Below are 144,179 nucleotides of genomic sequence, written 5' to 3' on the forward strand. Positions count from 1 at the left end.
AAGTATAAAAACTATAACACAATATTACAAAACTATAACTATAACACAGTTGAGGTGTTCTGTTGAAGGTTCTCCCTCACACGCCTCAGGCAGCAATCCAAACAGATCAGCCTGGAGTCAGTCTGGACACGCTCAAGAAGATAACTTTGAGCTGGACATTGGCCAAACTTAGATAAGGCATTTGATCTGATCACTTCTTGTTAATACTTGTTATTCTTGTCTAACAGTTTGAACAACCAACAAAAAATTTCTGGACAAACATTTAAATGTCATCCATTCACTAACTAAATTGTTACCAGCGAACTGTTTGAATTTAATTTAAATTTTTAAAAAGCAGCTTGAGAGTACTACTTTAAGGTTTCTCGGTAACGCTTTCTTTTAAGGCCCGCCCTTAAACACATTGAATAGTAAAACATCTGCCATGAACCACGACATGATAAATACATGCTTACAATATAACATGGTAACATGGTTTTTCGACTATATTAAAATTAGATGCTTTTCAGTTTAATAACTGTTAAATTATATATAACTTAAATGTACTACAGGGTATATCCCTGTAAAATATTGACTGCCTTAGTCACATAATTAGGGCCCTATTCAAAATAGTACAGCCTTAGTCAAAATAATTATGGCATCATTAAAAATAATTACGGTGTAATTAAAAATAATTACTGCGTAATTCCACATAACTAAAATTTACTTACAGGATAGTTACGGCCTAAGGGCGGGCCTTAAAAGAAAGCTTTACCGGTTCCTCAAGTGTAGGCTTTGACTGTGTTTTAGTCAGACTAATGAGGACTAATTTGCATTTTCTGGGTAAATTACATATTTGAAACAAAAGAAAAGAACCACTCAGCTCCCATCACTCTACCAGGAGAGTTTTTTTTTTCTTTTGTTACAAATAGTGTCTGGGGGCATAAAATTGAAGCCACACAGACCTGAATCAGAACTGAGCTGCTGTAGCATGTTGACATGGCAGGATTCAGTATGTGTGCTAACTCAGGCAAATGTAGGCAGGCAAATGCAAAGTGGGGCCTGTTGCCATTTCTCCACAGCATGACAGATGATGACCCATGATTTCCCTTTTTTTGTCCTCTGGTGCTGCTCATCATGAATTTGTTACAGTGGACAAAGCACTTAGTTATATTACAGGCTGACCTTTTAAGCATAAACTAAGTAGGTTTTTGTGAACATGCATAAAACCAGTTTCAGAGCAACATAAACACACAAGCCTCAACCACTGTTTTAAGTGTTCCTCTTTTAAGTAGTCCTGCAGACCTCAGTCAGTCAGACTGTTGCCCAGTGTTCAGTAAAACAGGAGTGGGAGATGTAAAATCTTAAATTAACAATATTTCCTAATAAGCATATTAGGTATTATTTCACATTAAGCTCAATTGTAATGGAAGCTGAGCATATTTAACCAGTTATTTCACCAGGAGGTGATGGCATGTTGTTTCATCGTGCTGTGTATTACATCTCTTCAGAAAGTATTTAGACATCTTTCTGGCACACTTCATAATTTGTACATTTCATTTGAAATGAGTATAGCTGGCATATGTAAACTCAAGCCATAATGGCAAACCAAAACTAAAATCTCTCATTTCCAAAAGGATTCAGTGCAGGGAAGCAATCAAAGCTTTCTGTCTTCTCTGGTAAGTCTGATAAGATTTGTAAACCTGGATGTGGGCAGATTCTCCCGTTCTTCCGAGCAGATCCTGCAAAGTAACTGCAGACTTGATCAGGTGTCCCCCCCTGATGTTCTGTGGGGTTTAGGTCTGGCTTTCTGAAGTGACTGCTATGTTTTTGGCCACCTCCCTGACCAAGAACCTGACAGCCAGCTTTACAAAGAGTCCTAATAGTTCCAAACCTTCAATTTTACATTTATTGAAGTCACTGTGCTCATAGCAACACTCTAAGCTTTACACAAGCTCAGGTTTACTCCTGTTTGCTTCACCAGAGTCTGATTTTTTTAGGTCCTCGGACTTCAGCTTGGGACATGGACTGTTAAAAGTAGGATTTTATATACACCAGTATGTGTGCTTTTCTTAATTCTGTCTGGTCAGTTAAATTGGGCACATGTAGCTTCCACTCAGGTTCTTGACATATCTTAAAGACTGTTGAACAGAAATGAACTGATTAAAATATAGCAAAGCTTTGGATACATCTGGAAGTAACAATTTCAGTTTAGATTTTCAATTAAAGCTACAAAAATTACAACAACAAATGCTTTTTCAGTTAGATGTGTTGACTTTGATTGTGGCTACTGAGGATGAACAGATCACACTGTCCTGTACTGTAGGGATTTCTCTGTGATCACCACAGAAACTCTGTGAGAAATCCTTTTGTTGTAACTCACTAAATGAGTTTGTGAGGAGTAAAAATATCTTGAATCGAATAAATGACAACATAAACAATGCCAGCTGCCTGAGGCGTGCTCAGAGCTCATTGCTTCAGTTCTGCACCGGGACATGCATCCGTGTTCATTACTTTACATTTTCAGAATCATTTCCCCAGCACTGCAGAGGATGGTTTCATATTTCTCAGGCTGATCAGAGGCAAAGAATTCAGTGCAGCCGGAACCTTATTTATGATAGCTGTTATTAACCACCAAGTGTTGGTGAGTAAATCTCTGCCACCATGCTTAATTTGTTGTGGACTTCAGAGGTGGATGGTAGATACAGATGTCATACTGAGTAATACACCTTCCTGCTAACCCCTGTCTTGTGATAGAAGACCATGGAAGCAATTTAGCAGGCAAGATGTATGAGGCTCAGGCAGAATCTTTGGGATGGCAGGTTGGAAAGTTCAGAATCAATAAACCAGTTTAGAAAGATTCTTGATGATTATCCTCTGCAGTAACACCAGAAGAAGTCTAATTGTAGATGTAATGACCCTCTTTTCGACTTATTTTGCCACTTCCATGGTACTTAACGTCATCCTGCCCTGTGATTGCCTGTATTTCCCAGAATGCCTTCTGCCTGCTGAGTGGTAAATGACACTTTATTGCTTGATAATTCTCTTTCTCTCTCTGGATAACCCCACAGAAATATGTGAGACAATATAAAAACTCATGAATTGCCAACTTATCGCGGTGGAGGGGTTTGTGTGCTCTAGTGATCCTAGGAGCTATAGTATGTTGTTGGGGGGCAATATGCCCCTAGTAGGGTCTCCCGTGGCAAATGGGTTCAAAATGAAGGGACAGACCAAACGCAATTCAGAAGACCTTCATGGAAGAGACAGCAATGGACTATGATGCAGATATCTTGCACAGGTTGGAGTTAGCGGGACCCCACCCTGCAGCAAGGCTCAGGGGAGGGGTTCATCTGCAAGCGTCTGGTAGTCAGGCCTTAGTCCATGACATCTGGCTGGGCTCAGCCTGAATGAGCCACATGGGCAAGCCCTCCTGTGAACCCACCCCCCAAAAGAGGGGCTGTAGGGGTCCAGTGCAATGTGGATCAGGCAGCGGGCGAAGGTGGAGGCCTTGGCAGTCCAACTCCCACTTACTGAAGTTGGCTTTGGGTACACAGAACATCACTTCTCTGGTGGGGAAGGAGCCTGAGCTAGTTCTTCAGGCTGAGAGATACTGGCTAGATATAGTCGGACTCACCTCAGTGCACAGCTTGTGCTCTGGAACCAGTCTGCTGGAGGGAGACTAGATTCTGTTCCAATGTGGAGTTGCCCTCAGTAAGAGGTGGCAGGCAGGGGGTGGGTATACTTGTATGCCCCAGTTCACTGCCTGTACGTCTGGTGGACAAGAAGGTTGCTTCCCTGCACCTTTGGGTTAGGGAAAGGCTCCTGACTGTTGTTTCCTCTCCCTCCTGCTCTCTGACGGAGACGGTCGCATTCTATCTTGCTCCCTGCCCTCCCCATCTCTCCTGCTTGCTGCTTGCTGTAAGAGCGTCTCTTACACACTGTCAGAATAAAAAAAAGATTGTGTACATATTCGGCTATTTGGTAGCGGTATCTCTTCTGTTTGGGCTTGGAGAATACCTGATTTACGGGGAAATTAAGAAAATCTGGGCAGCAGTTCAACATCTGCCGAGGCTGCAGACCCAGGTGGATGGGCTGTGTAGAGCCGTACAAACTCAGACTCAAAGCCTGTTGGACCTGAGCCGTAAAGCGGACAGGTAGTCCAGCTGAGAACGTGCTCGCAGGCGAGAGGGATTAGATCTGGAGATAAGGTTAGGTTCTGCACTGTGAGGACGGTAACTAATGAATTTGGAATATTGGATTTACTGAATGGGTTCCCCAGTGAAACTGAAGGCTGTTGGAAAAAAAACAAGCAGCCTGTTCCAAAACAACATCTGCATAATTAGGAATTTGGCTCCCTAGCCGGCCTTGGGCTGGTAATTATATCTCTCCAGGACAATGTGTGATGGCCGCTCTTCCCCTCAGTCCTCTCTGTGATTTGTGAAGCTGGATCTGGTGTACCACAGCCCCTGACGAACTTCCATCACTATCAGCGAACTGTTTTGACTAGGAGCTGGCATCTGGCTCCACAATGCCCCCCTCCCACCCTCTCGTCTCTGTCTGCATCCCCTCCTGCCTCCCCCCTTTCCCCACCATATTGCTATCCTGGCTTTAAATGTGCAAATATGCTTTGCTAAGGTGTTTTTTTTTGGATGACTTTTTTTAAACCTAACTACCCCATGATGTGTGTTTGTTTCCTTTTCCGGGGACTGATTGTAGCGGCGGTGCCAGAGTGGCAGCGGCTGCGGACACCCATCTCCCTTATGTTAGTCTTGTCTGTTCTTCTCTGGATGGTTGTTCTGAACGCAATTTCGTTATATTATGACGGAATGTCGTTATATAATTTGTTGTATAATGATTAATTTTGTTGTATGTATAATGACAATAAAGTTCTATTCTATTCTATTCTTGGAATCACTGGGTGGGATGCTGGAGGGTGCTCCATCTGGGAACTCCATTGTCCTACTGGGCGATGACAGTGAGACTTGGACTGACATGATTGGGAGGAGTGGCCTGCCTGTCTGAACCTAAATGGTGTTCTGTTATTGGACTTCTGTTCCAATCAGTTTTTCCACAACAAACTTCATCTTTGAGCATAAGAATGTTCATAAGTGCACGTGGCACCAGGACACCCTAGGCCACATGCTAATGATCAGTTTTGTTATTGGGTCATCAGATCTGTGGCCTTATATTCTGGATACTTGGGTGAAGAGAGGAGCAGAGCAGTCACCTGATCACCATTAGTGGGAGGTTTGAACAGGTGGCAGGGAAGAATGTTGGATAGGCCTGCCATACACAAACTTATAGTGAGGGAGGCCTGGGAGCATTTGGCAGAGCGTAGTGTTAATAAAATCTAAACCCAAAGGCATTCTTGGTGGTCACTTAAATACTTAAAGCATCATTTTAAAAAAGAAATCAGATTCACACTCTACTGTATGACTCAAACCTGGATTTTCTTTGCTTAACTGAAACTTGGTGTCACACAAATGTTCCAACAAACATGAGCGCTACTTGTGGGGTGGCTGTGGCTCAGGAGGTAGAGCAGGTCACCTACCAATCGGAAGGTTGGTATTTCGATTCCTGGCATGCTCCGGGTTGCGTGCCAAAGTATCCTTGGGCAAGATACTGAACCCCAAGTTGCTCCCAGATGCAAGCATTGGAGTGTGATTATTATATAGTAAATGCACTTAGCTTAGTTTCATATGGAAGTGCTTGGGTGAATGCAAACATGAAGAAAAGCACTATGTAAGAACTAGTCCATTTACTCCTAGTTAGACAGAAAGGATAGGGTGTGGGCAGGGTCTTGATTTTTAAATATATGTTAAAGAAAAGTACAAATGTAGTGCAGCAGAACTGAAAACTGCCCTTAAATGTTTAGCTCTAAATGTGATTATTTCCCCTTAGATGAGTCATATTGCCACCACACAACATGTCATTTTATGATCATAAGATGCAGTGAAAGGGTTAAATATTTGCAAAGAAACTATATTTTGTGGTGACTACAATATTAACTGAAGTAAAAATATAAGACTGGTAACACCTCTTGTAAACTTATCAATCAGAAATAGATATTCAAATGAGTGGGAAAAGGCAGTAATAACTGAAGTTTTGAAACGAGGGGGGGCATGATTTGATGTGTAACTCACACCCAACTTCCATACTTTCTGCCCTGCCAAAGCTACTTGAGAAGGTTGTGGTATCATAACTAACCTGAAATAATTTGGCTTTAGACAAAATTATTACACAGAAATTGCGAATTGTTATTTTGTTGGAAATAAAAGTATAAATTTAAAAAAATATATTTAAATAGTACTTTTTGGATGGCAGTGTTCCTTGATCTGAAAAAGGCATTTGACACTGTCAGCCACGACATACTTCTATCTAAACAAGCAGTTGATTAGTTTGACCCATATATTCATACAAGAGAGCAGTGTGTGAGAGGTTGATCAAGAGAAGCCATCTTTCCAATGGGTATTCCTCAAGGATCAGTCCTTGGCCCACTATTTTTAATGTCTTGTGGTTTTATGTAATTTAATGTTGTGAAATATTATTTGCGTATGGTGGATGTAAAAACCCAACTGTTTTTTTTCCCCCGGAAATTAGCAAGAGTCACAAACTGTCTGTGCAGCACATCAGTTTCAGGCTCCGTATTAGAACTATGTTAAAGCCTGTTAAATAAAAATAAATGAGAAATTAAGCTTCATAACTACTTTTGATGTAAATATAATTATCTTCTCCAGACACAACACTCACAGACACTCACAGTGTTCTGATCTCAGTCAGCAGCTGCAAAGTCTCGTGGAAAAGGTGGAGACTCTGATATCAGGACTTTTTTTTTTAAGTCTGCAAACCAAAGTGTTGTTGCTAGTGTGTTAACTGTTCTTAAAATAATGTTTTCTGCTCATGCTTTCAGTCTGCCTCAGAAACAGACACAATTTCCCATTAAAAATCCTCCCTGTGTGATTCATTCTGAAGGTATAGAAGCTTCTGAAATTTCACTGAAACACATCTGAGCTAAAATGCAGAGGATGACAAGTTATAAAAGCTTGATTTATAAGTGACACAAATCAGAGTTGAGACGTCTGACTCACACCTAAAACCACGGAAACAGTGAAGAGGGGAAAATATGCTAACTCAGCAGGAATGATACTGAGACAGTTTTTGACTGCTGCCTGGTGTGTTTTTCGTTTCCATAAACTGTTTCAGAATACACAGCATCTCAATCTGTCATACTATAGGACAGGGCGCTTCAACTCCAGGCCCCGAGAGCCCCTGTCCGGCAGGTTTTAGATGTGTCCCTGAGCCAACACACCTGAATCAAACGGCTGAATTACCTCCTCAGTATGCAGTCAAGTTCTCCAGAGTCCTGCTAATGACTTCTATATTTGACTCAGGTGTGTTGAAGCAGCGGCACATCTAAAACCTGCAGGACAGGGGCTCTCAAGGCCTGGAGTTGAAGAGCCCTGCTATAGGAACACACTCTAGTTGCTATGCATTCTGGTATGTTGAGGCTTTGTTGGTGGGGAAACAGATTTGCTTTCTTCAGTTTAATGCAGTCCTCTGTGCGTAACAATGCTGGATGTTTGCTGTTGAGATCTGTGGAAAATTCAGGGCTCATCTGTTTGTGACCTGCAGGTGTGTAAGAGGATCTCTGCACACTGTAGGCCCATTTTCTTGAATAGGCTGTTGTTAGTAGGACAACACTGCCACCTGCAGGTAGGGAGTGCAAAGCTCTGGCCAACATTAGGAAACCATCACTGCTGAGACACTGAGCAGGTCTCACTGCCGTCATGATGAAAACAAGGCGAAGACTTGATGTCTCTCCCGCTGATTCACGACCCAAGCAGCCAGAGAGCACAGACGCCGCCTGCTCTCCGCCCTTCTGCTTCACCTCCACCCCACCACCACTCATGCCAAAGCTGCGAGGGACACTTTGGGGAACAGCCATTTTATTAATCAAATTTGAACCTTTGTGTTAGTTTCTCTTTATTCCAGTGCCACCATGGTGAACACTCATGTTAAAAATAAAAAGTGACATTTTTTTTTTGTTGTTAAAATGTATAATCATAATGAAGACAGTTAATCATAGAAACTAATCATAGAAACTGACATTATGACCTCACAGCATTTTGGATCCCTTCAGGCTAACTCAAAGAAACAGAACAGAAATGGGCCAGGGCAGACAGGAACAGAAAAACAGCTTCTTACGCATATCCACATGAACTTTTTTTTTCTCAGATATTTCCCATAGACATTATAGGTTTGGTTTGAAGGGGGGATTCTGCTGGATTGTCTCACGTTTTTTTTTTTCCCTGTAGAGGAGCATCACTGCAATGCAGCAACAGTAAATCTACTGAAGAGAGTGAGAGCCCTGAAGACTCTACCTAGTGCACTGAGAATAGGGATCTGGACACACTTGAGTCGGGCTGTTGTGAAGTGCAAACCATCAGTTCTCAAAATCCTCCCTGTTCTAGCTAACGTCATTTACCAACCTGGCAGACAAGCAGTGGTAAACTACACCTGAATACAAAAGCTGGAGTGTGTCCGGCCCTGTAAGTATACTCACAACATAGTTATTTATCATCATTACAGTACAGTATAGAGCAATAGTTTTCATAGACTTTTCATATCTTTTTTTCATATTGCACCATCAGAGAATGGGACACAGAGAAAGATCAACAGAGACTCCATTTCCTAATTAAAATGAGATATGTGCAAACATGACTAAGGACTTTATTAACCAAATCAATTCTTCCCTGTAATATCCACAAATAAAAGTGATTTCTCTTTTTATATATATATTTATAGTAATAAGAATAATAAATCTTCACATTGGATCATTTCATAGTGTGACAAAATGCTCGACTGGTCTGCCCAGCCATGATCGTAATCTTCACTGTCTTTTAATTGGTCAGTCCCCATGCATCCATAGGAAATAGATTTTTTTTTCTTCAAAAAAAGTAACAATTTGAGAGCAGCTGAAAAGTTTGGACTCTAGTGTCAATTGCTTTCATTCCGAGATTTCTCCAAGTTTCATTGAGTGTTTCAGAAGGATATTCCATAGGAAAAACATGACTCCAAATCGTCATCTTCCAGAAACCAGGAAAAGAAAACCAACAGAAAAAGACGTCCAGGTTCTTATGAAAACACTGGAGTAGTAATGGTGATAATAGATCATTTGGTAACCAGTGATTAATGATCAATAATAGCTGACAACTAACAATTAATAATCACCAATTAATTATAAAGAATGAACAAGAATAAATAATGCTCCCTCGTTACTCGATTAGTTTGGCAAAGCTTCGTCTTGACTCATTTCCAATGAGTGAATTTTTTTTCAAGTGATACAAACAAATAAACAAAAAGAAATACAAACAAGAGGTAAAAGAAAACTCTAAAATAAATAAAAGGACATTAGTAAAAGTGACCCCGTCCTTGGAGGGAGGGGACGTATATACAGAACTGCGTGGTGAAAGTCAGTTTACTGCACTTGAGTGTTAAGTCCAGTGTTAGAGTGAGTTCTAGTCCCGCCCCAGGTGCCCCTGCTGTTATACCAGCGTGTAGGACTTTGCGTAGGGGTTGCTGCTCTGTTTAAGATGTCCTCTGGAGTCCAGCAGGGACTCCTGGGAGGTGCTGAGCTTGGCTGCCTGGGCCAGCTCTGAGCCCTCTCTGTGGGGGAGTGTGGCTGCAGAGCCAGGCTGCCACTGGGCCACTGGGTCCCTGCTGGCCTGAGGGGCCTCTGTGGGTGTCGGGGGTGCCATGCGAGAGGGCCGCTTCAGCGAGCGGCTCTTCTGAGGCTCAAGACAGGCCTGACCCATGGCTGCTCTCTCCCCACTAGCTGTCCCCCTAGATGACCCCGAGCAGGACATGCCTCGGTTTAACAGGAAGTCCATGCGCAGATAGGGAGGAAGATGAACCAGCTCGCCCCCTGCAGGATGACAAACACAGATCGGGGTTAGTAAGATAAGCAGACGTTCCTGACCAACCTCATCTGGGCCCTGTTCTTCAAATGTGGCTTAAACAGTTCAGCTAACAGTCATCAGGCTAAAATATTCCTGTTTATTCATTTCAGCTAAGTTACTCTCTCACTTCCCTCATATGCAGTTTGATGGTGGATATCTTGACCTGGAATAACTGTGCACTAAAATAAACAAAACACCAAATCACCAGTGATTTAAAACCAGGAGTGCTGATCAGATCATATGGGAATCATCCCTGCATGCACTGGGGCAATCGAGTAATGAACGTAATTTGTGGTTTTGCATTATAATGGGCAGGATGTGTTCTACACTGTGCTCCACAATGTTTCCACTGTCAGACAGATGCTACCAGTGAATGTGGTCAGACTGTGAGAGGCTCACACAGACACAACAATTATAAGTCTGCAAAGGAAATCCCTTTAATCGCTCCAAAATGTTTTACTCAAAACATCAAAAGAAGGATCACAATCTTTTACTCATAGAAACATATTTGTCTTTTTGGAGTGTCCATCCTTATTGTATATTTTATCAAATTTTCATTTTAAAACTCAAACCGCAACACCAGGTTATCTTTAAATGACCTCCACATCCCTATCTAAAGTCAAAATATTACATTTCTATTACCTTTTGACTGAACCTAAAACCTTTTAATTTATCCTCATTTTTACATTGACAAATAAAATGTTCTCGTTAATTAAAGCAAGCATAGTTGCCTTTCTTAGATACCTTTTTTTTGCCACATTTGTAATGAATTCTTAGATAGTGGTTCTGTATCTTTCTCCAAATTGGTTTCATGCAGATTGCATTTGTGATTTCACTTTAAGCCGGGCATAAATGAGACAACTGTCAGCTTGATGAATTCACTACTGGTGTTAATACTAGGTGTCAATATAGTTACAGTTTAGTGGCTATCAGCAGAAGGAAGATCAAAGTGAGGTCAGTTTTAATTAAATGGTAGCATTTCAAGCGGACAGAAGTGTGGTCTCTGGGCAGCTTGGCCTCACCCGGTCTGTGGGCCTTGGGCACGGCCATGTTCATAACCCGGCTGACATCCTGAGGCTTAGGCGGGGAAGCAGTGAAGCGGCAGATGCCTGATTCGGATGGCGTGCTGGAGGTCAGGCTGTCGGTGTAGTCGTTGGTGCCTGCCGTCATCTGCTCTGACGAAGTGTCAGAAATGAAGCATTCGGTGATGGTGAATTTGGCGTGGCGCAGCTGCTCCTCCATCTTGGCGTGCTCGTAGGCTCTGGCGAGCTCCTCGTAAGTGGAGGAGGCACTCTCTGTTGACACCATGCTGCTCCGTGCACGGTCTGGATCAGGCCCGGCGTTAGTGGAGGGGATTAGTATTAGAATTAGTGCAATGCTACTTTGTTAAAGTTAACACAGATGCTATGTTGTTAGACATGTTGGGTCACATGAAGTAGCTATATGTTATTTACCTGTGTCCTGAGATGGGCTGACGCTGTAGCTGTCACTCTCCTTGTCAACAGAGCCCGCTACTCTGGGTGTGGGCAGCCTCCAGTCAGTGCTGAGTGTGTGGGAGGAGACTGGAGGGTGGGGGCGGTTTAGGGTCCACTGGCTGGCGTACCGGTTGCGAGCAGCTGGGCCGGCTTTGGCTGTGCGGCGGGCTGTAGGGTCTGAGAGTGAGGCAGAGAACGCAAGGCATTTAAGCAGGTCAAAGGAAGGACTCGGCTCAATGAAATGGTCATGACAACAACATAAAAGAGTGACAGTGGTCCCAACCTAACCGAATATAGACCCGAGGATTACAGTGGATATTGGAAGGGAGGGAGGCTGAGGATGGTGCAAGTTTATAATAGATGACATTAAACCTGTTTCCAGTATTTTCTATGCACTCTGTGTCAGACTGAATTAATTCAAACTAACACTGAGCTCACTGCATGACAGTTATAGTTTTGCATTTTTCATTAGTTTCTATTTTGTTTCACATTTTTGAAGTTTTCAATTCGGTTAGTTTCACTGTAGTTACTTTCCAGAGCGAGTTTGTTCATCTTACTTTGAACTAAGTTACTTAAAAGTGTTCAGTTTTATTTTAGGTTTGATTACTTGTTTAATTTCAATGCTAGTTTTGATTTTTAGTCAAAATATTGGAGCCTAGTGGCTCATAGCCATAACATTCCAATTTTAATAAACATACTGTATGTAACAAAGGCAGTACAGGTGCTTGTTGTGTTGACCAATTTGATCAAACGGGTCAAATAGATTTACTGTTCATACTTTTATGTTGCTTTAGTTTTGTTGCACAATATCACTGAGTGATTTTTTATAAAAGCTTTTTTCTGAAGTAGTTATTTATAAATTTAGTTAATTAAAATGTTGTTCAAACTTTACTTTAACGTTTAGTTATAGTTAACTATAAAAATCCTGCAGGTTGCACTAAGCTGATACCACACACAGAGTTTCAATTTATATCCAGGCCTCGTCCTGGATCTAGTCAGTCGAATGATTTGAAAACACAGCAGCCTGTGGGGAACATGAACCAGGAAAAATAATATTTGCTCAGTGCTCTTTTGCAACTTTTAATGCTAAATTAATACCTAAACCAAAGGCTTTTGTTCTTAGAAATGGTCTCTATCTGCTTTGTTTAGTCGTTGTTATTGTTTGTAGCACTGTTTATACAGTGCTCAAAAAAAAAAAATAAAGGATTTTTAATCAGAGTTTAGCATCAAGTCAGTGAAACTTCTGGAATATTGATCTGGTCAGTAAGTAGCAGAGGGGGTTGTTAATAAGTTTCAGCTGCTTTGGTGTTCATGAAATTACAGTAACAGCTGCAGCAGAGGGGCAACAGTGAGACAACCCCCCAAAACAGAAATGATTTTATAGGTGGAGGCTACTGACATTTTTCCCTCCTCATCTTTTCTGACTGTTTTTTCATCAGTGTTGCAGGCTAGGGTCAGTGTCATCGCTGGTAGCATGAGGTGATACCTGGACCATACAAAGGTTGCACTGGTAGTCCAACTCCTCCAGGATGGCACATCAATATGTGCCGTTGCCTAAAGGTTTGCTGTGTCTCCCAGCACAGTCTCAGAGCATGGTGGAAATTTCAGGAGACAGGCAGTTACTCTAGGAGAGCTGGGCAGGGCCATAGAAGGTCCTTAACCCATCAGCAGGACCAGTATCTGCTCCTTTGTGCAAGAAGGAACAGGATGAGCACTGCAGAGCTACAAAATGACCTCCAGCAGCCACTGGTGTGAATGTCTCTGACCAAACAATAAGAAACAGACTTCATGACGGTGGCCTGAGGGCCCGACATCCTTTTGTTGGCCCTGTGCTCACTGCCTGGCACCATGGAGCCTGATTGACATTTGCCATAGAATACCAGAATTGGCAGGTCCATCGCTGGTGCCCTGTGCTTTTCATAGCTGAGAGCAGGTTCACCCTGAGCACATGTGACAGATGTTAAAGGGTCTGGAGAAGCTGTGGAGAATGTTAAACGGCCTGTAACATCGTTCAGCATGACTGGTTTGGTGGTGGGTCAGTGGTGGTCTGGGAAGGCATATCCATGGAGGGACACACAGACCTCTACAGGCTAGGCAACAGCACCCTGAGAGCCATTTGGTTTCAGGATGAAATCCTTGGACCCATTGTCAGACCCTACACTGGTGCAATGGGTTCCTTCTGGTGCCTCATGTGGCAAAAAGTATGCAGGCAGTTCATGGAGGATGAAGGAATTGATACCACTGACCGGCCCGCACGCTTGACTGACCTAAATTCCATAGAACACCTCTGGGACATTATGTTTTGGTCCATTCGATGCTGCCAGGTTACACCTTGAGGTGACTGTTTGTTGTGATTTGGCGCTATATAAATAAAACTGAAATGAATTGAATTGAACTGTCCAGGAACTCAGTGATGCCCTGTTCCAGATCTGGGAGGAGACCCCCCAGGACACCATTCGTCATCTCATTTGGAGCCCCAACGTTGTCAGGCATGCATACAAGCAACATGGGCACCATACAAACTACTGAGCACCATTTTGAGTTGCTGCAGTGAAATTTCTTTCCTAACACATTACCCAGGCCATATCAGTAGATATTCAGCTTGACATTTTTTTGATTGAGATCTGATGTGCTTCCAAAATCTTCCTTTAATTCTTTTGAGCAGTATATTTGTTGTACTGTTTATGTTGTACAGTATATTTGTTGTACTGTTTATGTTGTACAGTATATTTGTTGTACTGTTTACGATGCAACAATTAAATTGTTGCATCGTAAAAGCCTAACCAAGCTCAGTTAAGGTCAGTGGTCCTGTGTGCATTGCACTGTTTGCATTTTACTGAAATTAAGTGATGTTTTTATGTGTCGTCCCTGTTAAATAAATAAATAAATAAAAAAACCATGGTCTGTAGTTGGTGCAGTCACGCTGGTAATGTATACCTGATAATAAACCAGTTTACCAGCTCAAGTCAGCAGTGCAGTCTATTTGTTGAATGGACTTCATGTAAATATAGAATCTCTGGTGATAATTGGCCCACAAGGAAACACCTTGCTGACTTTAGAACAGCTGGCATGGCAACAATAGTGTAACTATAAACCTTAGTAATGCGCCATATGAGTGAAACAGCATTCTGTTAAGCTGACAGCTGGAACTGATTTATGTGTGTGCATTTTTTTTTATAAGCATGCAGCACAACACAGGGGAAAACAAAAGGAAAAATATGACACAAGAGAAGGAGATGTTCTGGGAAAACAAAAGCAGATGTAGACATTTTAATGTATTATGAAGTTAAAAAAAAAAAAAAGAGTCCGTACTGGACTTACTAGTTCCTGGTCTGGCATCAGACACATCTACCAGTGGACCGGTGGCCTGGGAGATTGACTGGTAGTGGACAGTGTGGGTGACTGTGGATGACTTCTGTTTCTGTGTCTCCCCGAAGTCGTTGTCAGTCAGTAACACAGTGGACCTGTCATCTTTGGGATAGCAACAAAAGCAAATTTAATTCATGTGCGATGTTACATTATGTATTGCAGCACCAGTACAGTGCTTGCTGTGTGCTTACCGACAGTCTCCATGGTGTCTCGCTCCTCGATGAGAAGCTGGGCTCGGGGGATATCGATGTGCATGCGGAGTGTCTGCTGCTGTTTGTTAATTGGCTCTGCTGGACGCGTGTTTTTGCTGAGAAACACCAAGCAAAAGAAAAATTAATGGAAGTTTAAAAGACCTTGTAATTATTTCTGCTCAGAATGTGCATGCTGAGGTAAATGATGATGCTTAATGAAGCTGTTACCTCATGAGCATCTCAGCCAAGCTTTTTGCATCTAGAAAACAGAGAAAATCACTATTTAGAGGCAAGCACATGCCACACTTGAGAAACCTGCCCGTCACATGTGCCCACCATCTCACCTCGGAGTCTCTTGAGCCTCTGCTCCCTCCTCCTCCTCCTTAGCACCAGCAAACCGATGAAGATCACAACGATACCCACCAACACACAGGAAATGGTCACCATCATCTTCAAACCTTCGCCGCTCCCAGGGTTATCCTCACTCACATTGGGTGCCTTCACTAAAGGTGCGATGGTACCTGTGCAGAGATCATGTGAGAGTGTCAGGAGAGATACGGGCACTCAACCTACATGAAAATCCCTGATGTGTGTCCTTAAATGACAGCTACTCAATGAATCATAATGTGTAAAAGTCAAAACCACTGGAAGCTCAAATCTTAAAAGTTTAATATTTTGTGTTTCACCATAAGCTGCTGTCCTCTCTTAATAGCTGTGCTTGACCTTTTGTCAAATTGGCAGTAACGCTCTGTTCCCATTTTTCCAAGCTGTACCTCAGTACGAATGAACTCATCCTTCATAGCTTAATGCTTGTCCCCACTCGCTCTTCAGCAGCTGCAGAATATAAGTGAGGCAGGAAATGAAGTATTTGGTCTTCATTAGTAATTGTGGTAGAATACCACTGAACCCCTTAGTGTGCAATATGAGCTGGTAATGCTGGCATCCTTTATCTCAAAGGAGATCAGGAGATTATTTGAATCTTGTGTTGACATTCAGGGGGTGTCATGAAAACCAGCTGAAGCCACTAGATTTGGTATGAAATGTGTTTTTTATTGCCCAATTCATCAGAGGAGGCTCAGTCTCCTTGAGCCTGAAGCTCTGCCATTAACAGAAAAGGTGATTTATTCCTCTTTGCCTCAAACTCCCACACTTAGCCAGACTCTTAATGCCAATAGTTACTGAGAACTTATGACTTCTATCACAGGTTCCTTACTTAAGTGTCAGTGTTCACATGATGCTATGCTATATAGCCAAAAGTATTCACTCACACACCCAAATCATTGAATTCAGGCGTTCCAGTCACTTCCATGGCCACAGGTGTATAAACCAGCACCTAGTCATGCAGACTGCTTCTACAAACATTAGCGAAAGAATGGGTCGCTCTCAGGAGCTCAGTGAATTCCAGCGTGGTACTATGATAGGATGCCACCTGTACAACAAGTTCAGTCATGAAATTTCCTACTAAATATTCCACAGTCAGCTGTTAGTGGGATTACAAAGTGGAGTCGACTGGGAATGACAGCAGCTTAGCCATAAAGTGGGAGGACACGTAAAATCGCAGAGTGGGGTCAGTGAATGCTGAGGGTCATAGTGCACAGAGGTCAGCAACTTTCTGCAGTCAATCACTACAGACCTCCAAACTTCATGTGGCCTTCAGAGTAACTCAAGAACAGTGTGTACAGAGCTTCATGGAATGGGTTTCTATGGCCGAGCAGCTGCATCCAAGCCTTAAATCACCAAGCACAATACAAAGTGTTGGATGCAGTGGTGTAAAGCACATCGCCACTGGACTCTAGAGCAGTGGAGACGTGTTCTCTGGACTGATGAATCACGCTTCTCCGTCTGGATAGCTGATGGATGAGTCTGGGTTTGGTGGTTGCCGAGGGAACAATACTTGTCTGACTGCATTGTGCCAAGTGTAAAGTTTGGTGGAGGGGGATTATGGTGTGGAGGTGTTTTTCAGGAGTTGGGCTCGGCTCCTTAGTTCCAGTCAAAGGAACTCTTAATGATTCAGCATACCAAGACATTTGGGACAATTTCATGCTCCCAACTCTGTAGGAACAGTTTGGGGATGGCCCCTTCCTGTTCCAACATGACTGCACACCAGTGCACAAAGCAGCTCCATAAAGACATGGATGAGATAATTTGGTGTGGAAGACCTTGACTGGCCTGCAGAGTCCTGATCTCAACCTGATAGAACACCTTTGGGATGAATTAGAGCAGAGAGTGTGAGCCAGGCCTTCACATCCAACATCAGTGTCTGACCTCACAAATGTGCTTCTAGAAGAATGGTCAAAAACTCCCATAAACACTCCGAAACCTTGTGGATAACCTTCCCAGAAGAGTTGAAGCTGCTATAGCTGCAAAGGGTGGGCCAACATTATTTCATAGATCATGTACTGTAGACACAGAAATATTTGTGCCTAAAATACATGAAGAAGAACCCTCCCAAAGAGATTAATAAAGTTTAATCTAATCTAATGTACACTTTGTACATTACACACTAAATAGAAACATCTATCTACAAGGAAAATATGGTGTAGAAAAGGGTTAATTTTCACTATTTCCTATGGAATACCCATAAATGTATTGATAGAAACATATTGATGTATCTTTATATGGTTTAAGTAGACTTGAGTGTGAGAGCAGATTTTGGTTGGTGTGGCCTAAAGTTCAGTGACCAGACCTACTGACCTAAGAAGACGTGAGATACTGACCTTCTTACAGGATCAAAGTCAATGAATGGAATGAATCCAGGTGGTGCTGCTGCAGGTCGCACAATTTTTTTTTTTTTGCCATTTGCATAGATAACCCATATGGCCTGTCATTTGCGATTGTCAGAACAATGGGATCATCAATCAGATTTAAGATAAACAGGGATAAAGGTACTTTAGTGCTCAGGCCTCCCAAAAAGTGGGTGTCACCCACCCAATGATCCATAAATTTTTATTTTCCAATCAGCTAACACCATTATCATGTAAGAATGGGATGACACTCAAGTTCATGTATGTGTGAAGGCAGACGAGCAAATACTTTTGCCAATATGGTGCACCTCTGGAGCAGCCAGTGAATCACACAGGTACAGCATCCTGCCAGTTTTAGTAGCCCATGACAAATATTACAGTAACTTTGCTCTCTGTGAAGAAAAGAGTGGGAAACATATGGTCTCCTGCCACCGTGTGAACTCACTGCCATCATAGCTGAGTGTTGCAAACTTGACTCTCTTCTCAGCATAGCCGGCGCTGTTGTAGACTTTCATCTGCAGCTCGTACCAGGTGGCCTCCTGCAGGTCGTAGAGGATGTAACTCTTGGTGAGGGAGGTGCGCTGTGCTGTGGTCCAAGTGGGCGAGTCTACAGGCCGATATTCCAGTGTGAACGAGGTGATTGGGCATCCACCATTATTCCAGCCATTCAGGTTGAGCTTGACTCGAGTAGCGTTGATGCTAGTGAAGAGCTCCTGTTCTTTAGAGTACTGAGGTTCTGTAGGAAGAAGGAAAAGAAAGTCAGCATTCAGATAAAGTATTTACATCTGTCAAGGATTAAAGCACAAAAACAACAACTTAAGACAAAGTACTGAGTTGGACCCCCTTTTGCCTACAGAACTGTCTTTGTTGTTGAACGTATGCTACGAAGAATAAAGTGCTAGAAAAAGTCCTCAGAGATTTTAGTCCAGATTAACATGACAGCATCACACAGTTCATGCAGACATGATGCAAATCTCCTGTTCCACCAGATCTCAATCCCAGTTATTGGATTGGGCTCTGATGACTGTGGAGACCATGTTCAAGAAACCAGTGTGAGATGATTTGAGCTCTGGAAGATAGATTAAAAGGACAGACATGGTTAGCAATACTCAGACAGGCTGTGGTATTTAAATGATGCTCAGTTGGTACTAAGGGCCCCAAAGTGTGCCAAGAAAATGTCCACCTGTCTGAATCATTGATACAAGGCAGGCTCGACCAGTGCTTTCATGTTGTTTATACCAAATTCTGAGCCTACCATCTGAATGCCGAAGCAGAAATCAAGACTCATCACACCAGGCCATGTTTTTCCAATCTTCTATCATCCAAGTTTGGTGAGCCCGTGTGAATTGTAGCCTCAGTTTCCTGCACTGCTGTTCATTGAATATTTTCTATTATTCGGACCATTCTCTGTAAACCCTAGAACTGGTTGTACAGGTAAATCCCAGGGGATGAACAGTTTCTGAAATAATGACACAAGCTGAACAGGTGTACCTAACAAAGCATAGCTAGTGTTATTGTAGACTTTCATCTGGAGCTCTACCAGGTGTCCTTCTGTCCATGCCAGTGAGTTTGTGTACCAATAATCACATGTAATACATTCTGTGTTATCACTTCAGTTTGTAAATCAGGATGTTTTATGTCATACTCAGTTTAAATTTGCTTGATGTTCCCTGTCAAGTGCGCTCCCAGATTTTCACCAAGGATCTCAAACTTGCAGACACAGAACATCAACTGTCTAAATGAGTGGGTGGTAGCACCTGGCTCTCCTGGTTAGACTAAGCCATCTGCAGCTGAAGAGTGAACAGGAAGAATTTATCCTCCAAGGTGATGCTGTCAATGTAAGGTTCTACTGTAATTTCCTGAGATGTTTGAGGGAGAAACAAAGACTTAAAAAGGTTTTAACTTCACCAGCACAATCTTTCCTCACTACCTGGCCAGCTTGTTTTTTGCTCCAAAAAATTAAAAGTGCTAGAGAAGATTGAGGAGAATTTCCATGGAGTGATCTAAAAATAGCACCCGTATGGTCTGGTCATGCATGAGAATATGATCTTGAATGATAAGTTAAATCCAGTAACTCGCCTTTGACCTTTATTTAAAGAAAACATGCACTCAAAGCGTTTGTCACTCCTATCATTGTTAAATATTTAAGTTTGCATCCATCACATATAATCCAAAAAAAACAAAACAATTGTAAAAAACATGTGAGTGCTCCACTTAAAAAGATAATAAGACATCAAGATTTGCCCGTAACATGCCTCTTAAAGGAAAACGGTTCATACCTTTCCCATGGGTTTTTGCTTCAATGATCTCACTGATGCGTCCGGGACCCACAGCATTCTGGGCGGTTAGGGTGAACTTGTACCAGGTGCCACACTTGAGATTTTCTAGTCTATAAGAGCGCTCACTTGGACTGATGGCAAAATTACCCCACTGCTCACTGTTATCCTCTGAGTACTGCAAGATGTATCCTGAAGATGGCACAGATGGGGACATGAATGTAAATCAAATGGTAAAAACAAAGAAAAAAACAAACGCAAGAGATAAAAACACAGGCAGAGTCTGTTGGACCTCTTATGGAGCTGCCACCATTATCTCCTGGGATCCAGGAGAGGGTGATTGAGGTGGTGGTTGTCTTGGTCACTGTGAGGCGAGGCTGGTCAGGAGGGACTGAAGGAAACACGGCAAGAAAAAAAGACTTAAACAAGAAAGATTAAAATAAAAAAATCCAGCACTGAAAAGATGATAATGTGTTATTCATTCATCCTTCTGCCCATGGTGTAATTCTTACCTTGAACCTGCAGGTTGAGGACGATCTTGTCCAACCCAAAGCTGTTACTGGCCACACATGTGTAGTTCCCAGAATCCTCTGCTTTCACTGTGCGGATAACAAGGCTGCCGTTACTGTGGACACTGCGCCGGCTGTCAATCACAACGGGTGCTGGGGTTCCATTGCTGAGACACAGATACATTTACGGTTAGCTTTCAGCGTGACACACAGATACTGGATACTATAAAGACACACAAATATTCAAAGAAAAGAGTTTCAGTGATTCGTATTTTACTTACATCTCCTTCAGCCACTTGATGGTTGGTGAAGGCTCACCAACTGCCTTGCACGGCAGCATGATATCCCTCATCCAGGGGGTCGTCACAGTCCTGTTGAAGGTCAGGATCCGAGCTGGAGCTGCAAAAATACACATTCGATCAGCCTGCATAAGAGATGCAGTGATATTGCTGTTTAGATGGAGAATTTAATTTAGGCTGTGCTCACATCACACATCTCTGGTAGAATTAAAAAAAAAACCCTAAAGAACACATTTCTGTGAGTTTTTGTAAACTTCTACAGAGGAGCAACAGAAAGCATCATCGCTGCAAACATCACAAACTGGTAGTGGATGTGCACAGTCCAAGAAGAGAGCTCTGCAGTCGATAATTAAAACCATTCACAACATCATGGCACAATCAATGTCTGAAAAGCCCAACTTTCACCAGTTGCATCTGAAAAACTGCTTATTTTTTAATAACTAAATCATTATTTTATATTTTTGGATTTGTTTAGCAGCATGAAGAGATTATATCTATCACTTTGAGCAAACCTGTTTTGAATAATAAGAATACATAATATGTTCACTCTTGAAGTCATAAAATTGTTGTGCATTTTCTACTCTTTACACTGTTAGCTCACAGAGTCGGCTCTGCAGCCCACAGTGTGATGGTGTTTCTGCATCTGAACAGTGGAGCAGGGAGAGCACATCCATCACTCCAGGCAGGATGTGAATATCCTGATAGGAGCTATGGGTCCTGACTCCAGGAATGCAGAGTCTGTGGGCATATGCATCAACTTATCTGCTCTTACCAAACATCTAATGTGTTATCAGGGCCAGATGTAGCATTATTCAGATTTGGTGATGCTCTTCGTCCTACGAGGCGATACTAGAAAGAAGCTACTACACATTTTACCCGTCCACACAGAACTAGAAGGTTAAAAATGTAGTTCCAGGCAACTCAGTGTTGTTCAGCACTGAATAGCACATTTTACAATAGAGCAACTCCACCTACCCTCAGCCATGGGTTTGACAGTGATGATCTCACTGGCATTTCCACGGCCCGCAGCGGTCACCGCAACAACCCAGATACTGTACTGGCGGTTCTTGCTCAGGTTTGGAATGCGGTAGAAGAACACATCTGGGGCTGCCTCAAATTCACTGCTCACCTAGAGTAGGGAGGACATTTGGAAATTACTCCAGTTCAAACTACTATATTTTAAAACTTAGATTCAATGTTAAAGCTGCATCTGGTGACATTCATCTTAATGATAACAAGCAGCTCAAACGAGTAATGAACAAACATTGTGTTTGCATCCAAATCCTGATACTGTACATCTGAGCCACAGAGCTTGTCTGATGAAACCCTGTCTGAAGCTTTTAAAATAAATCATTCTTCTGCAAACGATCAGTTAACTGTTTGACAGCTGCAATTTTTGGACCTCTTTGCTCTTCCATGTGTATAAACAGAAAGTTGGAAGCAGGGAGAGCAGCAGCAAGAGCCCAGCGCAGAACAAAGCACACAGAGACAACATTACGACAACTCAGAAACAGGACTGAAAGGAGGTGCTGGGGTGAAGGTGGGTTGCAAAGCAGCTTGCAGTTGCACATCAACTACAGGCACACCAAAAAGGTTGAACACAACACAGTATCTGACATTTGCCATTTGGGTGCCTAGAAGACATTGCTAACTCAGCACCTAACCTGTTTTTGTATGAAATACACAAATCACAGCATTATATTGTATCTATATATAAATGGCTATCTGATCAAATCAATTAAAAAACATAGAAAAATGAAAGACACACTGTTTATTCTTATCAAAAATATATAAATGTTTGGTCTAAAATGGACTATAGTTAGCTGGACAGCTTCTGTCTATGACTAGCTCTCAAATATTTCATTTTTTTCAGAGGCCAAAGATCAGTTTTAGACCAAACTATTCATTATTTAGCATTTTCTATATACACCTCTGCAAATGTTATAGTTGTTTATTTGTGTTTCACATATTCATGTTGTAAATGGACCTGTTCTTATATAGTGCTTTTCTACTCTCCCTGAACACTCAAAGCGACATGTCTCATTCACACTCTCCAGTGAACGCATCGGGAGCAGCTCAGGGTTCAGAATCTTGATCAAGGATACTTTGGGACACTGACTGGCGCAGCCAGGAATCAAACCACCAACCACCAACAACCCTCCGATTAGTAGATGACCCCATAGAGCCACAGTCACCCATGATATATTGTCTGTGTGTTAGCACATCTTTAGAATATGTTACATATTTATAGTAATTTGTGTGATATATGCTTTAAGTAATGAGCAATAAATGGCTGAAAATGGCCCATATTTAAATGGAGATATTCAGGGCATATAAAAGGTACAGAATTGTAGAAATGTTAAAATCAGTCTGGTGCTCAGTTGGTGTAAAGCTCTGTAAAACTGAAGAAACTTAGACAATTAATAACTGATTTATCCATTTTTTTTTACTACTTTGGTATACATGGTCACACATTTACATTTATTTATGCTTTGATTTGAAACTACAGTTCCCTGCTTATCAGAAATATTTCATTCTTCAAATTCAAAATGCAGTAAAATTGTATTCACAGCAGCTCTTGTTACTGTCTTTAGATTTAAAACAGGAACTTGAATAAAGAAAAAACCAAACAAGCAACATTTTCTGTATAATGTTCTTTTTTTAGGATTTTTTTTTTTACCGTGGGGTGTGGGTTGGAGCAGAAGACAGTGTACTTCCTGATGATGCCATTCACTTTGAGAGGAGGAAGCCAGGACACAAACACCACTGAGTTGGATGCAGCTGCTGCCTTTACACCCGCCGGAGGACCAGGAACTGAAAGCACGGCACAATTTAGTTGATATACGCCCCACATTAAGCTAATATTAATACTCAGAAGATTTTTATGGCTCTTTTTACACTGATTATACAGCTAGATAACAGATGGCCACATAACATATTCTGCAGCACTTTCTGCTACATTCATGACTTAGTGCTCTCTACTTAATAAGTATATTTAGGATCCTGCCTCATTTTTATCTCAGTAAAATACTGTTGCTCAAGAAAAACTGACATTTAGTGTAAAGAGGGGAGATATTGTAATTCCTTGAGGCCTTAAAGCAATGAGTCAAATTCACTTTAGGACAAATCTTAGCATAACCTGACCATGAAACAGCCTGTATGACAGAATCTTGCTACAACCTGACAGCTACCCCGTGCTTTTTTATTTGGAGAGGTGACTTAATCTTCCTACCATCCTCCTTGGTGCGGGTGTAAATCTGTTCGCTGCGAACTCCATCACCAGCTCTGGTGAAGGCCAGCACCTGGATGCTGTAGTTGGTATATTTCTCCAGTCCATCCAGCTCCAGTGAGGGCTTAGAGGTCGTCACATTCCTGATCTCTCCGAGCTCTGATGGATGGAAAACAGAAGACAATAGGTGTATAAATAGGTGAATAAATCATGGTGACGTCTACACATTCCTACCACTGCTAAAATATATATTTTTATCACTATCAGGGGATTAATTCTGGCATTTTAAACTGTTTGAACTGTTACGTTTGATTGGCTCACCAGGAAAACATGACACTGAGAATATTGAACATATTGGTTTCAATAAAAAAAAAATGTTACAGTATTATTATAAATGACATGGTTATATGTTTAGATTCTGAACTTCTTTAGTTCTTCTTTAGAAATTCAGAATTATTCTATAAACACACTGACAGCAGTAATAAATACTCTATCAGACATCACAGTACACAAGGCCACTCTGGTTACTGAATTATTTTAGTGAAATAAGATAAAAAATATATCCCCATGCTTTAAATTTCTGCTACTGTAAATAATCCAGTGATATAACAGGCTGCCACTGGTCCAAACCTGTGACGAGTATAATATACAGGACCACATATAGAAAAGAAAATGTTAGCCTTTCATATTGAATCACAGAATTTAAACCAGCCTACATCCAAGCATGGCCTGTGGTGGAAGACCTTGACTGGCACCCTGCGTCCCTCAGCTGTTACCATCCGAATCATTGGTACCTCAGTGTGTCCCTGCTCTGTCTGTATTCCGTCATCACAATGTTTTCTCCTCCCTGCTTTCTTGCTTTTCATTTCACTCCAGAGCTCTACATCACACGACCAGCTCTCTTCTTCTCATTAATGAGCTATTAAAATGCTTAAAAACTGTGCTGCCATGCAGCAAATGTGCAGGTTAAGCAGGACTGTGCTTGTATGTGCCTGGCCTGCAGTCTTCAGATACTGTCCACATACAAAAATCAAAAATCAAAAATAATATTTCCACCAAACTGAAACCACATCCCGATACAGAAAACTAATAATAATCAGTGGTGAATTTTTGCCCATATTTTTCTGCTGTCTGCAACTTTAAGATAACTGCAACCCCCCCCCCCCCCCCCCCCCAACCCTTAATTAAATAGTGGATTAATTGTTTTTCCACGCAAAAGGGACATTTACAGATGGTGTGATGATTTGCTGCTTTTCTTTGTTTTACATAATGGGTGAAGATAATAGTTTAGACAAAACAAGGAATGTGAATATGTTATACTTCACTGTCCTGGGAATTTTTAACTGTTTTGCTGATGTTATGGCTGCATAATGCATGAACTATTACTGTCAAGAACAAAAACCCTGTTATTGTCACACAAACTGCAATCCTGGCATAGCCTGCACCACTGCAGTTAGGGTTTGTAACTCCCTCTGCTGGTCAGTGAGATTATATTCTGTCATACTGATGAACTGCACTTTTCTGGGATTGAGTACAATAAACAGTCCAATCACTATATGAAGTGTTAGGCTATTGTATATATTAATTTAAAAATATAAACCAACACATTTACAAATAATAACATTTACATGTTGCTTTGAGCATTCATCCACTGTTACCATGCAAACTAGCCTTCGCTGTCAAGTCTTGAGCGTTCAAGTTGTGTGGGCAGGCCAATGTGATGTGACAGTACAAAGGGCAAAGGTAATCACGCTGTCACAACCAATCTGGCTGACACTGCCATGCCATGCTGTCCGCCTTCCAAACCAAATCAGCATACAGACTGCTGAAGGTTACGCCATGCCTGAAAATCCATCCGAGTAACTACACTAAAAGCTACAATTTAGTCATTAGAAACAAATATTGGATAAATAAAAAGTCACATACAGAAAGGACTTTAGGCAGGATGTAAGGCTGGTAACTTACAGCAGTGTTTTAACCTTAGCAATTCTATAAATATTTTTACTTTGTGTTTTACTCCTTTATGCATACCCACGTACAGGCTCAGAAGTGCTGGCCTGTCATTGGGATCAACAGTATCTTGGCCAAGGACACCTCAGCATGCTGGGACCACTAACTCTGCCATTAGTGGACAACTTGCTGTAAAACCTTAGGAAAAGCTGTCATGGATTCTCCTTGGATCTGGACTCATCAAGTGAAATGATTTGGTCTAGCCTCTGTGTGTGCAGTGGTTTACTAACTGTAAGAAAACGGAGGGCCTCATCCACCAACATGCATGAGCACAAATCTGTGTGGAAACAGTTTTTATAAATGTTTTCTGCACAAATCCTGGCTTCATCAATATTTTTAAATGAATTTGTTTGTGGATACTAACATGGGATGACAGCTGGGGTACACCTGTACAGGTCGCCAGGCTGTCGCAGGGCTAACACAGAGAGACACACAGCCATTCGCACTTACACTATGGGTAATTTATTATCACTAGTTAACCTAACCCCACTAACTGCATGTCTTTGGAACCCACGCAGACATAGGGAGAACATGCAGACTCCACACAGAAAGGTCCCAACAAGATGCTGGATTCCAACACAGGACCTTCTTGCCGTGAGGCAGCAGTGCTAATCGTGCCATCGTGCTTCTTTATTTTTAAAACAACATTCAAAAAAAAGTTAAATGACCAGGTGTATTAAATAATATTAAGACTGATGCCCCTTCATCCCTGTAGGATTTTGTCACTGTGACCTGCATTTCTTGGCAGTATCCCACTGAAAGATGTTTGTCCGGTAACTGCAGTATGTCGTCTTGAGCTGACAGATCAGGTGGTCTGCACAGGGCTGCTTCCTACATTTTTCTGGCGTGTTTAGGGAACACTGCACTCTCTGACTCCGCTATTGCAACCTAAGCCTGCCCCTGTCTTTCATTTATTTTTATCACTCACGGTTTTTCTGGCTCCTAGATCATAATAATAGATGATAATAGACTAGGTGAGCCCCCTGAATAGGTGCATCAGACTAGGTTATCCACCTCTGCTCTGATTGGCAGCAGACTCATAATAATGCAGATCACACCTATCTGTGTGACCTATGTTTCCATAAAAAAAAAAAAATGCTATCAGAAACAGCCGTGTGTGTGTACCTCCATCCGGCAGGTTGGCCCAGTAGATAACTCTGAATCCCAGCAAGTTGCCATTCAGAGCTTCTTTAGGAGGCGTCAGCCAGGACAGAGAAATGACCTCTGGGGAAGTCGCGGTGGCCTGGACATTCTCTGGAGGACGACTGGGCACTGACGGGAAAAATAAAGAACAAAGTATGAAAACAAAAACTGACAACACATGTAATACCCAGTGATCTCCACTAGGTTGTGATACATCCACACAAATATCTATGATTAAACCATGCTGCCTGGCTCCTTCACAGCTGTTTTTGTAATGGGACACTTCAAATGCATTAGTGCTGTAATTAGATCAAGAGTTTGTGTCTCATGTTCAAAACCATGTGTACAATATTTCACATTCATTAAAATGTTGATGAATCATGTTTCCTCCTCTCTTACCATCCTCCAGCGTGGTAGCAGCCACCTCTGTGGAAGACGGCCCTGTCCCGGCGCTGTTGCTGGCTTGCACCACGACTCCATACTGGGTGAACTTCTTCAGGTTATCCAACACCAGGCTCTCTGCATTGTCCCCTGTGGTCTCCACACTGATCACACTGAACTGGTAGTTTCCTCCTGAGCTGTACTCCCTGTAGCCTACCTGGTAGCCTCTGATGGCCCCATTTTGGAGGTGCTTTTTGGGCGGCTGGCAGAAAAATGAGAAGACTTATTGGCTGTATTAAATATTCACTGTACTAAAGAGGGAGTGCTATAACATACACCCATAATTTGTCAGTTAATCTTATTTTTCTCTCATGCTCCTGTTCACATTTGATGGTGAAATTCATTTTGTTTGTAGCACCCAACCTACCAAAATATAATCAAACATGCATTAAGGATGTATTCAGGGCTTAATGGTCAATATGGGCAGGAAACAAAAATGTGTAAGACACCAAGCAGGTGGTGTAGCACGCAACTAAACACATTCCTGATTCTGCTGGAGGAAAAGAAAATGTTGTAACGCTGGACATGATTAGCATTAGAATCAATCTGACTCTTTATCTTTCCTAATCATTTATTGAGAGCACTAAAGCACAATCCTCTTCACTGCCAGTCGAGAGAAAATGTGCACTTTTTTGTTATTTAAGGCATATAGTGCTCTGATTCATTAGCCATGTGTGAAATGGTGACACGGATAGATGCACAATTTGAATAACTATGAAATACAAAGATTCCAGCTTTAAACACGGCCAAATGTTATTGCATATCATAGCAAATTACTGGCATCCCTCACTTTCAACCCACTAGATGAAAGATGTAAATGCTGTAGCTACAAGTTACTTACAGGGTTGTTTTAACACCTTTATTTATTCTGAAAAAAGCCAAGTGATAAAATGAAATCCTAAAATTAACTGCTTCAAATTTACAAAGTAAAAAAAAAAAGGTGCCTGCTGCTGAGCCAATCCACAGGAGCAGCAGCGGGTTCAATGTTTAGTTCAAAGATTTATGGACATAGTGGAGAGAACAGCTCTGGGATACATTTCATGATTTCTTTAGCTGCATCTGTATGGATACAAGGACTATACACATTCAGTCCATGGAAACACACAGGATCAGATTAACTTACCCTCCACGTGACTCGGATGCTCTGAGAGGAGAGGGCTTCCAGCTGCACATCCTGAGGTGGACCATCAGGAGCTGAGACCATCAACAACATGCACATCTGATTAAAGTGTACACATCCAACAACGCCTGTCTCAAAGATTAGAAATGAGTGAGTCTGTGGAAAAATATGGAGGCTGTATTTCTAGGTGGCTGCTGATGGTGAGAGGGGGTTGCCGGAGCAGGGAGCACTTGGGGGGTAATTTGCAAAGGGGTCCTGCTTTAGTCTATTGACCATAGTGTGACATTTACTGCTGTGGTCGCTAATTGAAAAGTTTTGCTTTTAGCGCAGGGTCAGCGTGTGTTCAATAATGCATCAGAGCCAACAGGCTGATGCCACTGGGCTGTTAATGAAGTGACTCAGTGGGCCCTTTACCTCCTTTTGCTTCCCATCTCTAATTTGCTGCTCACACTCTGATTATTGTCTTTCTCAGTGTGTTTTTGCTACACTGACTTTTGTGCTACTGTACATTATTCATGGACCTGAAAATCAGATAATTACACGTGTGCATTATTTAGTTCTGCAAAGAAAACCGCACAGAATGCATTTAGCTTTGTGTGGGATTAGGTCTCTTTATTCTTACCTGCTTCGTCCGTGGTGATGGTGAGCTCGTTGCTGGCCTCACTCTTCCCAATCAGGTTCTTGGCGAACATGCGGATGTTGTAGGTGGATGAAGGGTGAAGGTCAATGATGGTGGCCTGGTTGAGTTGAGGTGAGACGTCTTTGGTCTTTTGTGCAGTATCCCAGGAGGCTGAGAGGGGAGAGGCCAAGTTTTATTGGTGGGACTGAACTCAAGGGAGAGGTCAAATCAGGCTAAGTGCATCAGGGCATGCTGCATTAAATTACAGCTTTGAGACTAAGTGAATCCACTAATTCTCATCCCATGATTTTCTACTGGGTTAGTGCTTTTGCTGATTTGGGTGCTACAACCACGAGCTTCTAATTATGGATCTAAATGAGCTTTACTGTACCTGATTTATTCTTGCTCTCGATATCAAAGCCTGTGATTGGGCTGTTGCCATCAAATCCCATAGTCCAACGCAGGGCAATGGTCCTGTCCTTCACTTCTCTGATCTCCACTTCTGGGGGGTCTGGGGGCTCTACAAGGCCCAAAGTTAACTTAGCATTACTGGACTCCACATGCAATTACAGGTGTACATTCGTTGTTGTGAGGATTTAAAGGATCTGCTCAGGATAGGTGTTATCTGACCTTGTTTGAGCATTTCAGTTAGATATACCTTGTACTGTGAGCTGTATGATTCCTCTGTCTTCACCAAAAGAGTTAATGGCGTGGCAGGAGAAGAAGCCAGAGTCCTCCCTCACTGTGGGCATGATCTAGTGGATGCAGAGGAACGAGAGGAAGTTAATAATGAATGGGTGTAAAATAATACATGCCTTTTGGGCCATTAGTAATACTGACATTACAAAGCGATAATAATTGTTATCTTTATATTTCTGGGATGTTGCCTCACCATGAGGGTCTTGGCAGGATGTGAAACATAATTTGGAAAATTGGTTCCCAGCCTTTTTGGCTTGGGATGCCTTGAATGCAATTTGCAGCTTTACTGTAGATAAGCAATCTATGCAGTATAACCAAGGACAGATTTTTCCCTTCACAGAGTTTTTCAGACTGAGAAAATGAAGATAAAAAAAAATACAATATTTTTTTCTTATTCCTTTAATGACGTGATGACCCTTCAAAGTCATCTCAGCACCCACTGATGCAAAATCCTGACCCCATGGTAAACATCCAGTATCCATCTTTGGATACAGTCTATGTTTGGGACCATAGATTTAAATCTAATTAAACTCAAAGGAAAGTCTTTGCACATGCATCAAATATTAAACAACTGCCATTCAACAACAAAATCTACTCTCAAACTGACCACTTCAGCCTCCTACCTGCAGAGTGGAGATGACTTCATCGCCCACCTCCTTGACAGAAACCACGTAGCGGCTGGTCTCAGGGTTGATGATGCGTTCCTCCTTTTCCCAGCGCACCATGATGGGTTTCTCACCATGGGCCGTGCAGCTCATCTTCTTCTCTTCACCCTGCGTGGCCAGTGTGGTGTTGGGGTAGGATGTGATCATCGCAGGAACTGGTGTGAAAATAAAGTGGAGAGAAAATATATTTTTTATTTATTTCACAGATGATATTGGTACTTGATATGAATTGAGTTCTATTAAATCCATTATTCAAAGGAACAGCAACTGAAGATATTGATATTTTATATTGAAAAGGTATTGTTGTGGTATCAATTGAGATAAAAATATTTGTGTGATACTGACCTTCACTGATGGCCGCCAGAAATCTATCAATTTTCTGCTAAATGTTTAAATGTAGTGTGATGAGAGCTTTAAAACAGTGTGTATGTGTGTGTGTGTGTGTGTGTGTGTGTGCATATATTTATTTTTTTTTATATCTTAATCACCTACATTTATTCAATGATGGCAGTGAAAAAGCATAAATGATCAATCAATCAATCAATCAATCAATCAATCAATCAATCAATCAATCAATCAATCAATCAATCAATCAATCAATCAATCAATCAATCAATCAATCAATCAGGAGTTAACAGGTTGATGACCTGTGATCAGATGAAAGGTGAGAAGCAGGTGCTGACAACTCTACTGTCCTAAAGATAAACTTAAAAAAATGAATGAATGAATGAAACACTCATACACACAATCATAACTGTCTGCTGCACAATCAGCAATCAAACAACATCTGACAGGCACCAAGTTTCCTGCATTATTTCTGACTTCCTCAAATGTATAGTATTAAAATGTTTTAAATAATATTAAAATGTATTGTAAAGTAAAAAAAACAAAAAAACATTAAGCATGAAGTGTGTATTGTTAAAACATTGTTACCAGACATAAAACCTTCCTGTAATGTTATGTTGATGGCAGCACACAGCTCTGATGTGCATCTTGTATCAGAGGGTCCTAAATGGTACAGTTATGCTCTAACAACACTCTGAAGATGCCATACTAAACGCACACTAACGACATACTGTACATGGATCATTACACCCACAGCAGAGTGTATAACAACCCTCTACTCCCAGATGCTCACACACATAAACACACCTCGGCTTGTGCATGCACACAAACACGTTTACTCACTCTCATTTTCTTTCCTACACACACACACACACACACACACACACACACACACACACACACACACACACACACACACACACACACACACACACACACACACACACACACGCGCGCATGCACAAAGCGTGACTCTGCTGATGTGCTGGGATGTGTCAGGCAAGTGGTTGCAAACATTTAAGCCTCATCTCTTATTCACTCTGCAGCCATTTGGGGCTCGGCTATGGAAAAGAACGCTGATTTATTTTGCATGACAAGTATGAATTTTTTGTGAGACACATTTGGAAAAGTGAGGGGAAATAAATAACTGCTCCGGCTTTATGTAAACGTTATCATTTGAGAGCACAGCTACTTTCATTTCGCCAGGTAAGTGGTTCAGCGGTGGCACAGGGCCGTGTGGTTGACACTCCTGGCAGAGTGGGATACTATGCTAGGTGACAAAAAGCAAGGGCAGTGAAGAGATTGAGACGGCTCTGTCTGTTAGGCATGGAGAGGTGTGTGTGTACTGTAAACTTTGAAGATATTTTAGCATCTAGGATTTTGTAGGGAAACATATTAAAACTACAGTAATCACAAGACCACCATTTTACAGTCGTCATCAGTCGCACGCACTCATCATGAGCATGACTATCATGTTAGTCTGGAGCTTTTAATGATTTCTTATTATTCCAGGGTAGAATGATTATACAGCAAAAATCTTTAATAACTTTAAAAAAGAAGAATTGCATATAAAAGTTTGAATTCATTTTGCATTTTCTCTAATCCACACAGGGCCAAAAAGTATACGTAGGGACTCAAATATATAGACTAATATTTGGTTAGATAAAATGAAGAATTTGGAGGTAGTCCGCCTTCTTCATTATTCCTTCCACTTTGTGCAACGTGTCACTGGCAGCAAACCAGTCCCAGAGCATGATGCTACCACCACCATGCATGAGAGGTACATACCTCTTGTCATTGTGGCCAAAAAGCTCAATTTTTGTCTGACTATAAAACTTTTCTCTATAAGGGATCTGGCTTGTGGGCAGCTGCAAATTTCAGTCCATAACAGAAAGATAGTTTGAAGTTATTTAGCTTCCAGTTTATGGCAGGCTTGAGCCTTGGTCATTCCTGGGTATTTCCTGAACATCCAAACCAATTTCCTTTCATCTGAGGGTGACAGTTTGGGTCTGGTAAATACATCCCAATAACCTGTACCTGTGTACAATTGTTTGAACTAATGATTTTGGAATCTGCAGATTTTTAGAAATGGCTCCAAGAGACCTTGGAGACCTCTACTATTCTCCTTCTTAGATCTTCATTGAGTTCCTTGGACTTTCCCATTCTTCTGAGTATTGGTCAATCCAAAGAGTGCTGTCAAACAAATCCTTTTAAAAAGAAACTAGCAGTTGTAGTCAATCACGGCTGTTAATAAGAAGTTAATAGAGCTTAGACTTGTCAAGCTAAAGACACTGTAGAACCTTCAGCACCACTTATTAAAACATTTAAGTGAGTATATGTAGCCTGTATGTATAACTTTGACCCTGTGTGGATTAGAGAAAAAACAAATTCAATTCAAACTTGTGCATCCAACTGTTGTTTGCTGAAGTCATTAAAGCTGTATGCAGTGCAATCATTCCAGCCTGGAAAAAGAACAGTTCAAAGAAGTCATTAAAAACCCCAAATTACCATGACCTTCATGCTCATGATGAGTGTATGTAACCTTCTCACCACAACTGTCTATAGCAAAGTAACATACAGTTTCTATTGATCTACTGATAAAAAAAATTTGATATGACTTAGATGTAGAATAATAACACACTGTTGCCCATGTTTTTTAAACTCCGCAACAGTTTTGAACCATGCCTCATTTTTTAAATGTTTTTCTAGGAAAATGGGAAGTAGATGCAGAAATAATGAAATCATGTGCAACATATATAGAAAGGCTTGAAAGTATGATTACATTTATTTAACACCAGTTGAAAGATCTTCCGAAAACCTGAAGAACTACTGCACATCAACCCTTTAAAAAATGTCAAGAAGGTCTGGCTCATTGGATGCAAATTATAAAGAAATGAGGGGTGGCTCAAGACTTTTGCGCAGTACTGTAAATATTTGCTCAAATAGATTAAGAGAAACTAGTGCTGTGCCTTTTCTGGGAGAGTTCACAGAGGGGTTTTCATTTTGTTTGTTTGTTTCTTTCTTTCTTTCTTTTGTAGTTTGAAATGCACAAGCAAGTGATGATATTATCAGATCTGAAAATGTAACAAAAGGTGAAAAAATTCCCAAAGGTTCCCCTCCTTTGGGATGATATTTTTTTCATTTATTTATTTAGCCATAGAGATGCATATGAATTCTTGATATGAGATAAGGTATGTGCAGCTTGTGTCTATGTATATGTATGTGTGTACAAGCCTATGTGTGAACAGCCCAGCTGAGACAGCCCTGAGGCCCATTTTATGGCCCTATAATTGTTGTGTTGATATATTTCTTTAATATCCAGCAGAATTATGGAAACGGAACCAGAGGAAGGAGTGAAGAGAGCGGGCGGAAGGAAAAAGAAAGAAACTGAGAGGAGAGATGGAGTTAAACGGGTGTCCCCTTGCGTCAGAAGGTTTCGGCTGCCCTGATGTCTAATTCAGCTTTAAACGTAACTGGAGGTGCACATGCAGATGTCTGGAAAGGACTGATCAAATCTTTAAAAAGACACAATGACATGTTGAAAGCTTGGCGTCATGTACAAACGCACACAGACAAGAAAACCACTCATGTATTGGTCTCCGTTAGGAGCCAGTACGATGTGACATGTTGCTGAGGAAGATTGGAGGAAGACATAAGCATACGAGAGAAGAAACAGTGGATTGCGTAGCGTATGTTTACTGCACAGCACAATGTGTCTTTTATGTGGAGGTGAGGAGAGCCCTGTTCCTACACAGCAACCCAGAGGGCAGTGATGATACGCTTAAGCCTGCAGGGGATTGTGGGGGATAGGCTGGCTGCTGATAGGCTACTCCCCTGAGACAAAAGCCTCCCCCCCTTCTCCCAGGCTCCCTTTCACCTGGCCAGGTTACCATGCCAACCAGCATCGGACAGTCTCTCCTCTCCTTGCCTCCCTCCTCTCTCTTTCTCCCTCCTCTCTACTCTTAGAAATAGGGCCATTTGTAGTAGCCAGGAATAGAACACAGACATTGATTTCCACGGGAGCATGATGATGATTACACAATCACACCCTGAATGTCGCAATGCAGAAATAAAAGACAATACAAAAAGAAAATGTTTCTAATGCCTGTAACTGCTGGTGTTAGTGATGTGGAAAACAGAATTAGCCAAATGGTGGAGTCAGGAGAATAATAATAACACATAATTATAGGTGAATGGCTACTTCAATGTGGGGCTATTCATCAGAGATCAAAGAAAGAAAGCAGTCAGACCATCTCGGAGCATCAATGAGATGTGAGAGGTGATGAAAAGGGATTTCATTTATTTACACGTCATTTGAGTCAGATTATTTGTTATTAATAACAAAATGGACTCAAAGACCAAGGCTCACTTTGGAAGTTGTGCAAAAAGAAAACCGTGTTATCATTTGGTGCTTTTAGGAAATATCTGACTTGTCCATTTACTGAATTTGTCATTCTGCTGCTGAGAGATTCTGCTGTTTGTGCTGCTCTTAGTGTATCAGAGACCACTTTTGATTCACGCTGTAATAATTAAAGTGAGGTCCTTTCCGATGGATGTTTTCATGATGTCATGTGAATTTCTCTAGGGGGCACTGTTTTCTTTATAGCCTGATCAGTCATTTATAGCCTGATCAGTTATCAGCTGTCACTTTTATCACAGCATAAACCACTGCTACTGAAAACAGCGCTAAAAATATGATAATTGCACATTTGCTTAATCAAACTGATCTAATAGTTGCTTTTAAAAAGTGAAACTCTTTAATTAGCAAGAAAACTTCTAGTGTGCCAACTTCTCCACAAATACAAGCTGTGGTACCCCCCCGCCCCCAGAACACCGGGATGCTAGTCTACATTTTGCACAGGCAGCCTGGCAGGCCACTGTGAGCCAAAGGGCACTCTGGCTCAATGGGGCCACAAGGACTGACAAGAAAAGACAAGCTGAGATGCATCTAGCTTCTTGCCTTGAGGGCACACTGTAAGTGGGCGCTGGGGAAGAGGCAGCCTTGATGTGGGGGATGGGGGGGGGGTATTGCGCTATGGTGATGGCTGGTTCACTGGCTGCCTGCAATGTACTGAAATAATTCCTTTAGCTGCACAATTGGCTTGGACATGAAGCATGATAGCAAATATAGGCCTGCACACTGGAACGGTGGGCTTAGTGTGAGTAGGCTAAGTAAACAAAAAGAGAGAAAACAGTGATGAGAAAAATGGCATGTCCTTGGTTCACGATGACACTTTCAACTGGTCTAGAAGGTTAAACTGGTCTTAATATGTCTAATAGATAAATTTAGAAAAAAAATAAGTGATGAGTAATTTAACCACCTTATCCCCAGGCTATTGAACTGCAGTGACTGATACCTGTACTGACTAGTGGAGTCTGCAAAACATGGCTCATACTTTGTAGTGTGCCGCATTAACATTATCATCACACTCCTCACTAAATTTTCAAAGTAAAATAAAAAAAAACACATTTTCTCTTCACTGGAAAAAAAGTATTTTGTCTTTGTTTACAATTTATTTTCCTGCTCAACAATAGTTGAAGACTAAACTGTTTTGTGCAAACAATGAATTTAGATGAAGTCTGACTGTTTGGTTTATCTAAGCTGTAGTCAAAGTCAGTCTCTGTAAAACTGCTCCCTGGAGGATGTTGTGTTTGAGACTGCTCAGTGACCACGAGACCATTTAGTACTGCACTTGAGTGAAGCTTCATCTCTGTCTGCAGACATTATGATGTCTAACAGGCTTGATTGGTCTTAATTGGCCCTGATAAACACTGAGTGGCTGTTGACTGACTCTGATAGCATCTGTTTTGGATTGGTAATGAACTGACTGAATAGCATCTGTTTTGTAGGTAGACATACTTGACTGTAAATGACATAAAAATCATTCATTCGAGCCACCATCTGCAACCGGTTTCAAGACGGAACAAAAACTGATTGCTACTCTAAAAAGGAAGCCTGTGAAAGAAAAACAAACACAAAGTGCATGTGCACACACTTGCACAGCTTAATCCTGATGAAAGAGGTTTCTACTGGCTGTTAGTGTAGTGTTGGTGTTCATCCTGGATGATGCATGGTGTATTATGACGAGACATGAGCCTATGCACACACACTCATAACAATGAAAGTGCCAAGCTAAGACATCACAATAGATGCAATTCATTTCCCAGGGAGTCCACCACAATAGCCTGGTGGAGTGGGATCTATCCAAAGCACTGCATTAGCTGCCTGGCCCATTATTCTTCAGTAATGGCTGCGCTGCTCTGCACTGTATCAGCGCCTTTACATTAAAGTGCGCACACCTTTGTGTGAAATCTATGTCTTTGTGTGGGCTTATGAGCTTGTGTGCTCACCTGTGTCACACATACACACTGACAGCATCTTCACCACTGATGTTTCTATGCTTTTATATGTCAGAGTTTCTCATTGAATCTATTGATTTTCCACTGTTTGCTTACTGATATGTCAAGCTGCATGTGGATGGCCAATAATACACAGTGAAGATCATACTATCTATCCATCACGTGAGTACTTCAGCATGCGTCAGCTTGTGTGTCTCTCAAATTGGCTCCTAAGCCTCTTAAGTGCTTGCCACCGTTCAATTAGTGTAGGCCGGTCTGAATAAACAACATAAAAGCAGCACACAGTGTACAGAACATCAACGATTCAGGCATTACTGTGGACTGCACTGTCTCTGTGAAGCTCAGGGAGAGACTATAAGGGTTAATGAGCTCATTGTCCACACACACACAAAGGGGATACACGATGAGGTGTGGCTCCCTTGGTACCCAGGGAGATTTGGGTTACTGCACAGGGGAGACACAAATCAGGACAACTACCACAACAACAGGCAGATGCTTCAGGAGCAGAGCATGCACCTGAGAGGCTGCAGACACACCTATGCACACACACAAAGACATTAAAAAAAGGCAAATAATCTGTTGTATAAAAATCCAAATCTTGCAGTGTGTTTGACACATGCTATAAAGACTGTGGTTTATATAAAGTCTGTCCAACCACTGAAACTAGTTTCTAAATCATATTAGAAGTTGTGCTCAAAATTGTAACCCAAATGCAGCTGCTGCCACTGTGTGATGAATTAAACTTCTGTTTTATTCTGTAATAATGATTTTACAGCATAATCACAGTGTAACTCAAACATGTGCACCACCTACTCCAACATAGGAAATTATTAAATCTGCAAAAATACTTTTCTGATCGCAGTCTGACAAAAGGTTTTGGCTGAACAGTGATAAACCAAAAATGGAGCTGACTGGAAGTGCAAGCATCTGTAAACAGGAAATCCGCAGTCAACAAACAATCTTTACACTTCTCTGCTGTTTCACTCTGCAGCTCTCACTGGGATCATTTCATTTGTCAAATCAACAGAATGCTAATCCAAATATTAAACTGCCTGTAATATTACTCATACAACACAATGCTCCTGTAGGACACAGACTAGACTACAGCATGCTCCTTCCAAATGTTGACGTTATAAGAAAGTTACGGCTCTCTTGTGATGTCATGAGCTTTGAGAATGTCAGAAAACAAAACGGGAGTGTGCTAAGTGCAGAAAACTGAACTTTCACAACTTTATCCGGAAGAAATTCTGATTTAGAAGCTAGTTTTTCAGCTGGGGACAAAGTGCTTGTGTTTTAGTTAAAGGTTCAGATTTTACCAACTTTGACATATCTGAGGACTGAGGAAGAGAAACACTTCACAGATATATTGCGAAGATTCGAGATTCAGTAAGAAGATTCATTTGTAACTCACGCTTGAATGGCATAAGAAACTGTACTGAGAGCTGCTGCTTCTGCGGCTTTGTGCATATTTGTCTATGAGGGAACGTGGGAGGCCTCAGTCAGACAGAAGGGGTCATAAAGGAGTTGAAGCCTATTTCGCTGTGGCTGGCAGACAGTTAGACACTCAGCAGGGAATACCCTGCTCTGGCTTGATAAGAGCCGTGGGGGCATAAGCTTCATCTAGCAGCGACCGATCAAAATAAGCACCCAGCCACAATAAACCAGCTGGAGATCACACAGTGCGCGCACACACACACACACACACACACACACACACACACACACACACACACACACACACACACACACACATACACACACACACACACACACACACACACACACACACAAACAAATCCACAATCACATGCATCAGCTAAAGTTCAAAGAACTGTACTTTTTGGTAAAACGCACATATCCATTATTTGTGAGGTTGTTGTTTGCACTTTCAAGAAAGCTTTTAAAAACATTTCTACCATTTCTGCAGACTGCTTTCAATGTCTCTTTTTGACACAATGCGGTGGATTAAATCTTGCATTCTCATGGTTTATTAAATGAACTTTCAACCTCAAGAGGGCAGTATTCCTATTAAAAAAGTGTATTATCTCTACAAGAGTACAAACAACTCAGCAAATAGTTTACATTTTCTTCTGCTTACTTCTCTATTGTTACAGAAGAGACCTAAAGACAAGAGAGAAGTCCTATAGAAGGACACAGAGAAGAGGAGAAAAGACATAGATAACCTATTCCTTCTTCCAACTTCCCTTCCTGTATTCCTTAGCCCTCTTTTCCACATGGCAGCTCTTCCCACATGCAGAATTCAGGGATTAATGGAGGGGAGCTAAGTCCTTGGCCACACAGCAGACAAATGCTGTACTTTCTCCAAGAGATGTACTGGCAGTGGCTGTGTGTGTTGCTTTTGTGGCATTCACTCAGGCAGAAAGCACAGAGGAAGAACCATGGTGACATCTTTCTGCTGGCGTGTCACAGGCTGAAGTTCAGCTCACTTAACCTTTGTGCTTAAGCTTTAACTTTTTGTTTTAATGTCAGCAGCAGCCAGTGCACAAAACAGGAGAGTCAACAGGACAAAGCCAAACATGTTAAATTTACATTTTTAGGTTCTGTCTGTGTTTTCCTGTCAGACTTACTTTTGACATTGAGATACATGGACTTGCTGACATCAGCCCCAACGTCATTGCTGACTCTACACAGGTAGAAGCCGCTGTCTTCTTCCAGCACGTGCTTGATGAGCAGAGAGCCGTTGACCAGCACTTCGATCCGAAAGCCTGAGTTGAGGGGGATGGGTTTAAACTGTGGGACCCCAGCACCTGTCACAGAAAACACACTGTTTATTAATGATGAACCAAAGTACTGCATGAGGAAGTTCTGTTTGTTGTCCATGCTCCACTTTTTTCTCTTCAGGAAGGGCCTGCTGAAGTTTCAGTGAAACACACGAGCACTGTCAGCATTTCATGGATTGTGGTTATCGGCATATCTCAAACTTATCTCAAACATTATCCCAGCCGGGCTGAGATAATGTTTCATGTGAAGTATCACAGTTACACAATTTTACACCAACTTCCTTGTTACAGAGAAACAGAAAACTATTCCTTGAACATCCTGGTTTACATCTCATAGTGCTCGTTTGGCCTTGAGGCAGGTGCTTTTATGCGTTTAACCTCGAAGCTGTGGACATTATGTTAGGTGTGCTGACATTTGCAAAAAGATAATTTACAATATATGAGAGGATAAGCTTGGCGTTGGCAAAATAAATAAATAATGAATAAATAAAAGTATATTTCTATACAGCAGCTCTTCTCAACTAGAATTTAAAAGTGTTTGAAAAACCTGTAAAATATCCAAGACTTCCACTAAACCTCAGGGAGACAGTTGTGTATTCAATGTGTCAAATTTGTGGGTTTACCTTTAGAGTACTCCCACTGGATCGTAGGAACAGGATAGCCTTCAGCTGAGCAGTTCAGTATCACTGCCTTTCCATAGATGCCATCCTGGTCTTTAGGTTGCACCACAAATTTGGGAGGAACTGCAAGTGAAGAAGCCTTACAATGAGACCTTTTCATCTAAAACATCACAGTAGCAGTTTAGTTCAGAATGGGAAAAAGATCAAGTCTAAATACAGTTTGGTCTTCAGACTTATCTACTCCCTCCAAGTACTGTGAAGTACAACCACCCCTCATTTCTTTAGATTTTCCTAGAAAAATGGGAAATAGGTGCATATATAAGGCAATAAACAGTCTAACGAGCTTGAGACTTGCTAAAGCTTTTTTTTCAACACAGCCTGAACTCTCTTAGACAAGCTTACTTGTAATTTTGCTAAGTAGTCTTCAGGAATAGTTCTCCAGGCTTCTTGAAGGACACTCGAAGCTCTTATATAGATGTTGATCACCTTTTGTTCCCTTCTCTGTCAGGACGATCCCACACTGCTTCAATAATGTTGAGTTCTCGACTCTGGGGAGGCCAGTCTGTGACTGATAGTGTTTCATTGTGTGTTTTTCTATCCAGGTGTGCTTTTTCTGCATTGCAGTGTGTTTGTGATCACTGTCCTGCTGAAAAATAAAGCCAGTCTGATGCTTTTCAGGTGGTGTTGCATGGTGGATCAAAATCTGACTGTACTCTGCTGTGAATGCCATCAATTTTGAAAAGATCAGACACCACTGACTGAAACGCAGCCCCGAATCATGACAGAGCCTCCACAGGGTTTTACAGATGGCTGTAGACACTCACTGTTGTACCTCTTTCTCCATACATACTGATGACAATTTGAACCAAAAATTCCAAAATTGGATTCATCACTGCTGCCACTGATTTTCAGCCCAGTTCTTGTGTAATTTGACATACCTCAGCCTTTCTCCCTGTTTCCCTTCCTTAAGACGGACTTTTTAACAGCTGCCCTTCCACTGAAACCATTTGAGATGAGGCCTTGGTGAACTGTAGATGTTTTAAGTGAAGGGCCAGCTGTATCTCTCAGGTCCTGTGTCAAGTCTTTGGTGAATATTTTCCTATTTCATAAGGGCACAATTTTCAGATACTGTTCATCTGCTTTAGATAGTTTTTCAGGCCTGCCACTTCTTTGGTCCTCCAGTTGTCCAGTTTCCTCAAGAATTTTAAGGGCACACTGCACACCACGCCAGGACATGTCAAGTTTCTGGCTAACTTGCTGGTGCAACAACACTATTTTATGCCATACTGTGTTATTTTTGGCATTTTCTGTACATTCAACTAAAGAAATGTGAACAAATCATGTTGCTAGGAACAAAATGCCTAAAAATCCTAATTTAAAACTGTTGTGCTAATCTGTGTGACACAACACTGGTTCATCCATTGAGTTAGGTGCATTTTTATGGTTGAATGATTGATAGGTCTGTGTTGACATACAACAAAAACATTCCTCTTAAAATGGTCAGGTACAAGAACAGGACTGAAAAGAAAATCTTTGACAGACCCTCAGAAAGCCCAGAGAACTATTACTCAAGCAAAATATAAAGAAATGAGGGGTGGCTCACGATTTTCCACTGTACTGTACTTCTGCTTATCACCTCCACACTTCATCTCTTGTCAATCTCCCCCCTCCTCACCGCGGACAATGAGCTCGCTCCGGTGTTCTACAGCAGCAGCCTGGTTCCGTGCAATGCAGGTGTAGTTGCCGTTGTGCATCAGTGTGAGGTTGGAGATACGCAAGGAGCTGGTGAAGTCTATGTTGTCTATGGTAACGCCCAGGCTGGCTGGGATTGGCCGACCGTCCTTCTGCCAGGTGATGAAGACGGGTTGGTCCCCGGACATGACCACACAGGGGACGAAGACTCGCTGGCCGATAGAAAACCGGGGAAACTCAAATGGTTGGATGGTAGGCGGGACTGTAATAGAGATGGGAATATTGCTTCAGGCCTGTGGTTTATGTGCCCATAATCTTTGTTTAATTTCAGCCAGTGCTGCTCAAACACACAAACTTCTCATGCACATTAACACTATACTATATGTCATGGCTGAGCTACTTTACAAAGCACTCCCATAGCAACTCATTAGTCACAATACTCCCTTTATCACCTTGTTTTCCACATCAAGCTGTGATTTTTCAGGAAAGCAAGAAATATTTTATTAGCTCTCCCCATGTGGAGCAGCTGAATCCTCTCCAAAAGCAAGCGTATAGCAATCACTCTCACTCTCTTTTGCTCTCTGGGGACACTGTAGCCATCGTGAGAACCAGATGCTTTGAAAAATTAATGATTTAAAATAACATTGGAATAAGCAGCACTTCAGCGCTTATTTAATTCACAACAAAATAGGCATAATAGGCTCCTGGGGATTCCCTCTCGGCAGTGGTGGAATGCTAAGCAGCTGAGAAGCAAATTAGCCAAGGTGGAAAAGCAGCGTTGCTTTGTCTATGCTGTGCGATTTCCCCGTCAAACACTCGTTAGCACGTCAAGACCGGCCAGAGGGGGTGAGGGTGGGGAGTGGGGGGAATTGGCCCATCCGGCAGTTCAAAATATGCTACGTCACTGAGGATAGAGAGCCCTCCGAGGTTATCATCATCTGGCGCTTCTCAGTCCCACTGCACATTCAGATGAGCTCCAGATAAGCTGGCTGGGATGATGGAGATGGTGCCTTGCTATCAGTGATGTGAGTGCTTTTTTTTATAGGTAATCATATACAAATATCATTCTGTATATCTGTGTTTTCTACAGCAAGGAAAGGGAGAGCCTTTGGTGATGCTTTAATGCAAACAAACACCTTGGATGAAAAAGCACTACAGGGTCAGTGTGCACACTGATGAAGTGATTCCTGTGTGAATCACTCAGAGATTAATGATGGAGTAACTCATGCATGCATTCAGCAAATACAAAGTACAGTACAATACAAATGTGAATGCACATCTCAAACAAATGGCCTCAGCTGTTTAATCATAATGATACACAGATACATTTTCTAATTATAAGCCCCAGGATCACTATACAATGTTGGGTCCTGTGATGTTTCTCTGAAAGTCATTCAGACTGAGGTTCATACCTTTCACGGTAACATAGACGCTCTGATGTGTGGACAGCTGTGGCTGTACCAGCACATTGCACGTGTATTCTCCTTCATCCACCTCCTTCTGCACATCAAACAGTTTCAGTGTGCCGTTATTCTCGAAGGCCCGCTGCCGGTGGTTGTACGGCAGCAAATTGGAGTCCTTGTACCACTTGATGGAGTAGTAGGGGTAGCCAATGACACGGCAGTGGATGTACATGTCCCGCCCGGCGATGGCAGTGAGGTTTTTCATTGGTCTGATGCTGGCAGGCCCTTGAAGGACACATTGGAGAGACAACTCTCTTAAAATGATTTTAAGGTGGTTTGCAGTGTGAAAGATAGCTGTGCTGTGTTGTGTGTGTTTTTAAGACACCACAAAGTTTACATGCATCGATTCACTCTGATACTGTGAAATAAAAATATTACCAAGATGTGCTCGAGGGTTACAGACTGCTTGATTAATTATCATTGGAGTTACTTTAACAAAGATGTAAAAGCAACATAAATCAGACTAAGAACGATCACCGGTGGACCCACTCTGCTGTTTCGTTCATATCAAATCCTGCCTTGTCGGTGCAAAGATTGGTGCATCTTTCTGTTTGAGACTGTAGTGAATATTACCTTTTGCTCCCACCTCTTTGATGCTGGCTGTGATTGCCTCTGACAAGCATTAGAGGAGAATGTTCCCTTTCTCCACTCATGAAGCTATTATCAAAGCCATTACTCACATTGCCAGCTTTTGTGCACACTTGTGAAAAACCAACAGAATAACCAATAGGCTTCCATAGTTCAGTGTCTATCAGGGAAATGGACTATTAGGTGTCTCTTTAAAGCACTGGAGAAGACAGTTTAACTAGGCTCTGTAGTGTACTTTGAGCACAAGCATATCCTGGGTTGCTACTCTCTTTAGCACGATTAAGGAGCCAATGACGTGAGAAGTAGTCATTACACTTTCTCCGCATTGGCACCTGTGGAGATTTATCTTCATTGCTTGGCTGCTTTTCGCATCCATGAACCCTCGCTTAAGGGCTGGAGGATCGGCCTGTTTAGCCCTACAACATGGAAGAACGAACACAATGAAATCAGGCCAATCAGTGCAAAGAAAGTAACATTATCTCTCTGCAACAGAGAAATAATAATAATGGAAAGCACAGCAAGCTTGAATGCCCCAGTGTTACTACTACATGACAGCAGCAATTCAGCCAACCACCTCTCTGTGGAGGGCACATACTGTAGTACTGCAGTCAACACTGTTGCTAACAGAAAATCACCCTAATACTGTCTCAATATTAAGGTATAAGCAGGTGGTAAACCCAAACACAACACCCAATAAACTTTAAAGTAGACCGATAACAGGAAAGGTATCTGCTGAGCAGAAACAGAGCCTTGCCATTAGATTTATAAATATGTCAAAAGTTAGCAACACGGCAACATAATAAAACCTCTTAACAAACTTAGGCATTCTTTCAACATCTGCACATGCGGGCGCTTATAAAGTAGCCAATCAGAAATTCATCAAAACAGAGTGACTCAAGACATGTTGATGTGTATATGTGATGGTGTGTTGGAAGAGTTGATCTGACAAGCACCTCTTACGTTTATTCGCGCCTGGTAGGAAACAGTCCCAGCTGAGTTGTTGCAGATGCAGCGGTACACTCCTCCATCGGGGACCTGAGTCTGGCTGATGTTGAGGTGACTCACCACATGGCCCTCGGCATTGGTGTAGTAGGAGATGCGATGGCGGCTGTCCCGTACCACGGGCTCATCATCCAGAGTCCACGTTACCCGCGGCTCCGGCGTGCCCTTCACTGTGCATGACAATGACACAAACTCGTTGACGTTGTAGACCTTCTCGCTGAATGAAGCCAGAATCTTGGGGGTGCCATCTGCACAGAGAAAGAAGATTTACATGGTGATGTATATTGTGTTGTTCTGGACTAATCCCCCTCAAAGACACTGAATATAAAACCATATCTGATGCCTTTCTAATGAGAATCTTTTCCAACTGCTTTTCAGTGAACACATGCATGTCTCCAGTATAAAAAGCAGAGTCAGAATGAGCAGCAGATTAATCAAGCTCCTCTCTGGCTCCACAACATTACTGATTATCAATATTCTCCTTATATTACTGTGGATATGGGAGACACTGCAGCAGCAGCAGCTCATGCTTTTTCAGAAAATCTAAGAAAAAGGGCTGGACCCTACAGCACTGAGCTCCACATACCCAGCAAATGTGAGCACAGTTTGGACTCACATTAGCATACATAAATTCCCATGCACACAAAACCAAAAAGGTGCACATGCCAAATCTGCACTGTGTGATAACTGCTCCCACCCACATATCTCAGTATGCATTCTCACCTTCCAGTATGACTTGAACAAAGTCCTGGGCAGACATCTTGCCATGTCTGGCAAAGCACTGATAGGCTCCTCCATCACTCTTGGCCATACCAGCCATGACCAGGTTTTCTCTGTTTTGACCTGTCATGCGGACACTGTTACTGGGGTAGATGAGCTCTCCGTTGCGATACCAGGACAGCTGGTACTCCTCAGAGCCAGTTACACTGCAGGACAGTGAAACCTGGCTTCCCACACTGCCCTTCACCTTCCGTGGACTCACCACAACCTTGAGGGGCTCTGTAGGTTAGGGAGGTAATAGTTCAGTGGCATACCAAGTTATCATCATTAAGTAGACTGTAAAATGTAAAAAAAAAAAAAGCTTAATTGACTCCTTATTCCACAATAAAAATCAGCCTCACTGACTTAGAACCATCAAGAGGGCACTGACCTTTTACCAGCAGCCTGCCAACCACCTCAGCATTGCCATAGCCGTTCCACACCTCACACACATACGTCCCTGTGTCACTGGGCTGGGCTCTCTCTATGAGCAGACCTGTCACACTCTGTTTAAAGCGCGAGTCTGTCTCCAGTGGCCGGTTGTCCTTTAGCCAGCGGTATTTGGGTACAGGGTGACCAGAGGCCTTGCAGGGTAGCTCCACTCGATGAGACGCCATCACCTCGCGTCGCTCAAAGCTGTCCAGGATGTGGGGTGCTGAATTGGTGGGATCTGCTTGGGGCAGAGATTTTTTTTTTTATGTGAACAAAAACTGCTTAAAACTCAAAACCTTTCAGGCAACATGGAGGAACATCTAACAAATATGCACTGAATAAATGAAAAAAAAGGCAGATTTTAAAAAATGGATCAAAGCTTTTACTTTCAGAAGTTCCAAAAACATAGAATCCAATAATTACAGTACAATAACTCTTTAGTCTTATGGTAAAACCATGCCTATCTTATAAATATATTTGCAACCTACATATAGTACATTAATAAACTCTGAAATCTACAGTGTCTCTTTAAATAGTTTAGAAAAGGAGGGGCATTTTCTATCCCAAAGTCCTCCCCGAAACTGCGAAAGTTCTCGTGACCTTTATCACATGTCATCCCCTCTTTAATTCAAGTGTTTTTTCCTGTCACCCTCTGTTTAATTCAACTGACCAACATGTTTTTTTACAAGCACACATTTATTTCCATATGGTCCTCTCACATGTAGTCAGTATTTTTGAAGCCAAATGTATCTTACTGTATTATTGGTGATTGTAACCCAGATTCCCGTCCATCCGTCTGTTTACTTGTCTTGTATCATTTTATGCCACAGTGTGTGGGCTCTACAGCTAGTATTAGCAGCATGTTATCCTCATTATTCTAAACCGAACCACAGACTGCACCATTTTTAGAGCGTCTATCTGCTGTTACTGACATATGCTATAGAGCCAGCAAAACTCTGGCTGAATATGCCATTATGAAAACTTATTTAATCATATCAATTTTGATGCACATTCTTAAACTGAAAGCCTAAAGCTTTAAACATGAAAGCTGGAAAAAGATCCCAAAGGGGACAAATTAGTTTACAGTTTTTAGATGATATCCTTTGTTGGTTGTTGTTATGCAAACAGCTGCAAAGTGTATATTTGATGTTTTATCCATCGTCGTAAAAAAAAAAAAAAATCAAGCCACACCACTGCCTGCTTTGACAAGGTTTCAATTAGCTTGTGACCAGCTCTTTATAAAGGTAAACAAGAATGAAGCTAACAGTCAAACTTAGGTTTGGGGGAGACCTGTTCATCCCACAGACTGTAAAGAAAAGAAGGATGTAAGTGAACTCAATAGAACTGGTATACAATTGGATTTTTTTTTTTTTGTAAAAAACAGAAAAATGAAATAAAAAAAAAAAAAGGCTGGATGAAAGCATATGAACCAAACCAGTGACCACACAGCCCTGAGGCTACAGCTTTATAAACAGGCTATAGGACAGTTTATCGTGATCTATAATGCTACTGATGCATATTTATTCTGATTTTGGTGTTCCTGTTACCTGACACAATGAGGCGGGCGCTATTGCTCTGTCGGGTCTCTCCTGTGTACTGATGCCGTGTCATACACCTGTAGTTGTACAGCCCGTCTTCCATTTGCACATCCAGGATATACAGGGCTCCCGTGGATGTGATGAGAAACCGTTGCACTGGAAATGAAAAGATAAATAAAGCTTATTAAAGTTATGTTATTTATGTATAAAGAAACCAAAGAAACTTAGTAAATACCAATAAACTGCATGTGGGCCAGCCAGTGCCAAGCACGCTATTTTCATATGACCTATAAGTGCCATATATTGCCTGGGGTCAATCAGTATGATGTTAAGCATTCTGGAAAAGCTATCTGAGCTCAGTGATGCCCTGGTCTGTGGCTGGCATCTTCACTAGACAGTAGAGTGCAGGATCTCCTCAGAATTCATTAATCTCAACTGAGCATTACTGTCTGGTGCAACAAGCATTTAATTAAAGAAATTAAATAAATCAGTACATAAATGATAAACCACTGTTTGTTTGTTTTTTAATGTTTTTTCATTATGTTTAACTGTCTCAGAAACAGCACGCAAGACAGTTCAAGAACACACACTGCTCAAAAAATTAAAGGAACACTTTTTAAATTAGAGTTGCCTTGAGGCGACTCTTTGTTTTGTGATTTGGTGCCATATAAATTGAACTGAAGTACAGCATCAAATCAATTAAACTTTTGGGAAACTGATCTGGTCAGTTAAGTAGCGGGGCGGGGGGGAGGGGTTTAATCAGTTTCAGCTGCTTTGGTGTTAATGAAACTAACAACAGGTGCACTAGAAGGGCAACAATGAGACAACCCCCAAAACAGGAATGGTTTTACAGGCGGAGGTCACTGACATTTTTCCCTCCTCATCTTTCATCAATATGTGCTATTGCCAGAAGGTTTGCTGTGTCTCCCAGCACAGTCTCAAGAGCATGGAGGAGATTCCAGAAGACAGGCAGTTACTAGAAGATCCTTAACCCATCAGCAGGACCAGTGTCTGCTCTTTGTGCAAGGAGGAACAGGATGTGCACTGCCAGAGCTACAACATGACCACCAGCAGGTCACTGGTGTGAATGTCTCTGACCAAACAATCAAAAAACAGACTTCATGAGGGTGGCCTGAGGGCTCATTGTGCTTTAGCGGGCTCTGTGCTCACTGGCGGCACATCAAGCCCAACTGGCATTTGCCATAGAATACAAGAATTGGCAGGCCCTGTGCTTTTCATAGATGAGAGCAGGTTCACCGCTGGTGCTGGTGCAGTGGGTCCTGGGTTCCTCCTGGTGCACGACAACGCCCGGCCTCATGTGGCGAGAGTATGCAGGCAGTTCCTGGAGGATGAAGGAATTGATACCACTGACTGATGCCCACACTCATCTGACCCAAATCCAATAGAACACCTCTGGAACATTATGTTTCAGTCCATCTGATGTTGCCACGTTGTGCCTCAGACTGTCCACGAGCTCAATGATGCCCTGGTTCAGATCTGGGAGGAGATCCCCCAGGACACCATCCGTCATCTGTGTGGGGGCCACGCAAACTACTGAGTACAAGTTTGAGTTGCTGCAATACCCACACTGGGCATCATCATCACTGTTGCTGCACCATTTTTTCATTTTGATTTTCAGAGTGTCTTCCAACAAACAATGTGGCATCTTTTTGTTCCAAACGCATTACCCAGTCCATATCAATATAAAACTCAAGCACAAAAAGTAAGGAAATTTGTGTTTGGTCAATTATTTCTTTGTTCTAACAATGCTACTTGGCAATGAAAAAATGCATTTGTGGGTTGGGTCCATAAAAACCTTGCCAAATCTTCTCTGCCAATGCCAAACAGCTTATTCTGCTATTGACTCTTGTTTCGAGCTTGTGGTACCCCAGGTGCTGACAATCAGACTTGTCATCATTGAGACAATCACAGTGCAGAGAGATACTGAAATGAGATTTTGCAAACCATGGCAATCCCATAGCTCCACAGTCTGGGACCAAACTCTATCCTCCAAGATGACAACTCTCATCCCCACAGAGCGAGTTTATCAGATGGTAAATGGTAGATGGACTAGTTCTTATATAGCAGTTTTCTACTCTAGCTGGGCACTCAAAGCGCTTTATACAACATGTTTGCATTTACCCATTCACACACACATTCATACAAGCACTGTTTCTACTTCAAAGGGCTTTCTAGCTAACATTCACACACATTCACACTCTCACGGCTGCATCGGAAAGCAACTTGGGGTTCAGTATCTTCGGATATTTTGGCATGCAGACTGGAGCAGCCAGGAATCAACCCACCAACTTTCTGATTAGTAGATGACATGCTCTACCTCCTGAGCCACAGCCAAAAAGACTACTGCCTACAGACCTGACCTCAACTACTGAACACTTCTAGGATCAGCTTGGGTATGCTGTTTGTGCCAGAGTGACCAACACAACCATATTGGCTGGCTTGTACCAGGGAAGATTTGGCAAGGTCATCATGTGGCACCATTTAAGGGGGAAAAAACAGGCTTTCCAATGGTATAAGATTTGTTGTTGTTTGTTACAACAAAGGAATAATTGACCAAACACAAATTTCCTTACTTTTGGTGCTAAGTTTAAATATCATGTTTTTTTTTTTCCCCATTGAAACTTGATTTTAAAAGTGTTCCTTTAATTTATTTTGAGACAGTTAGCATTCCATAGTTCCATAGTACAGTAGTCATAGGTAGAAATAATGCCATGTATCTTCATTTTTATGCACTGAAATCACAACCTTACACATTCTAAAAGAATGAAATAAAGAAAAGCCAATATTGAAGTCTCTTAGCAAATATTTGCAAGTCAAGCGCGGTACGCAGCTCTGTGTGATTGTAGTCACCAAACATCTGCTGCAGCCCATTTAGTTCAGCTAAATCAGCTCTGAGGCACTGTGACAAGGCTGTGTGTTGTATAGCAGTGTAACACAGCTCGTTATCATGTAGCTCATCGCTCTCTTCCCTCTCTCTCAGGGGAAATGCTCTGTCTTTCTCTCTTTCTCACTCAGGTTTTCTCCCTTTTTTTTCTGATCCAGACTAAAGCATGGGGAGCCAGGGATCACAGAGTGCTTTGATAAGGCATGGCTGTGCAGGTCGGATGTGCTAATATCATGCTAATAAAATGCTAATTTGTGTGAAGACATGGAAGTAGAGAGAGGTAGTCAGTGTTTCAGAGGAGTGATGTGTTCTGTAGCCGGTGGCTATTGGGGTATTTCATGTCACAGATGATGGAGAAGCCTATCTTGGATGGGCATCAAATGGGTCTACCGTACGGCGGGGGATTCCGGCAGTACTGCTAGAGATATAATAATGCACGCTTTATGGGATGCTGAATTCCCTCATTTAGCCCTGTCATGACACGTTAACACAGATTTAGACTGCTGGCAGAGGCCTTTGCATAGTGCATGCCTAAAATGATGGTAAAAGGTGTAAAAGTCTTAAGTATGATCTCTGAAATGGCTCAACAATAAAACTCCATTTATAAACATCAGGAGAATGACACTATGTCACTACTAGCGTCTACATTTATGTTTTAAATATCACATTAGGTCTGCCACTGTAGAGGCAAAAAACACACAGCACAATGAAACGTTGATCATAATTTAGACAAACAATACAAAACATGAGTGGAGCCGAAGAGAAAGATGTCGCAATAAGAAAGGTGTGAATGAGAGGACAGAGAGAAATGAGGGGAAAAAACAGAGAAAGAAAGTGGGGAATACACAGGGGGCGGTGGCAAAGATGCTATTGTGAGCAAATGTTGACCTAGATAGAAAAAAAGAGACCATGGGTTTGATATCCTGAAGAAGTTTTTTCCTGCTTGTGGCTGAGATGCACAACCAGGGATACAACTGTGAGACACTGGACTCTTACGGCTATGTGTGTGTATGTGTGTGCACGTGTGTAGTCCTTAGTTACTTAACCATAGAAACAAGCCACAAAACATTATCAAATTAAAATGTTGCTAGTTGCAAATGCATTTGCTTTTTAGGAGTGAAATCATTCAGAGAAAGCTGATATCAAAGGAAACGTGGGGTGCAGTCTGTCTCCACTGCCTTCCCTCTCTCCTGTTTCCTTCTTTCCCTCTGCAACTTTTCTGGCATCAAAAGCTGAAAACCTTATGAATGAGAGGAGCTTTCATTAAAACAGACTGCCTGTCACTATGACAAAAAACTGGGAAAGGGGAGTACGTGTTTTAAATGCACATGGAAAGACACACATACACTTTAAACTGTCTTTGAGTTATTTGTGAGTACAATCAGGCTCATTTAACAGATCACATACCTGTGTATGCTTGTATGTATATATGTTTAATATTAGAAATATTGCAAATGTCACCATTATAGTGACGTAATATGGATTAAAGGAATAGTTACAAAATATGCTTGTTTAGGTGAGAAAATACACTCACCTGTCTGCTACCTACAGAGCTGCCTGCTACCAAGAATCAGGAAACATTCTCATTACAATTATTGCCTAGATTGCGAAACCTTATAATATTCAATCAGAAATACAAAACACTTACTAGATTAATGGAGAGCTACTATTGTGAAAATCAACCATGTCATATTTGGCCACAGTTTCACTTCCACACCACGTGTGCTGCCTTCAATACATCTGGTAAATGATCTTTTGCAGCCTGATACAGTCCCTGACATCCAGCATTCAGTGCAACCAGGAGAGACATCTGATCATGTGTCTGGTGGTCATACACCTCACACCTCTATAAAGAAAATGATTCATCTGTAGGACAGATAAATAGAGACTAACAAGGAATGAAAAAGACATCATCTTAGGATGAGCTGTGAAGCAATCTGTGACTGGAAGAGATGTGGTTTAATGCTACACTGGCCCAGAAAATCTTATATATTCCTTTTCCTCAATAGGAGCTTACATGTTATTGTGTTTTATTTCTCTGAATGAAGCTAAGTGTAGTCTCATTTATAGTAATTTTGAGTTGTGTTTTGAAATGCATGTTTTTTTTCATGGATGCTTCGGTATTCATTTTATGCCAAAGCATCTTTTACTTGTCCACTTTGACTACTGTTGTGTGTGAAGGGTTTTGAAAAGATGACATTTGATTTCATTATTATTTTTTTTTAATTAGCAGAGGAAAACAGCTAGTAATACTAAGTTAATGTGGCATCCTTATTTTTAACAGGTAGCAGTGTCTAACATCAACCCTCTGTGTTTTTAGATTCCATTCTCAGCTCCTGAGAATTGAGGCTGACACCTAACACTGACCAAATGCAAGAACTGGCCAAAAATAAAATAGCCTGTCCATACAGTTTTTAGTTCTGCCTTCACTTCACTTCATTATCAAGCTTTTGAATGTAATTTTTTTTACACCGTTACATTTGAAACATAAAATGTTCATACTGTTTAGAAAAAGAGATATCGAGCATAGCATTAGTTCGTGCAGGCCGTGGAGTTATGCTGTTATGCTGATTGTGGCAGATCAGTTGATCTCAATGCTAGCACAAATAAGCCGATTGCTCAGCTGATACCCCCCCCCCCCCCCCCCCCACACACACACACACACACACAAACATATCCAACTATCAAATAGGGGCCACTATGCTCTAGCCTGCCCAAAGTTGCTGCAAATCCGAAAGCCACTTTGCAACTCACTTCCTACCCAGCTTCTCCTTTCATGGTATATCTAACTTAATCTTAACTTAACCTAACTTGTATTTGCTGTCAGTAACACCTTCTCTGTTTTGTGCTCTGATCCTGCTGTTGTTCTCCCCAAATCTTGATTTCTGTTTATTCATACAGAGGAACAGGAAGGTGTGCTGTCCTCACCTTATGTTTTCCACATTTAAGATTTGGTACAGTAACTGAAGAGGGAGCTTATTTATTTATTTATTGTTAAAGATATGAAAAGCTTTACGTGCTCATTTCTATTTTGAAGGAACAGAGTTTGTTTGTCTGCTTTGTCTCTGGAACATCGATCCATGTCAAAGGTGTCAGATGACGCAGCACCCAATCGATCTGACACCAGGACGTACAGTGTAGCTTCTCTGTGGCTGTCCTCAGACACCATTTCTCTCTGGCCAGGGTTTTCACTGAAAGTCCTGTACACTCAACAGGCTGATGACTGGTACCAAGTCATATCGACTACTGGGAAATCCTCCAATCATGATATACTCCTTCCATTGTCAAAACAAGATGCTTGTTTTGACCTGTTGTACACTAATCTCAGAACCTCACAAATGTCATTAGATGTGTCTCTGACTAACAGCCCAAATTTCTACATGGAGTCCTGTACTCTGTCTTATTTTAGTAAAGGCTAAATAAATTGTAGGAATCTATGGTTAAATGAAGCTTGCAGTCTAAAATGCTTCGAATGGTCAGTAAGATTAGAAAAGTGGTAAATGCACACCAGTCCAAATGTTAGCACAAAGGTAAAAAGGTCTCAGATCAAAGCTATGCCACCAAATATAAAGAACTGTAGATGGAAATAATCTGACTATTGTGGTTTGACTATAGTGACTGTGATATGAGTCACTAAGGATTCTGTTCTGAACCTTCCAGCAATTCTTATCTTTTAGTATCTTTTCAGCAGAAAGTAAATTCATGCATATTAGGTAAATATTTAGACCTCTGGAATGGAACAGAAGAACTCGGGCACCAGTTGAGCTCTCCAGTTGAGAAGGTGACCATGTGCCATATGGCTGAATCACAGCAGCCCAGGTTTGAGTCCGACCCGTGGCCCTTTGCTGTGTGTCTTGCCCCTCTTTCTTGTCCACTCTTCACTGCTGCGTTATCAAATAGTCAAAAATGTCCCCAAAAAATAAATCCTTAAAATACAAGAACTGTTCAGGGTCAGTGAAATTGACTGCATTCCTGATTCTTGGTTAGATTCCGTGTTCTTATGTCTGCATGAAAGTGAATTCAAATGTGTTTAAGCTGTGTACAGCTGTATGGAGGAATGGTCAGTAATAATGATCGAAGGTGCATCCCTACACTTTTCCATGCTCCTTTGAGTTCAATCTACTGCATACTAACACCAACTAACAGACAGCCTTTACTGTTCTAACAGAGTCTGTCTGAACATGCTGTGTATATGAACATGTGTTTTTGTTCACATTTGCATTTATTAGTATATATTCCTCAAACTATGGCTTCACTTCACCCCAGGTGGCCAGCATGAAAATCAGCCATCTCCTCTTCCCTTCCTTGGCCCGTTGAGCTGGTTTGGCATCATCAATGGCACAAACACAAGTGCTTTTCTGTGGCTGCTCACTCAATAGCCTCAATTAATCCCATTATAAGCCACACTGAGCCTGTAAGGAGACTATTTGTTCACTTAGACTGGTAGTTTTTGCAGTATATCACTGAAAACTAAATGGCTTGTGAGATATAATAGAAACAGTGAGAATATTTCCATTGTACAAGTGTCACACTTTTCACCAAGATATGTCATCACTGGACAGACAGGTCAATGTGTACTCTGAGCCACTCCCAAATGATTGAACTCCTCACCCTATCACTAAGGGAGAGTCACCCTTCAGTTTCTGCCCACCCACCACCCACCCAATGAGTTCGGCTTATTGCCACCAATGTAGACCAAGTTCTCACTGGGACAATGGGCTAGATACCCCATACTCCTAAAGCACTTCCCACAGGATCCCCTGAGGGACATGGTCGAATGCCTTCAAGAAGTCCATAAAGCACATGTAGACAAAGCACATGTAGACTGGTTAGGCAAACTGCCATGTGTTCCATGACCAGGATGAAAACTGCATTGTTCCTCCAGAATCTAAGTTCAACTAACGGAAGTATTCTCCTGAGTAGCATGATCCCCCTATAATTAGTGCATACCCTCCGGTCCTCCTTCTTAAAAATGGGAAGCACCTCCCCAGTCTGCCAATTCAAAAGCACCTCCCCAGATCTCCATATGAGGTTGCAGAGGCATGCCAAGCAAGACAACCCCATACTATCCAGAACCTGAAGGAACTCAAGGCTAATCTTATCCATCCCAGATTTTCTGCCACCAAGGAGTTGTTTCACTACCTCAGTGACCTCACCCCATGTTCCACACCTCCGAAATGGATGTGTGGAACATGGTCCAGTCAGACTCATTGTTCCCAGCCTCCCTTGGAATGTTGTCAAAGTTCTGCTGGAGGAGTGAATTGAAGCTCTAGTGGACCAGGGCCTCTGTCAGATGCTCCCAGTGCACCCAAGAAACAGGTCCTGTTCATACAAGTATACCTGCACCTGCCTGCCACCTCTCACTGAGGGCAACTCCTGATCGTAACAGAATCTAGTCACCCTCCAGGAGACTGGTTCCAGAGGACAAGCTGTGCATTGAGGTGAGCCTGACTCAACCTTATGCACTAGCTCAGGCTCCTTCCCCATCAGAGAGGTGAGATTTCATGTCCTAAGGGTTAGTTTAAACAGCCAGGGATCAGACCACCAGGGCTTCCATGGCCCGTGGTTCAATATTTTAATTAAGACATGAGTAGGGGAAGGATGAAATTTATGAAAAAAAAGAGCGATAGAAAGAAAAAGAGATAAAATAAAAGATCAAGAGGGAAAGAGCACTTATGGGAAACAGCCACTCTTTGTCATCTAAAATGACTTACAAATTAGCTTACAGCTATGCACTCCCAGTGAAGAAGAAAACTTTCATATGCTAATTCAGATCATGGCTAGGCAGAGCAATTATCAAAAGAAAAGTGGCAGCTCTGTTTGACAGATCTCAACAGGAAGCTAGGTCTCTTCTCTCTGTTTCTTGCCCAGCATTTCTCAGAGCAAATATACTGTTTCAAACGCAACTACTGGATATAACCTAATGTAAAGATATTTTGACACTAAAAATGAGTGCACACATAAAGCAAGTAGTGACTTTATTAAATCTGTTTATATATTTGTGGCTCACATTTTAACAAAATAAATGTTGCTAAAAAATGGTATAAAAAGATATTTTACTTAAATGAAGCAACACTGCAACTTCTTTCATTTAACAGAAAAAAATGGTTCTTTCTCCATGACCTTGAAAATGTCAACCTGTGCTCCTCTGACTGCTCTGAAGAACTCTGAGTCATCTGTCCTGATCAACACCCACAGTCTGGATGCCACTGATGGGAAAGCAACGGCGTCAGCTAAACAATGCAGATAAAAATTGCTTCCTCATCATTCTGCTGGCAGTGTCCCCAATGGGCAACTGTCTTGGAGTGTATTAGTGAGTGGAATGTGGTCCCTGGAGACAGCTGAGGCCTACAGTGTCGCTGTAACCTTGGCCACTCAAAGTCACGCAGCCTGATTAAAAATAAATAAATAAATAAAAAAAGATAATCCAGGCTGCTTACACAGTTGAAGGCTTACAGACCAAAGGTGAGCAAAGTCCTTTAGGTTGGATTCAACATTTTGAGATGCAGGTCTGGAGAACCGAAAATGAAACAAAAGAAGGCACAAGACTGAGTAACCTCAGTAATGAAGTGAGTAGGTGAGTGCAGTATTATCCATATAAAAACGAATGCCTTGATGTTTTTTCTAAACTATGGTGTGTACGCACCCTCTGTTCAGCAAAGCTACAATGTGCACAAAACAATTTTGTGTTAATTTGTGTAAATGTACAGGGACCATCACAGCGGCCCATTTAAATTATAATTACTTTTAGTGAAATAATAACTGACAAACACTTGTTTTTTAATAACATGTAACCGCGGTCATAATCACACCATATGTGATGCCTTATTGTCTCCCACTATGAGAATGTCACACAGTGACTGGTGCCAGGATTGCCAGTGTAGTCTGTATTAATGGGTGTATGATGAGCCCAGGAGGGCCTGTGTTGTAATTAGGCCTGGTCACTGTTATTGGCAGAGTGACTCCAAAATGATCAGACTGGGATGAGCATCTCTATGGAGAGAGGGGACCCCACCAATTTACAGCCCCTCTAATAAAAGTCATCTGTCATTCTTACAGGAGGCACACACTGACAGCTGCCACAGTTACCATGGCAACACACTGACCACCATTCGCTTAGCAAGCAATATTCCCAATACTGTAAATGGTGGAGAGACGTACAATCACACACATGTACTGTCCAGGCAAATCTTTTAGTACTGACATACACTAGATTAAAATGTATGTAAAAGGGATAAAAGGGGAAAATGTGCTTTGCTTTAGTTTTTGTGCTTGCAGTTTTTTCTTTCTTTCTTTTTGGGCTTGGCTACTAAAAGGAATAAATCTCTTTCTAGCTTCCGCAAAGGGGTTTAAGTACTTTTGACTGTTGTAAGTTCATATACACAAAATAAGCACCTTTCCTCATTTCTCAGCCCACCTTGATTAAAAAGTTAAAGCAGCCTATCTGGGTCTAGCTCTGATCTTCCCACTACAAAGTTGGATCAGAGTAGGAGGCTGAGCTTATTTATTGCTGTTCCTAATCAGCAGCAGCATCCCTCTGCTCATTAACTAGACACGCACTGGCCTCAGGCTAACAGCCTCATATGTCAGCCAAAGAAAAAGATGTCATCTTCTGCTTGACTGAATAAACTGCTATTAAAACTAGATGCAAATAGGCGTTGAACGACATTCAAATCAGGAGGTAACAGGGAAGCTTAAACCCTGAGGTGCTCAGCCTCGTTGTTGCTCCACATTTCTCTGTTCAAATGCAGAGCTTTAGGATTCTGTCTGTCTTCAGACAAGACATCCGAACTCCCTGCGGAACAAAATGCCGCAAAAGTGTTTGTTCTCTTATATGTCAGTGGGTTTACAGTACAAGCTGTCTGCTGGGAAACTATTTGACATCTAAGTTAAGGTGAATTTATTAAATGTTCCTGGAATATAACACAGCAGACACATGTGGAACACCTATCATGTCAACCTAATATGAGAGCAGCAGTGGCAGCTATTGTGTTGTCCATTATCCTCCACTGATCCTATATTCAGGATGGTTGTATGGTTGTATAGACAGTCCAATGAAACTCTATCTAACCAAATCTAAACAGAATCAAACAAAGCACAGTGGAAGAATGGAGTGTGTTTGTACAGGACCTATTTGGCAGACACTGACGTACTATGACTGGATGTCTCTATTCTCCATCAGACTGTTTTGAGGCAGCTGCGTGAGTATGTTTTTTTTTCCCCTATCAGACAAATGTTTGTCTGCTGAATCAAAACTGAAGAGGGAAATCTCATCACAATAGCTTTCAAATCTGTGCCTGTCTCTGTGTGTGTTTTCTGTGTGTGCAGTGCAATTAGCCGGTACTGGAGCTGAGCTATTAAATCTCTGATGGTTGTGTGTTTACAATGCTATCATTGGCCTCTCTCTGGCCAGCACTAAATGAGCCAGTGTTGAGCCTCAGCTGTATAATCATGAATATTCATCTCTCTGACTGTGAGAACCTCTGTGTGTGTGTGCAGCATTGGCAGACATTAAGGAAGCTATTACTATCTACTCATCACAAGCCATCACTTTGTCCGGATAATAAGTCAAGTTGACAACAATTCTGCTTATTGCCAAACCAACACCAAAACAGGCTTTGTTTTTGGAGCAAAGTTAAAAAAGAAAAAAAAAAGGATAGAACAGCCCAGCTAGTGCAGCAGATCAGGGTTTTCTTGGTGGGTCCCACACAATGTCTCACCTTTATTTTGCTTTTGCCCGATGAAAGCACAGAAAGACTGAATTTAAAAAAAAAAAAAAAAAAAAAAAGAGGAAGATCTTGAACAGCCTTTGTGCCACCTGGGGAACAGAAATACTCTCTTCCACTGACACACACTTATTTGTTTACAATATGACGTAATGTAAGTAATGTGGTTGTCATGCAAATGTGCGTTCGTAGCATGGTTATTAATTACATTTCCTAAGTGTGAACAAGACAATCCTCGAAGCCCTTGCTAAACTGTGATAACCTCAGTTACTAAAAGAGTTATTCCCAAAGTGCCATTCCCTTGAGACCTCATGGCACAATATTCCAGTTCATGGAAAAGAACTTCAATACAGCACTGCTTGGTGTTTCATGGTAATTTGCGGTAGCAAGTGGAGCAGGCGATGCTGCTCTGTGAGTAAAGCAGAAGGGGCAAGAGGAGGATTAGATAATCAAACAGTGTGCCACTTTAAATAATCTCTGGCTCCTCTGGGGGAGGTGAGACTTAAAGCCGGAGCCCTTCTGCTTTAATTGTCTGATTTTCCCGTCATTACAGTTGAGAGCCTCCGTAATTCAGGCTTATTAAATATTCAGGAACCACACTGAGGAGGGGAGGGAAGGAGGGAGCGATGGGACAAAGATAAAGGTGGAGGAGAACAGTGGGAGAGTGCGAGGATGTTGTGGCAAGACAAAATACATGTGCTTTGAGAGAAACACTGACACAGAGATTTCCATTCGTTCTCAACTCTTTTAGAGTTATCAAAGTATGTGCAGGACATTTTGTGCAGCTCTTAACTATTTGTCTAATTCATTGTAAAAATATTTATCAATGTCAAACAATAGCAACACAACTTAATAAAAGGTAAGGAAATGATGAAGAAAAAAATTCTTCAGGCTATAAAATTTATTTTGGAAAAATAGGAATAAGTTGTAGAAAACCTTTATCCAAATGTTGCTGATTCTATCAGGTAAAGTGCAAACAGAAAACGCTGGTGACCAAACTATTAAAAATGAAATCATTCATAGTCTTAGATTTACTTTTACTGAAAAATATGATAAATCTTGAAATATAAAATAATCCTCTTTACTGTGAGTCCTGTTTTGGGCAGATATTAAAGCTAAATAAAATGCCTTGACCCCAGTGCTTGTAGATGTGTTCATACTGCAAGCTTTCATTCACTGAAAATCACTGGAGCACATTTCACATTTAAAATCAATTAAAGTCTGCCTTTTTCTTGCTTTCAAGTGATAAAAACCACCTTTTGGATCACTGAGCTCAAAAGACAAATTCAAAACTTTAATAAATGAGAAGCATATTGGAGCAAGAGAGAAAGGGAAAGAAGAATAAAAAAGTGGCTAACAGTCCTTAAACAAACTTTTGTGTTTCAGGTCTCCTGATTTTGGATGAACCAATCCTCCTTATAACTGTGCTGAGTGGAGCTCTCCGTGGTGCTGAACAGACACAGTAATCCATGAATGGCAATCATGGCTGTGCACAACCTCAGTGAAGGTGGACATTAAGAAGAAATACAGACTCTTAAAGTGAAACACCTCAAGTCATTTAATCACTAACACTAAAAACTTTTTCCTCTGCTTCGCATGAGATGGCAGAATGGATCGAATAATGGATCAAACTATGATTTTAATTACTAATGGAGCAAGTCTAAAATCTAAAAAAATGAAATCCTGACAAGTTAAAACCACTCTGGCGAGCTGAGTGTATAAAAGTCTATAAATGAAAAGGCTGGAATCCACATTACAGTGATTATACAGAAGGAAATGAAAAGACTGCTGCTCCCTAATGAGTCACCCTGTCTGATCATAGCCCAGAGCTACAGCCTCCATCCATAACTTTGCACAAACTACGTCTTGACATGACGTTTACTTCGGTTTTTAGCCTGAAAAAAAAAGCACATTTCCATTAAAATTAGGGCCTGAGTCAGCCAGTGGAGCAAGATAATTTTACAAATCTCTCAGGCAAATCGGCGTGTTGTCCTGAATCAGATCTCATTATCCTGATCAGTGATTTTTTTACCTCATTTATTAAACTCACAAAAAAAATAAAAATGAAAATACACTGAAAACAATCAGTTTATATATGGTTGCTGAAATAATGAGACATTCCTTTACTGAAGTAAATAATAGCAAACCCACAATTACTCAAATAACACAGAACAGAAGAAGTTCATAGGTAAACCTCAAGTAATATCCATTTAGTAGAATGGTCCAGTTCAAAGTCTTCCATTTATGATATTAATGAATTATAATTATATTTTGCTAAAATGCAGGCAACATTATAATGTATTATTCTCCACACATGAAAGTAAGGCCTGAGGGCCAGAACGGCTCTGCAGACCGTCTCAGTCTGGTTCACAACATCTCAAAAATCAATGAGAGGCAACAACATGTACAGTAGAGATGAGTGACTGCAATAAGTCTGCACTGTTACTTCACCTGACAGCAGTGAGAGGTCATCAGTGAGGTGCATATCAGACAGCTGTCAAAATGTTGATTTGGCTACTTTTTTTTTTTTTAGAAACATTTTCTTCATTTTCTACATTTAATCATCTTTCAGTCCAACGCTCTAATGTTCACTCACCTTCACTCACTTTATCTAAAATCTTGCCCACTCTGCTCAAATGTGTAGCTCAAAGACCCTGCATATACATGTTTTGACACAGTGGATTTTAGTAACATTTCTCTTTTTCCTCTTAGTATTGTTGCAGTCAGAAAACTTTGCTTCATTATTTTCAGGCCAGTTAACATTTCACTTTTTTTGTCATGAAGTGAAACTAAATTTAGCACTGAATTCTAGCCAGTATTTAAATATGTAAATGTACTTCAGCCGAGTACACAAATTTGGATTTGCTTTGCTTCACATAATCTGACACAAACGGATTTCAACTGAATACATCATAAAAAATTGTAGTTTTTTTTGCGATATGAATGTTTGATCATTGAAAGGCAGATTTGTATGATCCTGTTGGCCATCACAGCTATGGGAATGGAAACGACTAATAGCATGAAATTTAAGAAGGTGCTGCTCTGTGTAGTACTGTGCGATGAAAAGCATGATTAAAACACATTTTTCACAGTGCAATAAAAAGGTGAAACTGGAGCCCCACGACGTGTGAGCTGTGATTTGCGTGTATTATTCTAGTTTCACTTTTTGCATAATCCTGCTGACAAATCACAGCTTTAATCCAACACCCACTGGTATCTGAATTATCCTTTAGTAGTAGAGAGCATGTCATATCTTTGTGCGCAAATACACAAATGTGCATGTGCAAGTGTACATAGTTTCCTTTAAATGTGATATAAATGAATATAAATGAATGCAGGTCTCAGTGAAACAACCTTGTAATCTAATTGTTTCTGAAACTTCGCAAAGGAGTTGGTGAAAAGCGAGAGACTGGAGGATCTTCCCGCAGGCCTGTATCTCCTAAGAGTTTCAAGATTTGTTTAACTGTTTGTGTCGAATATTTTAACCCATCCTTATGTGATGCTGAATGTTTTTGCAACTGCTCAGTTTAATGCTCATTAATGAAAAACAGAAAACCAGGCAGCTGTTTGAATTAGTCTTGTTTATTTCGCTCGCTCTTTCTTTTCTTAGTGATTTGACACTGTAGTTACAGATGAAGACCGTTTAACATCTGTCCTGCCATTCCAGCTATACTGTACATGAGCTTTATTTTTCATTACCTATTTTATGTGATAATTAAATGGATAATTAATTATCCCAATTTATTTTTAAGAGTTTAAGTAAAAAGAAATGCAAACAGTCCTGGGGCCCAATTGTATAAATGATGTATATGGACAAAAAGCATGTGTGCGCCTTTTCCCACACAAAAAATGTGTATTTGTAAGTGTGCAGTAAAAAGGTGCTGGCCTCACATATACTTAAGACTCTGTGTGCTTGTTTTCTAGAGCAAGTCAATAACTGAGAGAGAAGAAAGAAAAAACTTCACGTACAACAAAAACAGCTTATTTCACAGAGCCAGCATTATTATTATTTTCAGTTTAGAAACTCGTCTATCTGCACTGATATTTAAAACTCACCATTCACAAACTTCACTGATATAATTTTGCGCCATCTCAATCCCGTTTCCTGTTCTTGACTTAATTTATCCAGTCTGGCAAATTCAGCTGCTTCTTTGCACCTCTTTTATTGCATTGTCTAATAATTTGAGATGCAAACAGTTTTTTCCATATGCAGAGTATGAAATAAGACAGGCTTTGCGTGCATTTGTGGTTAATGATGAAATGTGTCTTGTGTATAAAGACACAGGACTGTGTGTATGCATGGCTTTAAAAATCTGACAAAAACAATTCACAGAATTTGTAAATGGGTTTATTATTATAAAAACCAACAAATATCTCACATTAGATGGTTTTTATAATAGTAATGAAATGTAAAAAATATAAGAAATATAAAATTACATATAAATAAAAACCAAAATACAAGAAATAAGAAAAATATTTTGTATTTTTTTTAGTTTATTTAATGTATTTTCTTATTTAATCTAATTTTCTTTCATTTGTTCTTTAATTTTTCCTTTTATTTTTTTAATCAAATTTTATTAGATTTATTTTATTTTTATTTTCTAAAAATTTTTAAAAATTCCTTTATTATTATTATGGTTGTTTTAAATCATTGTAAGGCATCAGCAAAGAGGGAAAGGATTCATTCAGATTACTCTCACTAAAATTCTGCAATGACATAAATGACAACATAAGAATAAAATACAGAATTTCGAAGGAAGTGAAAAATTAGGCCTCACAGAACAACGGTGATGCTGCAAAAGCACATAAAAAATGGTCACATTCAAGGAGAATGATATGCACAGAAACTGAATTCCCAAATGCTAAAACTGAAAAACTTTTTCTTCTTTCTCAAGATTTCCAGTGCAGAGGATGAAGACATGACGACTCGACTACTCCACTGTTACCAAATTCCCACAGCAACCAATGGCAATAATCATAGCAACAAAAAACTAACAAAACAAAACAACAACAACAACAACAAACACTCCTTCCCCTTATGCTAAATTTCAATTTAACCTGCTCCTCTTGCCCATCTTGTTCACTGTCCCCTACTTGTTTTTCAGTTCTTGCCTTTTCCTTGGTGTTTCCCTTCCCTCATGCTCCTCCCTCCCCCATTCAGAGTATTAGCTTGCAGTGGCCAGGCCGCTTGACAGCTGCTCCACCTGAAGAATATCAATCAATGTTGCTGTGGAGACCGAATCAGGCTCCCCTCCTTTATTTTCTACCCCTCTTTTCCCTCCATCATCTTGGTCTTGCATGTTGCTGTTCATGGTCTGATCCAGAGCTTGTTTGCTGCTCTAAAGTGTAAATGAGTCATTAGGCTCATAAAAGGTGTGAATATTTACATAGTATTGACTTCTTGAACTGATATATCACAGGAACACACCTCGCCACCTTCTGCTGCTAATTTCCTTGAGGTGTGAATAATTGAGTTGCAGATGCAAACCCTGAGATGTCTCAGACTATCACTCCAGATGAGCTGGGCAGACAGGCGTGGGATTTAAGTGTCTATCACTACTAACACATGACAGCAGAGTGAGCACTGTACAAATCACAATGCTCAATATAGGATCAAACTCAAAGTGTTACTAATTACCATTTAGGAGTCCTCTGTTCATCCATGCAGAAAATTTTTTATGTTTATTTGTAACCTTGTAGATGGCCATTTACCAAAAAACAAAACAAAACAAACAAACAAACAAAAAAAAAAAACAGGTTCAGGTGTTTTTAAAAAATAAAACCTACAATTTTTCCTGGACCGCCAAACTGTCAGGAGACCAATCGCATTTCTCTCTGTAATTGCTCCAATCTACCTACCATACACTCTCACACAACCCCACTCTGAGCCAATCCCCAAACATGGCCACAATCCTGCTGCAGTACATAGTGCTAAGCAATGAAACGACTCCCTACAGACCCATCGTCAGTGGCGCTGGTGCCAGGCCCGCCAGCAGAGGGTTAAGTAAATATTGGGCAAAGCAGCTGCTCTCAGAGTACCATCGTCTGCCTGTGTTCCTGCCTGGTCCCAGCCTGGTATAAATCACACACAGCAATTAGTGCCACACTGTCCCCCTGCCCTCGTTAAACAACCCCGCCTGCTGAGGAAGCCCGTAAACACCAGACACCAGCCTGAGTAGAGGTGGAGGAGGGAGGGTTGAGCGGATGGATGGATGGATGGATGGATGGATGGATGGATGGATGGATGGATGGATGGATGGATGGATGGATGGATGGATAGATAGATGGATGTGCAATCAAGGAGGATCACTTTTTAAAGATGTTTTCCCTTTAAGTTTGAATTTAAAATCAAACTAATAAAACGGTGACTGTACATTGTGACGGAAATATGAGCAGAGCAGCCAAACCACCTCTGGAGGTCGCATATTGATTTAAACCAAAAGACTTAAACCCAAAAGACATGAGGCCATCTGCCGATCATTTTATTAAGACTGGCAACATGCTTGGCCTATTGTTTTTTCATATAAAATATATAACTCTTAAATTAGCTAAGCGTTAATGCTCAACTTTGTTAAAAACCTCTAACAAAGTTTTAAAAAAGGAGTAAAAATTAGACAAATGTTAGAACTTAATAGTGTTTTACATGTTCAGCTGATATCTGAATGTGTACTGTAGGCTAACTCATTCTTATGTGAACAAAGTTAACCATAATTCCATGCTCTTCCACTGATATAAGCCGTAAAGAGGGAGATAAACTCCCTGGTCTCTCTTTCTCTCTGTCTTGTCATCTTGTCACCCACAGTGTGTGCAGAGATGCACATACGCCCACACAGCTCCAGTGTTTCAAATGTGCTCCACATTTACTGTTTTTAGCAGGGCCGACAGCACTTATCACCGGGTGAACAGTCTCCACTTCCTGTCCCGTGTTGGAGTCTTCACAGCTTCACAAACATTTAGCAAGTAGCTGGAGAGTGTTTGCAGACAAGTTGGTACCTTCCATACAAACTACGAGACCAAAGCAATCGTAAGGAGGTGATCAATTTCCCCTAACAACAGCAAGCACCCTCCCACAACCAAGCTGTGACTGGCTGTTTAGAGCTCGGGATCTTTTAAAATAAATATTGGTATTTAGTGTAAGTCTATTCATAACTGATTCCAAGAGCAATCAATACAATATGTGTTACCATACAGATATTGTGTCCTGTTCCTGTTAATGACAGCTGATGTTGCATCTTGGATGCCTCAGTTGCCTCATGAAGCACTAGCCCTAAAGACTTCTCTTGGGTTGTCTGTTGGTCAGCTATAATTGATCAGGGACAAACGTGCAGTCTTTCATGTCTTTCAGTTGAATCACTAAATTAAAAAAACAAAAAAGATCCATCCAACAGGATGAAAAGTCATTTAACTCCACCTCATTTTGACAGCTTGTACAAACCCAGCCAACCCCAATGAAACTAAGTGAATAAGTGAATCCAGCAGCAGGCAATTCTTCAGTGTAATTTTCCATGATTATTTTATTTATTTATTTATTTATTGGACCCATAAAGGTGTGCAGCCAGCATCGAGGAGGAGAGTAGTTCCTGGCAAATGATCAAATGTGCAATTAAAGCACTGATGTGTGGGCAGAGTGGCTGTAATATGTTTGGTAAAAACCTTTCAATAAGCCTGCTGCGGAAAGAAAAGCTTGGACATGTCATCAAGGTCTTTGGAGGCAGCAGGAAGATGCAGCGAGGTGGCCAAAGCCAGAGACTATCCTGTTTATCATGACTGCTCTGAGATGCAATTTATAATATTTATCAGTAAATATCCTCAGGATCCAGCCAGAACTGATTCAAAATTAAGAAACCACACAGGAGTAATGTTTGTTGATATTTTTTAGCATGATAAAAACATTAAAACATTTGATAGTTACAGACTACAATTTATGCTACTTATCGTCTACAATGTAAAGTCACAACAGCACTGGTTATTTCTCATTAAAGTTTTAATGTTAGACTAATAAATAAGAAGTAGGTGTTTATCCTTTCACTGTTAAATATGTAGTCATAAATATATATATATATATATATATATATATATATATATATATATATATATATATATATATATATATATACATATTGCATTGTCAGTATACATGTATGTGTATAGATATATATATCTAGAATTTAAAACACATAGATCTGTGGTCACATAGATATGACTCCATAAAATAATCAATTTTTGACTGTAATCAGCATATTTATACTACAGTAAATAAAAGTAATAATTGTACTGTAATCACAGCCATGTTTCACATCTGCATGTAGCACCGTTACTGATGTAAACAAATCACAAGCAAATTCAGAATAAAAGCTCCGCCAGGTTTACAGAGATAGCTCATTCCTCTGCTCTGCTATACTTATTTAGCTTATACAAATAAAACAGCATGAGCCAATGTTGGCCTAATTTATGATGCATGCTCTGGAAAGTGATAATCAATGATCACTGAGCTGATTTATATCATCCATCAACTGTGATGCCCATGATCTAAAATACCCAATTAAACCCTCAATGTAATTTGGCCAACAACAGCTCATGAAAGCACAAAAACAGCGGCTGGTGAGAGGAGAAATAGCCATCAGCAACCCTTATTACCATATTGCTCTAAATTACCACAATCACCGGGGGAGCATTTAACATGCCACCACCCAGTGGAGGAAAAAGAAGTCTTACAAATAATGTCAGAATGGATGTAACTGATTTACATTCTGCTCTCTTTGTGACTGCGCTACCAGTTGCTGTTGTGTTCAGACTAATTAGGAGGTAATGAGAGTGCAATTGGGCACTGGGCACATTTAAAGACAGCGAGACGGTGACAGACAGACAGGCAGACAGACAGGGACAGTGAGCTCAGGTGTTCAATGACTTGTCTAAAGCACAGTGCTGCATGGGCAGATACTCCAACATCACCACCAACACCTGACTGCTACTCACAGACGACAAGGCAAAAGGCAGAGTGTGTGTGTGTGTCTGTGTGTGTGTGTGGGGGGGGTGAAGGAGGTAGGAGGACTGATATGAAGGAGGGGGATGGGGCAATATGGCTGGAGCAGGTGGATGGAGCTGGTTAGCAGCAGGACTACTGGTGCTGTAAATGTGTTTTAAAAAAGGCTGACATTCTAGGACTGCTTTCTGCACGTATTTTTTTTTTTTTTTTGGTTTGTTTGTTTTCATGTCTTTACTCTCGACAGTTTTTTCTTCAGTCTTTTTCTCCTGCTTTGTCTGCTGTGTGGTGCATATGTGGATAAAAACTGTAGAGGAGAAGACAAATGTGCAACAGCAGTCTTTCTGAAATATGCCTCCCCCAAATTTCCCTTGTCTCTGTCAGACTGAGACACATTCTCCTGTTTAGGTGCAGAGTGTGTGTGTGTGTGTGTGTGTGTGTGTGTGTGTGTGTGTGTGTGTGTGTGTGTGTACTGGGGGTGGGTAGGGTGTGTGAGTGTGTGCGTGCGTGTGTGTGTGTGTGTGTGTGTGTGTGGGGGGGGGGGGGGGGGGGGGGGGGGTGGTTACTGTGGCAACCAGGAGAGTGACTCCTAGACATTGGTATATGCATAGGGAGGGGGAGAGACAGATAGAGGCATGGAGGGAGAGGTGGCAGAGAGAGGAGAGTGCTGGTGAAGGGATGTAGTAGGGGAAGGAAAAGGTGGTGTGGTGGTGAGGGAAGGGTGGGGTGGGGTGGAGGAGGTAGAGTGCAGGAGGCAGATCAGAGGGAGGTGTCAGAGGGTTACTGCGCACAGAGATTCACCCTCTTTTTTCTAGCATGGCAGAAGAAAGGGAGGCAGAAACAAAAGGAGCTGTCTTTTGAATGGTCGCTGTGCTGGATTGGACTGTCAGCGCTTCCTCCTAACAACCTTACTTAGCTTGCTGCTCCCACTCCCAGACACTTCCTTACTCTATGTCTCTCTTTCAGAATACACCACACGCTTGAGTCTATTGCGAGTGATTCTCAGCTAGAATTTTAACACTGATATTGCTTATTGCATTTAAACTGGTAGATTATAGCACGTACAGTAATACAATATATTTTGCATCTGTGCCTGCACCTTGACCTGTTTATTTTTTTAATTGATTAATCTACCTATTATTTTCTTGCTTTTCCGCATTGCTTGTTTTATAAAACATCCAAACCCATTAACACAGGTGTCTTGTTTTGTGTGTCCAACAAGCCAAAACCCAAAGAATCTCAGTTTACTATGATGTAAAGAGGAACAAAAGCAGTGAGTTCTTGCATCTGAGAAGCAGGACCAATCACAGGTTTAGTATTTGGACTTGATAAAGGACTTAAAGTGAGAATATGTAAATCTCAAAGAGGAAACCATAAATTCTTAACACAGTGTGCTCAGTTCAACACATTCAAGGTTTTGTTGCCTTACAGTGTGTGTTAATTCTTTCATTAGTACTTTAATTTAGTACACTATGTACCTTTTTCTGTAGCATATAGATTTTGACAAGGTAGCATTGTCTCAAACCAAATATGGTGAGTTTTTGGAAATGACATTTGCAATGTTTGACTGTGACTGCTGTGCTAGTTAAACATCTGCGATTTCTCATGTATCTGACCAACAGAACTCATCGGTGAGGTTCCAGAAGTAAAAATGCCTTTCATATTCTCTATAAGGGTTTTGATTATGAGCCATAACACTGTAACCATTCAAAGTAGACTCAGTGGGAGCTACAACAATAAACATAAATGCTAAACAGCATCACAACTCGTGTCGTGTGTGGTTTTACATGCATCGCCTGAAAAAAATATTGCTGCTGTTTTTGAGGCATCATCCCTGGCATATCTTCCTTCTGCTGAAAAATGTTTGCTGCTCTCTTCGATTGTGCTACGGAGAAAACCTGGTGACAAACTGAAGAAACACTGTGAAGTACATGTTTGCTGTCAATTGACAATTGACAACATGAACTTGTTTATGTTTGACATGTTTCAGTAAAATTCAGCCCTGAAGCTGAATCTGAACGTTCAGAAATACGTTCTGAGCAGAAACTTTATGGGTGGATAAAATTATCTTCCAGGATTATTTAGACCTCGGCTCATCTGGTGGAAACACGTAGGGCACCTTTAACACCGAATCAGTTTGGTTGGGACTTTTCTGGTTGATCCAAACTCAAATGAAAATGGACTGCAGTCCGCACCAAACATCCACCATAAGCTAATGGTCAGACCAGGTGCACCGGGAGTGTCAAACTGTTTTGGCAGGACATTGAGGAATTACACAATATTAGGCAGGCTCTAATGCTCTGGATACTTGGTGTACATCTGCATGGCAGAAATTTCAGTTATTGCAGATTTTGCCCCACTTTCAATGTAAACTTTGCATTTTTGTTTTGATAAGGCCAATTAACCTTTTTACTCTTTCAGAGGCACAGTGACTTCCCTGGCCTGTTGTGAAGACAAGAGGAGGATAATACTAAGTACCCTCTGACCTTATGACAGGAGCCCACAGAGAAACAGACTGCCAGAGACAAACAGAGCTATGGGGTGAGTGTAATAAATATGCTGCCCCCTATAGTGGTGATGACCTTATAAACAACAACAAACTGTCACTATGGCCAGGCCTGCTGGGAGCTGCCCTCCATGCAAGGGCAAACGGCCTGGAATTCACTGGACAGGACAGCTAAAGCTCGCAGAAGAAACAGTTATGAGATGTTATACCACAGGACAAACATTCGGGCTCCCAAGGTTCATTTTAAGTGTTTGTTTTAACAATCAGTCACTCTCAGTGAGAAATGACATTTCCATTCATTGAGCAGCCAGCTGATCTCTGTGTTAAGATTGCACACTTCAGTCAAATCTTTCTTCCAACATAGCATTTTACAAACAGCATAGCACAGCATTTATTTCACAAGTTATCTGTTATATTTACCCAGATAGAGCATCAAAAGTCTCTTCGATGCAGCTATGGTGAATGCGTTCCTACTGTGTCATGTAATGCTAAGTGACTGCTTTTATTATACAAGACAAGCTATGCCTGCAATCGCTGTGATCTCAGCCAGCCGTTCTGAATCAAACAGCAGAGGAGAGACATCCTTATTTTCAAGGGGGACTTTCATGTCACTATGAAGGAGACGGGGAAGAGCAGCAGCAGAGGGTTAGAAGTCAGACTGAGGCATATGGCATCTTGAATTTTGGGCAAAGAGAGCTGACAGGTTAACTGAACATTTGGCGGGGGTAGGCTCATGGTGTGGGTGCAGAGGGAGAAAAAAGGGTAAAGGAGAGGTGGATGCGTGTGGATTCTAGTAAATGTGTGTGTGCGTGCGTGTGTGTGCATGCGTGTGTGTTTTGGGTGGGAGGAGTAGGTGGGGAAGGCTGCTAAACACTCCCATCTGTTCGTATCCTGAGGCGCTTCTAGGGCAGTTAGCTACTGTCTTATGCAGATGAGGTGTTGCTGTGTTGGCTCCTTCCACTTACAGCAGATAAATAATGATATAAATATATAAATATATTTGAATAATAGGAATGGCAGGATGAGGAAACAAGGAGCAGCAGGGTCAAGCTGTTTCCTAGGGAGCATTTGCTTTTTACCAACTGATGATCACTGCTCCTCCAGGATGTGTGAGAGCTGTAACTACGTGCTCATTAGAGTTTGCCTTCCTCTGGGCCCTGGCACTATCCCAGGAGAGAGATCTGCTTAACAAGGGTCCTCTATGCATACTGACATACATTATATAAGCTATGAAGATATACTAGAATGCTAAGTTTTACATTTGTACTCCAGCTGATATCAGTGTTCAAATTACATATGTCTCAGTCTCTTAATGCTAAGGCTATTACAAGTGAAAATCACATACATTTGTATTTAAGGTTGCTTGATTACAATAACTGTAATCTTTATTATAACATAGCTTTCTCTGATCGCCTCATACCAACAATTTTTTATCAGGTATGAACAAAATGATATTAATTCAGCTTAGTTTTACTTCATATCTTGACCTAGTTGTCTCTGCCTTCCCTCCAGGGGCTCGTGTCCCATGGGGCCCGCCCCACAGTTTGAGAAGCACTGCATTAACAAGCATAATTTATTTATGGAAAAACCGTTCTTTGACATTGGATTTCCTTGAACTATGATTCAAATAAAAAACAAATAAATCAAAAAAACTGGTGGACGTGGCTGGGGTCACAGCAATTCAGGCCCAGACTGGTGGGTGTTTTTGACCTGCTGGTCCCTGCCATCCCACAGTGGAGGCCGTGGGATTTTGTGGATGCAGGCAGGGACAAAAAGAGGCCCAGACGGCAGTTTACTTGCAGTCCTCCTCGACAGCCACAAAGCGAACAACCACCTAACGGCCAACAGACATTAATGACGATTCCACATGTTCACCTCAAGTAAAATGTTTTACAGTTTTTAATTATTCTAGATAGATCGTGTTTCCATCACCTTTCACTCGAGCTGAACTAAAGAGAGTGAGTCTCTATCTAATTAACCCTTCAGCCCTATTCAGTATTCCAAACATCTGGTTAATGGGAGGTCTTTTCTGGCTCCCTCAGAAATCAAATATGATGAAAAAGACTAAAGGTAATTAATAGGGCTAGTACAGGCATCTTAACCTAGCATGCTTTTCAGATGGCAGGACAAACTAGAACTGCCAGAGAAAACCTGCAAAACAGAAGAGCTATGCCCAGAACCACTAACCACCGAGCTGCTGTTCTGTTCTGTTCTATAAATCCAAAAAAGAAGAGAAAAAAAGTCCCACTGACCCAAAATCCAAGTTTCTCATACTGAATGAAAGATTGAAGTTAGTTATTCAAGCTAGCGGAAAAGAGGCTAGCATGCCTCAAATGTGCATATAACTATCTGCATGGACATGCAGTGTGGCAGCTTGCAGTTTGTTTACATTATTGGATCTCCATTAGCATCTGCCATAGCAGCTGCTAATCTTCCTGGGGTCCACAATGTCCTTGAAGGATTTCGCAGCATGTCCATAGACACTGATTCCATTCTACACTTTGTCAAAATAAAAGAGGCTTTAAGGGGTTGACTGTTGCATCACCCACACCCCTGTTCTTAGACAGTCAGGTCATGCGTGTGCTTCTACTAAATGATAGCATATTCAAATGAGGATAAAGGGCTTTTGGTGGAATGAGGGGGAATAACACAATAATGAGTGAAGAAGTGGAGGAAAGAAAGCAAAGCCCAGACTGATCTGAATCTGGTAAACTGTCAGAGAGAGGGATTACCCTACCAAATCCCTGGCGAAAATAGAGGCCCAAGTTATTTACTAGCCTTACAACCAGCTGCAAACCATCTGTACTTAATTGTAAGACACAAACTTTATGAAGATCAACTGGGGATTTGGCCACAAAGCTCCTTACACCACTGAATTGGTGTCTCTGCTTCGAGGGAGAGTACGGGAGGGAGCTCGAGACTTGTCACATGTGCTTTGGAGGACATGAACTTGACTGTGCTGTCTAGTTTATCTCAGGGTCCTGTCCTGCTGAACACAATCAACCCTTATCTATAATTGTAAAGGCTGGAGTGTAGGCGCTGGGATCTAAGTTCTATTTTACAAAGAATATATATGCCTGATTGCATGGACAAGACATTAAAAAAGCCAGGTCAATGTACACACGCACGCACGCACGCACGCACGCACGCATGCACAAGACTGCTTCAAAATATTTAATTGGCTTGAGCCTCAATACCTTTTAGGATGAAGCCAGTCATTAGGTCCTGATTAGGCATGTAAGTGGCCTGGTAACCTACACTTAGCAATGGAAATCAGCACTGGGAAGACAATGCCTACACTGGCCATGAGACACAGGGCTAGTCCAAAACCTGCATGTGGCATTGTTTAATGTAGGTCGTTCTGCATTATGTTGTTCTTGGCAGCCATCTGAAGACAGATGATAAGAGGTCCTGTCCAAGCCGTTGAATGGCAGGTAGCCAGCTTAATCCTATTTAACAAGATCTGGGCTGAATCTGGGGTGGGGCATATTGGTGGGGTCACGCAAGGAGCCTGTTGGGGTCAGGCTGTGGCTTAGTGGAAGGTGTGGTCCTAAACACTGAGCATTTTATACACAAGATACAATCCTTTTCTTGGCTCAAGCCGATCCTTAATAAGGAAAGAGTTGCCTATTAGGTGCGTGTGAATGAATTAATAATAGCAACATTCACATGCAAAATGGCCATGGCATCGCTGGAGAGAACGAATAAATAGGAGAACAGATCTATTTCCACGAGTGCAACACTCACACAAGGGTCACCCAAGAAAGAATATTGTAGGAGCTGAACGGGTGGCCGCTTTAACTCATTTATTTTCTTCTAGTGCACTAATCCCTTCCATCTCCATATGTTAAGTGGTGGAGAGGGAAGCGGTAGTGTGTGTGGTATACAAGCATGGGTGGGGCGAAGGGGTGGTCAGGGATTAGGCCATCCTGTCTGGACGTACGCCTCATATAATTACACTAGAAGGGCCGGTCCTTTTGCATCTCTGTCCAGCATGGGTGTCTTGGCCTCAGGGCAGCCATCAAACTTAAAAAAAAGAAAAGAAAAAAAAAGCTCTCCTAAGCCTTCACCCTGAGTCTGACTCCAGCTGCTCTGAGCACCAGCAGGTTAACCAAAGATGAGTATGCTCTAGAAAATGAATTACTGTCTGAAAAAGCCCAAACAGATAAAAAAAAATTAATTAAAAAAAATATCTATACAATCTCACAAAATCAGATTTCATAAACTGTCCCCAATGTCATCCAAACATAAATAGTGGCCTGTAAGTTTGTCAGTGGTCTGCTCTCTGCATGCTCGTGTTATAACTTGTTATAAATACCCTGTAACCCTCTGCCCCATACCCGGTCCTCCACCCTCTTCCACCTCTCTTCGTTAGCATGTATAATCCCTGATGGCCCATCTGCCAGACGCCAAAGCCACAAAACACAGAGCAAACAAGGCTGGAAGAAGCAGGCCATTATGGGGCCTCTTTGAATAGGCCGACTGATCACTTACATAGGTGTGTTTGCTCAGGCCCCACACAGGCAAACAATATTGCTGCTACAGCGCTGCTATTTTCACACACACATAAGATACTATTTGAGCTCCGGGAGAATCATTGTAGCTGATGAGAAGTGCACCTGTTTCTGGAGAGGACAGATGTGTGTGAGCACTCAGGGAGGGCTTTCTTACATACAGACCCTGTCATGTTAAGCAAGAGAAAAAGAACTGCAGCTTAAACCCTGAAAGGTTAAACATAATCCAGTTTTTAATATTACTTTGTCATTACTAAATATATGTAATGCTGAGTCTGACACAGCTCAAACATTCTGCATAACTTTACAGCATTAGTTGGTTCTTTATAACACATCTCTTTAGCAGAGGTTCTCATTCTGTGCTGGAATAAAAGCCTCGGTTAGGAATAAAAAAGAACCTCTTCTCTGTTTTTCAGAGCACCTTTGATTTCTTATGTGAACTGAGAACCACCGATGTTCTTACTGTAGCAACACAGCCTGGCTAACACAAAATGGCTGCCTTGGACTGAAAGAGGCAGTAAGCCAGAGCAGCAGCAGCAGCAGCAGCAGCTGAAATGTAATCCTGGTTGGGAGGGAGGGTGGACGGGTGAATTGAAGGGATCAAGGCGCTGGAAGACACAATGTAATCAGGAAGAACGTCTGCACCCCAAGAATCAGACCACAAACTAAATCTTAGGACATGTGTTTGGAAGCATAAATTGATGCACGACACATTTGTTGTTAGCACACTACGGAGAACACATTTTTAAACATGCATTTAAACACTCTGCACACCGTGCATCAGAATTTCAGCTCACATGTGATATTGGTGCTCTGTGCTTGAATGTATTTGCTCACAAGTGAATGAGATCAAAAAAAAAAGAAAAATTTAAACAGCTGATTTCTCTGTGTGCTTAAATGGATGCTGCCCAAGGTCACATGACATGGTTTCCATTTTGGTTGAGTTGTGCATGTGTGCATGTAGAGCAGTGTGTCAGACTCAAAGATAAATACCAGCAAACTGCACATGCAACTTTCAGCCTGAGCACAGAGGTGACAGTTTAAAAAAAATCTAACTACAATGTAAACAAAAAAAAAAAAAAAGGAAACTGCTACAGCGAGCTTAATAGCTGCTCGGAGAGAGAGCTTATCTTCCCACCACAGCTAATATGAGCTTCTCAATTAGATGAAAGGCTCTCTCTCTTTCTCTAATTTTTTGTTCAATTTCTCCAGGCAATTTATTTAGGGTGGGGAAAAAAAAGCCAGAGCAAACCGTCATTGGCTAAGTGCATGGCGAGTCATAGCAAACTCCAGCCAATCAGGCGGCGCTCACCGCATCAACTCAGGCCCTCAGCAACAACATGACTATTTACTGTATGCAAGAGAAAAATCTATTTGGGGTTCATCCCTGCTCATCCAGACACAAAAAACATTCAATTCAACCGTCCCCACACCTGAACAGAAGAAAAGAGACTAATTTTACTGCTTTTCCTATTTTTCTGGACACTTATGATCATTACCTCGGGGGTAATGCAAGTACCAGCACAAACCTGAAACTGTGTTGTTATTATTATCGATGGCAGCAGAATGTGAATTTTTATTTTACCTCATGAAGGCGGGCAGAGATATTTTTAGACAGCTCACTCTGTATTCTGCATTATGGATTAACTCAGATTATGCAAAGGACCCTTCATGTGTTAACTTATCAGTTTAACTTCTTTGTCCTCTGAATTAATTTTAACACCGACCCCCTTGGTATTGTATCTCTCGCTATAGTTGCAGAGTGGAACTAAAGGATTATGCAAGCATTTCCAAAAAATTAGGTTTCTTCACCTCTGACAAACTAATGTAAAGCATTTGTTGCCACTGCAAGATGAAAATTCGTTCTCTACGGGGCATTTGCATGCAGAAAGAAAATATTCAGATATTAAGTTCTAATGTGTAGATATACCTTAAATGAAATACTGCATAATTATTTTAAATTAATTATTTTTTTTTTGTTGTCATTTTACCTTTTCATTTTAAAAAGCATCAGCTGTGATTATTATCATGATGAGAATATCAAGAAGATATCAAATCTTTTAGGTTTAATTTTGTTTAATGAGAATCAATATTTTTTCTTTTGTTTTTACTTTGAATGTAAATGAATAACAATCTACAAAAATGAACAGAAAATAGACAATAAACAGCTGTGGTATTTCATTTTGGCCTTAAAGCTCTTTTCTTTACTGAGCGTAAAATATACACTATATAAATATCTTTATTGCTAATTTTCTGTTATGATGGTGCATAATGTTTAATTCATAGGTAACAAAATCCAAAAACATGAAATATATATTTTTTTAAAAATAAGCAACCTTTGTCCTCCAAGCTCGGGTCCTCTACCAGAGGCCTGGGAGCTTGAGGGTCCTGTTCAGTATCTTAGCTGTTCCCAGGACTGCGCTCTTCTGGACAGAGATCTCGGATGTCATTCCTGGAATCTGCTGGAGCCATTCTCCCAGTTTGGGGGTCACTGCCCCAAGTGTTCCGATCACCATGGGGACCTTCACCTTCCACATCTTCTCTGAGCCCTTCCTATTTATCAAGCTTCTCTTGTTTTCTTCTTCTTCCTGCCATCACTTGGTATAGAAACGCCTATCACCAGTTTGTCTCTCCGTATCTGGAAATCTCACAGTATCTTAGCTCGGTCATTCTCAGCCACTTTTGGGGGGTGTATCCATTTTGACCTCGGGACCTCCAGGTCATACTTGTCACATATTTTCCTGTATACTATGCCTATAGAAAATCAGCTTAGAGTTTAAAGTAAAGCTTCTACCAGAGTCAAGGTTTACGTTTCACAGAGTAGAAAAATACTGCTGCAGCAGAGTAGCCATATGTGACAGGACACTTGGGCAAAGATGGGTGAGATGTGCAGAGTGTGTAGTGGGAGCTACAAATCCCAGAATACACTCTGCATGCTACATGCGTTGCTTGGGGATATCTCTCCCTCGCTGTCTGAAATGTTCTTCTATGAAGGTGATTTCCTGTGGCAGCTCATCGTGGAAATACCTTTCTACAGGTCACCTTTGTACTGGCACCAGTTCCTGACCGAATAAATTCACTTCATTATTCACAGCTCTGATCAGCATCGTGAGGTGAGATAGGGTGTGGGGTTGTCTGATTGACTTGTATAACAGCTAAGGTTGGTACCATTTTCTTTTCTTACTTGGATCTAAAGGCTTTAATGACGCATTCTTCCTATCCCACATACAATTTAAATGTTTACTTATTTCCAGGAACTCTGTGAATAATAAAAATAACAGTGCAAAGTACATTTAAGGGCAGCTGAGTTTTACATGGAAACAATAAAACATCATAAGATCTGTCAACAAAGGAAGACTGCTGTGCACTTGTGCAAACAATCACACGTCAGTCAGGGTGATGTGGTGATGTCCGATGACATTTAATTTCTTGCCTGTCCCTTGGTGTAAGAATCACCGCGAGGATGTGAAACGGAGGGCTCGCACGTCATGAATCTGCATGAAAGCCCAAGTCATGATTTTTTTCCTCCCTTCTTTCTTTCGTTTACTTCCTTGCCATAAAATGCATCACAGACAGGGACAGAAAGGGGGAGAGGGATGTAGAGAGGGAGGGAGGCTGTGAATAGGCAGAGTGAGTGGCATGCATGGACAGCCCCTCTGTCTCTCAAAGACACTGCAGCAGCTGTATGCATGCGATAAGAGCAACCATTCACAGCCAACTCCCCCTTTTCCTCCTCCTACACACTAACACACACAAATGCACCTCTCTCTCTCTCTCTCTCTCTCTCACACACACACACACACACACACACACACACACACACACAGATAGACACACACAATGATGTGCATATGTACACTAACAGCCTCTCTGCAGGTTCCTCCACAGAAGCTGCAGTTTGAAGCAGCTTCTGTCACCAGTCAAAGGTCTTCCCTGAAAATCATTTTTGTTTTTCTCTGAATTTTCTCTGACGTAAAAGCACAGCTGAGTTAAACATGGTTCACATGGTGAGGTTGGGGTGGGGATCACCTGTCTTTTTCCCTTCTTTTTGTTATAACAGACACAGCATTCAGTAAATGTTTCTGAGATCTTGCTGTTCGCCTTGTGCAATGCCTCAGTCTGATCTCAGATCTGTCTGTAGTTAAAGGTCTGGACATTATTGTCCTTTAATAACATCTTATGTTTTTGTATAGAACTGGGGAGGATTTCTTTCGCATCTGCACCAATACATTCTGTCACACTGTATTCCAAAGGCTGGAAGATCTCTCTCCAACTAAAGACACACAAACTACAGCTTGAGATTAAGAGCATTTAACATACATGTACCCATACAGTAAACCCTTTTTCCCCAATATGTGACATGGGAATTTATCAAACTGCCACACCAAACCCTTTGATCCACTGATAAGATCCAACCACAAGTCCACACAGTCCAAAGAATGTCTAAGTGCCAATTAATTGGTGACTCCTTCCACCATCAGCTCATGCTGCACTTATAGCTAATCTGTATCCTGGCAGGGAGCCATGCATGACCTGGCTCCCATCCAGGTCCAGGAGCTGTTGAGGCAACAGCCTTGAGCTAGCCCAGCACAGCGCGGAGCAGTCTGGAGAAGATGTGCCAAACTGCAGCAGCACAAAGGAGACCTCACTGTTTATCAAAGATTAAGCAGTGTTTAGTATCTCGACCCTCCTCCTCTAGCCAGCCTGGGCTCAAATCCACACACACACACACACACACACACACACACACACACACACACATGCACACAGATATCACAAATATGCCACCACCTCCAGCTCACACCCTAATTGTTCCCTGCCCCGAGAGTTTAATAAAGAACAAATTGCGGTTATTGGTGAGCAAACAGCACAGTACGGAGGTGGGAGTGTGATCATTGCAGCACCAGTGCAGCGAAGAGAGAGAAAGGGCATCAGCCAATTTAATTAATATCTCTGTCAGTCTCAGGCTAAGGCTGGAGCAGCAGGCTGTGTGTGGAAAGATTTGGAGTAAGCATGCAGAGCGTTAGCATGCTATTATAGATACACTTATGTTTTCTACCTACAATGTTGTAATAAGACATTTATAACACTGCAATGTGTGTTCAGCTGCCAAACATGGTTTATTAGACAGTGCAGTACAGGAGGCAGTGATGCAAAACACTTGTATTTGTTTTGATTCACACATTTTCTTATTTAATTTTTTATAAAGCACTTTTTTTTGCAAAGCTCATGCAGGCAACAATATATTTTTCCAAATATTTACTATTAAACTGTCATTCTGTCACATTCAAATTCATAAACTTTAATCATTATTCTTAGTGTTTATTTAGCATTCTTGACAGCATAATGTAATTTTAAACAATCCATCTATGAAGCTGTCTATGTACATCTTGTTTTCATGCCCAGTAGGTTTGTGTGCATTTTTGTAAGCTTATCATGCTGCCTGCGCACTGCCCAGCCTAAGTGTATCTACCCGTCATGTTCCCATAATGCTTTGTGGCAGCTGCAGCCAGATTCATGCACACAGGTATTGATTTTCTTCCCAGCTTTTTTTTTTTCCTTCGGTGCAACCCTTTATTTATCTCGCTAAGCCCCTGCCACTGGGTGTGAGGAGAGAACCAGCTCGCAGCTTGTGAGAGGACACAGTGAATTCAGCATGAGAGACGCTTACCACATAACCTGGATTTATTTTCATTTATCTGTTATTTATCTGGCAGCGCTGCGCAGGGGCTGAGTATAATCCTGCTCTGTGTGGGTTGCATGTGTAGGTATGCATGTGTGTATTTGTGCTGTCTGTCCATCCGTCCATGCAAACACTCCATTCTCCACAGGCCACCTGACCCATTTTTCTGTGTGAATAACAATACTCCAGCCAATCATGGGCAGACAGAATGACGAATGTTGGAAAAAGACTACATCCAGCCTGTCACACGTCAGAGTCCCAACCCTGCCTGTCGACAGAGTGAGGCAGAGATGGAAAAAGGGGAAAAGGGAAAGACAGAGAGAGAGTTATCCTCACTTTTCTTTCCCTCCTCCTTACCTCCTCTCCCCCTACATCTTTACCACACAGGGGCCGGTGAAACTATTACCCACCTTCCCCTGTCGCTAGCTCAAGGTTGTGCTTTGCCAGTGGCAGCACTTCCTACATGCATTCTGAGAAAAGGGCAAAACAAGCAAGCTGCAAGGCTGCTCCCAAGAAAAGCTGTTCATTATAGCACACTACCTGTAGGCTACAACCCACGGTATATGGTGAAGGATTAGCTCCAATCCTGCCCTCTGCGCAAATGTTTACACTGGAGCTACATTGAGACTATGAAGCAGGAATGCAGATTACTTGTGTGTTCATACATAACCTTCCATTAAATTATAATGCAATCACGCTTTAATGAAACATTTATATAATCTGTTAACATTTTTATTGTTAACAGACTGCATGGCACAACACATCTGCCTCCAAGGGCATCTCAGGGTGACTGAGTGTATCCATAGTGATGCAAATACCTTCAAAACACACAGGTCAGCGTAGCCTTTCTCAGATCAACTGTGCAACCCTAAACTCTTACCTCTGTAGCTGCAGGATTAGTGAAAGAGAAACAGTAGGCACTGTGGAAATGCATGACAACGTCCAGCAGCCTTTTGATAGCAACTCGTGATATTTACTTCAAAGGTCCATTATACACAGCCAATTAAACCATAATAGTGTGGCTGGCTCCTCTCCCTCCCAGCGATGGCTGCAGGGATCGAGGCTGGCTGCAGAAGTAACTCAAACACACGTCCCAGATGTCAACAAACATGAAAGAAACTGTGAAATGAACAAGATGGCTCACCATATAGCCAGAGTGAATGTGTAAGAGCAATCTGTAATCTCCTAAAAACAACTGTCTCTACATGCCACCAAATCCAGCAGTACCATGCTGCTAAGTGTGAGATATTACTTGTGTAATCTAGCACTATTGGTTCATTTGTAGGAGAAATAAGTACAGCAGAGGTCAAAGGTCCTCTATATTTGTATGACAATATCATAGAAACAGAGCGTAAAGAGGTTGCAATAGAACAACAAAAAAAAAGAAACAGAGGAGAAATGAGGAAGGGCTGAGCAGAGCAAAGAGTATCTGTGTGATAGCCGACAGCCCTTGTGCTTAGCTCGTGTACTGAATGAAAACAAGCCCCTGTTTGAGTGCGTGTGTGTTTGTATGTGTATGTGTGAGTCTCTGCAGTATAGTGCTGGGGGGGGTCGGCCCCCTCTCAGCCTTACTGGTGCTGAATGCAGAGCAGGCAGCACCAGGCCAAGGCGAATGACTACAAGGCCTCCTCAGTGACTGCAGCACAGACTGCACCTGGGGAACAGCCCTGCACAGTAACACAGCCCAACTCCACAGACACCCAAAAGTAACCCTGCAGGAAGCAAATTTGCGTATATCAGCTACGGACCATAACTACCACATCTACAGAGCCAGACTGGAGTTGGTAAGCTGTGGTGATGCTAATACTCACATAATGAATGCTGTTGTTGTGTCAGCTTGTCCATGACTGATGTAACTGTGGAATATTTATTTTATATCTTTGTATATGCATGTGTGAATGTGTGTATGTATGCAGTATGTAAGTGTGTAAATCCTTTGATGTGGAACATAATTTACTTCCTTACATTCTTTAACAGGACAACCGTTACCAACATCAACATTTACACACACATTCAGCATTACCAGCACCAGCTATTTCTTAATCCCTGATTCTCATCACAATTTCAACATAAATATACTCTCAAACATCAACACAATTTCACACACTCTACACCACACACATCCTGCTCTTATCTGTTTCATTATGGAGGTCAGTTCCTACACTGGGCACCTCACAAGATGCATGAATTTCGCATCTCTCGGCCCATCCAGTCTTTTTACTTTCAACTCGGAATCACTGCAAAAATCAAACCTGTTATCGGCCATTTAACTGGAACTATTAGTTCCCACTCTAATCTTTTCCCATCTAGAGTACTGCAACTCACATTTCATGTGCCCTATTTAGTCGTCAATGGTCTGCCTTCAACTGGTCCAGAAGGTTGTCCCAAAGAAAGGGTGCCCTGATAGAAAAAATCTGATCACCCTTGGTCCTCAACTGAGACTGTGGGACAGCATGTGCTGTGTCAGAGATATACAAGCCCAAAGCAGGCCTTTAGGGTCATCAACAAACTCTTCTAAAATGAATAGTCAACCAGTGAAGAGAAGCTAAAACAGGGGTGATGTGTTCTCTTTTTTTTTTTTTGGTTTTAGTGAAGAGTCTGGCTGCTGCATTTGGACAAGTTGTAATTTGTTAGCTCAAAGCATATAACGTGCTACAATAGTCAAACCTAGAGGAAATAAAGCATGTATGACCATCTCTAGATTTCATTTAGATAAAACTGAGCTGCTCAATAGTCATGTTATCCACATGAACACTGGAGCTGTGTTTCCTTGCTGCAGTCACTCGTCCTCGTTTATATATATTCTTTTCTTAATAGTGTGAATTATTATATCTTTATTTATATTTATAATAACTGCGGCTGCTGTTACACCCAAATTTCCCCTCTGTGGGACAATAAAGGCTGTTTCTTCTTCTTCTTCTTCTCTCTATATTGGCCGGGAATCAACTCTTAACTGTCCATTGTTCCACCTCACTGCAAGACGTTCTTTGTTCTTTCACTAAAACAAAGCTGTAAGATACTGAAAATACTGGAGCATGAAAAGGATGTTTTCTGCAGCAGCAGACCACCATATAAGCACTATATCACACAACTACAGTGCATTGTTGCTTTTATTGGATGGCCTGGCTGAAAGCATCATAATTTTCCATTCTTTTCTAATGGACACCAGGGTTTTTAAAGTGCTGCTTTGTTAGTGTACCCCGCAACAACTCGAAAGGGCCCGGTCCAGCGAGACTTACAGAAGGCCTGTCTGCACACCAGGCTACACCCTCCACACTGGAGAGCCACAGTCAATTATTCATGCCAGAGACAGAAAAGCTACATTTCACAAAGTTTTTTGTTTCAAGTGTTGATATTATTTTTAGTCATGAAATATTTAAATGCTGAAGGTCGGTCATCGGGATTGGGGAAGGGGGGGGGGGGGGGGGGGGGGGTCAAGCCATCTTGAGTTGAGCTGTCACTTAGTGTGAATACAGACTTAGACACACACACATGAAGCACAGTTAAAATGTGTGCAGCAGAGGATAAGGGGAGTGGACGGTGCATCAGTAGGATGTGTGCACTGAGACGTGAATAAAGACCATTTGCTCATGGATTCATAGGCTTCCGTCATCCATTATTTAGCATTGAGAAGAGCGGTGGATTGGTGGCTGGATGATTTTTTCTGACAGCGTTTACATGGCTGACGGCTACAGATGGGCCAATTTTTACGGCTCAAGATAAACACTTTGTTTTTCCAGCGCAGAAACTTTTTCTGTAAAGATAACCAGTGAAAAAGGTCCTCAACGATCCAGGGTGCAGAAAATATGATTCCCTTCAAACACTTTAACAGTGTGGCAATAACTGTAAAAGGTCCAGATGCAGTGTATTCAAATGACAGAACCTACAGTATAGGAATATAATCCCTGTATATGCCTGTGTCTGAAAACATGCCTGCGGCAAATCCATTTATGGACAATTAAGAGATTGCTATAGATTTCAACATGAACGATTTTGCCTCAAATGTCAAACATCAACAAAAAAGCAGCTACTAGCCGGCTTTTGCCCTGCATCCAAAAGCAAAATGGCATTAGCTCCTGTCTATTGAGTTTGCTAAATGCCCCACATAAAGTGAATTTGCCCCCCAGGGCTGGGAAACAATCACAGAGGCGAGTGTTCCATTTAAGTGATTTGAATGATCGGCGCTGCAGTGCTTCCTATCAGCCAGAGAAATGGGTCAATACACTGAGACTAAGTGACATGGCTGGAAATCTGCGCTCTTGTGGAAGACCGGGCGGAGGAAAAGGAGTGGGACCTCTTTGTCTTTGGGTCGGACAGATGTAGAAATAAGAGACGCACATGGTTTTCTGGTACAAGGTAAGCCTGAGATCACACACACACACACACACACACACACACACACACACACACACACACACACACACACACACACACACACACACACACACACACACACACACACACACACACCTCTCTTCTTCCTGACTGTAGTGCACAGAAGAACTGCTCCAAAATAAAAGAGAAATAAAAGAAATCTCTAGCTCTGCCAGTGCTTACTGTGTGTTTTCTTTCTTTCTTCATCAACACTAATATATCAAGAAAGCTTAATCCATCACTCCGTTAGCACCAAAAATAATACGACCACGTCTGACCACATATTGCGCATTGATTTTTTCTCACGCAAGAACAATGCAGCAAAGAGGCAAACAAGGTCCACATCAGTCACCAAACACTGATGCTGACTTCTACACATTATGCAGGAGTCACTGCAGTAAAGAAAGATACCATGACTTACCTTCAGGGGTGATTGACACTGTGTCTTTCTCCCAAGACACAACAGTGATGTAGGCCTCCACTGAGGCAGGGATAATGCACTTGAAAACCGCCACATTGCCTCTCATGGCTTTCTGGTCCTCCACCCGGACAGTGTAGGGCTCTCGTAGGACTATGAGGAGAGGACAGAAGGCTGTGTTGAGTTTAAAATGAAAAAAACAAAAACAGAGCTTTGCAGCAAAGCACAAATGTTGGCTGTCATGAGAACTGACCGGCCTTAATGTGAACATCTTGGCTCCTGATTCTCCCTGAGGGGTTCTCCGCTGTGCAATAGTAGGTGTTGTCGTGGATGAGTTTGCTGAAGCTGGAAGGGGGGATCTGGAAGATCTGAAGGGTGCCATTGGGGTGCACATGGCGGATCCCTGGCACATCATAGATCTCCTCGCCGGTGGCCAGGTACCAGCGCAGTGAGACAGCGGGCACACCTGCGGCGGGACAGGGCACCGATGTCCCTGTGGTGCTGGCAAACACTACCTCTTGCACAGATGCATTGACAAAATATAAGCTGGAACGTAGATCTTCACCGAAAACTGCAGAGACAAATGAGACCACAAAAACATGTCAAACATGGCAAATCTTTAAATAATTACCAAGAAACTGCACCCGCTCTAAAAGATCCCATCACGCCACAGAACGAACACATGTACATATTAGTGCGCTACTGCATTTGATTTTTTTCTTCCAATTTAGGCCAAGTGTGTTTTTCACAGGCTGGCTGTTGTGTTTGTGCTCACTGCAGAGATGAGAGGTGGCAGGAGTGTGTTTCTTGTTGTCTGTGAAGAGATACTGCAGCAAAGGCCCGAGAGAGTAGTAGTGGATGTGAAACAACAGAGCCAGCAGAGAGAGCCAGACCTGCCTATAGACAAGGCAGGCCTGGCCAGATTCAGTTCAGCTCAGTTCCATTCAATGAGGCTCTGTTGTCAAGAAAAAAAACATCTTTTTTTAAAGCTCTTTTTTCCCCTAAAGTTTCTTCAGTCAGAAGTAAACCCGGTGGGCCAGAACCTGTTCAATGAAGGGTCCCCTTAAAACCCACTGGATGGCTTTTTCAAAGTATGGAAGTTGCACACATTTTGTATTTTTCACTGTGTTTTACACCAGGATGCGTTTTTCTCTAAGTCACAAGAATGGAACGTCTCAAAAGAGTGCTTATCATCAGATTTACAGCCTTCTCATAGGACACACGGCCTGTGAGGTGGTTAAGCTAAAGAGCTATGCTACTGTATTTCTTTGTAATGACAGCAGATTATTTGAGACATACTGCTGAAATTAAATTTGGGCATCTTGGCCTGTTCATCATCAGTTTTATGAAATAATTTTAATGGCTGTATAGCTTTTTTTTGTTTTGTTTTACTACTTTTATTACATGAATATATCTGGATTTTGAACATGAACTGTATGGAATATAATTCAGTCTATTTTCCCCAATAAAAAGAGTTTCAGGTGGAAAGCACACAAACTAAAGTTGTTGTTGCTCTCGGCTGCAAGGGTCATTTTTCAAGAGGTATTAAAGAAACTTTTAAAGAAAAAACTCAGCACTTCAAGCTTAAATATTCATTCTGAACGGAAGGTTTTATTTAGCTTGTGGTGAAATATTCACACATTTCCTCTTGACAAACACATCTGCACCTACATTACGCTTTCCATAAATTTCAAAGCTGTTGCAGCAATTTTTAATCTTAGATCTAAAAACAAGTCATTCATCATTACAGCAATGATATTAGAAAATAAGCTTCCCTAATTAGCATTTGGATATTTCCAAAATACATGTACCAGCTGGTATGCAGTGAATTTGTCATGTGTGCAGCAGAAGATGTTTCCCAGTCATCTTAACTAATGAAGCAAGTCAATGTAATGTGATGCACTTCCCCTGCTGTGGATAAAAACTGACAGTGCAGCTCTGTGCTGTAATGGACAGCCCACACTGCCGGCATGCAGCCAGGAACACTGGCTGGATCCCAAGTATGAGGACTTGTTTAGTGCATCCAGCGCAAAATAAAGTTATGATGTGCGCTAACTGCAGAGGCTGTTTGTAGAATATTTCTATAAATCAACAGATTCAAACATTCATTGTGTACCACAGTTGTTGCTCACTGTAGTTCCTCCTGTACAACCTGTAACAATGGTATTGTGTCTGACGAGGAAGGACTCCAAGGCAAAAGTGTCCTCTGATGTCTGGGAGGAAATATTGTCATAATTTTATAGGTTGTCATTAGAAACAGATCTAAAAGACATTAGCGTGATTATGTTGTGCTGCTCATTATAATCAAATAATTGTTGTATCCAGTATGGCAAACACCAAATGAGTGAGCAACATTCATAAACATAAAAACATCTGCTCAGTTCAGCTGCCAATTCAAATTCAATTTTAATTTATGGTAAAAACTTTGTTTCCTAATGTGCAGTGCAAAAAAAAAAAAATTCCTCTTACACATATGAAGCAAATTTGTCACATTATTTGATTTCTGCAATCAGAAACTTAAAACTATGCAGCTTGTCTGTCTACATGTTGTCAGACAGATGAATCTCCCTCCAAGGAGCAGACATCCATAGATGTGGTTTTTTGGGCTAAATCTGGTGAGATGAATCTTGGTCTAAAAATATTTTCCATTATGTTAAATTCAGCTGGAAAGTAGATGTGGTCTCTGGTTACCACATTGCTTGTACTTCCTTCCTGTGTGCATGCACCTTTACATGTGATGGAATTCATATTTCTACCAGAACATACAAGGATGACAACAGCTGCACCCTGCATCTCCAAATTAAACAAAAAATTTCATTTGCAAATAATAATTCATCACTGCACACAGAACGGAACGAGTGATGAGCAGCCACTGTCATCATCTACTGTAAATATTTCAGGCATCTCTACTGTATGTCTGCAGTCTCTGCTCTCCGCTAATGTGGGCTCCCTCCTCCTGTCCCCGGCATGCTGGCCTGCCTGTGCGACAGCTGCCAATCCCCCCTCCCTGGAGACCAAACATTTTAGCGCTTCATAAATTCCTAATGAGCGTTCTCAAGTCACCGGCCACTTCCACCCACTGGTCGTTCAACCTGTTACAACAAACAAACAGTGCGGCGTACACATGTTTCGGCACATTTCTAGCTGCACTCACTTCACACATACAGTACTCAGAGGGGCCGGCCTGGAGGTGTTGAAAGGAGAAAGGCTGTAGTTGTCGACAGCTACAAGGCCATAGTTTCTTTTTCTGTGAGGTGGCAAAACAGGGCAGAGTCGCCATGATATGCAGTTCAGCTATGGGAAACATTACTGACTGCCAGCTTGGATATGCTTGAACTTGAACGTTATTTGCTTCTATTCAACAAATATGCCCATGTGGGCCCACAGTGGGTAGTTGTGGCTGAATTGTGGGGCTCAAACACAAACTTGGCCCACGTAGACCCCAGTTGGGCGTGTACAAACATGGTCGACAGCAGTTTTGCCCTTTGGGGCCTCCATATAAGCTTTCTTTGGTCAAACCCACTATGGGATTCCCCACAGAAAACCCATATGGGCTCCATGTAGGCTAGCCCATGTGGGGCCCATAGCAATTTTGCCCTTCGGGTCCCCAAAAGAGAATTCCGTTGGCAACCCCCCAGTGGGCTGCCCACTGAGGGCCATACAGATCTGCCCGCAGTGCCCCGACATGTTTGCTGGGTAGATTCCAATTGTTTGGGCAGCTAGCATTCAGCTTTAATTGCTGACAGGTTCTCTCAACATCTCAAACTTCGCTCTCAGCATTTGTAAAAAATAATTTAACAGCAGTACAGTTATTGTAAGGGTGTTTTATTTAAAGGTTAGTTCCTCATGTGGTTTTCCCCTTTGTTGTTTTCCTACCCTTGTCAGTGTCTAATTAACTTCACCTGTTCCTTCTTCTTCTTCTCTCCCTTGTGTGTATTTAGTCCCTCAGTCTTTGTTCTATCTCCCTAATTTGTCCTGTTGAGATGTTTCTTTTCTGGCACAATTTACATTGTTTTAGTTCGTAATGAAAGCAGCTTTTTTGAATTCTCCAAAAGAGTTTTTTATTTTTCCTTTTGAACGTTTTCACTAGAGTGACAGAACCATTTAAACTTGTAAGTCAACAATATGATAGCTCATTTATAAAGCATAAACCATTTACCTTTATTATAATTTTTATTTCCTCAAAACACTTGAGTTCAGAATAGCATAAATGCAGTTCACAAGCTGCAAGCAGGCCAAAATCATTAGATAGAGGCATAATAAATAATTAAGAATGGCTCTCTACCTGTAATGATACACTGAGAACTTCTGAGGGGTTAATTTACAGCCATGTAATCACACAGAGTAACAGCTTGTCAGTGGTTTTCTCAAGTAGGAAAATCTGCCATCAAGATGATCATAAAATCTCAGCATCTGTTATGAATAGCAGGGAGCTGGACTCTTTTATATGGATGACTGTTTCACCACAGTGCAGACATATTAGTTCAATCTGAACCTGAACTGCAACAAACTGTATAATATAAAGGCTCAGAGCATCCAAGAGTTATGTCTGTTACATTGTAGATACATGACTTGTCTTTCAAATGTACTGTTATGTTTACAATAATGGGGAAGCCCAGGTGATGGTAAGGTTGATCTAAAATTACTACAATAAAATATGTGAAGCTATTGACAAAACCAGGTCATCAAAGTCTTTAGATTTGATCTACTTTCAGGTCGAGCTGGGTGCCGGGCTTTGATATTAGATACTGAGTTGTGAATAACACCTCCCAGCGACGGGTCTGTGAGGAAAAAAAAAAATCAGACAGAATCTGGATGCTGTTCATATCAGAATAATATTCATATTTATTCTGTAATGACCAATCAGGGACACAATGGTCCAAATGAAAACAGTCATCCTGCAGCCAGTGACAGAGTGATGAGGAGCCTCATAACTGCTTTTGTCTCAATCCGCTTTGTGCCAACTCATAAAGAATTAAGACCCCCCCCCCCCACAAAAAAAAAAACCCTGCCAGATCCCAACAGTTTCAGATAGATACAGTGGGAGGGCATTTATTTTTTAGAGGAAAATAGTAAGGGTGGGGGTTGGATGGGGAGGCGGAAGAGCTGGAAAGCTCTCAGACAGTGACATGCAGGCTGCTATTAGCAGAGACAGAAAGAGAATGTAAAAAAAAAAAAAAAAAAAAGGGGTGAAGGGTGGGAGTGAAGCCATGACAGAGGTCAAAAGCACATTGCATCTTAGTTGTCTTTCACAGCCTCCTTCAAATGAACATTTTTCCCTATTTTAATCCTCTTCAGTCTCTTTCTCTGTTTGCATTCTTCTCTTACCTTCATCTCTCCTTCACACTGCTGTAACCCTGCCTTTAACGTTCAGATTTGCTCCATCTTTACAAAAGAATACAGGTACAAAAAAAAAAAAGAAGCAATGCATGGAACCAGCTGTCCACAGCCTCCTGATCCGTATTTATCACCCACTGGATCTTTCTTGCAGCTGGCAAACAGTGCAGGAAATATATAGAAAAGAACAAACACACACTCTGTTCATGGTTCTATACAAAAAAAAAAAATATTAAAAATCGGCTACTTTATCATCATTCCCCTTCATCCAGTAATAAATCTGAATCAGGTTAATACTAGACCCTCCCCATAGTCTAGTCCCTATTACTCTGACACTGAGAATTATCTAATAAAGCAGAAATTGCATAAACATAATTTGTATTTTGGGGAACATGATATTGAATATTTAGTTGTAAATTAACAGCCCAAGACAATTTATCATAATGCTTGCTTGCAAGCGAAAGAGACAGTATGTGGGAGGCTGTTGGCTGTCATCAAGCGTGTACACCACCGTTAAATAATAATCTTATTAACGGCTGTCATAAAATAGTAAGATGTAGCACATACAAATGTGCATCTGAAAGACAGGTTGTGAATTGTTTTTGCAGAGGGATAAAACTCACTTTTGAGGATCTGATGATAACACTGGAACCACATGAGCAAGATCAAAACAGGAGCCAGCAGAATGTTGAAACGGGAGATAAAAGATTTATGTGGACCCTATCAATACTCAGTCAGCCGTCAGCCTGGTCGACAGATAATGGCTGCAGTCTGCAACACTTTGGTCCACATCTTGTAGGATTTGCTTCTGTTCATAGGGCTGCTTTTCATAGTGTTGGGTGGTATATCAATATTAAAGAAAATTAATTAATACAGCAATTAATAATTCATGACTACTTCTCTTTAACATGGCAAACATCATGGAACACTCATTTGAGACAATCAATTATGTAAGACTAATAATTGCACATTTACTAAATTACACGGCTGAAACGTAAGCAGGTTAATACTAGCTAGAAAGATAAAACGACAACAGCTGGGAGAAGCTCTACCACTACATTCAAGCACAGTAAAGGAGAAAAGAGAGCAGAGATGCACCAAAATAACTCATGGCCAAGAGAGAAGCTGTGTCTGCTGTGTTCAGTTTCAAAAAATGAGCCTTGTTTTGCTTCGTTTCTGGTCACTCTGCAGGAATTTCATCATGGACAGGGCTCAGGCAGCTCCTCCCACATGCAGCCACCAGGTGTGGCTTCAGGTGTTATAAGTCCAAATGGAGCTACTGTATATACCTATAAAAAGGCCAACTCAAGGATTGATGTAAAATATTAGTAATTATAGCATGAAATTGCCAGAAAACACACTCTGACTGCACTTGCATAACAGCTAATTTTAACTTTATCTACACAAATTCCTGAATGCATTCTTTCGCTGTTCCTTAACATACCTTTGTCATCACCTACATGCCTTTACAATATCATGCTGAAGGAACAGCAGCCTTCTCCCGTGCCCATCATTCCCACACAGACGCGCTCTCTCTCTAACAGCAGCCTGTGCCAGAGCTGTCTTAATTGACATTACTATCCCAGAGCCAAAATCACAAAGAGGAAAAACTGATATTGTTCAATTATGAATCCCACACATGTATAATAAATGGACTCTCACTTTTTTGTGTGTTCTTTCTTAGCAATTCTCAGAGCAGGGGCAGGAATGGGTGGGGGTGGGGTGGTCCTTTTGAGTTGGTGAAGTGGGTTTCTTCCTCTTGCCGTGTGGAATAATACTTGGCACACTCCCAGATGTCAGCACCTATTGGTGGCAGATCATGCTGAAGACTCTAATCGTGGATTGCAGGTGACTTCTCGTGCAACCTTCGCTTTGTGGAGCCTCTGCTGCTACGTTTGGAGCTCAAGGGCAACAGACAAGCTTCGGTCATGAAAAGTGCACACACAGGCATGTGATGGATGTGTGTGTGTGTATTTTGGGGGGGTGGTAGCCCATGAACATAGAGACTGACATGGGATTGGTTCACTAGTGAGACAGCAAGGAGTCAATGAGGCTACAATGCTGCTGGCTTAGCCTCCCAGTAAATGGTAAATGGACTAGTTCTTATATAGCACTTTTCTACTCTGTCTGAGCACTCAAAGCGCTTATACAACATGTTTACATTTACCCCATTCACACCCATTCATACAAGCACTTCCATGATTATCTAACATTCACACACATTCACACTCCAAAGAGCAACCTGGGGTTAAGTATCTTGCCCAAGGATACATTGGCATGCAGCCTGGAGTAGCCAGGAATCAAACCGCCGACCTTCCGTTCAGTAGATGACCTGCTCTACCTTCTAGCTGTAGGGGCAGTATTACAGAGAACAGCAGGCTGGACACTCTTGTAGTTACCTTTCAAAAATCAAGCTAGTGGTTAAAACAAACCTCAGTTATATAACTTCTCCAAAAAATTACCCAAATAAGTTTGTTTTTTCCTTCAGTGCTTCCTCATAAGACCCATGAACCTACACTCTGACAATGCCAGTCAGTGGTTGCTTTCAAATCACTGAGGCAATTTATTTAAGTAAATGTGAGATCAATACAGGTCCCAGTAACACACAACATAAATAGGCCTGTGCATTAACCTGTGCATTAGACTGCGAATGTGTCAGGGGTTTTTGCACGGCCTGTGTTTACCTCAACCAAACACCATTAATCAACTTTCCTGAATGTGTTTGGAGGCTTCTTGTTTCCTTTGAAATGACCAAAAAAAAAAAAAAGAAAAGAAAAAAAAGCCACAATTTATTTCATATTATCCAGGTTGACTGCTTGGTTTCCACAACAACAGCCTGATTTTCACCCTTTCTTCTATGATTTTTATCACATTGAATTAGCTATTAGCCCAAACACATCCGCCCTGCCCAAGGCTGCGAATGTATTTAAACACTGGCATCTGATTGGCTGATTGGCCTTCACCAGGTCAGAGATCGCTGTGGTGTGACAGCAGGCACCAGGGCATCAGGACATTAGGGCATCTCCACTGGGGCAAACAAGGACTGAGCCACACTGACAGCTCATAGCAGGCGATGCAGGTAATTAAGGCAGATCTCTGCAGTGACTGCCTGGGGAGGGGAGGTGTGGTGGTTCGGGGAGTAGAAAATGGGGGTTGGATAGGGAGGGGTAGAGATGGGGCGGAGGACGGGATGGCCTCATGACGGCAGTGAGTAAGCACCCCCCACCCCCACCCCTCTACCCTCTCCACTGTTGCCCTAGGGGCTTACACAATGAGTGGTAAAGAGAAATGCGGCACTGAGCTGAGATGCACAGATCGAAGAACAGAGTCCCCTCACTTTCCCAAATCACCAGCGCCCAATTTGCCCTCATGAATAATGTCGAGCAATGTGCTCAGCGCCACGCAGCCGCTATGTAAAACCAATGATACCCTTCTCTGATGTCAACTCTCTGGAGGGTGAGCAAAGAATCACTGCGGAGTGGGTTACTTGATGCATATGAATGCTCATTTACATAAGCGCTAACAGGAGAGGAGGGAGTTCCTACATACTGTGTACTTTGAAGAGATTAGTCAGTTACATCACTAAGGTGGAAATGAACAAATACTGCAAATAGACTGAGACAGTGAGGTAGAGAAAAATGTATTTCTAGCTACTGCCACTGATACAAATACACAAAAAAGCACATCAGGAGGGAAAAAAACCAACCATATGAGATATTCATAATGCTCCATTACCCTTCCCAAGTGACGCTACGTTGAAATGACTACACGTCCCAAATGTAGCAACTTCTAATATTAAATCACATGAAAATTCAAGTGTGAATCAGAGCTTAATGTGGACTCTGGAGCCACAGAAGTCATTTCACATAATGCATTACAGAGATAAATATAAATAAGAGTAGCCATACATCTCTATTATGTGACACGAGATATTACAGAATCTAAATGTTCTTAATAACCACACCTGTAGGCAGGTGTGAAACATGAAGCTATGGATGGCTATCTGCCTGCAGCTCACTTCTTTGGTCCAGACTGAATTATTTTATTCTAGACCATGTGAAGTTCCACACAGATGTTCTTGGTCTTCAGTTGATTAATCCTACCGAGTTAGAAGAAAAGTGGGTCTTACCTAACATTTTTTCCTGGTTAGGTTGCCATCAGAGCTGAGACACACAATCTTTTTCCACATCAGGAAGATCTTCACTGGGGTGATTCTTTGAACTTTCATCTAGCTCTTCTCTTTCTATCAAGTTCTCAAGTTCTTTGGTTTACAAATCAAAAAATAAAAATGGATTCCAGGCTGAGGAAGCAGTAGTTGGGAGTGGAAGAGAAATCTCTGCCATTAGTCAGAGAAGCAAACTTTGTGAAGCAGGTTTTTGCAACATGGTAGCCATGTTGGTAACATCAGCAGGGACTTTTTTTGGCAGTTATTCTGAAGCCAAGAACCAATTCAAATGTTCAGTGACTTTGCCCTAATATATTGCTATTAAAAAGCTTTTTCTCCCCTGCAGGTTACACTTCTTCTATGCATGTGCAAACTTTCAAGATGTTTCAGCCTTATTGTGGCTCAATCCAGAGTGCTGACATGAAGGATCAATGCCCTTGGCTCATCGCACCAGAACACTGAATTCAAGAAAGCCAAGACAAAAAAGTAAGCCTTTATTATAACAAGACAATATCCCTGCCACTGCAATGTTGAACTTGTTACAAACCTCAAAGGTGGAGGTGTACGCAACAACATGACTGGATGGCATGTTTCCCCTTGCAGCAGTTGACTAGCTCTTTGAGGGGAGGGGCAGAAAAACTGCCATGCCTTTCTCTGACTTTGTCTCTGGATCAGTCCACCACCAGGCGATATACTGCTAGGTGGTGGTCACACTGGAACAGTACACTCAGGGGTTAAGATGGGCAGGAACAATTAGGAACAGCATTCTAGCACCTCTTAATAATAAAAGTATGTGATTCTCAGGTCTTATTCTTTTTGTGTTGCTGCCTTACTACATCCACAGTTAGGGTTCCTTTTTAACCACTAGGTCCACTAAAGTAGAGGTTGAGCTGTGGCCAGCAGCACTGACCACACCTGCAAAACTAACAGTCCCATCAGCCTCTACTGTGCGTTGTGCCTATTGACAGTTACTGCTAGTGTCAGTATGGTGACAAAAACTGAAAATGACCTGCTGAGCATCAATAATTTAGAACAGTGCTTTTTAAAAACATAGTCTGATATTTTGGGAAATTACCTTTGTTTTCTCAGCTCATAGCTTCCATAAAGCTTCTTTAGTCTTTTTTACTCTTCAGTTTTTATACAAGTTTAATAACTTTTGACATATCAATTACTTTAGAGCTTTAGGAGCAGATTTTTTTTCCCATGCAAAAAATATGCAACGTTAGAAACCAAATTCATCTTCGAGTATTTCCTCAACCTCTTTGTTTATGCACCCAATATTGTGATTCACTGATATAACTTAAGGGTCTTGTACATCCCAAGAAGTCATGTTAACATGACTGCATACAGTATGTGGCGCTGAAATCTGTAAATCTTTTGTACTCCAGCCTACTGCTGGAGCACATTTTTTTGAGAGGGGATGTTTTAGTTAGAGATACCCTCGTTAGTTCTTGACTTTTATCTCTGAACAGTGCTACAGCACTTGACTTAAATCTGTATGAAATGTAGTGAGGCACAATATACACTGCATGCTTTTAGAGAGTGTTAGAGTGGCATTATTTCTGTTTGAGTAAAATTCCTCCTACCTCTGCTCGCTATACCGTCGAGTACTTTTCGACTGAGCTGATAGAGAGAGAGAGAGAGGATCTCAGGTGAGATGAGAAGGAGAACATTAAACCCAGCAGGAAGTCGGATGAACGAGGAGATTAGCTGGAGGAGGAAGGCTGACAGCCTGAAGATCATCTACAGTACTGATACTATGGCACAGTTCAGGAGCTTAGAGCCTATAGAAAATACATATCATAAACAACTGAGTAGAGTAATTTCAGTAGAGTCGGACTTTATTTCTTCTGTAAGAAAGAGAAGAAAGTGAGAGAAAACATTGTAGTGTACTTAACGACTAACCTGTTTTTCCTTTTGACTTGATTTGGCATTTGTTGCGTTTCAGCTCTCGGTCATTCATGTTTAGTCACCACTCGCCCTTCAGTCATGAGTGTTTCAGTGTGAGTGGGAAATTCAGGCAGTGCTGGTGTATTTCACCCGTCTGCTTTTGTTTGATTTGACATGTTTTTTTGTTTTTTTTTAGATGACACAAATGTCCATTTAACACACACCACCATTTGCAAAAGAAAACAATGATGCTTACTGCAGTCACAGCATGTGGCCTGCCAAATACTAGTACAAATGTGTGGGATATGAAGCCTTCCTTATGTAAGAAACACACATTTATTGACTTCTAGCAGCGTCCACTTTAGATTAAAATGCAAATTTTTGATCACTACAAAAGGAAACTTTTAAAAGATAATGGTAGGCTGATTAATCCTTTGAGTAATGCTAGATGGAGAAAATTATTCCAACACTGAAAACTTAAAATCAGCGCCTTAATCTGAAGCATTCACTGTGCTACAAATGCTGGAAGATTCCATCCTTAATTGTTGGCTGTATTCATCACACTCATTTACAGGACTTATAGGGATAAATGTTAAAACAGCTGTGTACATTTTAAATATGGTCTGTCACAGGCATTGGTAATTGTATCAAAATGAACACAATGTGTTCACATTAAGAGATTAGAGAATTTTCCGTCTCTGTAGCGAGCTACAAAAGGAAGACATTTTGCTTCACTGCCATGTTGTTTTTCCATTATCCCGGGGCAGAATGAATGCCATTTGTAGGAGAGAAAAAAAGAGGAGAAATAAGGTGGCAGTTGACAGTGGAGGGCAAATCACGACTCCTGGGGTTAAATGGGATTGTGGGTCAGATGACTAGACATTGTTGCCTTTCTGCTCACGGCCATACTCTTGTGCCTCAGAAAAATATCACCGCCCCCTCCCAACGCTCCCTCCCTCATCTCTTCCTCCCCTCCTCTCATCAGCCCACCATTTCCCTCTGAGGCAACAGTGTTTTGTCTTTAGTAACCCCACAACAAAAGGCAGTCCTCCTTTTTTGCTTCTATGCAAGTGCAGATCTTTGTGGTTCTTAGCAATTATTTAGAATTTTGGATGTTTTCATGTGCCAAGCTCCACTTCAGCCGTCCAATTTATATCCAATCAAGAGGCTTCAGAAGTCATAAAACAGTCAAACTAACAATGCTCCCTTATGATGTGGGGAAACAATACAGAACCTCATGCAATCATGCAGCCCTGTATGAGGCTGTCTGCAGCCTCACTAATATAAATCACTCTGATGGATACACCGTCAATTGGACGGAACAGGGACAGGCAATGGCTGAGAAAATGGCAGATATCTGCATTAGAGCCGCACTCAATCTGCACACAGACGAGCATGAGCTTTCATTAACCATCACGCTTTCTGTGATTACTAGACTGCTGTACATCAACACCAGTGTTTCATTCATGTTTGTAACTAACCCCCAGTGCAGCCTTGCATACACTTCACCCTGTCCTATACCTGTGAAGTACGCTGGCAGCCCAGCGACAGGAGCCCTGCAAACACTGCCAGGCAGCAAAACACACATCAATGTATTCAGAGCGTTTAGTGCCTGGGATTAATCAAATTATAATTTAATCATCTGATCAAACAGCAATTAGCATAATCACTTCTGGGGAAGGCCTGATAGAGCTGAGACTGGAGCGGAAAGGAGCTGGGGGCAAGCAACACTTTAATGAAACATTTGCCAGAATGTTTGAAAATGTTACACATTTCGGGCTACAGGAACAGAATTGGACTGTGAATGCTAATCAGCATGGTTTGGTATGCCTAATGAATATGTCCAATAGTCAGCAAGAGGAAGAAATTACAAGTGAGGTCCTGAGTGAGTATTTTCTTACTGATGGTCTTTTGTGGTTTCAGCACTGAGTAATCTTTATTTTAAATAAAAAAAAAAAAAAAGTAAATGTTCATTCTAAAATGATTAAAAGCTGTTTTTTCTTTCTGCCACGTGCACTGCTCTCTACACAGACTGACCACAGAATTCAAGTTCAGCTGATAAAAATTATTTCCCAATAGTATAACTTACTAGTTTAGCAGACATTTTCCCTGCACTCTCACTTCTTCAGGGCAAGACTCAATTAATGATGGATGGATGGATGGATTTACAGATGGATGAAATCACAATGGATGGATGGATGGATTAATGGATGAAATCACAATGGATGGATGGATGGAGTCTACAGTTTACACAGGGACAGGAGGTATTTTATATTAAAAATCCTTACTAACATGAATGGGGTGCTGTTTGCCTCTGTTTTATCTCATGCAGCAATCACTGAAACATACCTGTTCAGTTTGTAAATGTGAAAATGTATAAACAGCATAAAATCAATATAGACTGAAGTTGTAGGGAAATATTATGTAATATTACTGCTTCTGTTGTAAACTTCTTACTCTGTTTATTTTCTGGTATGGACGTTGCAGCTGTTGTAATTTACTGGTGGGCTCTGAGTCCCAGTGTATTGCTGGCTTCCCTTCACTTCTTCTCGGGGCTAACAGATTAGAACTTCCTTCTTCTTGCATCATTTTTGTTGTTTCTCCAGACAACCATGTTCATGTGTCACTGCATTACTGTGTTCTACAAATACATTTTTAATAATAATGAGCCATTTTTAAATCAGGCAGAACAGTAATACTCAACATGTGTAAAATCAGTTTGTTATGCAGATGCTCAATGCTCAAAGTATTGCAGATAAGCAACATGTGAAACACTGTTCTGCTCACTGAAACTGAATCATGGTATGAGTTTAGTGTTTTTCTCCTTATTACACTCCACACCCTTAGCTTTTTTGGAAACATGTATACACTCACTAGTCACTTTATTAGTTACACCTTGCTAGTACTGGGCCTTTGCCACCAGAACCACTTTAATTCTTCATGGCATGGATTCAACAAGGTGTTGGAAACATTCCTCAGAGAATTAGGTCCATACTGACGTGACTGCATCACTCAGGTGCTTTGTTGGCTGCACATCCATGTTGCAAATCTCTTCTGTTCCACCACATCCTAATGGTGCTCTATTGGATTGAGATCTGGTGACCGTGGAGGCCATTTGAGTACAATGAACTCTGTTCAATGAACTCAAGAAAGCAGTCTGAAATGATCTGAGCTTTGTGACACGGCACGTTATCCTGCTGGAAGCAGCTATCAGAAGATGGTACACTGTGGTCATAAAGGGATGGACACAGGCAGCGACAATACTCGGGTAGGCTGTGGCATTTAGACAATGCTCAGTTGGTACTAAGAAGCCTGAAGTGTTCCATGAAAATATCCCCCACACCATCAGACCACCACCAGCAGTCTGAACCATTGATACAAGACAGGATGGATTCATGCGTTCATGCTGTTCATACCAAATTCTGAACGTACCATCCCTGAACGTACCATCCCTGGATGGTACGTTCAGAATTTGGTATGAACATACCATCCCTGGATGTTGTATCAGAAATATCAGACTCATCAGTCCAGTTAATGTTTTTACAGTCTTCTATTGTCCAACTTGGGTGAGAACTATTACCTCAGTTTCTTGTTATCAGCTGACAGGAGTGGTCCCTAAAGCAGTCTTCTGCTGTAACCCATCTGCTTCAAGATTCAACATGTTGCTCTTCTTGGTTGTAACCAGTGGTTATTCGAGTTACTGTTGCCTTCCTATCACTGCAAAGTAGTCTGGCCATTCTCCTCTGACATCAACATGGCTCACTGGATATTTCCCTCTTTTCAGACCATTCTCTGTAAACCCCAGAGATGGTTGTGTGGGAAAATTCCAGCAGCTCAGCAGTTTCTCAAATACTCAGATCAGCATGTCTGGCAAGAACAACCATGCCCCATTTAAAGTCGCTTCACCTTTCTTCCCCATTCTGGTGCTTAGGTTGATCTTGATCATGTTTTCATGGTTAAATCCACTGAACTGCTGCCATGCGATTGGCTAATAAGATGTTTGTGTTAATGAGCAGCTGAACAGGTGAACCTAATGAAACCTGCGAGTGTATATTATATGCTGAACAGAGCTGCACCTTATGGCTTAGATAAACAAAGTAACCATTTTGTTTTGTAGAAATCTAAACTTTTATATATTGCATATCAAGAAAACAATGAGCAAAGGGCAAACAGCCAGGGCCTTTATTTTGGGAACTTACCTCTTGCTGTACCTGCCCGGTCAGAGCATTAGCCTACTGCCCTATTTTCTAATGAAAGCCTACATATGCAAATAACTTAGGTAACTGTTATCTTGTTAAAGCACCAGTCTGAATAACATGTGCTGGAAACTCTGCTCCATTGTTTTTAAAAACTTTACTCGCTACGTAACACCGTTTCAATATAAAAGATTTCCGAAGAACACAGCTTACATGTCATGCAAAATGCCAAAGATGTTATTGGTCATAACTTTGCCATTAGGCTAAACTGCAGTGATCCATTAGTCACATGCTGTCTCAATGAAATATCTGAAATATAAAACACACCAGAGCCAATATTTGGTCAAAATTTCACTCAAAACATTTGAGTTTTTAATAGATTAAAAACCTGTAATCTGTGAGTCTGTCTTCCATGTTAGGTGGTAGATGTGCAGATGAGCTGTATATGAATGCCAGTGTTAAAAGCATCCATAACTTCTTTCATTTTTCTCATTTATCTATAAAACATCCATAAACCTGAATACATATTCTAGTATTTGGCTGATCTAATGATTGCAGAGTGTTTTGTATAACATTTGACTCGACCTTATTATATCCAACTTCCTATATTGCTGACATTTAATAAATTAGCACACATCAGCTGCAATATGGACAGAAAAACGCAGCAGGATGCTTTGAATTACCATTACTAAGCCACAATGTCAAGAACAAAGGGCTAAAACAATTTCTGTCACTTATACCAGTTAATTTGGATTGTGGCACTTACAGCTATGATCTTTAACTGGACAAATAATAGAGACCGCTCAGTCGTCATCAGTGCTAAAAAAAAAAAATGCTGAGAATAATCTTGTTTCTGCAAGAAAAGCAGAGCGATTTGATATGACTCTTTGAGTTTTAGATACCACATAACACAAGCTGACTGTGTGCGTCCCTCTCCCCCCTCTCTTCCTCCTCTTTTTCTGCCTCACTACACACCATCATCTCCTTAAGCATTCTGGTCTGGGTTAAATGAAACCTTTAACAGTTCAATGTGCATCCATTAACATATGCTTGAATCTACTCACAGCCAAGCTAAGGCGCAAGCATGCAGCGACAAAAAAAAGTCTTGATCCAATGGCACTGACAAATCCCGGAGTGATTAGTGAGTCCACAAACACAGTAAGTCGCTAATACGGTCTGATGTTACTGAACGAGTCCATTTTCATAATACTTTGAAGAAAAAGAAACAAATGGGAAAGAAATTTTATCTAATATATTGTGACATGATCAAGTAATACACAACACCAAAGACTGTGTTTTTAATAATAAATCCATTTAGGTTTTAGAAAATATCAACTGTATAGTTTCGGTTAACAATAAACATGTGGCTCAGATAAATGTATGAATATTCTACAGCTGTCAGAAATAATGAGCTCAGCTCTGATCACAACTAAACAACATCAAGCCATGACTGCTTTTCACTTAAAGAGTAATCACACAGCATTTAAACCCATGTTCCCAGTGGCCTACATTGTGTTGACTGGTGTGCTGATATTAATGTGCGACTGAGGAACTGAGCTCAGTTATTGTTTGCTGATGTGTGTTGCTGTGACTCTGTCAGCCCGTCCTGTCTCTATGTGAAGTGACAGATGTATACCAAAAGACCAGAGTCTGCACAGACCTAGTTTCCCACTGGCCCTGATGTGACCTCTAAGCCACTTTGTTTTGTCTGGTGATGATTGGTTAAAATAGTAAAATAGGAGCAGGTTTGCTGTGCATCTCCACTTTAAGACTAGCAAACAAATATTTTTTCCACTTGTAGCAGGAAAAAAAAAAAGAGAAAACATTCCTTGTGCTATAAATTTGGTTTGACCAAAAATGTTTAGTGGAAACACGTCCCCAGTAAGGTTTTTTGGACCCAAAAAAGTCCAATTTGCAGTGAGGTGGAAAGATTTAGGTTTGACCAGAAAAGCATGCCGGTTACAGACGGGGGCAGATACTCTAACTTCAATTAGATGTTGGCAAACTGAACTTGGCCTGCAGTGTGCTCTGAGGAAGTTCTTCTTCCCCTGTGTCACCAAGTGCTTTCTCGAGGAGATCATCTGATCTCTGCAGTTCTCTCTCCAATATTGCAGCGTCTTTACCTTACAATATAAATTAATCTAATTGAATTAAGTCACACACACACACACACATATATATATATATATATATATATATATATATATATATATATATATATATATATATATATATATAGTAAGCATTAGAAACTAAGCGTAACCCAGCCACTGTGATCATTGTGTACAGACACCAACCCCAAATTATGTCAATTTATGTGTTTTTGTTTTTTTTTATTATTTATGTGCAGCCCTATTTCAGCTTGCTAGGCTTAATTAATTGCCAGTTAATTTGCTCTTGTATGACTGAATATTCCTGGGTCTGATCCTGGCAGGTGCTCGGATATATCCTGGTGTTTTATATTTTTCAAACCTGAAAAAAAACTGCTGGTCACTGTGAAATAGATAGTATACAGTTTACTCTGTCATGATGTAAACTGAAAAAAAAAATGTAGAGGAAAACTAAAGTCTGCTCCGACATTAATCATGTTTGATAACATGATAAAGACCTTTTCTCCAGCAGCCCCTTTCCATCCCAAGCTAAAAGCTAAAAATAAACATGCACAGAGTGATACTAAGAGCCAATTGAGGCGCTTCGCTGTATATTTACACAGCTTATTAGTGTCCAATTGAGCATGTGTCAACCCCCCCAGCATAGCTAAGCAAAAACAACATTATGCCATTTCCCCAATTTTCTCTCTTCATAACTGGAATATGTTTTTCCTATTCCATTTAGGTTTTAATAGACACTTTTGCAAGAGCACTTTAAAAGCTCAAGCACCACTGAAGTGAACTCTACAGCAGATTTTACTCTCTGCAGTGCTGAATTGTTTGTATCTACTGTAGATGAGCTTGCAAATGTGTCCTCAAATTGTTAAACAGCAATTCAGAGCAAAATGGAGTTTGTACAGTAGGTACTATTCATAAATTATCACTGCGAAGCTGTGGAAATAGCTGCAAGCTGTAATCTTTTAATATATTTTCTACTAACAGCCAATGCAAATATCATGTCATACAAATAACAAGCAAACAGACCCAGATTGAGCATTCAAGAATTCAAGACTAAATATCAGTTTTGAAATGAAATGAAATCCGAAAAGAGTGAAAGGCCATGGTCACCTGAACAGAGTGCAGCATTTCTCAAGCCCAAAGCCCACACTGCTGCAACACTCATTACCCAGGTCTCCATAGAGACAACCTCAGCAGCCTGTATGGGACCAGAGCTCTAAAAGCCTTTATTTCATAAAGCTTTGTCTCTCCATCCACAAGAGGTGTAAAAATGTAGGATTCTGATGGAAACTGCTCATTACGTGCAGTCTTTGCAGGTCTGTCCACTGAAAACAAATGAACAGCAGAAACAAAAGCAGCCACAATCACCGATCACAGCCTTTTAATTCTGTCTACTGTCAATTTAACGTGCTACAGAAAAGCCATGAATCCAGTCAATTTAATTTAACACAAAAACAACATTCAAATCTTAGAATAAGACAGAAATGTCAGCGTCAAAGGATTCAAGTCTGCTGATAGAAATGGCACCGCATCAGCAGCAGCTTCAAATGTAACATTCATCACAATTACAAGTGCTGTTGCTGCCATTCAAAGTTTCCATGTAGATGTCTCTAGTAGCAGCCATTTTGCAACGCTGTTGCCTGGACCAAAGAGACTGAAAAAAAGCCATTCACAAGCAAGCTAAGCAACGGATCGTGCTCGGCAAACAGGGATTTCAGTACGGCATTAAGTTAGATTTAAAATGAACATCAGTGTCCTCTCTGTTTTTGGGGAATTGTCTTGCCTCAGTTCCAGAAAAGGAGAATTTGCTTTCAGTCCATCCTCTCCTATAAATAACCCCTGCCTTCACTGAACCCTTCAGCATGGCAACAAAATGGTTTTCCTGTCATCTTTGCTTGATGCATCATCGTCTACTCTCAGTTCACATTGTGTCCAGTCTTATTTTTTAACCCCTTTGCTTCCACATATCTTTCAAAAGATCTTCAAAATATCCCAATTTTCGTTCGAGATGATTTCTGCCCCCCAGCATGCGAACATCCCACCCTATACCCCACAGCCCCTTGTCCCCTCACTGCCCCCCTTCCTCAATTCTTGTATTCGCTGTAAAAAAAAAAAAAAAAATCATCATTCAACCTCAGTCCCAAAAAGACACCACTACGACTTATCGAGCCAATCTTTTGAGGAATTCACTGTGTACAAAAACACGATCCGGATGCATTCTATGAGATGTGCACTTGGGCAAGGGTGATAAGGGCTTGTCTCTTTTTTTTCCCCCAATCCAAAATGACTCCATGTCTGTGCTTCTAATATGGCGGGGGCAATGCCGGAAAAAAAAACAAAAAACACGCACACAGCAAACCTTTCCATCCTTTTTCTAGAAGTCACTCCATAGATTTGAGAAAAAGCACACAAACATGCAATTATATGTGCAAAATATTTTAATACTTACTTACTTTTAATAAAATTATAGAATGCAAGTAAATACCCAACATATTCATTAACATGCTTCTTGGTTTCTGAGTATATTTTTGAATAGAAAAATCAATGTAAATGTCAGTAAAGAAATTATTTCAGTTTCATGCAAATACCTGTTTTGTCTGAATGCTTCTCAGAGGCAGGACTGAGGTTAAAACCACCAAATGCTGATTACACCAGGTAACACACAAATCTGTTACCACAAATTTATTTACAAAAATATCACTTTTCATAATTTATACAGATAGAAATGTGATTAAAAACTGTTAATGTGCAGATCAGGCACCTAAATATTATGTATGAAAATGCAGCCAAACTGAGGCCCAGTGTAGCTTGATGAAAGAGAATAAAGAATCCTTTATTGTACCAATTTACAATGAAATAAGATAATTGTTGCATTTTATTTCAGGCCTAAAATTTCCTAAAAATTTATTGTAGAAAAAGGAAAATAAAATTATATGGATCAAGAGCCTTGTTCTTCATGCAGTACAGGCTGCACCTATCCTCAACCTACATTTCTCCCCTCTCTCTATTTCTCTGTTTGCACAAGGTTATTGTTAAATATTGAAGGTGTATGAGGAGCTGAACATTTTTACTCCTAAGTTTTATCAAGGTTAGTGTGGAAGTAAATATCAACCTCCCACCAAAAGCCCCACTGTCTGTGTCAGGACATAGCAACAGCCTGTTCTTCCGTTCGTTTTTTCGGGACAATAAATAAATAAATATTATCTTTAATGTAGAAATGCTTCCAGAGAACCCCGAATATTAATTGTACCTCGGTTCCGTTGGATGATTAACATAAACTTTAAGTTCGATGTGCGCAAAAGCATCACTTACCATTCAAGATGCACTGGAAAAAGAAAAGAGCCAATATCCACATGCCCCGCTCCGTTCAATATCCAAGCTTATGCTTTTTCTTCTTCTCTCCACGCACTCTTTCTTCTTGTTATTCCCCCTTTTATTTTTCAAGTCAATTGCAATGAAAGAAAAGGGAGCCAGCAAATCTCTCTCTCCCTCCCTCTCTCTCCTTCTTTCTCTCTCTCTCTCTCTCCCTCAATCCTTCACGTTGGGAAGAAGATGAAGAGGAGGAGGTTTGAGCTTTTTCCTGCAGCTGATTGTCTCCTGGTACAACGGGAGATAGTAAATGATCCACAACTGCGCGTCTAGGACTGACCGCACCGCACCGTGCCGGGCCTCAGTGCAGCCGTCCCTCCGTACCGGTGTGCAGCTCTGGGTGGAACATGAGGGAGCTCGGCTCGGTGCGCTCCGGACCAGGTGAGCTGTGCCGCCGCTGCTGCTGAGTCAGAGGCTGGAAAGCATAGGATAGACTGCCTGTGTGCACACACTGAAATCCGCCGTTAGACAATTAAAACATCAAAGCAAAAATAAGAACAAAAAGCCTCCAATAAAGAAAATAACCAATAAACAATAAATAAATCAGAAGTCTATGCGCTGAAAAGAGGCAAACGTGTCATCTCAGGTATGTGGGAAAATGCGTAAAAAGTTGGAATCTTTTGTCGCGGATTAAAAAGCGCATGGAGTTGACTGTTAGCTGCGCTGGAAACTCATTCTCTCTTCGCCACCTCTCTCCATCCGGCGAGCAACAAGCACACGCATCTTCCCCCCGCAGCCGCACACACAAACTGCGCACACTGGTCCCTGCGCTTATAACCTGCCCTGCCTTAGAGCACCGTGGAATAAAGCCTCGCTTCCTTCTCCGCAGCCGCTTTCCTCCCTCTCCATTGCCTTAAAGGTGCACGGGTGGGGGCGGCGGGGTGGGGGGCACAGCTGAGCCTCTGGCGTAAAAAAAAAAAAAAAAAAAAAAAAAAAAAAACAGAAAAAGAGAGAGAAGAAGAGAAAAAGAAAATAAAAACCCCTTTCTTTTGTTTTATCACAGAGATGACGAATCAAGGTGCCCCACTCAGAAAGAGCGAACTGTGCATTAACACAAGCAAAAACACAGAATTAGCTCAGGCAGGACATCCTTCTGTGGTTTGTTGCCACTGTTGTGGTGTAGCAGGCTGCAGGATGGATACTGAAGGAGGGAGGGAGGCAGGGAGAAGGAGGGATGTAGGCTACACCTGACTGGATGCTATGTAGGCATTTGGTTAAGGGAAAAAAAGCTAAATTATCTTAATTGGAGGAGATCAAATCGTGTCCTTTAATGTGTCTTCTGGGTAATTTATGAGCCCCAGGGGCGTTTTGGGGGCCCTGCCAGCTTTACCCCTGCATTCATTAATTGACCTTGACAAATATAAGTAGCGACCCCCCTAATGCACCAGGGGGCATCAAACAGCGGCCATGTTAGACATCCACAGCCCCCTGCGTGAGTTCACCTCCATTTAAACCACAGAGGAGGAGGAGGAGGCTGGGAATTAAGTTATGAAGAGAAGCACACAGTGTAGTGTAAACCCACCTTTTCTGGAATGATTAAGACTGGCCTTCTTATTAACATTTTACAATTTGTTCATTTGGAGCATTTGGGTGTAAAAAATGTGTCATTTTTGTCACTAATTTTGAGACACAAAGATTCAGACACTTCCGTTTGAACCTTTAGCGAGCAAACATCAGTGCTGTGCTTTTCAGATGCTATGTTATGATAAGAAAGTCACATTTGGACCATAATTTTGAATTTGAAATGATTTTGCAGGCCCTGACACAATAGTAACTGCAGTGACATCCGCTGCCATGTGACTGTTTGAATTTAGTGTGGCCCATTTATGTTCAAAGGCAATCCAGGCTTTAGCCCTCAGCCCAGATACAGTATCTGTCTTTAGGACTTAGCATCCACATCAGACGTGCACATGAACATGCTCTGCACCAGGAATACAGGACCTGTCACCGCCTGTCTGGGCCCTGCATGCGCTTCCAGCCAGGCATCCCCAAAATAAAACCGATCATTATCACTGACTCTAGCCACCCAAAATAAGATAGCAGAGAGCAAAACATGCACTATGCTTCACACATTGTATACAAAGTATTTTGTTTGTATGTGTGTGGATTTTGCCTAATCCCCTTCTCTGTCAATCTCCTTGACTCCCAGTAGCGAGGGGGGTTTGTTGATCATTCAGTAATGACGTTTTGTTCACTGGAATGCGTACGTCTTGCCTTCTTCTGTCTGCCTTTGTACAGCACTGGACTGCAGCCTGGCACTTTCAACGCCCTGCTACCCTTTTCAAATGGATTATTATTAGAAACCCTACTCTATATATCTTGCTCCAGTTGCAGGTAGCTACCTACTTAGACTGCCAGCAAATCTGAGGCTAAACTGGCTCACACATCAGCACCTACAGTACCTACACATCTACAGTAATTGCACACTTAGGGGGTTGTTATAGTATGTTTAAAGTACATTCTGCAGGATTGCCTAAATTTTCCTGTATCTCATCCATTCTTAGTACAAACCTCTTATCCAAGACTTTGTGGGAAAATAGACATTTTAATAACTGCTGTATGAGAAATGAGCAATCTAAACTACCAAACAGCTGTTTTATGCTAATAGCTTATTTACAACTGACACACAATTGTTGGTTGATGTTACTGAGAAAACACACAAACACAAGAGCACCAATTAACTTGGCTACAACCCGTTTTCTCATTGGTCTTGTTGATTCATTGCCTTTTATGCCTTGTTATGTCTAATCATTCGGCCATATGGTAAATGATTTTCTTCAGTGTACATCCCAGTGGATGGGGTTCAGAGATTGGATTAAAATCACTGGCTGTATGGTCAAACACAGCTCAGTCCTTATTTTTCTAATCCCTGCTTTAGCTCCATGATATGTTGCGAGGTTAGGATCAAATCAAAAGGTTTTATCCTCTTTGAGCCATCTTGTTATTTAACTGCACTGATTCCTTAATCAGATGCAAAATTTTAACTTATTTTTTAACTTCTAAAAAATGTGAAAAATGATTAGTGGTTGACACAGGTAGTCTAAAAAATTAATACATTTACCAACTGTATTAAATGTCATACAACTGTCACAGTTGTGTGACAGTTGTGTGACCCTCTCATTCCTTCTGTAAATGCAAGGTCTAAATCAGGGGTAGGGAACTCCAGGCCTCGAGAGCCGGTGTCCTGCAGGTTTTAGATGTGTCCCTGATCCAGCACACCTGAATCACATATAGAAGTCATTAGCAGGACTCTGGAGAACTTGACTGCAGACTGAGGAGGTAATTCAGTCATTTGAGTCAGGTGTGCTGGATCAGGGACACATGTAAAACCTGCAGGACACCGGCTCTCGAGGCCTGGAGTTCCCTACCCCTGGTCTAAATGAATGAGGGGGAAAGCAAACAGATGAGAACTGTACTAACCAATCCTGTTCTGCTGTACTTTGATGTAAAAAAAAGAAAAAAAGTGGCTATATGTTCTGGGAAACCAGGTGCACGTGAGTGTATTGAAAATTAGAATTTTTTTTTTTTCTCGGCCACACCATCCTATGTGACAGATTTGCCTCTTTGACATACTATTTTCTTCTCCAAAAACAAAATCAAGATGAAAGATCACTGTTTTGACACATCAGAGGAAATCTAGTATGCATTGCAGAGGTAAAGCACAAGAGGACAGAGCAGGTCATCCATCAACTGATCTAAAAATAGCAGTAGTGCTGGAAGCTGTCTGGACATTCACAAGAAAATGATCTTGAACCATGATAATCAGTCATTTTACCAGTTCAGTTCATCTTATGCAGAGCACCTGTTTTGTGTGTGTGTGTGTGTGTGTGCGTGCATGCGTGCGCGCGTGCGTGCATGTGCGTGTGTGTGTTTTTTTGTTTATCCTTTAACTTCTGGTTTCTGTTCTTGGCAAAAATCAAAAATACAGGCCAAAACTTGGGGTCAAAAAGAGGCCAGAACAGTGGTCCAGTGTTTAGGACTGTTGCCTCAAAAGATAGTCCTGGGTTGCAAGTTAAACGGTAAATGGACTGGTTCTTATATAGTACTTTTCTGCTCTACATGAGTGCTCAAAGCACTTTATACAGCATGTCTCATTCACCCATTCACACCCATTCACACCCATTCATACAAGCACTTTCTACGTCTTAAGTGCTTTCTATCTAACATTCACACACACAACCACACTCCGATGAACGCATCAGGAGCAACTCGGGGTTTGGTATCTTGCCCAAGGATACTTTAGCATGCAGATTGAAGCAGCTGGGAATCAAACTGCCAACCTTCCAATTCTACCTCAGGAGCCACAGCCACCCCAGTATCATTTGTGGAGTTTGCATGTTCTCTCCAGGAACCCAGGCTCCTCTCACACTCCAAAGACATGCATGATTTAGGTTAACTGGCAATTCTAAATTGGTCATAGGTATGAATGTGAGTGAGAACGGATGCCTGTCTCTCTGTTTTTCCCTGTGATAGTCTGGCAACCTGCCCAGGGAATACCCCACCTTTTGCCCTGTGGCAGATGTAATAGGCTCAAGCCTCCCTGCTATACTGAATTGGATGGATGGATGGATGGAAAGTCAAAATGGTTGGTTCTGATGGGTTTAGACAGATATATTTCTCAAAGGTGGGGACGTGTCTATTTTATGAAGTGACATGACCTATTACAACATTCACTATACCCTAGATATCGGATTCAAAAGATGATCTCTGGTGAAAAATTACATACGGTCTAAACAGCCACAAGCCAGTGTACTCCTAGTGCTGAACCCAAGCTCAGATAAATGGAGAGGGTTGCATTAGGAAGGGCATCCCACGCAAAATCTTGGCTAAATCAAACATGTGAATCACAAAGAATGAGATTTCAGTACTGGATTGGTTTGGACCTGGGTTAACAACAACCACCTCCCATCCTGTTGGTCAATAGGGAGCTAACTGTACTACTGTTGGAGGAAGAGGAGAGGGGAAGGCATCTTAGGAGGTAGCGAAGGCAGAGAAGGAAAAGCAAGAGTATGGAGGTGAGAGTAGGGGCACTAAATGTAGGGACTGGATGTGATAGAGAGAAGGAAGGAGACCAGGTAGAGAAGAAGCAAGACCAGGAGTATTAGAGGTGGATTCAAGTGATTCTAACATGGTCTACATAGGAAAATAAATGGAGTAGGGCTAATCTTAAAGGAAGCATATGTGAAAAGTGTTGTGCAGGTGAAGAGAGTGTCAGACAGGATCATGAGTTTAAGCAAATCAAAGGGGTTATGTTGAATGAAAGTAGAGTCTGCACACCAGCGAAAGCTACTGAATGACTTTTAATACAATACCATAATGTGACATTTCAGGCACTGAGCAGGTGCCAGAGTCCCACAGGCCAACCTAGCCCAATAGGACTCCTTCTTCAGCTTGATTGCTCCCTTCACCTCCGGTGACCACCATCTGATTTGGGAATTACCACCACGACAGGCACCACCCAACGTGCAGCCACAGCTCTGAGCAGCATCTTCAACAATGGTCCAATCAGACTCAATGTCCTCAGCCTCCCTCGGAATGATGTTGAAGTTCTGCCAGAGTTGGGAGTTGAAGATCTCGCGTTCCCAGCGCACCCTCACAATACGTTTAGGTGCATCAGGTCTGTCCAGCATCCTCCCTCACCACCTGATCCAACTCACCACCAGGTGGTGATCAATGGACAGCTCAGCTCCACTCTTCACCCAAGTGTCCAGAACACACAAATACAGATCTGATGATACGATTACAAAATCAATCATCAACTTGCAGCCACGTGCACTTACAGTGTATGGACATCCTTATGTTTGAACATGGTGTTCATTATGAACAACCTGTGGTTTGCACAGAAGTCCAATAACCAAACACCACTCAGGTTCTCAGGCAGGCCGTTCCTCCCAACCACGCCCCTCCAGCTCTCACTGTCAATGCCCACTTGAGCGCTGAAGTCTCCCAGTAGGATGATGGAGTCACCAGATGGGAGCACCCTCGAGCACCCCGTCCAGCGACTTCAAGAAAGGTGGGTACTCTCAATTGTCATGTTTCACATAACTGTCAGGACCTGTTCCCCAGCATGAAGGCGCAAGGAAACAACCCTCTTGTCCACCAGTGAAAACTCCAACGTACAGGCAGCAAGTCGAGGGATACAAGAATACCCACTGTCTCTCACAGAGGGCAACTCCAGACTGGAACAGAGTCCAACCCCTCTCCAGGAGACTGGTTCCAGAGCCCAGGCCATGCGTTGAGGTGAGCCCGACTATTAGAGGTGTGCAATATATATCGTCTACGATACTATCTTAATTGCCGTGTCAACAATGCGCGAGCTGACGTTATCGAGTATGCTTCTGACTGGGAAAAAAAAACAACAATCAAAACGCCTCGACTCCACGCATTCACTACTTCAGGCTTTAGTATCGGCTGCTGCATGTGTGAATTGAGAGTGCCCATACTGTGTGCTAGCTGCCTAAACAACACACATAAAGCTGGAAGTGAGTGAACACACTGTGCCAGTGAAAGAAATTCAGACATCGCCAGCCTCGCAGTCTACAGCCTTAGATTTAATTCCTAGGCAAGGATCATCTTCACTCACAGTAAGATGATCCAGGTTTGATTCCTGGTCCTGACCGTTATGTGTGGCGTTTATATGTTTATTCTGGGTACTCCGGTTTCCTCCCTCAGTACAAAGACATGCATGTTAGGTTGATCGTCACTCTAAATGGCCCATAGGTGTGAATGTGTGCGTGAATGTGTGTTGGCCATGCTATGGACTGGTGGCCTGTCCATGGTGTACCCCACCTTTGCCCAATGATGCTGGGATTGGCTCCAGCCCCAGCCCAGCCCTGTGCAGCTCCTGAAGTGTAATGTGTAGGTGATAGGGGTGTAACAGTACAAAATTGCATGGTTCGGTTCATGCTGCAGTACAGTTGCGGTTCTGTGAATTTCGGTTCGGTTCGTTTGCATATATGAAATAGTTATTTCATATATGCAAATGATGATTGTTGCGACTAAAACAAAGAAGTTACTTAGAACTGTTGTCTGTTATTGTTTCACTACTAAAACACAAGGCAACACAACATTCCTCAGAAAATCTTCTAATGAGATTCATGAGAGCATAATTAACTAGCATCTACATATAACCTTATTATCATCTCATGCTTATTTATTCCCAGTACTGTCACAGTGACTGATTTTCAGCAGATCAGACCTGCGACCCTCCTGTTTATGGACAGCTGACAGGAGGTGACTAATCAACAACAGCTGGTTATGAGCTAACATTATGCCAGCTAATGTTGGGCTTGAGTGTCCTAAAAAAAAAAAAAATCACACTTTCCCCTGATAAATAGTTTGATTACATTCTCACATCACACATGCAAGTTTATTTGCTAAGTGTCCAAGTTGTCCAGAACATTAGATCCACCTCAAAAGGCCTTTCAGCACCCCAGGCTAACAGTGGCCAAATCAGCATCACTTACTAAAACAGCAGCGGTTACAAGTCCTGGAAATGCTCAACAACTCACCTCAGTATCAGTCATTGGACAGGAGTGAGCTTCACTGACTCGTTTCTGACTTTCTGAAGTTTTACAGCCTCCTCCAGAGTAAACGTGGATGCTTCATGAGGTACACAGTGATCATAAAGTCTGCACTCACTAGATGAATAGAATAGAATAGAATGCCTTTATTGTCATTATACAGGATGTACAATGAGATTGGAGTTTACAATGAGATTGACTCACTAGATGAGGTGACTTGGGCGTAACAACATAAAATATTGTAAAATATTTAATTAACACATAATTGTTTTTTATTCCTGATTTATTGCTAAGTGTTTATTATTAAAATATGTCAAAATATAGTGTGTACAAAAAAACGTTTTTTATACATAAACATTAGTACAAACAAACACATGGGGCCACCGCTACGGGGTACAAAGGGTTAAAACACAGACAGGACTCAAATTTATTTAGATCTTTTTTTTCTTTTCGGTACAATAACGATGTGATCAGTTCGCCAAACCGTGGCTTCTATAAAGTGGTCATCGGCTAACTGCAGTGAGCCCTTACACCTCTAGTAGATGGCCCAGCAGTTCTGTCCATATAGTGTATGTTTGGAGAGAAAAGGGAGAAGCATTTGATGAAAAGAAAATCTTATCAATTGTTAAGCCTTACAGTGGAAATTTTCTGCTTTGGGACTGTGTGAATGCCAATGGCAGGAAACATTGCAGGGACAGAGAGAACAATTCCACCCTTATGACCCTCAAAATCCACCTAGAACTACTCCAAACAAGAGCAAGATTTTTAGTTGATGCATCTATGAGTATCCAGGGGTAAAAACATAGGAAAAGACAGACTCCTGACATCACTGATAATCAAAATCTTTGCTTGGACCTGTTAGTGTGCAAGATATATATGTGTATGTATATATATACACACACATTTTTTATGATACAGGTTTAGGACCTCATTTACAAAATAGGTATACAAGTTAAACAAGAAGTGTAATGTGGCAAGCTATAATAATTATTAATTATAACTAGAAATAGATATATTTCACAAAGGCAATTTTGATGGTTGTATTAACAAAATAGTCCCATGTTTGATTAGTTTTAAACAAACTCATAAAATATATGTGTTTTAAAGATAACCAATGATGACAGGCAGGTTCATCTCAATAAGTAACTCATATGGAATGAGGGAGCTCTGCTGCCGTGGGTCAGACTGCTGAATAATTTAAAACACCTTATGAGACATAAATGAAAAAACAGTAGTCTAGCATACATCCTGAGACCCTCATTTCATTAGTTCATCTACGAATCCTAGTCTCGGCTCATAAATTCACAATAGAATGAGAGACAAAGTCACAATTCAACTTTAATCAGTCCACATGTCTGAAGAATAAAGAAATGCAGAAATTGTGTTTCTCTCGAGAATATTTTGTCATTAATAGAGGGTAAAGACTGCTGTCTGCCCCAAGGTTATGGTTTATTTAAAAATATGAGACTGGAAGGAAAAATAAAGAAAGAGGGCTCTACAAGGAATTACTTCAGGTAATGTTGCTCAGTAAAACACTGTTTATTTTTAAATTAGGGATACTCCAATATATAAGCTGAAAATCAGTATCGGTCAAAATCAGTCTTCTTGACTGATATCAACATATTGGCAAACAGAATGACATTTACAGATGTCAGTGGCTGACATCTATTATTCATTTATTGTGTCATATCAATTTTGCACTGGCTAGATGTTCAAAGATAATATGTTAAGGAGCTAAGAGGCCTTAAAACATCAAAGATGGGTTTTTTCAAATCAAAATAATTAAACATAAAAAAAAAAATACTGGTATTGGTTCTGGCTAGTAACTAAACTGTTATTTTAAATAGTGGTATTGGTATCAGCCCAGAATTTCACAATTGGCACATCTCTAATTTATTTTAATAGCATTTAGTAACATCCAGTTTAAAATGTGTTCCATTGTATGTTAATTAAAAGACCAAGGAACAAGAAATGCCAGGTAGCATCCTGATTAACACTAACTTTACCTGATTGATTTCACTATCTTGCCTTGTAAGGTAATAACCGAGTGGACAGAGCAAAGCTCCTTGATGGCCTACTTTATAAGATCTATTCATTGATTCAACTCATTGACTACTTTGCATCTCACAGCTCAGTGCTCTCTTATCCAGGCCTGATATGAGTGGACAGCAGGGTCATCCAGAGGTAATTCAAGGCTTTTAGGTTTTTAGAACAAAAGCAGCAGAATTCATAAATTTGGTGTACTCTGAATTTTTTAGTGAGGTGATGATTGACAAGACTTTTTTTTCATTTCAGTCAGTTATTGTTTTATGTTCATCCTTGATGGCAATATGGAATTTATACTGAATATGAATTCAGGATTTTTTTCCAAGAGAATTTTACATTTCTGCAGTCTAAATTGTTCTTTGCAGTACCATATAAAAAAAATTTTCTGGTTCCCAAATCTTTAGTGTCTTAAATATTTAAAATTTGACTTTTACAATAGAAAGATCATTTCATTGAGAGGTTAAGGTTCCCGTTCAGGGTTATGGTGCACTTTAATCAACTCAAAGCAAACACACAAAATGACAAACTACTGAATTCAAAAGCTTGCTTTTGAATTCTGTGCTTTTCACAAAAGGTTAGCAAAATAAACCTTTTTCTAAACCTTTTCAAATTAAAGAGATATTAATTTTTTTCAAGAAACAGTCGTACTGCCATAATCAGCCCTTGACAGAAGACAGTCTGTCAATCACCCCCAGTTTCCTCAACATTCCTATTTTACCTTTGCTCTTGGATTATGGAAGTAGTGCAAATAAATCATGTAATTAAATTAATAAAGCAGCATAGAAAAAGTATCTTCTATTAGACATTTTTAATTACTTAAACATAATCATATTCCTAGGAGACTGCTTCCAGAGCCCAGGCCGTGCTTTGAGGTGAGCCTGACTAGATCTAGCCAGTATCTCTTAAACTCATGCACTAACTCAGGCTCCTTCTGCACCAGAGAGGTGATGTTCCATGTCCCAAAAGCCAGGCTTGATAGATGGAAATCTGTCCACCAGTGCTTCAACCCTTGGACGCCACCCGACACACATTCCACCCAACCCCTACAGTGCCTCCTGCAGGTGGTACAGTAGGCCTGCAGGAGGGTGGGCCCATGTCTACTCATTGGGCTGCACCCGACTGGGCCCAGTCACCAGGCATGCCCCCTTGAGCACCCTCCCCAGAACTGGCTCCAGGGTGGGGCCCCAGTAACCCTATCCCGGACAGGGTAAACTGTTCCTGTGATCTTCCTCTCATGAGGGTTGTCTGAATTGCTCTTTTTCTGGCTCCTCACCCAGGACCAATTTGCCTTGGGAGACCCTACCAGGGGACAAAAGCCCCCAGACAAGATAGCCCCTGGGATCACTGGGACACACAGCCCATCCACCATGATAAGGTGGCCATATGTGGAGGGGAGTGGACAGAAGTCCAGGGGCTGGACTCTGTTCCAGTCTGGAGTTGTGCTAGGTGAGAGACGGAAAGCTGGGGTGGGTATCCTTAAATCTCCTTGGTTTGCTGGTTGTAGACTGGACGGGAGAGTCACTTCCCTGTGCCTTTGGGCCAGGGAATGGGTCCTGACTATTGCTTGCATTTATGCGCCGAATGATATTTCGGAATACCCAGCGTTCTTGGAATCACTATCGAGGGGGCTCAATCTGGTGACTCCGTCATCCTACTGGGAGACTTCAACATTCACATAGGCACCAACAGTGAGACCTACAGGGGTGTGATTGGATGGAACGGTCTGCTTGATCTGAACCCGAGTGGTGTTCTGTTATTGGACTTCTGTGCAACACACAGATTGTTAATAAAAAATACCATTTTTGAACATAAGGATTTGCATAAGTGCAGGTGTCACCAGGACACCCTTGGTCACAGGTCAATGATTGATTTTGTAATTGTATAATCAGATCTGAGGCTGTATGTTCTGAACGCTTGGATGAAGAGCTGAGCTGTCAACTGCTCACCACCTAGTAGCAATTTGGATTAGGGGGACCAGAGGGTAGATACTGAACAGACCTGGTGCACCTAAACGTATAGTGAAGGTGCACTGGGAACACCTGGCAGAGGCACCAGTTAGTGAGATCTTCAACTCCCACCGTTGGCAGAACTTCAACAGCATAGACCTACAAGTTGGGGAGGAGGAGGGGTGGATGGGTCATCTTACACCCCGATTTCTTGCGTCTCGCCTGGGGTAGGGGTCGGGTGGTTCCTTGGGGACCGGGCTGGTGGCGTCCTGGGGTCGCTGTTGGCCCTGGGGTGGTTTCCACTTGCCCCGCCTTCAGAGGGTGGGTAGCTATGGATGAATGTGTGTCTTTGTGTATTTGTCACCGTCTTCGTGAGTATGGGTGGGTGAGTGAATGTGTATGTATGGCATATCTGTGTGTGGGTAAGTATGTATGGGCATGTATGAGTATCTGTGTATAAATGTGTACACGGGTGTCTGGGTGTGTTTGTATGTATGGCTGGACCTGGGTCTGGGCCTTGTGCCTTGCCTCCTGGCCGCTCCTTGCTGGTTGCCTCCTCCCCCCTACCCCCCTGGGATGGGGGTGCCTCGGGGTTCCTGGGTGGGGCTGGGTGTTCTGGCGTGGGTGCTGGCCTGCCCCCCTTGGGGGTGCGGTGCGGGGCTGCGTTGGCTTCTTCGGCGTGGGGGGGGGCTCTGTGGAGGGTCGGGCGGTCCTTGGGTGCCGTGGGCCCGGGAGCCCTGCCGCCGGCCAGTGCAGGGGGCTGGCCGCTGGGGGGGGGCTGGCGTCTCATCGCCTTGGGTTCCCTGGAGCCCTCGCTCCTCGACTGGGGGGGCTCCGTCTGAGACCACCCTCTCCCGTCTGCTGGGGTAGGTATGCGGTTGTCTTTGGACTGAGTGGCCGGGGGTCTTCCTGGCTCTTGGTGGGCTGCTGGTGGCCTGGGGTTCCGGGGGCTTTCCGTACCTGCCTCTGGCTTCTGATGGGTGGAGCTGCAGCGTTTTGCCCTCATTGGTAAGTACGTTCCATGACACAGACACAAACATGACACAGACACAAACGCCCACTCAATCACAACTCAACAAAATTGTTGGTGTGCGTAACATGCTTTGTTAGTTTTGTTTTTCACACACAAATTTATTTTTGCAAGTATTGATAGTATTTTTTTATATGTTAAAGTGATGAAGTATCTGATTAATAGACTTGTGCTCTTTCCCCTTTTTTTTTTTTTTTTTTTGCTCCCTTTCTCTCTCCCTTTTTCTTCTCTTTATTTTCCTCTTCTTCAGCCTGTCAGCTCTGGCTGTTACATAGTACGTGGAAAAATAACTCAGATAAATAAAATAAAGGGTTAAAACATCAACAAGAAGAGCCTATTGAGAACCTATAGAGCTCATCTTGAAATAGCAAATATGTTTGGCACAACAACGCATTCAGATCACAGTTCTGCTTGCAAGATCTACCAGACATGACAGGCTTAAAAAAAAAAAAAAAAAAAAAAAAAAAAAAAAAAAAAAGAACTTCAACAGCAATCTGATGGAGGCTGAGGACATTGAGTCCAAATGCATCATGTTCCACACCTCCATTGTTGAGGCTGCCTCATCCTCAGACTACTCCTCGTCAGTTGACTCCCCATCACTGGGGGTGAGATCACTGAGGTAACTAAACAACTACTGGATGCTATATGGCTGTCTTGGTTTACACGTCTCTGCAACATTGCATGGAGATCTGGGGTGGTGCCACTGAATTGGCAGACTGGAGTGGTGGTTGCCATCTTCAAGAAAGGGAACCAGAGGGTGTGCTCCAACTACTGGGGGATCACACTCCTCAGCCTCCCTGAAAAGGTCTATGCCAGGGTGCTATAAAGGAGAGTTCATCCATTAGTTGAACCTTGAATTCAAGAGGAACAATGTGGTTTTCGTCCTGGTTGCGGAACGCTGAACCAGCTCTTTATCCTCTCAAGGATATTCAATTCTGCAAAGAAATCTGCCTATCCAGTCTACATGTGCTTTGTTGACCTGGAGAAGGAATTCAACCACATCCCTCAGTGTTCTGTAGGAGGTGCTATGGGAGTTTGGGGTGTCTGGCCCGTGGTTACAAGCCATTCAGTTCCTGTGCACCTGTAGCGAAAGCTTGATCCACATTGCTGGCAATAAGTCTGACTCGCTTCCGGTTGGTGTTGGACTCTGCCAGGGCTGCCCTTTGTCACAGATTCTGTTCTTAGTTTTTATGGACAGAATTTCTAGGCTTAGCCAAGGAGTGGAAGGCTTCTGCATTAGAGAGAGAATCTCATCTCTGATTTTTGAGGATGATGTGGTCCTGTTGGCTTCAGGTGGTGGCCTCCAGTTTGCACTGGAGCAGCCAAGTATGAAGCAGCAGGTATGAGAATTAGCACTGGCCTCTCCCTTAGAGACAGGGTGAAGAGTAGCTGGGGAGAGGGACATCTGGTTTTCTCTGCTTAGACTGCTGCCCCCACAACCTGGCTCCAGATAAGCAGAAGAAAATAGATGGATAATCATATTCACTATAAAGCCAGAAACTAATAATGACTGTTTTTAATTAAAAGGAATTTATTTTTCCAAATTACTGGAGAGGGATTTGGCATAATGTGATGCAATGCAAGATTGAGATGTGTTGTTCTGACCATAACATAAAACTAAACTAAGATATCTGAGAGCGACTGGGTCACTGTCAGTCAGAGTAATAGTCAACATCTTTGAGTTTGACTTTTTTGGTCTGTAACTGTCCAATATGGGGTGGCAGCGTTGCTTAGTAACCACAGCACATGACTGACCTTATCGGTACAGTCATAAAAATGTATGAAGTCCCCTTACTCATTTACCCTTTTCTATTGAGCTCTCTCTTTTTCCTTCCCTTTCCCCCTGTCACTCTCTCTCTCTCTGTCTCTCTCTCCTTCCCTTGCCCTCTCACTCTCTCTCTCTCTCTCCTTCCCTCACCCTCTCTCTCTCTCTCTCTCTCTCTCTTTCTCACAGAGACACAACTGAAATGTATTCTTTGTTCATAGAACAGAGAGAGTGAGAGAGAGTAAGCACAGTAGGGTAGTAATGAAGGGCTATACTTGACACATGCCACAGACAGCATAAAGCAGCATAGAGAGAGAGCGAGAGAGAGAGAGAGAGAGAGAGAGAGAGAGAGAGAGAGAGAGAGAGAGAGAGAGAGAGAGAGAGAGAGAGAGAGAGAGAGATGGGGGGAAAGCATCCATTGACAGGAAGATCAGCAGTCGCAAGCTATACTGGAAAAAGCAGAGCGTGGGAGCAAGTTCACTTCCATAGAAATATTTTCATTAAGCCACTTATGAAAACAACAAGTAAAACCTACAGATTTAAGAAACACACACTATAATGATATTTGGATTATATGTTTGGAGTGCTTTCAGTATCAAATCTCTCTGATCTACTTAGCTGATGTAAATCTGTGTTGTTTACAGTGTCTTAATCTGGGTTTAATCCCTAGAACATATTTATTGAACTGGCGAAGTATTATGCAGCAGAGGCAGTGTGTAAGGCTGTGTGAGGTTTTCTGAGGCCTGTGTGAAACAGGAGCAATACTAATGATTCCACACAGGATGTTAAACACCACATCTGTCAGCTCACTGACACAGTATCACAGCGACTGGCTTTTGCTGCAAAGTGCTGCTCTGTTGTTCCCACGGGGACCACAGATGTTAGCCTTGCTGTCGCTGCCATCACCATCTTTTCACCCTGACAACATCTGCACAGCTGTGTTGTCAGCTGAAACTCTGCAACTTGCTCTTGAACTGTTGACAGCTAGGGGCAGGTCGGCACAGATGGCAGGAGGGGGTGTCAGGGGACTGGCACCAGGTTGGTGGAGGGGTGGCAGGTAAAGTGTGGGGCTCCCATCTGGCCTTGATGCTGGCGATCTGCCCCGGGGCATCTTTAATGTTTCCTTGACAGAAAAACTGTCAGGAGTTGGAAGTCACCTTGCGCAAAATGTTGTACTCTCTGGGAGGCTTCAGTAGAGTTGGTGGGCAGGAGGGGGTTCAAACGATCCAGTCTGTGCTAATTTTAGCAGACAGTTACTAACTGTCTGCTACTGGGGAGATAACTAATAAATAATTATTTCATACCTCCTAATGTGTGGGGTGAAAACTTAAAATGTCCATGTGCTGATAGTTAGAGTACTGTGCAAAAGCCTCGAGCCACCCCTCATTTGTTTGCATTTTGCTTTCAAGAGCCAAACTTTGTTGTAATTTTTAAAGTGATCTCGAGCAGTATTTTTCCAGGCCTTCTGTATGGAGCTAAATTGGGGCCATAAAGTTTATTCAAAAAAAAAATAATTTGAAACTGAAAAATTATTTTGAACCCGAAAAAAAAATTTAAACAGGAAAAAAAAAAGTTTTGCAACCAAGACCAGTCGAGACCAGTCGAGACCAAGACCGAGGGAGGGCGAGACCGAGACAAGACCAAGACCAGTGCCTGACGCTACATGACCCAATAAAATGTGAAACATGATCAAAATCACTTCTCAAATTGATCTGAAAGATCCACATTCCCATAAAATCATCCTGATATTAAACACTCACAGCTCAAATAAATATAACCATCTTTATTTAATACTCCTGGGTGACTGCCATCATTTATCACAGAATGTAAAACAATTATTCATAGTTCATCACAATAGTCTTAACTGTTCTCTGCCTTTCATAAACAATGCATAAAGTTGTGTTGTTTTTAAACCAACAATCTTTGTAAAAATGGGTGCTTTTTCAAAACCACATAGCTAAATGTGTAAAACTGAAAAAATGGCAAATGCTCATCGACAGTAAGAACTAAAGCCTTTAATCTTATACAGATTAAACCTGCAGTATGTAACTTTTATAAAAAAAATCTGGTTTTTACATATTTGTTAAAACTGTCACCATGTCACAACAGTATGAAAGCGATAATCTGCGAAAAAAATGGAGCTCCTCCACCTCCTCCCTGAACCGCTCCCAGTCAAAAACAACCAATCAGAGCCAGGAGGAGGGTCTTAGCACTGTCAATCACTCCTCGTGTATGCTGCTCAATGTAGTTGTGTGTGATACTTCAAGATTTGGTATCGATCCGATGCCAAGTAAACACAGGGCCATTATCACCAATACTGATATTACTTTTTAATAATTATGAAGAATTTCCATGAAGTTAAACTGGTTTGAGATTTTTTTTCCCTTTGGATCATTAATTAGTTAAAACCCAGGATAGAACTGGGCAAAGTTTATATGTAAGTAGAAAATACTTTATCAAATTAAAAGTTATTGTTCTGAAACAATAGAATATTAACCAAACAATTTTCCCCATACATTGATGTCTGGATTTTTTTTTTCATAAATTAAGTGTACAAAATCATCACTCAAGAACAAATGCAACCTTTTTTCCAGGAGCAAAGTGCTCTGTGATGTGACAGGAGCGACACTTAGACAGTCAGCTCGCATCTTTGATAAAAACGCAGCACTGTATACAGGAGAGAAACTGAAGCCAAAGTATCGATCTCATTAGACTGATATTGATCAATACCAATACCAACGTTGGCATCCATATTATCGATAGTAGGATCAATCTGCCCACCACTAGCTCAATGTACTAATGGCGGAGAAACAACTTACTTACTTCTCTGCCGTTACCATTGGTGGTGGCCGTGGTAACTTCAGGGTTCTAGCAAGAAATATTTCTCACCCCAGCGCTAATGCTAATGCTAATGCTAATGCTAATTAGTAAGCTAATGCTAACTGCTAAATGCCGCTCCAACTTGTTAATTGAGTGATGGGGCCTAAGATGTAACTGGAAAGCAGTAATCAGTAATGTTTGTTCTGTTTGTCTTCTTGGATGGGTGTTCTGTTAACTGTAATTTCCCCATTGTGGGATCAATAAAGTATCATCATCATCATCATCAGTTTTTTGGACGTGTAGTTACATTTCTCGAGGTGTATGTCAGGTTTGGTTCAGAGAGGATTTTCAGTTATACACAAAGGATCAATGCAGAACTCTAAATCAGGCCTTATTAGATCGATAGAGTGATAATTTTTGCATATAATCCAGAAAAGTTACATTTATATATCAAGCATTTAATGTGTCCCAGAGTGCCGTTTCCTTCCACTGTGTTTGCAGAAATCACATAAAAAAACATACACAACAAAAACATAATCCAGATTCCTCAGCTGCTAAAAGCATTTCCTACATTTGAATATCAGCCACCATGTTGTGAGCATAAACTATCACATTTTTAATGCAACAATAGGAAGTGACATCATCTTGCTGGGAACTGTAGTTATTTTATTCTTGAAGGCCTCTCATAGCTCTACTGGTGCTGAAAACTAATGTTTGACTATGGCTTTCTGAATACAAGTAGGGCTGCAACTATCAATTATTTTAGTAATGAAGTATTCAATTGATTACTCCGTCAATTAATCAAGTAATTGGATAAGAAATAAATTTTCATTTTAACAATTCATCAGCATATTTTAACTTCCGTACTGCAGATGTTTCTCTATGTGAAACAAACAGGGTGGATAGAGCAGCTACAAAGTTCTCTGTTCTTCATGTTGCTGATCAGGTGGTTGATAAAAAACATTTTGATGGAGGGGGGGGGGGGGGGCACCGAACGATTGCTAGTGCTAATGGCAGCCCCCCTTTCCCCAGTACACTGTGGTTATAGGTCTGCTCTGGTGGCTACAGCTGACATACAGAAAAAATAACAGCTGACATCCTCTGCACAACACATGCGCACATTCAAACATGCGCACTCACAGCACAGAGAAGTGGGGGCGTGGAGAAACATCTCAGCGATCCACTCGTGTTAAAGGATCGTTTTTGGGTTTTTTTTGTTCTTTTCCAAATGACGGAAATCTGTTACAGCGATGGAGAACTAATGTGGAGGAAATGTTCCGCTTACACGGAGACACCTGAGCTGCAGAGTTGATACGAAACATAAAAGCAACAAATTTGTGTCGAGGATTTTTAATAATCGAATTGCATTACTCCAAGAATCATTGCAGCCCTAAAACTTGCATTAAATTTTCAGTTTGTGTATCACAATACATGAAGGTTGGTATTTACCTTTCATGCTGGGATTTTTTTGTTGAATCGGAAGCCTGAAATTTTCCTTTGATCTTCATTTTCCCTCTTACTTCTCTTCGTGTTCATGCCGGTTGTTATTTCGATTTATGCAGCACACGCATGACCATAGTGAGATTAAACGTACACATTGTGAATGAAACTGTCTGTGCTCTGTGGTAAATTGCAAACTGCGGTGAAATGATACAGGCGTAAGCAGCGATAATAGCAGCGACCTAGCCGGGGCGGAGTCTGCGAGGTGCTCCTTTGAGAGGCAGAGGAGCGCAATCTTTGTTGGATTTGAATCAATACGTTTTGCATCCAATAAAAGCAAAGATGTTAACAAATAAATTGGACAGTAATCTGTCAATTTAGTGATATTTCCAGAGCTGTGGTCTTGACTGGTCTTGAAATAAAATCCCGAGTCCGCAAGGTCCGAGTCCATGACAAGACCGAGACCATCAAAAAGCGGTCTCGAGGCCAAGACCGATCTCGAGTACTACAACACTAGTTTTAATAGCTAAAACCTGGCTGAGGTCCAGTGTCCAAGGCCCTGGGTTTTCCTCTCCTGCTTAACAAGGCAAACTTCAGAATTTTGGCCAGTGCCAGGTTTTCCTTCAATCTTGGAAAGAAATCAGTATCTCACAGACGCCCAGAACAGGACTTTAAATTTAAGGAGAAATCACAATTATATTGTTTCTGTTAAAAGTGTACACTAAGTTGACTGGGACACAATAAAAATGGGTCCTAATAAAAATGTGTCTGTTCTTCTACACAACAAGCAGAAATAATAAACTTGAGCTGCATAGTGACAGTAATGATGAATCTGCTGAAATAAAAATGTTCTTTAGGATTATACAGAAATAATTTTCTAAGAGCCAATCGAGGGGTTCTACTGTAGTAAATTTTATCAACAAATCTCCAGACAAGTGTCCAGAAAAATGAAAATGTTCAGCACTCAATGAACTGCTGCTCATCCTTTCAGAAAATGGTCTGTACTGCAAAAAGAGTGAGTGACTCTTACCAAGCAGGCTTAACCTTTGACCATTTAGCAACAATATGCAAGCAGTTTCAGATAAACAAAACACAAATAACTAAATGTAGCAAGTGTATTGATATTAATGTGTATTAAAAATACTTCCGCTGATTAATGTAGTTTAAATGCAACTATCCAATTGGTCTGAGATATTGGATAATGAACCAGTTTTCCTGACAAACATCCTGGACAAAGACTTACTTTGGTTCCCACTGCAGTCCAGGAAAATGACATTTTCCATGTTTACCTCTTTTGTCAGATAACTGGAGTTAGCTGGAGTTCCAAAGATCCCAATTCTATATGTAGCGATACAATGTCAAGTTTGCTTCTTTACTAGTTGACTGATCTAAAATTAAAAGCCCACTATTTTTTAAAATTCTATAATAATATTTTTGAGTTGAAACTTAAACACATTTTTCAGCAAAATGTGAAATGTTCCCCAGTCCTGGCCTCTCACCATGATGTCACCACTGTTTATGAAATCCCATTATGAAGCCTCAAGATGAGCATTTTTGTCTTTGCCATCTTCGTGTTTTCAAATATATTTCTTGCAATAAGCAAGGAGTGCAGCTAACTGGGAAACTGCATGCTTATTGTCTAACAACTTGTCAATCACTAGCAGAGGTGGCAAACGTACTGACATTCTGTACTTAAGTAAAAGTACAAGTACTTGTGTTAAAAAATACTTTGGTAAAAGTCAAAGTACTGGTTCAACTTCTTTACTTAAGTAAAAGTAAAAAAGTACAGGCTCTAAAATGTACTCAAAGTAATAAAATAAAAGTAGCTCTTTGGAGGACGTTTCTACCGGCTATTTTTGTGTAAAGCTAACCGAACCTCTATATATAATACATGAGAATAGAAACGTTATTCCATTCTAAATTTTAATCGTAATGAATGCTCTCAGCTTGAATCTGTTATGTAGGACACAAACAGTGAAAGGGAATTTAAACACAGCTCTAGTCTCTGTGTCCTCCATAGTAGAGGGTGACTGTGCCTCCACCTAAACACAAACATGAGGATACTCAGGGGTTACAGAGGCATTCAGAAGGTGGAGGAACCCTAAGATCAGCTGTAGTGGCTCTGCATGGGGAGAAGAATCACAACTTTCTATTGTGAGCTGCAGTAAATGATGTTGGTGTGCAGACTGTGATCAGCTGACCTGCTGCTGCTGCTCTGAGGTTTATTGCTCTGTGTGGATGAACTGAATCCACAAAGATGTAACCCAGTATTTCACAGCTATCTGAGCTGATCTCCATCCCCTACACTGACAGCATACAGGCTGTAGAAATGTTGGATTCAGTGAATGAATCTCAGCATCAGCAGCTTTGATCCGATCTCATCTCTGCTGCACTGATGTAACCTGTAACTCTGACCATGAACACAGCCTCTGTGTACCAACACAGAGCTTTACTGTAAATACAGTACAACAAGCTAATCTGTTTATCACACACTAAACTGCAGTATTTTCATACAATCTTTGAAAAACAAAAAGTCAGCATACCTCAGTTTGTTTTCCAGTCCTTATTTTTAATTCTAACCTCTCTTCTTCCTCTCCTGTCCTCTTTCTCCATCTCTTGAGTCAACTTCTCTCTCTTTGCTCTCCCTGGAAATACAGCAGCTCTTCTTTTAGCTAGCAGACACACTGTGTGACAAACTGCACACTTTTTGTGTGTTTGCTGATATCTGTTGAGCATTCAGAAACATTGCACATAAAATTACCTGCCACACTATTCCCTTTATGCTCACTCCTCTTCAGTAGCGCTAGCTAATTTACGGACTCGGTCCGGTCCACTGTAACCCCTGATTATAGCGCTATAAATGATACATAAATAATATGTGTTTGCGTATTTAATCCCTTTGTACCCGATAAGCCCCAGTGATGGAGGATAAGCCAGTACGATTGTTTCTTATGTGTGTGTCTCTTATATTCCTCCGTTTAGGCTTGGATCGTTTGATGTTTGACCGGAAATGCAAACTTACATTTGAAAATGTAAGAAGTAGAAAGTACAGATTCTTGTGTAAAAATGTAAGGAGTAAAAGTAAAAAGTAGTCAGAAAAATAAATACTCAAGTCAAGTACAGATACCTGAAAAATCTACTTAAGTACAGTAATTAAGTATTTGTACTTCGTTACTTCCCACCTGTGATCACTAGCCATTAGTTTAAAAAAAATTCCCTGGCAAAGAATTATTTTTTGAGTGTAAGTTATCCAACTTAACCATGTTAAGCATTTTTTTTAGACTTGTTAGAGAGGTATGGGGTCTCAGGGATAAAAAAAAAATTCAAACAGATAAGAAAAAAGGATTAGTTTATAATGGTAGTTGTAGAATTTCTTCATATGAAGCTTAAGTTCAGTAAAGAAAGTCTGTAATCACTCATCTACCTCCTTTGGCTGCTAGTCTATTCTTTATATCACTTCCACCTTGCCATGCTGTTAAATTCAGTGCTAACACCATTGCTCTCATCCAGTCATCTTCTTGCCCGGCTTCTCTGAGCCAGCCTCCATTCTCCACGCCTTTAACCTCAGTGCTCCTCTGTCATTCTGCTTTTCAGACCGTCATTCATGCAATGGTGTTCATGTATTTGTAATTTTGCAGGCAGCATCATTCTGCATCCCGTCATGATCCTTGTCCAGTGTAGGAAGATCTTCTATGAAGAATTAAGAGAAGCAGATCCTGCATTGCATCGCATCAGGGCCATTCTTCCTCACTGCAATGTAGCACAACCTCAAGAGCTTGCTTCAGTCTCTTTGCACCTGCAAGCCTTTACCATCTGTCTGCAAGTTCTGGAGAGCACAAGCAGCACACTCCCATACAGATCTCCGGTTCAACTGGCATTCCACCTTGGAAGTGCGGCTTCAGTCTCCACATACTGGCCTTTGGCTTTTTCAGGACATTCCGTGCAGAGTTTATCCAGAGCAATTGCAATGGTTAGATGCTCATCTACTGCTGTTTAGTAATCAACTTAAATGTGGTTGGAATATTTTCTACTACTATAACAAACACTTTCCACCAAAAATACAATTCAAATAATTCAGTTCAATACTCACATCAGCCGGTCAGTCCTTATTACCAAGCTCAAATTCTCAGCCCAATCACTCTGCCCAATCATTCTAGCAGCTCCCCCTTCAACCTGCTTGAGCTGATCACACAGGATGGCAGTTCATCTAACAATCATCTGAAAATGTTTGTACTTACCTTTCCACAGCTTTATAAGTTGGCTAGGCAGCAGCACCCTGGCTGCCATTACGTATTGGGATGAAATCCTTGGACCCATTGTCAGAGCCTACGCTGGTGCAATGGGTCCTGGGTTACTCCTGGTACACAATAATGCCTGGGCTCATGTGGCAAGAGCGTGCAGCTAGTTCATGGAGGATGAAGGAGTCGATACCACTAACTGGCCCCTACAGTCGCCTGACCTAAATCGAAAAGAACACCTCTGGGACATTATGTTTCAGTCCATCCAACACCGCCAGGTTACGCCTCAGACTGTCCAGGAGCTCAGTGATATCCTGGTCCAGATCTGGGAGGAGATCTCCCAGGATATCATCCATCGTCTCATTAGGAGCATGCCCTGGCAATGTCAGGCATGCAAAAGGGGCCATACAAACTACTGAGTACCATTTTGAGTTGCTGTAAAAAAAATATTTTTGGCAAAATAGACTAGTCTGCCACATCATTTTTTCACTTTGATTTTTTTGCAGCATCTTCCATAAAAAATGCGGCATCTTTATGTTCCTAACACACTATCCAGCATGATTTTTTTCCCCCATTAAGATCAGATATGTTTTCAAAGTGTTCCTTCAATTGTTTTGAACAGTGAGCCATTGATACAAAAGGATGATGCTGGAATTTCAATCCACCATTAATGAGTCATATGTTAAAAAAACAAAAAAAAAAAACAAAGAAAAAACAAACTCCGTTATGCCTTATCCTGATGAAGTGACCTGATAATGGCACCTAACTGTATACTGTTACCACTGATGCTTTCACTTGTTTGTGTCATCTCTCTTTTAACATAAAGACTTCAGTTTTCCTTTGCAGTCAGATTGGTGTTCAGTTGTAAAAGCAGCCCAGCCATTTTCAATGGCTCTCTGTTAGATCGCCTCTGTTCTTCACCTGTTGGCTGATTCTCTCGTTATTGATTCTCCACTTGACAATACAGGCTCCTTCGACTCCAAATTGCAATCCTTAATGTGTCTTATAGGCATTCTCCTCTTAGATGAGAAATCAAATTGCCCCAGCCAAGTGTGGAGTTTCGGGGTATTCTAGTTATCCAAAATAATTAAATCTAGCACAACTTTCTTCATGCGTCGCTTGTGAAACATTAGCTGCCTCCACTGCTTGTCCATCTGAATCTCATCCATGTCACTCTCCAAGGCATACAGCTTTTCTCTTGATTATTTGATCTTGTCTTTCGAGTGCAACTACTGCTATTCAGTTGCATTAGATTGTCCTCAGAGTTAATTTGTCCTCGCTACTCGAAAATTTGAATGTATGTTCTTTTCTATGTCACTGTATTTCTTCTGTCTTCAGTGCTTCATGAATATGGCACCATCTACAGGTTTTGGGGCACACTATCAGGGCAAGTGGTTTGCAGGTAGTAAACCACGTCAGTTTCCTGTCCTGCTCAGAGAAACAAGTTCAGTCTTGTGGTATACCTCATAAGAGGTCAGAACTGGCAGTGCATGCACCCCCATATCACATGACAAGTATAGCCACTATCTCTCTTGACAGAATACAATAATTCTTTTCATTCTTCACAGGTTGGTAATTCAAGATGCAACTTAAAAGGGATTTTCAATCATTATAGCTCGTAGGTTTGCTATCTCTGTCCATACTGTTCCATGGTGAAATTTCAAAAGCTCATCAATAAATAAATTAATAGGTAGGTATTGCTTTAGCAGCTTTACAAGGCTTTCCACCTTCTCTCATCCATAAATTAATGGCTGGTCTGCAGCAGCCTATTCTTCCCGTATCCGATTCATCCTCCTATATCCATATGTTTTCTCTAATCACCCATGTTTTCTTTACCTGTGGGTTCTGTTTTTTTTCTGTTCCTGTCTCTCAAGCCTTAAAGTCCTGGTAAGTGGTGGTACCAAAGTCTTTTCCATCTTTAGTCACATTTCTGCTCCTGTTCACAAGTGCTTCATTTTCTGTGCTTCATCAGCCTCCATTGTCTTTTTTAGGCCACATCTCTTCTCTCCTGGCCTCCAATGGCCTAATTGCAGGCTCTCTTTCTCCTGTCTCCTGGCCTCTGATGGCCTTTGAGCCCTATCGCCAGTTCTCTCATCTCTCCAGGCCTCCAACAACCTTTGAGGCTTATTGCAGGATCTCTCTTTCACTCTCCTCTCCTGGCCTTTGATGGCTTTTGACCCTTATCTCAGGCTCTTTCTTCTTTCACCAGGCATCCAACGGCCTTCCAGCCTTATTGCAGAATCTCTCTCTCTCTCTCTCTCCTCTGTTCTGGTCTTGGATGCTCCTTGAGCCTAATTGCAGGCTCTTTCTCTGTTCTCTCCTCTCTCCTGACCTCTGTCAACTCTCAGCCTTATTGCAGGCTCTCTGCTCTCTCTCCTGGCCTCCAATGGTTCTTGCGCCTTAATTGCAGACTCATTGTCTTGTTTGCTTCACTCTTTCCTCTTTGCTACCAAGAGCCTTCCCTCAGTTTCTCTTCATTTCAGTTCTTTCTATGCTTACATTCTATGCCTTTGGTAAAGCTGCCTCTAATATTCATATGTTTTATAGAGTCAAATTTCCCTCCCATCACTCATCTTAATTTTTTGGTGGGTCCTGTCCTAATTTCTATCACAGCTGAGAATGTGATCTGAGCATAATCATCAAATAGTTTAACTGAATTTTGTAACAATAGATCATGCTCAGTTCTTCCAAATTCTATTCAATTCAATTTTATTTTATATAGCACCAAATCACAACAAACAGTCACCTCAAGGCACTTTGTATTGTGGGTAAAGACCCTACAATAATACAAAGAAAACCCAACAGTCAAAAAGACCCTCTATGAGCAAGCATTTGGCGAGAGTGGAAAGGAAAAACTTAAAGCCTAATCTTAAAAAGAGAGAGGGTGTCTGTCTTCCAAATCCAAGCTGGAAGCTGGTTCCACAGAAGAGGGGCCTGAAAGCTGAAGGCTCTGCCTCCCATTCTACTCTTAACTATCGTATAAACCACAAATAAGCCAGCAGTCTGAGAACGAAGTGCTCTATTTGGGTGATACGGTACATCTTATATCTTTGAGATAAGATGGGGCCTGATTATTCAAGACCTTGTATGTGAGGAGAAGTATTTTAAATTCTATTCTAGATTTAAGAGGGAGCCAATGAAGAGAAGCCAATATGGGAGAAATCTTCCTGTCAGTACTCTAGCTGCAGCATTTTGAATCAGCTGAAGGCTTTTCAGGGAGCTTTTAGGACAGCCTGACAATAACGAATTACAATAATCCAGCCTAGAAGTAATAAATGCATGAATTAGCTTTTCAGCATCAGTCTGAGAAAGGATGTTTCTAATTTTAGAAATATTGCACAAATGTAAGAAAGTGGTCCTCTATTTGTTTAATATGTGCAGTGAAGGACATAACCTGGTCAAAAATGACTCCAAGATTTCTCACCGTTTTACTGGAGGCCAAAGTAATGCCATCCAGAGTATCTGGTTTGACACCATGTTTCTAAGATTTGTGGGGTCGAGTACAAGAATTTAAAAAATTATCTCTCCTCATTGAAATAAAGCTTATGCATAAGCTCAGTAAGGAAGATCTGTAATCAGCCATCTGCCTGCTGTCCTGGGTGTCTGGTATTCCGCTGCTAGTCTATTCTTCACATCAATTCCACTTTCCCACCATGTCAAACTCAATACTGACATCATTGCTCTGGTCCAATCATCTTCTTGCCCATCTCCTTCAAGCCAATAAGCCTCCATTCTGTGTACTTTAAATCCACATGCTCTTCTGTCATTCTACCTTTCAGACTCTCCTCCCCATCTCTGCCTCACCCTGGTCATACAGAGCTCCATCCAAGTCTCCATCTTCATCTTCACCACCAGCATCTAAACTATGGGGTTTCTGCTCTAATTCCTATCACCACTGAGATTCTGTTCTGCTATGATGGGTTGTCAGAGTCTAGTTGCCAAGTAGCTTAACTGAATTCTGTATCTCAATAAATCATGTTCATGTATTCCAAATGAGCTCTCCTTATTCAAATAGGTTTGTTTTTGGCTCCCGCATTATAGTTCTCAAGACAATACTTTGCTACTCAGTGAAGAATTAAGCTGTAGAACTGTCCTCAAGATGAAAAATCACACAGGAGAGGCTGACTGAGCAGCTATGCAGATCACAATGGCTGTTGATGGAAGCACAGGGCATCGCTCAGTGGGGGCTCTTGGTTTGACCTGGAACGGTTGCCCAGGGCAGCGGGCCAGTGCAGAAGAAAAGCGCTTTACGGATGGAGCATGTGGTCAGGTCATCTCTAGTCCTTCTCTTCCCCCCACCTTCACAGCTCCCCCTTAATCCCAGCCTTAAAGCTTCCTCCCTCCCACCCTCCTTCCCTTCTCTCACCTCCCTCTCCTTCCTCCAGCTCACCTCGACCCCCCTCCTCCTGAATCTAGCATACCGCGAGGAAATGCCACCAGATGCCCAGTGTCTAAGACAGGCATTATGTTCTTAGAGGATGTCCTGGTAATTCTGGTTTTTGCCAGGCTGCTGATTATTATTGTGTTGTCTAGAAGTGGTGAGGATGAGGAGACAACAGGTAGCCATCTATGCTGCCTGATCACGTGATGCAACAGTCTATGCAAAACAAGATCTTACACACCCAGAGGGGACATATGTCTGTTTGTTGTATATTATGAAGAGATGGGAACAAGATCCGAGGAATAAGCAGACAGATGTATAAATAATTATATTCTTGTACTCATCATTATTAATAGTATTATTAGTGGTATTCAGGGGATATCTAAATGGGAGCCCACCAACAGCAGCATTTAGTGTTGTATTTTATAACATGTTACTCATCAAGAATTTAAAACTGGAGGAGCAGGATTTCATTTGCTATAAGAAAATGTGTCAATCATGGGGACTCGGGGAGAAAGTGGTTTGTCAGAGCCTGAGGGGGCCACACTGACCTAAATACAAAATAGTCAACAGCAATAATACACTCACCAACCAAACGAGAACACTGGGGAAACAAACATTTAACTCTGTAAAACAGCACCAGTGAAGACACCACAACTGGGAATCTATATAATAGAAGGCAGATTTAATATTTCATGAGAACACCACTACAGTACACAAAATAAGATTTTCTGTATGTAATAGCCACATTTCTGTCCTAAGACAATAAGATGATTTTAATCTACAAGTAGATCCTTTTATTGGTAATTAGCTTTCTTCCAAGGAAATCCCTTTGTTATTCCTCTTCTTTACATGTCTGAGAGGTTTGGACAGATGTTTTTGCCTTATTATTATTGCCATATGGTTTTCATATAAAGGGTTAACAAAGATTGTTGAGATTAAAGTTGAACCTTCCCAGTCAAGAGGATTTTTCAACAATCAGCTCATCAGCAGTGCTGCATCCATGGGCCCAGTCGTGAGATCTGATGCCACCATGTGGTCAGGGGTGGTGCTGTGGGTGAAGTCAACAAGCCTGTAGGTGTGTTCTGGTTATTTGGTTATTTTCTTAATATGTCTTACAGCATTTAGCCATTAGAAGGTTTGTCTTAAGATAGTGGTGTTTTAATGACAACCAGGGCTTTAATTTGGATAATAGTTTGAGTGATTTTACAGTGGTTTAGAAAAACATACTTCTGTTTAACTGTAATTGTGTATGAAGTGTAGTTTAGTAATAATTCAGTTTTATGGTGAATTTAGGGCTAAAGAGTAGTGCAACATCCCTGTTAAACATTAACCTGCTCCAAAGGACTGGAGAAAGCTTTGAATAGACTGTTTATTTTATATGAAACTTTGATCACAACAAAACAGTGTAAACACTGCAAGCTCCGCTATCTTAGCTATTGGTTTGGTTATTGCTTGGTTAGCTGTGGGTTTGTTTTGAGTCTGTTATTGATGCAAACCTACTGAGTGCAAACATTTAAACAGTGAATGCCAGTATGTTGTATTTTACTGGTACATCTCCTTTATATACTTTTACATTTCAAAGGGAAATATTACAATGTTACTTCTGCTGGTACTACTCATACTAAGACACTACTGAGAATATGGACTGCAAGTAACAATTATTCAACTTATTGATTGTTCAGCTGATTACCTATTCAATGAACTCAATAGACTCTTTAAATGTCAGAACAGTGGCTCTACAGCACTGCTACCAGCAACTCTGTCCTCAGAACTAGTTCATCACATATGTTGGACCAATAAGTATATCAACTATTAGTCACATAGCTTTTTTTTAATTTTTAATATTAATAGTCAGGATTGAAATTCCTGAACAAGAGTATTACAATTCAATTCAAAAGTAAATTAAATGAAAAATTCTCTCTTTACATTCATCTGAAAATGTAGATGATGGCTTTTTAGAGGGAAGCAGAAGAGCCTCATTTGAAATTGTAAAATACACTTATTTAATTTTATTAACTGCAGTAAAACTATGAAAAGTATAATTAATCATTAAACAACCCAGCAGTATGAAAGGAAGCTGAAATAAGCTACAAAATAACAATCCTGCTTACAAGATGATGTTAAGACATAATGTTTTTAAGGTTTTTAATTTTTCCACCACCGAAAATATGTTCTGAAGTCTAAAAGTATAGGACAGAAAAATGGTGAAAGTTTAGGATAGTCCAATAATAACAAAACTCCAATACAAGTCAAACTAAATAAATAAATATATATATAAATAATAGGTTTTGGCTTTGGCTTATCTTTTGCTTAATAAACATGATAAAAGTGGGAACCTTTTGGACTGAAATTAGAACATGAAACCAGCTCATTACTGTGTAATATATATCATATATCTATTTTTTTAATAAAACAAATTGTATGATTTTTGCTCTACACACTATACCCAAGCATGTGCTGTGAGCTGAGCTGCACCCGTAGCTCAATACTGGTTGACCTACAAAACCAGTAAGAGTGCTGATGTTCATCACAACCACAGGACCCTGGTGTGTCGTAAAGACTCACCCTGATCTGAGAGTCTATGAGGCTTGACGCGTGACATCAACCTCATGTAAGAACAGGAGAGGGAGAATAAACACATAACTGCCCAGTAACAAGGGCTTGCTCCTCATTGGCTGCAGAAGGATGTTGCATTGATCATACTCTTTGTGCAAAAAATGACACATGTGGTTTCCATCCATGTACACGCAGGCAGGATTACGGTAACATGCAGCTTGTGTGTGCACGCTGGCACTTAAGGCTTAAGATGTGCACGAACATACGTTACTCTACATCACACAATTACACATATCAGAGTCACACACTGACAAAGTGTTGGTGAGAAGTAGGGCAGAATCACACCAGTAAGACTCTTTTTTTAGTTAAATATCCTCTGAAAATTGAGCCCCACAACCCCCACCCACCACCCAAGATTAGCACTTCGCCCCTAGTAACAGTGCTGTCATTTTGTTGTTACACATCACCCACCATCGTTCATACTTGATGTCAACACCATTTCCTCTTCCATAACTGGCTGCTTTTTATAGCAGCACACAGTTTATCCTTTTAATTAAGAGCGGTGCTTTGATGTGAACATTTCCAGTTGATCTTTCTAAATAGAAACAGGACTTTTTAAAGACTTATTGTAGTTGGATTGCAGCTCATTGAGTCATGAAAAGCAGTGCAAAACTGTTTTTAGATTTACTGATTCTTTTAGGTAATTATACAGAAAAGACAACAGTCTCAACAATCAGCTTTTCTATTTGTACACAACCTACACAAAGGATTCCTATAGCTTAAGGCATGTTAGAGTTTGTCTTTTTTTAAACAACATTCATAAATATTAGAGTTAGTATTTACAAATAATGTTTGAACCACCAGTGAAGGAAAAAGCTAAATGTTTTAGGATTTGGGACCCCAGTTGTATGGATTTTGTGGTTTAGAAGATGCTTTTGAAGATTAATATACAAAGAACTATTTTTATTAGTGATGGAACAAGCTGGTGAGAGACCTTCGAAGGATGCGGCCCCTGAATTTTTGACATCGTGCGTCGATATAATCTGTATGCCTGGAACTCGTGCACTGAGAAACGTTCCACAGTGCAAAGTCCAATTAAAATGCGTTAAAATTTTTAATTCGTTATTTTCCCCATAATTAATTAATGCGTTAAAGTCCCACCCCTAATATATATATATATATATATATATATATATATATATATATATAAATATATATATATATATATATATATATATATATATATATATATATATATATATATATATATATATATATATATATATATATATATAGCCATCATTTTTTTTTCGTCCACTCATCTCTTTCAGGGTCACAGGGGCTGGAGCATATCCCATCTGCCATAGCTCAAGAGGCAGGTCACCTGTCTGTCACAGGCCCAACACCGAGAGACACACAACCATTCACACTATGGCCAGTTTAGAACTGCCAGTTAACCCAACCCCAGTTACTGCATTTCTTTGGACTGTGGGAGGAAGCCACGGAACCTGTAGAGAATATGCAAACTCCACACAGGAAGGCCCCAGATGGTGGACTTGAACCCAGGACCTTCTCGCAGTGAAGCAAATGCACTAACAGTGCTGCTGAATGCTAAAGCCAGCAACATATTTTAGATTAATAACATATTTAACAATGATACGATTCTGTGTGAAAATCTCTGATGTCTGTGAGTAGAACTTGAGACTCTAACATGCAGATCAAAAAAATGCAGAATGCAGACTTTTTTTTTTAGCTTTTTAATAGTGGAAAATGTTTGTTTGTGGAAACAAATCAGTATAAATGAGAACAGATTGACTCCTCTAACAGTAGATCCAGAGTCTGAAACTGAGCATAGATATTCAGCACTCTTTATTTTTTGAATAATCAATGTTAGATGAGATCTGGGTAGCAAAACACACTCAGTCACATCTTCCTTCAGTTCTGCTGAACTGTGTATCAGATCCAGATGTAAATACCGGGAAATAAAAGCTGAGATCATTATCAGATTCATCTTTTAATGTCAAAATAAAATGTTTTCAGTCTACAGTAAAAGCAATGGGACTGGCCTCATTGTTCCAACACATTTGGAGGGGAGTGTGTACTGCATGCAATGCATTTTGCCATTCAGCAGTGTCTCACCATCAGCTGGAGCAGTAAGACTGGAGAGATAATACAGGGATCCAGTGAAAAAGACTGCTCAGCACACTGGGGGTTCCTGGCCTTCCCATGCCTCATTTGAGAGGCAACAAGAAAAAAGGCAAATAGATGAAAGGCAGTCCCCACAGTTGGAGATGATGCAACAAGGGTCCTCACACTAAGCAGGCAGCTATTCAAATGAGAGGCTAATTGTGGCATCTGTTAACCCATTGAAGAGGTGTCAGTACAGTATCATGGGCCTGTTAATTGGTACAAACAGGTAGCAGATGCAGCCTCTGTGATTGAGCATATGCCAACTAGTGAGCCAACCTCCATGAGCAGTGATTATACAGCCAGGCTGATGGGAGGAGAGAAGAGGACTGCTTGAAAAAGAAAATGTTTAACACACTATTACTTTCCAATGTATGACTGACTGTAATAATAATGGGTTGGAGAGTCAAACAGCAGGCCACAATGTATCAACTTGTTATGTCATCTTTGTGCCACCAGATGGGAGCAGACACACACACACACACACACACACACACACACACACACACACACACACACACACACACACACACACACACACAAGTGTGTTTTGCTATCTTTGTGGGGAATTTCCATTGACTTCCATTCATTTCTACAGCCTAAACCTTACCTTTACCCTTTTCCTAACCCTAACCATCACATACCTAACCCTAACCCTAACCTAAACTCAATTCATACCTTAGCCCTAACTCTGACCCCTGACCCAAAAACAGGGTTTCCCCTTGTGGGGACAAGGTTCCAGTCCCCACAAGGAGCAATTGGTCCCCACAACGTAGTATATGTCAGGAAAATTGTCCCCACAAGGTATTATAAACATACGCACACACACACACACACACACACACACACGCACACACACACACACACACACACACACACACACACACACACACACACACATGAAAATAAACACTGTTTACAATTTAATGCTTTGTTTGAATTTTACTCACAACAGCTTTTAGAGTACTTTCATTAACAAATTTCTGGCATTGACATTTTGGCAAGAGATTTTTTTTAAATTACATCTGCAGTTTTGTAAAAAGAAAATCCCACAGAAGATCCTTTCATAATCGCATCAAGATTTTAGTACGTATATGGTTCATATTGTTCATATTTATGGTGTATGTACATGTATTTGTGTTTACATGAACTCTAAAAGCAGGATTTCTTAAAGAGGATAGATTAAAGAGCTGTATATTTATATCTATATCTATATCTATATCTATCTATATTTAGTTGTGTAAAATACTGCCAAAAAATAATTACCCCATTCCTGATTTCTTAGTCTTTTGCATTTCACACAGGAAGGCCCCAGATGGTGGACTTGAACCCAGGACCTTCTTGCAGTGAGGCAAATGCACTAACAGTGCCACTGTGCTGCTGAATGCTAAAGCCAGCAACATATTTTAGATTAATAACATATTTAAAAATGATACAATTCTGTGTGAAAATCTCTGATGTCTGTGAGTAGAACTTTAGACTCTAATATGTGGATCAAAAAATGCAGAATGCAGACTTTTTTTTAGCTTTTTAAAAGTGGAAAATATGTGTTCTCTAAAAGCAGGATATCTGACAGTCAGTGTTCATTTTGGATAGATTAAAGAGGTGTATATTATTTAATATCTATATCTATATTTAGTTGTATAAAGTACTGCCAAAAAATAATTACCCCATTCCTGATTTCTTAGTCTTTTGCATTTCACACTTAAATGTTTCAAATCAAACACATTTTATTTAAAAAAAAAAAAGCCATTACATTATTGTGCATGTTGTAAATTTGGATGAAAGGTAGGTAAAAGGCTTAAGTGCACTGAACAAAGTGCTGTATGAATCTGTGTGAAAAGGTAAAATGCAGCTCGTAGTGTGACACACTTTAAGCGCTCAGTAAGACGAGAAAAGTAATAGATACAACAATGGAATGGAACAATGGCAAAAATATGGAATCAGCATTTTACTTTACAGCAAATAAACAAAGCACAGATGTCATGGTCCTGGGCCATGTTTGTGTTTTATTCTTTTAGGTTCTGTTCTCACGGAATTCTCTGTTATGTTCCTGGTTTGTTTTGGTTTTCTTTATTTATCTTACTTCCTGTCCTGTTATTAGTTATTGCTATTTACATTTTGATTTCCTGGTTCCCTTTGTTCCCATCTCCCCTGCGTCTGTGTTCTTGTGTCTGTTTCATCCTTTTGTCTTCTCCCTGGCCTCATGTGTTTTTGTGTTGTTTTATTCCCAGTGCTGTGTCAAGTCTGAGTTTCTGTTTCTGTCTAGTTGTTTCCTGTTTTACTTTGACAGTTCCTTGTCCCATGTGCTTTGTGTTTAGTTTTGCTTCACCTTGTCTCATTTGGTTATTTACGTTCAGGTGTGCACCTCACCTGTTGCCTGTTCCCTGATTACCTAGTGTGCGCATTTAATTTTGCTCACTGGAAAGAGCAGGAGAAAGTTTCGCTTTACATAGCGGCGACACGCGGAACGGTGAGGAAAATAGGTGACAGAAAATGTAGTAGTTTGGACAAATTGTAACATGATAGGCAAAGTGTAGACTGTCTTACCGCAGTCAACGGGCATCTTCAATGTGGTCAAATTTCTTACTGAGCAGGCTCCAAAAACAACCTGTACAAGCATATGCAAACTGTTCATCTATCAGTGCAATTAGAAGAACAAAACAGGGCAGGTCATATCAGGAAGGAGAAACAGGATCAACTCCTCAAAGGCCCTTTTTTCTTTTTGTTTTTTAGCACTCTATTCTATGTTGAGTATATAAATAAACATTGGATATAATGTATGTTTTTACATTAGTAATTTTGGGCAGATGGGGTTCGTTAGTCTTGGACAGACGCTCATCTAGGAGAAGGGAAACTGATTTCAAACCTCTGCTGCCTTGCGGCTATACCCACTCATGGGAAAGGCTTTGGGAGTAAACCCTGAGGATGAATCTGGAGTTGGGGATCCAGCAGGTGGTCTGATGTTGTACTTCCGCAGTGTCCAGCAACTCCCTATGACCTGGGTACTGACTGCCATCATCCCAGCTTGCCAGGCCATGTTAGATGGGTTTAAACAGGTTTAAAGGGTGGGGACAGTTGTATGCACACTGCACTCCACCATAAAGCTTCTTTGCGCACATCCAATCCAAATCCTGCAGTGTTGGGGGAGAGGCAAAAATGGCAGGTGAAAGATGTCACTGGCAGCCACAGTCTCAAACCTGCATGCAGGCGGCTCAGGATTTTGGCTGCTTGTTCATCGATGTGGAGATGACGACGTCTTTCGACAGCACCATGAGTGACCAACCAGCCCTGTTTAGGGCTAGCACTGCTTGCCCCAGATAGGGAGGGGCCTAGAAAATGTAGCCTAACCAAAGCTTGTCTCCTCAAAACCCAGTTGTCTTACCATAGTCAACGGGCATCTTCAATGTGGTCAAACTGGCATCAAAAATAAAAAGAACAAGTCTTCTCCACTTAGCACAACTAACAGAGGAAAACTCACACTTGCTTGTTGGAATGTCAGACCCATGCGGGACACAGATGACAGCACCTGCACAGAGCATCGTTCTGCACTTGTGGCCATGAGCTCAGGAGGCTGGACATCAACATCTTACCAGTTAGTGAAGTTCGCTTCATTGGTGAAGGCAGTCTAAATGAACACGGCACAGGCTATATCCTCTTCTGGCCAGGGAAAACTGAAACAGAGAGACGTCTCTCCGGTGTTGGATTCATGATCAACAACTCCATTGTCTCTAAACTAGTAGAACTGCTAAGGGGTGACTCAGATTGCAGTATATCTTTGTGTCTTCCGGTTGGTAATAAGCAAAACATCACCCTCTTCAGCATATACGCTCCAACCCTCCAAGCAGAATCAGTCAATAAGGACAGGTTCTTTTAGAAGCTGCGCAGCGCTCTGTATGGCAAGGTCATCATTTTTGGCGACTTAACCACCAGGGTGGGGCGTGACTCTGCAATTTGGAAAGGAGTACTAGGCAGACATGGTGTGGGCAGTTGTAACGACAATGGGCGTCTGTTACTGGAGTTCTGCACTGAACACCGTCACTAACACGATCTTCCAGCAGAAAGTCAAGCTGAAGACAACATGGATGCACACCCAGTCCAAACACTGGCACCTCATAGACTAGATCCTGGTGCATCAGAGTGACATCATAGATGTCTTGCACACCAGGGTGAGTGCTATATCGATCATCGTCTTGTACAAACCGGATTCCAAAAAAGTTGGGACACTAAACAAATTGTGAATAAAAACTGAATGCAATGATGTGGAGGTGCCAACATCTAATATTTTTATTCAGAATAGAACACAAATCACAGATCAAAAGTTTAAACTGAGAGAATGTATCATTTTAAGGGAAAAATATGTTGTTTCAAAATTACATGGCGTCAACAAATCCCAAAAAAGTTGGGACAAGTAGCAATAAGTGGCTGGAAAAAGGAAAGTGAGCATATAACGAACAGCTGGAAGACCAATGAAGACTAATTAGGTCAATTGACAACATGATTGGGTATAAAAAGAGCTTCTCAGAGTGTCAGTGTCAGTGTCTCTCTGAAGCCAAGATAGTAAGAGGATCACCAATTCCACCATTGTTGCACAGAAAGATAGTGCAGCAATACCAGAATGGTGTTACCCAGCGTAAAATAGCAAAGACTTTCAAGTTATCATCATCAACCGTGCATAACATCATCAAAAGATTCAGAGAATCTAGAACAATCGCTGTGCGTAAGGACAAGGCCGTAAAACTCTACTGGATGCTCGTGACGTCCGGGCCCTTAAACGCCACTGTACCTCAAACAGGAATGCCACTG

The 144,179-nt window shown here is 41.3% G+C and overlaps 1 protein-coding gene across 3 annotated transcripts; it reads right to left on the reverse strand.

The window, feature by feature from the left end:
- Window positions 1-7,942: 7,942 nt before the first annotated feature.
- dscama (Down syndrome cell adhesion molecule a) lies at window positions 7,943-108,194 on the reverse strand. Of its 3 annotated transcripts, none has more exons than XM_030745885.1 (33): window positions 107,382-108,191; window positions 86,627-86,944; window positions 86,377-86,526; window positions 48,274-48,420; window positions 46,686-46,964; window positions 46,259-46,534; window positions 45,487-45,783; window positions 43,895-44,170; window positions 42,466-42,744; window positions 40,794-40,913; window positions 40,018-40,197; window positions 30,683-30,879; window positions 30,019-30,115; window positions 29,752-29,880; window positions 29,364-29,531; window positions 28,745-28,815; window positions 27,580-27,823; window positions 27,163-27,309; window positions 24,031-24,186; window positions 23,479-23,612; window positions 21,774-21,927; window positions 20,781-20,898; window positions 20,503-20,666; window positions 20,283-20,381; window positions 19,994-20,182; window positions 18,160-18,450; window positions 15,315-15,491; window positions 15,199-15,229; window positions 14,971-15,086; window positions 14,723-14,881; window positions 11,390-11,587; window positions 10,958-11,260; window positions 7,943-9,901 (listed from the first exon to the last, which is right to left on the reverse strand). In XM_030745885.1, the coding sequence occupies exons 1-33, from the start codon at window positions 107,422-107,424 to the stop codon at window positions 9,522-9,524; spliced, it is 6,087 nt and encodes a 2,028-aa protein (XP_030601745.1). In that variant the 5' UTR covers window positions 107,425-108,191; the 3' UTR covers window positions 7,943-9,521. The 3 variants fall into 3 exon arrangements, with proteins under 3 accessions (XP_030601745.1, XP_030601746.1, XP_030601747.1); XM_030745886.1 differs by having other exon boundaries at window positions 14,732-14,881; window positions 107,382-108,190; XM_030745887.1 differs by lacking the exons at window positions 7,943-9,901; window positions 10,958-11,260; window positions 11,390-11,587; ... (20 more) ...; window positions 40,794-40,913; window positions 42,466-42,744 and having other exon boundaries at window positions 44,003-44,170; window positions 45,494-45,783; window positions 107,382-108,194.
- Window positions 108,195-144,179: the final 35,985 nt, after the last annotated feature.

The sequence above is a fragment of the Archocentrus centrarchus genome, chromosome 14 (genome assembly GCF_007364275.1).
Source record: "Archocentrus centrarchus isolate MPI-CPG fArcCen1 chromosome 14, fArcCen1, whole genome shotgun sequence".
Lineage (NCBI taxonomy): Eukaryota > Metazoa > Chordata > Actinopteri > Cichliformes > Cichlidae > Archocentrus > Archocentrus centrarchus.

Bases quoted from the DNA above. Each gene is read 5' to 3' on its own strand.
- dscama (XM_030745885.1), bottom strand. From the start codon at position 107,424: ATGTGGATATTGGCTCTTTTCTTTTTCCAGTGCATCTTGAATG. The intron at 21,928-23,478 runs GTAAAAAAAAAA...TCCCTACTCTAG, and splicing joins GCTCCAACCCACACCCCACG to GTGAGCAGTGAATTTGAGGC. The intron at 14,882-14,970 runs GTAAGCACACAG...GCTATCCCAAAG, and splicing joins AGACACCATGGAGACTGTCG to ATGACAGGTCCACTGTGTTA.